General features: G+C 45.5%; 1 protein-coding gene across 1 annotated transcript; it reads right to left on the bottom strand.

The window, feature by feature from the left end:
• Window positions 1-21820: 21820 nt before the first annotated feature.
• On the bottom strand, window positions 21821-22786 carry LOC146806181 (olfactory receptor 51G2-like). Its single transcript, XM_085623886.1, has one exon. The coding sequence runs from the start codon at window positions 22784-22786 to the stop codon at window positions 21821-21823; it is 966 nt and encodes a 321-aa protein (XP_085480012.1).
• Window positions 22787-144179: the final 121393 nt, after the last annotated feature.

Genomic DNA, 144179 nt, shown 5'->3' with positions numbered 1-144179 from the left:
ATTAGGAAAAGATGTTTACAACAATTGCAAATTCTTCAGAATGCTGCATCACAAAGTCTTTTGAGAATTCCTAAATTTTAATCTGCTTTTCAGGGCCTTGTCCACCTACATTGGCCTCCCAGAAGAAAAAGCGTAGACTTAAAGGCCCTCTGCACTGCCTTTAAGGTGGTGCATAATGTAGAACCTCAATATCTGAAACTTCGCTTCCAATGGTATGTTGCCATCAGGTCACTTAGATCATCATCAACTTGCAACATAAGGGTTCCCAAATTTAAAAGATCCAACTGGTGGGGGCAGAAGTTTCATTCATTGCACTACTGGGCCTTGAAACTCAATGCCTCGTCATCTTAAAGAAAAAACTGAATTTCTCACCTAACAGTTAGAGTAGGTGTTTTAACAGCACTACTAAACTATCCATTGGACTGTGCTCTATCTCCAGAGTTATAGTGCCTAGACATCCCAGGGTAGTAGTGTGCTTTACAAATTATATTTTCATTTTCATTTTCATTTCAGTGTATGAGGGCATGGCACACAGGCTGTGTGCCATGTTGACTCTCCAGTTTTCTCTGCACCAAAAGAGATAGCCTGCAAAGGCAGTTTGCACGATCTTGGTGAGAAGTCTCTGGGGTGACACAATTCGTGCTGTAGCCCTGTTTGACCTTCTTCAGTACATATGCCCTATGTACCAGTTATACCATTTATTTTACATAGGTGGCTGAAGGTGTGCCAATCACAGTAAAGTTTTGGGAAAAAGATCTGGCACTGGGAACATGGTTAGTGGGAACCCAGTGCACTTACAGTTAAAAATCACATCAGGCCTCAAGCATAAAGTGGGGGTTAACCATGTCAATCAAGGTACTTTCCTACAAGATGCTTCACTGAAGAGCGAGATCTATATGGGTGCATGCCCATACTCTACTATGCACACTTGTTTCCCTGTGTAGAAGTCTCAATGGGAAGTAAAGTCTGTTTTAACATTTTACTATGAAGCATAAATACTCACAAGAGAAATGTAACTGATGATTGCAGTTTTCTCCCATACCCTACTATGCAGAGGTGTTTTCCTTGATTTTAATCTTAGCATAGATGGCAGTTGATATCTACACCCTAATTAACCTGTTCATATTCTAATAAAGAGAATAGTCAGCAGAGTGTGTCTTTCTCTACAATCTAATATAGACACCAATCATATAAGACAAAGGTTTTACTGGTGACACTAGTGTTTCACTACAGTCGTATGCAAAAAGATGGACAGAATGCAGAACAATGTCATACATTCACCCCAGTACAGAGATCTGGGCCTAAATCCATCGTTTTTTTGCTCACCATGCCATTCCAGTTTGGACCCAGCCATATGCAAGTCAGTCTTGACCCTGTACCCAATGGGAACAGTCCAGCCCGAACTGCCAGGCCAGGTCCTCCCTGGACTGGAAACAAGCATCCTAGGAACGGTTTTTGGGTTTCACCCCTCTTCAGCCAGGATAGCTTGATTCCAGTGGCATGGAGAGCACGCGACTCACGTCTGAGCATACCCGTCCCACTCGGGGTGACAAATGCAAAAAGAACTATTGATGGACAGAATGCAGAACAATGTCATACATTCACCCCAGTACAGAGATCTGGGCCTAAATCCATCGTTTTTTTGCTCACCATGCCATTCCAGTTTGGACCCAGCCATATGCAAGTCAGTCTTGACCCTGTACCCAATGGGAACAGTCCAGCCCGAACTGCCAGGCCAGGTCCTCCCTGGATTGGAAACAAGCATCCTAGGAACGGTTTTTGGGTTTCACCCCTCTTCAGCCAGGATAGCTTGATTCCAGTGGCATGGAGAGCACGGGACTCACGTCTGAGCATACCCGTCCCACTCGGGGTGACAAATGCAAAAAGAACTATTGATGGACAGAATGCAGAACAATGTCGTACATTCACCCCAGCACAGAGATCTGGGCCTAAATCCATCATTTTTTTGCTCACCATGCCATTCCAGTTTGGACCCAGCCATATGCAAATCAGTCTTGACCCTGTGCCCAATGGGAACAGTCCAGCCCAAACTGCCAGGCCAGGTCCTCCCTGGACCGGTTTCGGGGTTTCACCCCTCTTCAGCCAGGATAGCTTGATTCCAGTGGCATGGACAGCACGGGACTCAAGTCTGAGCATACCCGTCCCACTCGGGGTGACAAATGCAAAAAGTACTGTTGATGAACAGAATGCAGAACAATGTCGTACATTCACCCCAGTACAGAGATCAGGGCATAAATCCATCGTTTGTTTGCTCACCATGCATAGATGTTAAACGCCGTCACATGCCAGTGGTGCTCATGCTGCACGGCTTCTTTGTCCCTCTGCTAAAAGTAAGTAACAAACTTGGTAAATCACTTTGTCCCTTCTTGTCTCAAATCAAAAAAGTGCCAAACAATAGATTATTTTGCAGGTTGAGCAGCTTGAGGTATTAAAACTGCTAGTGCATCCTCCGAAGAAGACATTTTTGAATTGTGTTTAAAGATTTCAAAGCTGCAAAGATGATTTTGGGTAGGACTGCCAATACCAAAAGTCAAAATACAAATGAGGTAAAAAGGGTACATCCTTTCTTTTGTAAGTTATGACATTGTGCCTGATTCACAAAGGGACTTATGACTCATGCATTATTTTTTATTTATTTATTTATTTTTATTTTTTGAAGCTCCATAGGAGCACCAAAAATAACAGCACAAATAAACAAACACATAAGTTCCAAGTAAATACAGATATGAAAAAAAAACATGTATCCTAGGTTTGCAATTGAGCATGAACATACACATAATCCCCCCCCAATATTGTACATGCATTTTTGAGTGCAAATCATCTGCACTCGTGGTGCTTCACAGTTACTTTAAGATAGTATTATCAACTCACTTTCCAATGTACGGTCTTGTGAGCTGTCTGCGAGAGCTTACCAGGAAGTTCTGCCCCCTCCAACAGCACGTGGGGGATTGTGTGCCTGACTCTCAAAAGACTCAAGCACAAGTTATATAATATAATAAAATAAATAATAAATAGACACTTAAATGACACCCTTACTCAACATTTGTATTAAACGCACATTAGGTATGTGTAAAGAAGAGTATTAGACAAAATGCCTGACTGTACAATCTCGCTAGCATCTTGCGAGCATTTCGCGAGATGCCTACAAGAGTAGAGACACATCAATAAAAAGAGATTTGATTGGTTAGTACTAATGTCATGTATTATTCAAGACACTCCCTTTTCTTATTTATGATCAGTCGTTTGATATGGGAACTTCTACAGAGCCCTCGGAGGATCTGTTATGACATTATTGTTGAACTATGCTGTGAAGATGTCTTCATCTGACGGTGATGAACAAAGAGATGCTGGACCAACCTCCTAAACCACCCACTGAGTCGATTGAGTGACAATTCTTACAGATGCCAGCTGGTGGAAAGGAGGTGCCGCAAAGCATGGTAAATGCAAACTGTGCCATGAGGAGTTTAGTAGGGGGTACAAGACAACAGTACAGTATGGGGACAACATAGGTGCCACCTAAATGGAATCCATCCCCAACATCTAACTCATGCTGAGATGCAGATGAGTGCAGCGCTAGATGCCTCCTCAGGTACCTCTAAATCTCTTCAGGCAGGCCAGCCATCACCATCTGAGGTTGTGACAAGGCAGGCCAGTAACAACCTGGCTAATTTAAAAATAAGGCACTATTCTGTTGCCTTTGTAAAACAATAATTTGTTTATCAGAACCTATTTAGCAGCCCATGACAAGTTAGCAGACGACCATATATGCCCTTCTAGGCATTGGTATTTTTGTATTATAGTTTGTCTCCAAGAGAATTCCACATTTTTCAGGAATTTAATTTGTTCTGTTAAACAGTGTAAAAATTAAAAACATCACAAAACTCACAAAGTTGGTCAACAAAAAAGCCAAAATACAATGTTTCTTTTCAAGAGCTGCATCTTCTGGTTCATAGACATATGTGTTATGTCCATGGTTGCAAATAAAACATACCTCTAAAGTTACTATTCAATCTTTTTTTTTACTCTCGTGTAAATGTAGATTAAAATACTATTAAAACATTGGACTGTTAGGAGCTCCATTGTAGACAATGAAGTAGCTCCCAGCTTATAATAGATGGTATAAGCCTTCTACTCCAACATTCCACTGTTTGTATATTTGTATGCCCTTTTCAAATTGATAAAATTCTAACCTCTTTCAGTGGAATGTTTAAATAGCCTTACAGCTGTTCTGCCTTTGATTAAACTGATTGTTAAAGGCCCTCTCCTTTGTTATAGGCCTTCACGTGTGGCTCAGCCCTATCACTCGAGTTTAGGGCCTTCAACAACTTGTATAGCCCTTAGTAGTGGACTATAAACCTATGAGCAGACAGATGAGTCTCTTCCCAAACCTCAGCAGACACACCCATCATTCAAGAGAAACGTTTCAATGGAGAGACCAGTCGTTCGCCACACCCTAAAATGCACCTTCTTTTCATAGAGTAAGTACTGTGTAGAGTGGCCATTTCTTTCTTACACTCTAACATGCACACTCATTTTCTAAGAGACACATCTTAGCACAGAGGCCAGTTCCTGGTCAAATTCTACTATATACACACCTATCATTCAGGGAAATGTATAAGCAGACAAAGTAATCCATCTTCACACCCGATTAAACTCATATATCAGTAAATATAGTGATTTCAGTGGGCAGTGCAGTCTCTTCTCATACACAATCATGCAAAGCCATTCCACTTAGAAGGGATGTGTGTAGAGAAGATAGGTCCTCTCCACATTCTACCATGTGCACCTTGGAAATAAAATATTACTTTATGCTTAAAAATCCTCTAGAAATTCACTACAAAATCAAAGGTTAATATGACCTTAAAGTGAGATGTGATAATTAGGTGAATATGTCAGTAACAACATTAACATTTTGAACTAAAAACAAAACAGCATTTGTAGTTAACAGAGCTAATTATAACTTGCACCCTCGCCATGCACTGGCAGTGCAAACAGGGTTGCCCAAGTGAAACCTACAAAATCCAACAACAGTCCCAAACATGCCATCTAATGCATCTCAGAACATAGGACAACCAAGCGCAACTGCCACCAACTGGAGAAGCTAAACCGAGAACACCGCTGACAGAGTAGCTCACAAAACAGCCCTCAGCAACTATCACCAGCACAGGAAAGAATCCCAGAAAGCAGCCATCACCCCGACCAACCACACAAGGGAACTCTTTAAATAAGTCAAAGAATTTTCCAACCCGACAGCCATAGAGAACAACATCCACCCCTGCCAAGAACTCTACGACACCCTCTAAGACTACTTCAAATGCAATATCACCAGCATCTACAACAATTTCAACATTCAACATGCCACCCTCATCCCGATGACCTCATCCAATCAGCGAACACCAGCCGAACTGTCATCACCAGGTCAACGCTCCCCACCCTCACTGCCAAAGCCATCATGTCTTCTATCCACTCCAGGGCGCCCAGCCCCCACCACCTCTACAACCTCCAAAAAAACCTCTATCAGCACGCAACTCACCAGCATCCTCAACACCTCCATCTCCACAGCAAGCTTCCCTATGCGATGGAAACAAGTAAAGAATCCCTACTCGGACCTAAATGATCTAAAACATTATTGTTCAATCTTCATGCTCCCCTACCAGGCCGAATTTCAGGAATACAACCACCCACTGGATGACTCTCAATCGAGATTCCATGCTAACCACAGCACTGAGACCATGCTGGACACCGCCAATGACATCAGAACACTCCTCAACCAAGGCAAAACTGTGCCCCTGATTCTCCGTGACTTCTCCATGGCATTTGCCACAGTCTCCCACAACATCCACAACATCCTCAACAGACTCCACAACACAAGCATACAGCAAAAAACCCTCAAGTGGAACTTCTCCTTCCTCACAGGACACACACAGAGCATCCAAATGCCTCCCTTCACCTCCGTACCCAAACAAATCATATGCAGTGTACCACAAGGATCATCCCTCAGCCCCACCCTGTTCAACAGCTACATGACCTCCCTTGCAGATGTCATCAGATCCCATGCACTCAACATGATCTCCTGCACAGATGACACTCAACTGATCCTGTCGCTCAAGAGCACCCCTCCAATTCCAAAACCAACTTCTGCAATGCCATGATCAACATAGCCGAATGGATGAGAGACCACTGCTTCCAACTCAACTTTAACAACACCGAAGTGCTGATCATTGCACATGTGACCACAGTTGGTGCCCTGCAGAACTCGGACCCACACATACCGACTGACAACACATGCAGTCTCCGCATCCTTCTCAACAGCCAACTGACCATGATGCAGTCACCTCTTCCTGCTTCCACACACTTTGCATGCTCCTCAGAATGTTCAGATGGATTCCCATAAATACCTGAAAGAACATCACCCAGGCCCTCGTCACCAGCGACCTCGACTATGGCAACGTCCTCTATGCCAGCATCTGCCCCCAGCTCCACAGAAGACTCCAGACCATCCAGAACGCTTCAGCCGGACTCATCCTGGACCTCCCCAAATGAACACACATAGCCCCCCACCTGAGAGATCTCCATTGGCTCCCCATCCAGAAAAGATGCCAGTTCAAGATCCTCATGCATGCCTACAAGCCCTCCATGGCCTAGGACCTGCCTACCTCAACCATAGATTGAACCATAGATTGAACTTCCACCAACCAACTAGACACCTGTGCTCCTCTTCACACAATCCCTGCATCTGTTATGGCCACATCGGTGGCTGCTCCTTCTCCTATATCTCTGCCTCGACCTGGAATGACCTTACACTCGCGCTTCGTATAGCTCCCTCTGTGGCAGACTTCAGAAAGAGACTCATAACCTGACTCTTCGACTGAGACACTGTGCCCACATACCCCCATGGATGACAGTTTTGTGCTTTACAAATGCTGTTCGATTGACTGATTGATGCACTGCTTATGACCTCAAATACTGCATCACTCATGACATGTTCTATGACATCATTTATCATATTACTGATGGCATCCTAAATCAATACAACATCACATATACAGTGGTGGCTCTCCACTGGGTAGTTGGAGTTTGGTCAATTTTTCCATAAGAAATTCTTTTTTTATTTTGATGATAACTTTGGTGCCATTGACACATTTTCAAGAAACTTTCCAAAAAGATTCTCTTAGTATGACCAGTTACTTCATTGGACGTTTTGGGGGTGATCCATCCAGCAGGGGAGAAAAAAGAGTTGGGGTCCCAAAATCCCCATCCAATTTCCAAAGACTTTTTTAAGAAGCACTACCACAAAAACCTCTGAATAGAATGTCACCAACTTTGGCAAGATCCTAGATATTGGTACAGAAAGTGTGCTTTTTGTAAATGAGAGTAACTCCATTCATAGTTGTGAGAAATATTAAGGTAAAAAAATATTTGTATAGCTGCACAGTTGGGTACGAGGGACTCTCACAAGAGTCCCTCAAACCCAATAAAAAAATAGAGTGTTCTGTTTGGTGTAAGGGAAATATTTTCCCTCAGGCCAACTTTCGCCCATGGGAGTCAAGCTTCCTCTGAGCGAGTGCTCTGATTGGCTGCCTGCAACATGAACAGAAATATTACAGGCAGCCTTTACAGGACTTGGAGACTTAGTGCACTGTCCTCAGTTTAAAAAATAAAAGACATTAGGGACACGGCTGGGATACTCTGCCCCCTTAGCCCTTGTGGGGGAGGCCCTGGACCAACGTAATGAAACAATTGTTTGTGATGCAGCAACACCACTGGACTCCTGAGGGATCAAACCATTCAAATATATTGAAATGTGGCCATAGACGGCTGTGAAAAACAAAGGAGAGGGGGACACGCGGCCCCCTACCTAGGCCAATTTCAGCCTCAAGGCCCCATACCCAGGGCAACAATTTTAAACAAAAGAGTAGGGAAGTGCATGGCCACCCTTTCAAAGTCTGTTAATGTCCTGTGGACCCCATCTCAATGGCCAAACAAATTTTATAGGGTAGGAGGAAGCACAGCTCCCCTCCCTGAGCCTTAAATGGCCCCAGAGCTGGCTCACACATTGTGTCCCAGGGAGTCCACACCCGAGGCACAGTTGTTTCACTATCTACAGAAGCACAGACTGCTCCCACAGCAGGAACCAATACAAACAGCTGCTCCCGCTGGGTGGAAGAAAATTTGGCTCCTGCAGCACCCAGCATAAGTGCATGCAGGCAACTGGCAGGGATACGGGGACCTGGGATATCCCCGTGGCCTCTATGTACTGTTACAGGTAGGTACCGCGGTATCCATAAGGGGAACCTATGGCCTGAGGCATCCGGTGCCCGGGGTCATAGCGACTTGTGGAGGAGGGTTGCATCCTCTTTCTTTTTCTGACTAAAAACTGAAGGCCCTGGGTTATGGGTTCCTGTTACCCACAGTAGCTCTCAGAAAGGAGCCTTGTACCCCATTTCCTCTAAATATATGTTTTAGCCCAGAGAGATGGGGTCTGCAGGGCTATAAGGGCCCCAGGGGGGGTTCAGGTGTCCCTTCCCCTTCCCGGGAGATAAAGTCCTGGGCCTGTAAAGACTTGAGGAAGGGGCTGTCCTCCCCTTAAAAAAGAAAACGCCCCAGGGGATAGTGTCCCGTTGGGGCCATAAAAGCATGTGGGGAGGAGCTGCATGACCCTGTCTCCTAAATAAAAAATACAACCCCGGGAAGGGGATGAGGTCTCCAGGGCCTGTAGTTGCTTGGAGAGGTGTTCACATACCCCCTCCCCTTATCTAAAAATATAGGCCATGGGATAGGGGCCCTAGGGCCTGCAAAGGCCTAGGGAACAGAGCAGCATGCCTGGTCACCTTAATGAAAAAATATTGCCTGGGTGGAGGGGGTTGAAGTCCCTGTCGCCTGCAAAGGCTCATGGAGGAGGACTAGGGGACCCTCTAGATTTTTGGACAAATTTGCTCAAGGGAATGAGTTCTTCACTGGTGGGGCCTGAACCTACAACATCAATGGCACACTGTGGTATGCCAGAAGACCATGTCTGGGTTGTCTTTAAGTATGGTTATAAAATATTACTTTAAGATAAAAAAAACTGGAAATTAACTAAAACACCAAAGGTTAAAATGACGTGTTAGTTGAAAATTTCATGGATAATGTAACATTGTAAACTCGCAACATTGTAAACTCAAAAAAACACTGAAATGCATTTCTAGTAACTATAACTCGTGCCCTAAGTTAACTGTAACTCATGCCTCACCATGCAATGCTAATAACCTGACATTTACATCACTCACAACATTCGATACAACATCTTAAATGTCATCACTCAGGAAGACACTATGCACATCAGGGGTGCAATGTATAGTTACCTTTGGGCATAGCTACTAAAGTTAACTATAACTGGTGAATTTCAGTGTTCTTTTGTTTAAAGTGTTACGGAGTAACTGAAATCGACTAACATCCCAAATGCATCATGCGCATGCTGTCTATAGCTAAAGGTCAGCATTAAATGTAGGTAAAACGTAACATACCAACACTCGTGCACAGTGCATGCATTTAGTAAGCTCAAACTGCCGATAATATAGACTGCATGGACAATTATACATATAAATCATATAAAACATTCAATACAGTGGGATTGATATGGGCATTTAAAATATGCAGCCAAACTCATAATCCCATGTTGCCTTAATAACATGAAATATAACAAACTAAAAAAGCCATTGCTGTCAAACAGTAAAGTTCATATCCCCAAATGGCTGCCAGAGCCCCAGAAAGCTCTCCTGAGCTAATACCAAGTCTGCAATAACCTGACCTCTGACCCCAATTTGCAGAGTCACCCCATATCCTGCCGTACTGTTGGTAATTCACTCCTGATGATGGCAGAGCACTGGGACCGTTTAAATGCTGTCTCGTCCTGGGGTTGCATAGTAACACAAGGAGTATACTAACAACTCCAAATCAATCCATTGCACGCTCATAACCCCTCGAGACTCCAAATCCCATAATGCGTCTGAATAGTCAGCTACTTAGCAGGCGATGGATAGTTAATCATTGCTGCAGGGTCAGTGTCACAAGCGTCTCAAATCGGGCAAAGGCATTTGCCTATACAAAACCCGATCACAGCCAGCTTAAAATTAATTCCAATATGGCACAGCCTCGGGGTTGAGGGGGACCCATCAGCAAAATTGATAGCGCCAAAACCACCTCACCACATCGGCATTGGCGTCTGCGGTGCCAAGTCACCAGCTGGTTCCAGTCTTCCGGGCACGGCCTTTCTTGTCGGAGAAAGCAAGGATCCCATGCAGGCAGTCACGAAAACCGCCCGCTACGAGACCCCCATCCTCTACCGCAGTCATCCTCGTTCCTCTTCCTGGCTACACGGCTGGGGGCTCCCTCATATATATATCCTTGTCTTTTAAAATTTTATTTCGGTCATAGACCATAAAAGTACAATGCAATACATTTCATACAAAGCAATTTAAGAGGTCAATGAGAATGCATTAAAAACTTCTTAAGAAAATATCTGGCAGGGCATATTCTAACATTCTTTTAAAAAAAGGTTAAAACAAACATGAGTATACATGTCGGACCAAGACAAAAAAAAGCCTATTTCTATTCCAATATGGGCAACGTGGCCCACTGTGCTGGTTGATATTATTTGCACACTCATGGCCGATTGGGTATTGGCAATTAGACACAATACATAGCAGGTAAGATAATAAAATAAAAAACAAAAGAGAAGCATTTTAAAATTGGTTAAATACATGAACCTATGAATTAGACTCATACTTTCAGCAAATGCCTTCTGATTGCCCACATGTGGCCCAAGAACTTAGCAACAGAACAAGCAATCGCCGGGCTAGAGTCCAATCTTAAAATGCGGAGGGTTTCAGCGTGGCAACGTGAGCCTAGTTGCTTGCAAATTGGCCTTAGCCATTTTCCTATCGGGCAGGAATACTTTGGAATGACAAAGAATACATGGGCATAGACCCTATTTCCGAAATACACCTGCGACAAGACTGTGGGATAGTGGGCGACTTTTGCCAGGATCCAATAAACGATTTAATGGGGAGGGAGCCAAATCTAAACTGAATATAAAGTTTCCTATCCTGAGGTATTGTAATAATTTCAAAGTATTGTTCATATGAACCGATCAGTTTGAAATTCATAAAGCCTGAAGTGTGACACCCCCGTGAAGAGCTAGAAAGTGAGCCCTGTGCTACCCAATCCCAGTAGTAAAAGTTGATTGCGTCTTTGCTAGGAAGCAATAGTGGATCCTTGGTTTCTCAGTAACCCTCTAGTCATATTGTACTTAACAGGGATTTCGCACTGCGAAAACATCCTATCTTTCTAGATTGGTCGAGTGTGATAACTTGCTTAGGGGCAACGTTGTACAAGGACGACTCAGGGTGGAACTTAAGTGCTGCTAAAAAAGTGGGGGACGTAAATATGGCGCTTGCCAATAGGTAGTTATATTTGAGGTGGAGTTTCAATAGGAAGAGCGTTTGTTCATTTGCCAATAACTTTGGCATCGCTTGATGAATCCTCGTGAAACTAGTGTAATTCTAACTCCAGTTGCTGTCTTGAAAGTTTTGTGGTGATCAATCAAGTGGGGGCCGAGAAAGAGGGGGGTCCCAAAATGCGTTTTCCCCATGTAAATCCAAGTAGAAATTGTATGCACAACTACAGCCTGAACTGCTGAATGGAATTACACCAAATTTAGAGGAAAGGTAGATGTTGGCCCAGAAAACAACCTTTTTGTAAATTGGAGTAAATCTGTTTAGCAGTTTTAGAAATTTTAAGGAAAATTCCAATTTATATCTATAGATAGTCCTTGTGCTTAAATCTGATTGGCTACCAATCCTTCAAACCAGGAAGATTTGGGAGACATCTTGGGACTCGGCTTGAGCTGAGTTCCAACAAAAAACATTAACAAAAGAGAAAGGGGTGGGAGTAGGCATTCTCTGACCCCCTAAGTCTCATGGGGGGTCCCAGAGGTACCTTGCCAGGGCAAAATAAAGGAGAGGGGGTGCATTGGCCTCCCTCCTTGGGCTCATTAATGCCCTGGGGACCGTGACCTACCCTGGGATTGTTTCTTGATAAATGAGGACCTCTCAGACCCCCAGGCCTCAGGGACACCACGTCCTGGGGCCCAGAAACCAACAAGATATCAGGAGGCCTCATTGACCCCCTCGTGCCCCAGGAACCACCACCTTCCTGGGGCTTATACATTTTATAGGGGCTCTAGGACTCTATCCTGGAACCAAATATGACCCTAGGGACCACCGTACCCAGAGCTGGCTCCTGCTATGTCCCAGGGTGCCCACTCCCAGACATAGCTGTTTGCTGTGGCTTGGCTGGATCTTTATCACTCCCATCAAGCCACAGCAAATGTTCTGCTTCCAGCAAGCAAGAGCATTGAAAATGCTCTCCCTTGCGGGAAGCAGAGCAGAATTGCTTTAACACAGGAAACTGCCTCTCCAGCAGCTCCCTGGATGTGAAAACAGTTCCAGATCTCGAAGAAAGCAGGGAGTTGGTGGGGACGGCCCTAGGGGCACCCAGCAGACATGGTCAGGCCTTGGGGGATGGGGTCTCCGAGGCCAGAATCATCCCATGGAGGAGGGTCACATGGCCCCCTTCACCATTTGAGAAAGTCTGGGGTCCCGGTGCACTAATGGTTTGGGGATGAAATCCACTTTACTCCTGAGGGTCCTTGGGGCCAACTAATCCTCCTGTTACCTCCAGTAAGTCTCACATGGTTAGATTGCTAGGAGGTTGTTGAAGGCCATTCCCCCTTTTTCCACCACTCTACAACCGCACCTCCTGTCACACTACTGGATGGGGGAAGAAGTCCATTTTAGTCCTGAGGCCCTCAGGAGGCAAGGGGATGTCATTCCCCCCACCAGCAGTGCGCCAAGAGTTAGTTTTGCAGAGTGCTGAGGAAAGGGAGTGGGGACTCCAGCATCGTGCCGGTAGCAATTTCTTTTTTTTTTAATACCCCTGGGCGGTATTTGACCTTGGAGACCCCATTCCCCAGGGCCAGGCATTTTTAGAATGGGGGGTGCGGCCTGTGGCACCCATCACCGGGCCAATTACGGCCCCAGGAAACCTATTCCCCAGGGGCAGTAGTTTTAAAAAAAGATATATATATATATTTTTTATTAAAGGACGTCACATGACCCTCTTCCCAGGCAGAGTTTGGCCCCGGGGACGCTATCCCCCAGGGCCTGACCACAATACCGGGTGCCACTCAGGGCACCTTGTCATTTTCATTGGGGACCTTCAGGGAAGCCTGAAGGCCTCCGCAATCCCTGCTGGCTCCCCATATCATGTGGGAGACACATTGCTTTTGAACATAGGGAACTGCTAGCATGCAGCTCCCTCTGTCTAAAAGCAATTTGAATTTGAATTTGAATTTGAATTTAAAAACATTTCTATAGCGCACTTTTACCAAGCGGTTTCTTGGCGCTGTTAGATTGTGAGAAGCAGGCAGGAGCAGAGGGGAATTTAAACATTGTAAGCGCGGGAAAAGAGAAAAGTTTTAAGACCCTTCCGGAACTCAATGTAGGAAGATGACATGCGGAGTTCCGGAGGGAGGGAGTTCCAAAATGCAGGAGCGAGCACTGCGAATTTCGTACCGCCAGTCTTTTTCTTGCTGAAGCGGGGGATGGTTAACAAAGCCTGATGAGTAGACCTAAGCTCTCGTCCGGGTAATTCTGCTGCACTTTGAGCAAAGTGATAGCATTTTACATGCTCTCGCTTGCACGAAGCTGAACAGAGTTTGCTATGGCTTTGCGGGAGGGGTGCTCTCACCAAGCTATATCAAACTGCAATGTCCTGTGGCGGGCACCCTGGGACATTGCAGGAGCTGGCCTTGCAGGTTGGTGGTCCCAAAGGGGATTAGATTATTGAAATACGATCTTCCTTGGCGCCCCAGAAGCTACGCTGAGCAAGCTTCAACAAGTGCAAAATGCCGCAGCCAGGTTACTGACCAACGCTCCTGGAAGGCAGTCAGCGAGACCAGCCTTGAAGACCTTGCATTGGCTCCCAGTGCGGGAGAGGGTCAAGTTCAAGTCCCTCTGCATAGCCCACAAAGTCTTGCAGGGTAAGGGCCCCCCTATTCTCTCTAAGCTGGTGGTACCTTATAAAGCTTCCAGAACCTTGCGCTCGGACCAGAAATTTCTTCTTAAAGTCCCCAGGGTGTATAAGGCCCGCACGGGCGGAAGAAGATTCACAGTGCACATCGCTTCCCTTTGGAATGCGCTCCCGCTTGAGCTGCGTGCAGAAACTGACACCTTGCGCTTCCGGAAAATTCTGAAAACTTATCTGTTCCGTCCTTGATGTGTCCTCTGTTGCTCCTGGTTAGGGTATTGCTGATCAAACGCTGGGATGCCCGAGGGTAACTACGCGCTATACAAAACCGATTACAATACAATGCAATACAATACAAAGGCCTTTATTGGCTCAAGGAGGGGGGCTGTGCAGCCCCCTCCATTGTTTGATTTAGCCCTAGGGAGGTGGTGGTCCCCATGACTGCAGGGGGAAACAAACATGGCCACCCCACATTCTTTTTGGTTAAAGCCCAGGGGAGGCAGCTGTCCTTGGCGCTGTGGTGGGTCTGCATGGGCCAGCATTATTTCAATTTAAACGCCTGGGTGGTTGTTGTCCCAGGGGCTGTGGGGGGTGTGCAGCCCTCTGCACTCAATGTAAAGGCTGCGGGAGGTCTGTGCGGCCCGCCACATTTTTCTAATTAAATCCCCATGGAGGTGGTGGCCCTGAGGACTGTGGGGGTCCATAAGGCATGTCTGCCATAACTGATTGGATGAGTGATCATTTTTTGCAGTTAAATGCGGCCAAACCCGAAATCTTGCTTATTGGTCCTGCACTTACCTCCTGGTCACCTGCATGGTGGCCGACGGTGCTAGGCCCTGCCCCCTCTCCTACTTTGGTGGCAAAAAATTGGGGAGTCCAGCTGGATGCACGGCTATCAATGAAAGACCAAATAATGACTACCGCTGGGACCTGCTATCGCACCCTGAGCCTTTTGCGTTGAGTGTTCATTTGGCTGCCCCTTGCGGTACGTAGAACCCTAGTTCAGGCTCTGATTATAGGTCATCTTGACTATTGTAATGCCCTACTGGCCTATGCGAATGAGGCCCTTCTTAGCAGATTACAGATCGTTCAAAATATGGCCGCATGCTTAGTCCTTAATAAGCCACCTCGTACCTCCTCCGGGCCACTCTTGAAGTCTTTGCATTGGCTTCCTATTCGCCAGAGAATAAAGTTTAAGCTTTTCTGCTTTGCCCATAGAGCTGTTTTGGCAAATGCCTGAGCTATATGACGGACAAGCTTAAATTGTATCGCCCGAACCGGTGTCTTAGATCAGAAGGTAAAGGGCTGCTGGCGGTCCAGCGTTTTAAGAAAATTCGTACCGGAGGTAAAACAGTTGCCTTCCTGGCCCCAAAATATTGGAATTCCCTACCAGAGGAGCTTCCTAAATGTTCTAGTTTTATGCGCTTCAGAAAACTCATGAAGACGAAATTATTCAAGGCCTGAGTTATGGACACTTACGCCAGTCTGCTCTGTTTTCTATGCTAGCGTGGAGATACCCCTGTGTGGGTGATTACTGCTCTTTACAAATTCCCTACATGCATACATACAAGGCCCTGGTAGGTGGCGGTCCCTGGGGCAATTTCAAGTCCCAGGAGGGGCCCACCTGGTGGCAGATAATAAACAAAGCGCAGATCTGCGGATCACACTAAAATGTTTTTAAAACATGCTTTTTTTGGCCCTGATGGGTCCCAGTGGGATTCCCCCCCCCAAGAGTCCTAGGGGGTCGGGGTGAATCAGTTCAACCGAGTCCCAAGATGGCTGCCTACAGTTCCTGGTTAAAGTGTTGGCAGCCAATGAAATTTTATTAGCATTTCAGGAGGATTTTGGGCTACCAGATAGCTATATTTTTTAAACTTAAATATTTCCGAAACTACTGAATGTATTTACACCAAATCATACAAATAGCATGCTTTCTGGACCAACTTCATACTTTCCGCCAAATTTGTTGTAATTCTGTTCAGCAATTTGGGCTGTAGCCATCTGAAACATTCAACACAGCAGTTGAACCAAAATGGGGAAGTTTTTTCAAAATTTTGCAAAGATTCATCAAGCAGCACCAAAGTTATTGGCAAAACAAAAAATGGAAACGTTTGGTCCTAATTATAACTGCAACTTTTTGTTTTTTAAACCATAGTGCTTTTTCAGTGAATTTCTAAGCTTTTTAAACATAAGTTAAAATGCTAATGCAGTCCTAACTTATAACTTCATTTAGTTTTCGTTTATTTCACAGAATGCTTTTCTTTTTTTATTAATGTGTTGCAACATCTTATTGAAATATGTTTGCAGAAAACTCCTTTCTGACTTGCGCAGCAGGGGGTTGATGCCAGGGAACAAACCCCACCAGGTGTGGTCAACACCCCCTCATGTAGCCATCCAGCCACAGACCCGCACACCTCATTTTCTTTTTTTCAATGCATATTTTGGGTCCTGTTGGACATCTAGTAGAGTCCCACTGGACCATAGAAGGTCCCCGCTGAGTCTCATGGAATGAGGCCAAACTCTTTTTTCTTACCTCAGAGGAACAGCCCTCATAAGGGCCAGGGTTCAGAAACCCCTACTCTTCCCTCAAATACCTGCTTTTATTTAGTTTCAGGACATAAGGACCAAGTCCTGTAATGGTGGCCATATCATTTGCTTTTATGTTGTAGTCAGTCAATGATAGCAATTAGTCCCTTGGGTATTCCAAACAACTGGGTCCCATTGGTCTACCAATCAAAATGTTTTATTTTTTGGGGTTTTTTTCACTGCGGGACTCCAAGGGACCACCAGCAAATATATCTTTAAATGTTACAACCGATAGAAAAAAAATGTTTTGGAACTCCATTTTTCTTAGCCCTGACTTGTCATTTCACCCCGAGACTTTCCTGGATAGAGTTGACATGAATGAATTGTTTTTGAAAGGGTTTGTGAAGATTCTGCAAATGACATTGAAGTTATTAGCAAAACGATAAATGTTCTTCCTATGGACACTGTGACTCTTGTATAACCACACAGTAGTGGTAGCCCCTGTATAAAGAATATATGTACCTACTCTTTTTTTCATTGCTTTAAAATTAATTGCTATTGAGTGTTAATTGTATTTCCTGCCTCTGCTAATATCTAAGGCCAATATAAGAGGTTTGCTATGTGTGGTGTTTGGCTTAGACTGGGCTGGAGAACATTTAAGCTTTTTTCAGTGCTGGTGCTGTAGAAAAAATTGAAATGTAGCTGAAAAAGGTCTTACTCTTTTCTGGGTGCATGTTTTGTATTTGCATGCCCTTCCAAACCCTTCCTTAAATTTCCTTTAACTCCACCCATTTTGAGCAACTATTCTCCATTTTCAAACACGTCACCTAATCTCTCCCACATATACTACAAATGCCTATTCTTTACTATGTGGAGACCTCTGCCACAGTGGCGGAGTTCTCTGCACAGAAAAGATAGAAGTGGAGAGAGAGATCTCCAGCCATAGGATTGTGAATTCTATTATGTATTAGGACAAGAACTACTGTAGCAATGTGTTAAATACTGAAAAATGCAGTTTGTGAATCAGGCCCATAACATTTTAGTAATCCTAGTTGTAGGCTAAGAAAAACTCAAAGATAGGATTATGTAAAGGTGAGGGACCAAATATACCTTTTAATACTAGCAAGAAAAGTTCAAGAGTTAGACTATACAAATCGATACTCCAATTTTCATAGCATAAACTAATTTAGATAATTTATCTATGCATTGGCATTTAGTTGGTTATTCAGGAATCCAATGAGACACCCAAATAGCTTCCCCTAATATTTGTTTTAAGTATCTTGCCAAGTAATTATAAGTCCAAATTTTAATTATTTCAATATTCAATCACAAAACCATTATCTTGATTTCAATTTTTTGGTTTGAGTAGTAACATATGGAAACCGATTTCATTTTTCTCCAGCAATACTGCATCATCAGGATTCCATGTCGATTTTGTTGTTGTGCTTGATAATCATCAGAATGATTGAAGAGCGAAATAAAAGCAATAAACACGGTCCAGTCTTCTAGGGTATCCATTCTACATGCACATAAGTGTTAACCATACTTACACACCATGCTAGCACACGCCCAAACGATTATATTCATTGCATATTAACAAACTCAAGACAAGACTATAGCTTTATTCATAACATCAAGAGTGTGCAATGACACAATATAATAGAAGGCCCTGAGGATTTCAGAGGTTCTCTGGGAAATGGCAAGGAAGAAAGAACAAAAACAAAATCACTGAATGTATTAAAATGCTTGATAAACCCAAATTCAATCATTCCTCTTCTTCAATGAGAATTGCAAGCTACATCAGTTCTCTGTTTTCTTTGTATCTACCTGTAAGTTATATTTGGTGCTGTCTTTTTGCTACATTGTACAGCCTTCCCTGAAATCATCTCAATATTCTCTAATTTTGTGTCTCCTCTTTGAATGTAGCTATATAGCTATATGAAGATGTGCAATAAAGTGATTTATGAATTGGGGTGGATGATAATTTTCCACAAATATTAAGGTCACTAACCTGTTGGGTCCAGGCAAAGTTTTCAGTATTTTAAACCTGAGCTCATCTCTTGGTCACTATGGCACATTCCAACAGCATTAATTTAGAAAAAATGTGTAAAGCATTTTGAATCCAAAAAGTTAAAAATTCAACACTCGTAAAAATACCACTCCAATTTATCAATTTAGGGACAGAATTGGCGCACAAAATGACACCAGAATGAATAAGGGAAATGGGAGGTATGGATTTTTGAACATTTAAGACAAAAGCACCAAGAATATGTAAAGAGACAATTGAAAGTACTGTTTGTGTGTGACAGGAACAAAGGTGCAATTTCAGACCCTCCATGATAATTACCAGATCGGATATGCCAAGTATATTCACCCCAGTCAATATTTTTACCTTCTGACTTGAAGGTCTCTGAAATGAACACCAGAATTGTTCAGTGGAGGAAGGCAGAAGTCAGTATATGGAGAAGTCCCTTTGAAGTCAGATGGGCGTTGAGTGAGGTCCTGCTGAAGCCAATGGTATTGGCAGGAAAATACCTGAGCGGGAAAAGGTCGAATTTTGTACCCATGGAAGTCCCCTTGTCGACCAGATACTTTTGGCACCTTTGTGCAGTCAAGAGTTCTATCTTCCAAGTTGGTCTTTCTTTCAGGTCAGATTCCTGCAATCGGGATAAAACAGCAGCCTGTATCAGGTAAGGTTGCACTGAATTTGGATAGCATTTGCCAGATCCATATGCAAATCAGTCTGACCCTGTGCCTCATGGGAACAGTCCAGCCCAAACTGCCAAGCCATGTCTTCCCTGGACCGGAAACAAGCTTCCTAGGACCGGTTTCTGACATTTCAGCCGTCTTCAGCCAGGCTTGCTTGAATCCAGTGGCAAAGTGAGCAAGGGACTCACGTCTGAGCATACCCTGCCAACTTATGGCGAACAAAGCAAAAACCAAAGTAAATGATGGACGGAGTGTTGAACATTGCAAGCACTCACCCCCAGTCAACTGATATGTGTTTAATCCATCACCGTTCTTTAGCCCACTCTGCCACTCCAGTTCAGATATAGCCATATGCAAATCAGTCTGACCCTGTGCCTCATGGGAACAGTCCAGCCCGAACTGCCAAGCAATGTCTTCCCTGGACATCACCACCTCCTTTTGTACCGCTTTGTTCACATTGAGCATTTCAATTTTGTTGATGGTAGGGGTGACGGTTAAGACTGTAGTTTCTGTTGTGCAAGGTGAGGAAGCTTGTAATTCAGGCCTTTTATTTGTTTCTGATGACTATTCTGGAAGGATAATGACAGACATGTGCAGAAATATCACACTACATTGCATCAACCTGGACACAGCCCCAGTGCTACCTGCTGTAAGAATCATCATTTTACACAATAGCTTTGTCTGGTCAGCTGTGTGAGAAGTACAATTGACAAAGAATCACCACAAATCGGTTCTAAAGTTTGAGAAAGTATATCTATAGCCCCTGTTCAGAAAAAGTGGGACTCAACCCACCCTCCTTTCAAGGCAGAGGAAAGTGTTGCTCTGCAGAGTACTCAAAGGACTTTGTCTGACTAAAGCTGATCTCTGCTTCACAACCAGTCTTTCAGAAGAGAAGGAACATCATCTAAATACATGAACAAATCCTGTGCACACGTGACAATTCGGTTAATTGGATCACGGAAAGAACAACAAAGTTCAACAAAATGAAGAAATGTTGTTTTAATTCAAAAGATGAGTTTTCATCAGTACAAAAGGCGCAAGCCGACACGTGTTTCGTCAACAGTTAAAACACTGTGACTCTTCAGGGCTGTAAATATCGATGCGCCGAAGTGCCGCACTTCGGCAGCGATTCCTTTCCAGTTAACAGCGCCACATACAGGCTCCCGCACTTCGGCAGCAACTTACTTCAAACCACATCATCGCATCGATATTTACAGCCCTGAAGAGTCACAGTGTTTTAACTGTCGACGAAACACATGTCGGCTGGCGCCTTTTGTACTGATGAAAACTCATCTTTTGAATTAAAACAACATTTCTTCATTTTGTTGAACTTTGTTGTTCTTTCCGTGATCCAATTAACCGAATTGTCACGTGTGCACAGGATTTGTTCATAATTTTGTGGCATGGGCTCTTGCCCACACCTTACACAGGGGTTTTGGGTTTCCCCCTGACCTGTCGCACCGTAAAGCATTTGTTCTTTGTTCTTTCTACTTCATTTACTCATTTACCTGCTTGAGCGCCTTCTTATCCTGTTTCTTTAAAACCCTCCCTGGTCTATAATCATCTAAATACAGTCTGTATATTTGATGCAATAGCTAAGGGTCTGAAAAGTGCCTAGAAGCCTGCCTTTCTGCTGAGAGAGGGAAGATGTCTCCTAGTTACATAGAAGAGACTGTCATGCTAGAGAAGCTCAGTGACTACTTGGTCAAAAGACACTCAGAGAAAGATAACTGCCTGGGAGAGCAAAGCCAGATGTGACCTATCCTTTAGTAGGTCTCTCTACACCGTTCTTGCTAAATGCCACACTAGGCCATGTTAGGCTGCAACTGCTGTGCATCATGTTTTCTGCACCAGCCCTTGTTGGGCTTATTTCTCATGCTGCTTGATCTTTGCACCAGTCGTATAGGGCTCCAACTGCTATGCTGAATGAATTCTGCAATGGAACCCTCAATTGGAATAGGTAATGCTATAACTCAATAAAAAATGTAAAAGTAAGTGCTAACTGCCTCCAAATCATAGCTTCTCATAAGGACTTGTGAAGTGATAACAAGCTGTGGGCTTTGTTTCCCTCCATGGAATTGGCATCTAGGTGTTGGGCTTCAGATAGCTCCCAGTTAGGATGATACTCAAGCAAAAGGAGGGTGAGCTGGAACTGAAAATAAGAACCACGCCATGGAGGTTTCTGCTTAATATGGTAAACAGACAATCTGTAGGCTTTGCTGAATGTGCCCGGGTGTCGGAAAAATACACCTGGACAAAGTCAGCATATTTCATTGAGACCATCTTGGATCAGGCTCAATAATAGCTGCCGGATCTAGGATCCTATTGATCTCTATCATTTCCTGCACTGAGGGTAGTAAATTATCCTGCCCTCTCATACTGCAAGTTGATGGGAAGGGGGATGACATGCAGCAAAACAGAGCTTCTGTCTCCTAGGTTTTCCATTAAAGCTTTGTTTTCTCGTCTTGTCTTTGGTAATCCATATTCCAATGATTTAGTCATGATTACTGTTGAGGTTCTCAGTATATTTTGCACAGATTTGTTTTCGTATAGCATTACGGATCTGTTTGGTTTTCATGCTGTAAACTACTGGATTAAGTGCTGGAGGTATCACAAGGAAGACTCCACCCATCATGACAAGCAGAAGAATTGAGTCCCTCTGCCCATACCTATGGGCCAATGTCAAACCTATAAGCGGGATGTAAAACAGCAAGACAACGCAGAGATGGCTGACGCAAGTATTCAGTGCCTTCCAGCGTTCTGCTTGCCGAGCTTTGCTTTGAACAGTTTTCAGAATTATCACATATGACAACAAAATAAAGATTGAGTCAAGAGGATAGCTGGAGAGTACTACAACCATGCCATGTTTATTGTTGATGGTGATATCTGCACAAGCGAGCTTCATTACATCGGGGTGGTAGCAAAAGGCATGAGAGAGAGCATCATTGCCACAGTATGGAAGCCTTCTCAGCAAAAAAGGTTGTGGGATCATGAGGATCACCCCTCTGATTATAGCAACCGCTCCAAGTTTGGCCATTATTGGTTGTAATATTGAGTTATATCTTAGAGGGTTACATATTGCAACATAGCGATCAAATGCCATGCCCACTAAAATGGCAGACTCTACTGAGCACAACGTCTGTATAAAGAACAACTGAATCACACAGGGATAGAAATGTATTTTTCTGTAATTAAACCAAAACACGCTAAGAACTGTGGGTGAGGTAGAGAGAGCCAAGCCCAAATCAGTGGCTGCAAGCATAGACAATAGCTGGTACATAGGCTCTCTGAGTTGGGTGTCTGTCTTAATGATGAACACAATGAGGCCATTTCCTAGAATGGATAGAAGATAAACTAAGCATAGGGAAATTGAAATGCAGAAGTTTGTAGCACCATCCCCAGGAAAGCTCATCAGGAGGAAGGTGGGAGAGTCAAAGCTGCTGTTGTTGAAATTGGTCATGATGTCTCCGAATGATCTATAATTTGAAAAACATAAAGGTACAGTTAATCAAAGCTTCTTTATTTTCTATCAGAACACAAATGCAGTAGATAATAATCAGTTTGTTTATTTTGATTGTCCAGTGACTGGTTCAAGTTGGTGAGGAATAGGAAAGGAAGCAACACATATTAGGCAATAACATACTTTACAACTAGTTTGTGAGACACAGCAAGTGCATATATGTTGTCCTCCCACACCTGTCTAAACTCCACTGGGTGGTTGTACTGCTATACCCCGCTTCTAGATTTCCATCCCATCGAAGTGCTGCATGCCTCCATCCCCAGCAGGTCTCCTTTAGCCTCTTTTGTTCCTGCCTCTTCAATTTACTTGACTTGTGCTAGTTTCCCCTTCTAACTTTCAGTGATATCCCTTACCCAGTAAGCAGGTTACGTTTTTCAGCACCTGCTGGAGACTCGGGCAAAATGGCAAAGAAATGTCTTACACCCTCAAAAAGCCTATGTACACTACTCTTTGTCACCACATAAGTATAAAAAGGTCTGCCCCTGACAGCTCAGTTTCCAATTTGTCTATTACCCCATTTACCCTTCATGTACAGGGGTAACTGCCCTTCCCCTTCAGGCCTTGTATCCTATACTTTCATGCTAGTTAGGAGCATACTAATGTTGCCATCCTATTTCCACAGCTGTGCATTGGCTTCAGTGCTTCAGCCTACCATGCAATGTGGCTTCCCATTAAAGAGCATAATAATATAAAAGGATTGTTTTCCATTCAGTGTACCATTAAAGAGCTTTTCTCCATGCCACTATGCTTCTCCTCAAGGCTTCAATCAGATTTAGTCTCCTGATTGAATGTTATTATTTAGAGCCTTTCATCTCCCTTCCCTCTTTGGCAGCCGAGCCACTCCTCACTGAATTACTAGAGTGCCCACCAGACATCTTCTTCACTCTGGCCCCAATCTTGCATGGCCTCCTTCCACTCACCACATTAGCCTCCAGTTGACCCTTCCAATATTCTTTTAATGAGGAGATAATTTACATATTTTATGGAGTTACAGTAAAAATGATGAACATAGTGAGGTAGAAATATTGATAGTAGCAGAAGAAAGATCCATAAGACAGAGAAAACCAGACAAGATGGAAAATCGTTGTACTAAACTATACAACTACACTTGAAACCAGGAGACAGAGTGGATTATTTTTTGCTTGGTATATAGCCTAATGGCCCACTTAGTCAGTCATGAATATGACCTCCACTTCACTCATGGAGGACCATCCTCTATTTAGAGATGTCTGCCTTGCAAGCAGGGACGTCAGTGCAGCCAGTGGTGTCCACTTACTTGTTGATCTTGATGTGCAGGAAGATTTCTTCCAGCGAGCTGGAAACCATGAATTGATCTCCCTGTCTGGAACCACCATGCAAAGAGCAGTTGTTACAGGCTGGAGATCCGTGACTCACATCCTGCCATTAATAAGGCATAGCAACTATCAGTGCAACTGGTCCCTAGTAGTGGACAGGATGTCATGTTAGAAAAAGCGAATGGTGGAATCAGCTGAGGCTCCACAATTGAAAACCCACTGTTTTCCACAAAACGGAGTGGGCAGGGGAGTAGCAAGTTTATTGAGCATGGCATTCTCCAACCCTTATATCAACCCCAGAGTTTTACAGACTAAAGACATGCAGAGCTATTCAAATCCAATGAAGAACAATTTGTGATGAAAATAAAACTGTTGTGGGAAACATAAATAAAGCACCAAGGGCCCTTCCATTTTATGGTGAGTCGCAAATTGCGATGTTTTGCTACTCGCAATTTACAGCTCGCAACATGGAATGCTCAACAGTGTTTGAGACACTGTTTGCAAATCCTAATGTGGTCGCAAATGACCTGCCTCATTAACATTCATGAGGCAGGTTGCAATTTGCGACCCATTTGGAATGGCCTACAAACAAAGGGATGGTGGTCTGCTGGGGACAGCAGACCCCCATGTCTGTATTTACTTTTTCAATAAAGCAATTTCTTTTTCAATTGCAGCCTGTTTTCCTTAAAAGAAAATGGAATGCGTTCAAATTTAAAAAACAAAAAGTTTTCTTTTCACTTTTTAAGGGCAGGCAGGTGTCCCTGGGACCACTGCCCGCTCTTAATACAATGTTTGCACTCATTCACAAAGGGGAAAGGGTCCCATGGGGACCCCTTCCCATTTGTGTGTGGCTTACCACCTACTTAAAGTAGGTGGTAAACTGCAGGTGTTTTGTGACTGCAAATTCGGTCGCAAAACAATGGACCACACCATTCTGACTCGCTATTAGGAAGGGACACCCTCGGAATGCTCCTTCCTAATAGCGACTTACAAACGCTATTTTGCAAGTCACCGATTTGCAAAATAGCATTTGTTCATGCCACCACCCTTTTTTGTGGTCGTAAATGGGCCGATTTCCCATTTCTGACCACAAAAAACAGTTGCACATCTGACCCCAAGAACTTTTGAAGAAAGATGAGCTATACGGTGGAATGAAATACCAATTTGACACCCTCAAAAGGTCCTCAAAATCCAGGAGATGAAGCACAACAAAAGGTTGCAAATATCAAATTACCCTTAAATGCAACTTAAGCTCCACATTTTGGAAACACTTTTAACACTTTGCATGTCAGCATTCCCTAACCCCTAAATTCACAGTACCCCCATTTTTGCCAGTGAGACTAGCTTGGAGACAGAGTTCATCAGAAGTCCATAACATACTGTGTGCTTTCGTTCCACGCAGGGTTTTATCAGAAGGACAGTTCATCCTTGTTCATCTGTTTCTCCACTCTTTTCATCATAGCTGCCCATTTTTAAAACTAGAGGTGGAGAGTTTTAGGCCGCTGGAGTGTATACCCAAACCAGAGATGCCACATTACCCCTCCAGCTCTAACTGAAACTTTATGGGTGCAGTCCACAGGCTAATCCACCCCTTACAACATCCTGGGTGATCTTGACATAGATTTCTCAAGCCAGGTTGTGACAGACCTCTGATCTCAGACTGGCTTCTGTCAGTCAGCCCATTGTCTTCCCTCCAAGACTTCAAAGGGAATCACTGGTGTGACTGGTGCTGGCCAGCACAGGAAATAACGTGTCCCAGCAAGGTCGTTCAAAACATTAGCCTAATTAAAATGGATATGAAAAAACCTTAAAGTTTAAAAATACAAAAAATAACAGATATTAACATTCAATATGCATTTAGAATCCAGGAAAATATAGCAAACATCATATCAATAGCTGTTTTTATGTTGTGAAAAAGAAAAGTGCACAAAGTGTAAAAATTGTTAAACACTGCAAATTCTATACAAGAGGCAAAAAGAAAAGGGTCTTTCCTTATTGCATTGCCAACTGAAGGCCTATGCAGGCCATAACAAGATTAATCTTGATCCTATATGTGACAGAATTACATGTGTGCAGACACCAGGCTGATACAGGCAGCAGTACTCCTCACTCAGTGTGCATGCAGAGGCCTACGCATGCGCACGTGTTCATGTGTAACCAGTGCAGGGCCACTTAACCTAGCTGTGGATCTTTTTTTAAAAGGTGGAAATGAAAAGTTCTGACTCAAACCACTTTAGCAGAGGCTTAAAAAGTGAACTCCATTAGTGAGACTTAATTAAAGTCGATGTCCTAAAGGGTAAACAGCCCTCACAAGGAAGCTGTCACCCCGCATGCAATTACAATGTGGTTGTTACAACGAACGTGTTGTAACAACGCATACCATTACTCCGCAAGTCAAAACAACAACATGCGAAGGGGGGAGAAGGTGTTGGATTTAAAATCCAACACCTTCCCGACTGTCCGGACAGACTGGAGTTGTAATAGAAAATTATACTGTTCCAACATACAGCGCCCCCCTCCACAAGTCATTGTTCCGACTTGCGGGGAAATGGTATGCGTTGTTACAATTCGGTCGTTGTAACGACCACATTGTATTTGCATGTGGGGTGACGGCATGCGTGAAACGGAGGCATATTCATCCTAAAGCAATGAAATGTTTTCTACAGCACTGTTACAGATATAAAGCAGAATTCTCAGCAGCGAGGTAGATGACCAGTGGGGCGGCTGAACACACATGCCTGTAAGAAAGCAGAGGTGGGACTCTGTGAAGTGATTATATTTGTGTGGGAAATAGCTATCTTCTACATTGTCCTCTCCCAGATTTTGCCTTCAATACACTATTTTCGTTTAAACCGTTTTTGCTGTTTTTAAGACTCAGTGAACTTTACTCCTTCTAACCAGTGGTAAAGTGCTTGTGCTGTCCCTTCCAAACATGATAATATTGATGTACACCTGATTGTCACTTTAATCTATACTTATATGTCCCTTGTATATGGTACTACATGTAACCAAGGCCTTTAAATTAAATGCTACTCTTGGACTGCAGCACTCATTGTGCCAACCACTAAAGTAGCACTCTAAAACACGTATCAGGTCGCCATTGCAGTCTGTGGTTACAGTTTTAACACTGCTATTTCTACCAGCAAAATAAGCTTTTACAAGACCTAAACATATTTTTTCAATACTTGTAAGTCACCCCTAGGGTAGGCTCCAACAGCTCATAGGGCGTAGTGCATGGTATTTAAAAAATAAGTTATGTATATTTCACATTTTACGTGCCCTGCAGTGAACGATCTCCAAAGTCATTTTTAACCGTGACATGGCATAATGTAGGACTAATTTCCTTAATTTATTTAATAAGTGACAAATTTAGCTTGGGAAAAACTAGAGAACTACTTTTCCCCCTCATTTTATTGCAATTTAAAATCCTTTTTAATGTTGAAGTTGTATTTCAAATTACTATTTTGAAAATGCCACTTTTACAAAGCTGCAACAAGTAATGGATCGAATGCTTGAGTTAATCTCAGCTACGGGCAATCTTTCAAGGCCCCAATCCAAGGGTTTTTCCCCACCATGCCACCTCAGTTTGGAGCAATCATATGCAAATCAGTCTTAACCCTGCTCCAATGAGAGCTGTCCAGCCCCAACTGCCAGGTCAGGTTGTCCTTTTGCCCATGCCAACTCATGTCAAATATCAGTAGAAGAACACAATATTTATAACCAGGTTTAGACACTGGAGTCTGTGAAAGAGGACCTCTGACCAAGGTACCTGAAAACCTTTGCTAGTCTAGTCTAGTGTTTTGGTATAGCGCATGGCTACCTGGAGGCCTCACAGCACTGTAAAAGACACCATAAAATAATAAGGCTGCAGGGGGATTCAGTCATGGAAAAGCCACGTCTTCAGGGCCTTACGGAAGGGGAGATCAGGCTCTATTAAGAGCAGATCAAGAGGCAGGGCATTCCAAAGTTTAGGAGCCAACAACAAGGTGGAACTCCTGCCCTATCGGGATCTTTTGATCCTTGGAACCCTCAGGGTATGAGCTCAATAGGATTTAAGGGTTCTCCCATGCACTTATGGGGAGGCTAACGGTCTCAACAGTGAGGGCCCTTTGCTGTTGATGGCCCAATGCACAATGCAGAGTGTCTTAAATTGCACTCACTCTTCCATCTTTAACCAATGGAGATCCCTAAGAGCTTTCTTAGCAGACTGGTGTTTGGGAATTTTCATTAAAAGTCAAGCAACGACATTCTGCACAGCCAGCAACTTTCTAATGACATAGTGGTGTTAGCTGAGATACAGGGAGTTTCCATAATCAAGGCAGGACAACACGTTGGCCTGAACGACCACTCTCGTAGCTGTGAAGGGGAAAAGGTTCAGCAACCTAAGGATTCCATAACAAGTGGCGCAAGCTTTATCGCTTGATGATCTATTGTGAGACTGAGGACTAACTGCTCCCAAGGCTCTTTCTTGCATTTTTGTGTGCTGGAAACTTGCTCAAGACTTCAATAGGCTGCTAGCAAAGTTTTTACCAAGCAGCATCACCTCCAGTTTGTCCTCATTCACTTTTAATTTGCATACAGCCATCAAACTGGCTACTGCATGGAGGCAAGGGGTCAAATAAAGGTGACTGGAACTAGGGTTGGGAGAAGTTGAAATGACTAGCTGAGTGCCATCAGTGTATGAGACCAATGGCAAACCAAATGAATGAACAATCTTGAGTTGAAGGAATTAGCACTTTTAGTAGAGAAGAACGCGGCTTGAGCCGATTTGATTTCGGCATGGTAGATCCTAATAGACTTCCTATATACAGATTTACTAGTCTCATAATAGGTCCTTCTCCATTTCATATCCAAATGCTTACATTCCTTCTTCAGAGCCAATAGATGGTCATTGAACCTAGGGGATTTATGGGTCAGCTGAGTGTCTTTCCGCCACCTAGGAGGGAGGCTCTCGTCCAATGATTTAATCAACCATTTATTATACTGACGCGTGGCTGCCACAACTTGATCACAGAGCTCCACTTAAATGCTCCCAGAACAGCTAACCAGTTTTCCAGATGGAGTTTGGACCAGGGACATTCCAGCCGCCTGACCGGCAGTGGAGGAACATATAAGGGAGGCGTAGTAAGAACAAAAGGGATCAAATAATGGTCTGACATGGTTAGGGGAAGAGGGGTCTGAACTTGAAGTTTATTAATATTGCTCAAAACAAGATCAATTGTGTGACCCTTATCATGTGTCGGACTCTCCACCAACTGCCTTAACCCCAAAGAGGCCATCTCATGTAAAAGGGTTTTGAATTCAAAGTCATTCATATTATCTACAAGAAGATTGAAGTCGCCAAGTAAGATGAAGTTGAGCCTATCAATAGCTAATTCTTCACTTCAGGAAGGATCTGAAAAAATTGATAATATGGGCCAGTGGGTCTATACTAAAGTATGCCTAACAATGTAAAAGTAGGGCAGAGCATTAACGAGAAGGGCAAACTTTCAGAACCCAGAATATTAAGCGACGCAGTTTGACACTTTAGCGATTCCCTGTATGTAACCTCTATCCCACCACAAGTATTACCCTGCCTTTCTCACCTTATATTGCGAAACTCAGAGGGAAGGGCTTGAACCACATCAGTCCCAAAGTCCTTTGATAACCATGTCTCATTGAGAAATAATACATCTGGCCTAGAGTCAGTTAAAAGATAAAAGAGCACAAACTTGTGGGCAGCCAAAGAGTGGAAATTAACCAGGCCAAAATGCCAGGTGAGAGGTGGAGGGAAGGAATGCAAGAATGACTCAGTCAAGACAGAGCAGATTATTCACAGTGGTTGCAGGGCCAGACATGTAAGCTGTGGTCAAAGGAATGTATGCAGAACCAGGGATCCTGTAGAGATGCAAATTAAATACAGTAATACAGTAATACAGTCCCAGTGCTACATACACACACACACACAGACACACTTCATGAGTAGAAGCGTGCATTCTCATCCTTTATGCTATGCCACTTCTGCATCTCTAGCTCAGTGAGTTGAAGCATGTGAGACCCAGTTTCCTTAACTAGATCAAAAACAGAAAACAGAATCCTAAACAAAACCACTACCTTACTGGAACAGAGTATAATTTCCTGTCTGAAGAGTTAGGTTAAAGTGCCAGAGGCAAGTTCTTATAGTCTCATATACCTTGTGTAAAGGGCTGTTGGGAAGCTGATCTTAGGTCATGATGGTTTAACGTGCACACTCACACATGGTGAGCAATTTAGAAACAAACTCTTTTCTATTTCATAGTTCTGAGGTATTCATGGCACCAAAAATCAGAGCCCCAATTCTCAGACATGGTTCATCAATTTCAAAGGGCACCATTATACAGAGACTCCTTCTGGTCTCAGTGACTTGACTACTGCTCTCTGGGGATTTTTATTAATGGTCAGTAAACAAACTCAATATGCATACCTTCCAAAACTTTGGAGCTAGAGTGAACATGTAAATGATTCCACTAACAGGTGAACTGAATGTTAAAAACCTAGTTGAAGATGAAAAACCTCAGATGTACCAATGAGGCTGGTCACAGTATTTGACAGAGTATGGACAATTCAGGCTCATCACACTCCAATGGTGGAACACATTTTAGAATTAGTTTAATCTTAGCTGCTTTGTGGGGTATTTTGATGAGTTGAGGATACAAATCAACATCAAAGTCTTCCTACCTACCAAGTAACCCACTCTTCTAGCCTTTCTTCATGCAGGCTTCATTTAAGTCTTTATTTGCCCTCTCACAAAGAGTATTACATCTCTCTGTGTGACACTCATATACTTCTTTCAGTTAGGGCACAGTAGCAAGGCATCTTCCAGACTCCAGGCATGGTTATGTTTGAGAGAGAGAAGCTATCAACAATGCTAATTGTTGGCACTCATCGGGTACTGGCTGCTACAGCATTAATATGAAATACAGTTCTTTTTTCTACACTGGATTTGGTCACGTGACACTCGGGAATTTCTATTTTTCTATAATATTTTCATTGCCTCTATTACTCAGTTTGTATATTTCTTTTGGTACAAATCCTTGAGTGTGGTCTACTGCAGTAAAAATGTAAAAAGCATAAAAGGGCCAACAAAAAGTTATTCTTTAGTTGAAAGTTCAAGCACTCCTCCATTCATCAGATAATGCCTTTCAAGGTAAGTCTGATCATCTTCCAGGACTGTCAAGGAAGGGCTACGGATCGCCCATACACATCCTCAGCAAATGACCATGAATTGTCAGACATCTCACAGAAAAACATTTTAAGGTGGAAAAGGAGAGATAATTCAGGTAATGTACACCCCCCACTTACTGCCTTGAGACCCTCACTGGTGAGTAGTCACACAATTTTTAAGTTTACCGATTGATTGGTTGACACGTGTAAATTTCTCTATCCCGCAACACACCTCTGGCGTTTCAGAGCAGTGCTCCAGGACTAAGGGTATGCTGGGTGACATTTCTATAATAAGCGAATGCTACATGCAAAAGAACCACAACTTTATGCATCATAGAGGGAACCATACATCCTGTCTACAAATGCCTTCTTCCACACAAAACAAGTGGGCAAGATGGCCAAAGTTTATGAGTACCTCACAAAAGCTCCATCAGCTGGGATCACTGTTGGTGTACATCCTGTATTCCAGATGCTCTTAATAATCTCCTCTTCTCCACTCCCAAAGAGACTGACCTCTGTGGACCCCGGATAGGACACCACTGGAGTGATGAGTCAGGATGATGGTCCTTTTGCTGCCACTGGTTTGCTCTGGATCCCATCACAGAGAATGAGAGGCAGCATTCTCCCTGCTCTCTTGACTAGGATCGTGCTTGTGCATGGTTCAGGTGCTTGCGGACACCTTCTCCAGCATTTCTCCATTTCCCACATTGTCCCATTTTTGAATGGCCCATCCATTGTGGTGCTTCCTCTCCCTGTCAACCCTCCCAGTGCTCCTGGTGGGGTTGGGGGAGAGTTGGGTGTGCTCCCTGCTTCCTGCTGAGCCTGAAGGACCCAGTATCTTAATCTCTTTCCTGCTCCCAACCCACTATCCCCCTGCTGAAGTTGTTGCCATTTTTTGCCGATTCATCAGTCTCCAGAGGCCAGAAACCAAAACATAGGAAGGGCAACTGAATCAAACATTTTAGAGAAAGAGAAAAGGGACTTGCTCTACCCTACAAGCAATTTAAATTAAGAAAGGACTCTCAAATTAAAAAAACAAACAGATTACCCACCAGTATACAAAAATAAGACCGTACCTCTTCTCAAGTGTCAGACACTCTCTACTTTAGAATGCGATCCCCTCGGAAATGGATGGCTTGACCCCAGATCCTTCCAACCGATGCCAGAGACAGGGAATTAACTGCTGTCTCTAACTACAGCCCGGGGGAAAGGGGAAGTGGAAGACAAAATATGAGAGGCTGCTTCCAGACACTGGTTCCTCTCTTAGTGATTCCTCTCCTATGCTTCACGGGGGAGAAGAGAAGATACCTGTAAGAGAAGCATAAACATTCACCTCTCCTATGTATATTCAAGCGCAAATCCTATCATCTCTCTAAATGTGTAATCATTACCTGCATCTTATTAAGGAATCGCTCCTCTCCTGAATGTTTTGCCTGTATCAATTATTTCATCTGATTAATCGGAAGAACCCCTGGTATGACTTGTATGTAGTTCTTATCTTACAATCTTTTCTTAATTTAAACAAGCTTATGATTCTTGCTCACAGATTGGGTATAAAGTCTTTCAACTCTTTTTCTTGGATTCTTCCTTATGGCATTACTCTTTCTTTTGTTAGTGAACAGTTCTTTTTATTTTAATTGAGTTGCGCAAATAAATTGTTTCTTCAAGAAAACACTACTTGTCACTCCTGTGCTGTCTCTTAGATGTCTTACTGTGCCTGGAATTGTATATCCGTTAACCTCATATGAGGAGGCAAGGAAATCTCCAGACTGCCAAAATCCAAAAGGGAAAAAATAAACAAACTTTTCTCTTTCTAGACTTGGAAAAACTTCAGAATCCAAATCACGTCGAGCACTGCTCAAAATACGCTTACTTGAGTTCGAAGCGCTTCTCTTCACAGAATCTGCTTCCTTGAAACTCTTAATCGCTCACAAACTTCTTTTTTTCTCCATCTCCGTAACTCTCAGCAACCAATGCTTGGACACAGAAGCGCTGACGAATTCTTTCCTGCTGAGGAAATTCGTACCTTGGTTAATAAACATTCAAGAAACAAGAAAACACAATAGCCTTATTAACTTCCCTTTTTAAAATAAGGCCAACAGTCGCGGAACAAGATTCTCCTCATTCAAACTAGAAGCACTTAGGGAAAATGCTCCTGACAAAATTTTCCTTTGGTTGAAGTGCGCAGCGCGATATTCACGCATGCGCAATAAACACTTCCAACGAATATTTACAGTGACCATAATCCCTTAACCATCAGATTGGGTGGGGGAGTATTTGAACAGCGAATGAACTGTGAAGGCCGGGGAACTTTAAAATGTATAAATGGTAAACGTCGATTGAAATGGTATTTGGTAAATCATGAAAACCTGTACACTGAAATCAATAAGTCATGTGGTGAGGAACTTGCGGCTTGTGTGTTACCATCTACGTCCCCAGAGCAAACCTTAGCCATTTTTGAGGTTGTGGTGTTATCAGTAGGATCTATGTTAATAGTTCCAGTGAAGGGACAAATTAGAAACAATCCTAAATGGTTTGACCATACATGCTCTAAGGCAAGCAGAGACCTGAGAAAGGCGCTAAAAACCAAACCCAGAGATTCAGGTCAAATTAAAAACCTGCGACTGATTTACAAGAAATCACTTGCTAAACGGAAAAAAGAAATTAAGGCTTGTACCTGGGAGTCTCTGCTTGATCCATCAGTCCTGGGCAATAGCAGCAAATTTTGGGAAATTATTAATAAACCCCTGTTTGACAATCCCAGTGACACTGCACTTGGTACTAATATCCCAGAGGAGGACTGGGTCACTCACTTTAGTGCAATCTTTAAAAGCAATGAGCAACAGGCAGAAAATGACTCTTTAACTCCTATGGAGAATCTTTTGTGCTTCTCAGTTAATGAAGTAGAAAAGGGCATCCAAGGGCTAACTAGTAACAAGGCTCCAGGCCCGGATGGCCTGCCTCCGGACCTTTCTAAATCTTGTATCTCATTATGTGCCCCTGTTCTTACTGCTGTAGTAAATGCAGCTGCGGCCTTTGGATGTCCAAAGTCGTGGGGGCTATCGACTATAGTGCCCGTGTTTAAAAAGGGCGATCGTAGTAGCCCGTTATGCTACAGGCCAATATCTCTAATCAATTCTGTAGCCAAAGTGGTAGGGGGTGTAATCCTGAACAGGTTAACTGCATGGGCAAATGAGAATAATGTTATATCCCCAATACAATACGGCTTCAGACCTGGCCACTCGACAGTAACTCAGTGTCTGAACCTATATCTGATTATAGGTAAATACACCTTGGCCCGGCAGGGAACCATCCACATGGCTTTTATGGACTTATCGTCCGCATTTGATTGTGTGGACAGAGGCAAACTATGGGACACCATGTTAAAGATGGGCGTTGAGCAGAATTTAATTAACCTACTGGCTGACCTGCACTCCGATACAAGAGCTAACGTTCGATATACCCAAGACCTGAAAGTGACGAGGGATATCAGAATTAACCGGGGTGTTCGACAGGGGTGTATCCTGGCTCCATTCCTCTTCAACTTGTATATCAACGAGTTGGAGGAATACTTGCTAAGAACTGGAGCGGATTACCCCTATGTAGGCCGAAAAGGCGTTCCAGTTCTGCTCTACGCGGACGACGCTGTCCTTATTTCAAGGACAGCAATCGGCCTTCAGACACTTTTAAACTCCTTCTTCGATTTCATGGAGTCTCGAGGCCTAAGTATTAACAACTCTAAGTCCTATGTTATGAAGACAGGCCTAGGGTCGCGAAAATCTAATCTTTTCAACATAAATGGGGAAAAAATTCCAACCACCAAAACCTTTTCATACCTCGGGGGCCTTCTTGATCATCAATTATCTTGGGGCCCCGCTGTTCTTAAGAAGAAGGGCGAGGTAACCCGCGTTAACGCAACCATACTTGGCTTCGCGAGAAAAATGGGCAATAGCCCGGTGGCTGCCTTGCTTAAATTATACCAGGCCAAGAGCGTTGCCGTTGCTTGCTACGGAAGCGAGCTCTGGGGCTACAGCCAGACGCGGGACCTGGAGGTTGTAGAAAATAATTTTCTGAAGAAGATACTGAGGCTGCCAAGGGGAACCGGAAACTTCTCGGTACACGAGGCGCTAGGTGTGCCCTATCTTAGTGATAGAATAGAAGCAAATCCCTTATTGTGTTGGATGAACTGTTGGCTAAATAACGACATACCTCTTACCCATGATATACTAAAAGAAGCTTTAACATGGGATGGTAGGTTCAAAGGTCCCGTGGCTGAAGTATATTAAAGACCGTCTTATTGAAATAGGACGGCCTGACCTGTTTTTAACCCCAAATTTCATTACTAAATCAGATGTCACTTTTGTGAAAAATACATTCATGACAACCAGGTATTTTGCCCGGGAGGAGGTTGAGCTCCAGAAAGACAGTGTTAGGAAACATGTTCTACTTAAAACCTGTCTACAAATGGAACCATATCTATCATGGCCTATGACTGGCTACGAACGTTACCTATTAACAAGGTTCCGTTTTGACCTGTTTCATCTATTACTGGCGGTACCGAGTGGGGCCCATCGAGGTCAAGTGTTGCCAGCTTGCGGCTGCGACGGGAAGTCTCTGCAAGATCTGGCACACTTTGTATTTATTTGTCCTTATTACATAGTACCTCAAAGGCTATATTTAAAACCATGCCTGAAAGAACTGAAATTTACACAGATCAAACCAGCACTTTACTACCTTCAACTCCTGAAATGTGACTGCACCCTATTTGTATGCAGTTTTCTGAAATTAGCAATTACTTTCAGGAAAAGTATGGAGGGATAATTATGCTGCTATTGCCGTTAGGTATTTTTAACTTTTTTACCTTGTTATAATTATTTATATTCTTAACATGTTTATTCTGCCTGTTACTCTTGTTTTATATTGATTATGTAAATTTTGGTCTCATAAATGAAATGGATGGTTTGATTTTAACTGTATGTTTATGAATTGCGCTTTTATGATTGTAAGGTTTACAACCGAATAAAGTCATTTGTACCATTGTACCACTTCCATGGCTCTTCAGCAAGAACAACTAGACCGCGACCTCAAATAGGAAGTGAGGGCGGTTGGCTATCAGTCACCAATTACAGAATGCTCTCCAGCCCAGATTCAATTTTCTCCAACGAGGATACTGTCTGTGAGTGATACTGAGGCAGGCAAAGGGGTTCCTGACAGTACCCCCCACCAAAAAAAGTTCCCCCAAACTTGGTTTTGTTGGGTTGGCTTTGTGAAATTCTCGAATGAGTCTTGGAGCATGAATGTTAGTGTAAGGTTCCCATGATCTCTCTTCAGGACCAAAGTTCTTCCAATCAATCAGATAATACAATTTACCTTTTCTAAAGGTTGAATCTAAAATTTTGTGTACCTCAAATTCTTCTGTAGCATCAATTTATACTGGTTTAGGTGGTGCCTGAGTTCTCAAATTAGGTGAACTTTTCTTTAGTAAAGAAACATGGAATGTAGGATGCACTTTTAAGTAAGGTGGCAAGTGGATTTTTACTGTCACTGGGTTTAACATCTTGACTACCTGAAAGGGACCAAGAAGGCGAGGCTGACATTTACAACTCTCTTTTAATCTGAGATTTTTAGTAGAGAGTAGGGGTGGGCGGAATTTGCGAAATCCACTTTCGCAAATTATCGCGAAAATGTTTAAAATTATCGCAAACAAGCGGAAATATCGCGAAGATGCAGATTTTTTTTTCCCGCATGTTCGCGAGATTTTCTGCATGGTTGCCGGTCGCCAACTTACCCATGTGGTTGCTCGCGGGCACGGCCATCTTGTTTTGAGTTGTCTCGCGGTGCATGATCGCGAGAAGAAAGACGTGATCGCGCGACGCATGACGTCACTGCGGGCGCGAACTGTCGCGAGACAGCGCAAATGGCTAAAAACAATCCAACATCTCATGGAGAACGCGACCAGATCAAGAAAACTTGTCGCGTGCGCGAGAATGTATTATTTTACAGCGCGAGCAAGAAACAAATTATTGCCAAGCTGCAGAAAGCGGAAATTTTGTCATTTTCGCGCTCTCCGCGGAACGCGAAAATGTCAAATTATCGCAATTTCCGCGAACGGAACGAAATTTTTGCCCAGGCCTAGTAGAGAGTCATACCTTGTCTCCTGAGCAAAAAACGGGGCCAACTCTTCTCTTTTTATCAGTTTGAATCATGTATGAGGCCTTTGCTTAAGTTAAATTCTTTTTTACTTGTATTAAGGACTCCTGTACTTCTTTTACACATTCTTCTACTGCAGGGACTGGGCTCTCTTCCTTCTCTAAGATTAAACTTGGGTGCCTACCATAGTTTAAATAGAAAGGGGAATTCCCAGTGGAGGAATGTTTAGCATTATTATAAGCGAACTTTGCTGTCCATACCAACTCTGGCCACTCTGCCTTTTGATCTAGTAGATAAAGTCGAAGATACTGCTCCAATTCTTGGTTGATTCTCTCTGTCTGGCCATCTGTCTCCGGATGAAAACTAGTGGAATACCGAGAATCTACCCCTAACTTTTTTGTGAAAGCTCTCCAAAGTGTGAGATAAATTGGGACCCGCGGTCTGAAACCAAAACCTTTGGAATTTCGTGTAGCCTTACTATGTGCTGGGAAAACAACTGAGCCAATTGAGGAGCTTTTGGAATTCTTTTGAGCGGAACAAAATGTACCATATTGGGAAAAACATCAACCATAACTAGAATGGTATTGAATCCTTGACTTGGGGGGAGATCAACAATCAGATCCATGGAAACTGTATGCCAAGGAAGTGGTGGAGTGGGCATTGGCATTAATTACCCTTGTGGGGCCATTCGGACTGATTTTCCTTTAAGGCATCACTCACAAATGGATACAAACTGTCGTATCTGAGGTCTCATTCCCAGCCACCAAAAATTTCTTTCCACTAACTCTGTGGTTTTGGGAATTCCTTTGTGACCTGCAAGTAAATCATCATGACAAATCTTTAAAGCTTTTTCTTGGAGTGTCTCTGTGGGGAGAAACAGACGATTGCCTAAATAAGGTAGACCTTTCTTGATTTCTCTGTCTTTCTCTTCTTGAGCCCACTGAATCATCTCTTGACTAGTCATTGCCTCTTGGATCTCAGTTGAAAAGGTAAGGTGTTGACGGTGGCAGAGTCTCCCCTTATCCGTTTAGATGCCAGCAAGCGCTGCAGGACGCGAACTAGACTCAGTGGAAGGGTCAGTGCTGCACAATCTTTATTTCTAATGAAATTTTAAAATTACGAATCATTTTTAAAAACGGCACTGTAAACTGATTTAATAGTTTCCACTCACTCGCACAGATCCGGTAGGGAAGTCTGGGCTCAATTGCCAGCCTGCACGCCTCGGTCCGACTCGGTGATTGCAACCGTTGAGCGGAGGGCGGACAGGCAGACCCAGTTACTTCCGCATCACGAGCGGTTAGCGCTCTAGCTTTTCCAGCTGCGATGACTACAAAGGCAGCGAGGAACGGTGGGCCCTGGGCGGTAAGGTGTTGACGGTGGCAGAGTCTCCCCTGATCCGTTTAGATGCCAGCAAGCGCTGCAGGACACGAACTAGACTCAGTGGAAGTGACCCTTCCACTTCCGCATCACGAGCGGTTAGGGCTCTAGCTTTTCCAGCTGCGAGGACTACATAGCCCTCTCGTCACTCTGAGCGCGCAGCGGTCGCGCGCAGGGGTGCGCCTAAGAACGCGCCTAAGACAAGCCAAAGAGAAGCCCGTCTGCGCCCGTGCGCGACTGGACGAGGCCAGGGGCTAGAGGATATGGCCCTTATATCTGCCCTTCCCGTTGACAAGGCCAAACCTCGGGTAAGATACTCATCACTGGATCTATTACGTATCTGGAAGCCACCACACCAGGGTTGCTCAGGAGGAGGAGGAGTACCTCCAGAGGGACCTTTTGCCTGTTGCAAATGTCAATACCAAGCCCTTTATGATCATTCGCCATTCCTTCCATATGAAACCACCGTCCTAAAGGTAGTCCAACAGGTCCTTTTAAAAAGCAGAAACCTTTTATGTAACATCAGATCACTGTCTAAGCATTATTGTGAAGTATGGGACATGATTTCCGCGGTGCAACCGGAACTTTGCTATCTGACTGAAACATGGCTAAAACCCCACTCGGTCCCAGCTATTACCCTAGGGATCCCAGAAGGCTACAAAATAGTCAGGTTAGATCATCCAACTAAGATTGGGGGAGGTATTGCGATCGTATATAAAAACAACTTATCGATCACCATTTTAGAAGAAAATAGCACCCCAGATCTAGAAATTCTGGTTTTTAAAGTCTGCATTTCTAATAAAATCAGTTACAAAGGGGCACTAGTTTATCGCCCCCCAGGCCCTTGTGCCGGCTTTAACATCTCACTGCTGGAGATATTAGCCAAATACATTGACACTGAGAATGAATTTATACTCTTAGGAGACTTCAATGTACACAGCGATCTGAAGGAAAATGGAGATGCACAGTCCTTACTGACTGATCTTTCCTTGTTTGGACTAACTCTAATGAACACTGGTCCTACACACTTAGCAGGACATACTTTGGACCTTATTTTTACGAATAAATCTAACACCATGACATGCGTTCCTCCAACACAAGTAAACTGGACAGATCATTTTGTTTTGGAATTCCACACCTCCCATCCAGGTAAAGCCCCCCCTCAGGTGCAAGCCTTTCCTACCAGACGCAGGCAATGGCATAAGGTCACCCCTGAAGCGTTCCAGGAGCAATTTGTTGAACCTTTCATTAGCTCTTCAGAGGATGTTGATACGGTTTTAGCCAATTATAATCATGCGATTCTTAAAGCGGTCGACTTCATTGCCCCCATGAAAACGTTTAAACCACGCTTAGCTCGTAAACAGGAAGCATGGTTTTCGGAGCATTTAAAATCACTTAAACAATTGGCTAGAAAGCTAGAAAGGGTGTGGAGAACGACCCATGGTGAAACTGACAGGAACCATTACTGGGAAGCTCTCACCACTTATCATAAAGAAATTTGATGCGCCCGGAAAACACATATAGAGTCTCTTCTCTCTGCCGCAGGAAATACCCCCAGGATTCTATACCAAACCCTCCAGTCGTTTGTGAAACCAGCTGCTTGCGAAACTCCTGAACTAGCGTCACAACAATTATGCAATGAAGTTGCTCAATTTTTCACTAACAAGATAAATAGGATACATGATGACATCACTAGAATCAATTTATCCACTACAGGAGATACACCCTTATTCCTGGAAGAAGGAAAAGAACCAGGATCGATGACCTTGGACACCTTTCCACCCATCTCCCTGGTAGAGATTGAATGCTACCTAGGCCAGATTAAGAGCGGTAGTCCCTCAGACATCATCCCGGCCAGAATCGTACCGGTAGTAGGAAAGACTCTTAGCCCACAGATTCAATGTCTTGTGAATCTCTCACTGATGGAGGGTCAAGTTCCTGGGGAATGGAAGAAAGCATTAGTGAGGCCCATCAGGAAAAACCCTTCCACTCCCTGGACTGATATGCCTAACCTTAGGCCTATTTCCCTACTTCCTTTTTTGGGGAAACTTATAGAGAAACATGTTAATAAACATGTATCAAACTATATTGAACAGACTGGTAGGCTAGATTGTTCTCAGTTTGGCTTTAGATCAAAACACAGCACCGAATCTGCCCTGCTATCGGTGACTGATGACCTTCACATGTACCAAGACAGAGGGTACTCTGTTATCCTGGTACTATTAGATCTGTCGGCAGCGTTCGACACGATATCCCATAAAATCTTAATCGAACGCTTGATCATGATCGGCATTGAGAGCACAGCATTAGCCTGGTTAAAGAGCTTTATATCTAACCGTACCCAAGCTGTCAGCATGGGCTCATTTCGGTTGATTGAGACTAACATCACGAAGGGAGTGCCACAGGGCTCTTGTTTGAGCCCGACTCTTTTTAACATCTATGTGGCACCCCTGGCCAGAATTCTGAGAGAGTTTGGGTTCATCCTGTCTCCTACGCGGATGATACCCAGCTCTTATTTCCTTTCAAAAGTCTCACCGACGAAGTGAGGACGGCCTTTTCCGAAGGCATGAAAGCTGTGGCAAAGTGGATGACATCGTACTATCTCCAATGTAATGTAAATAAGACCGAAGTCGTGCTTTTCGGGGAGGCAAGAGCTTTGTGGACGCCGGACTGGTGGCCATGCGAGCTTGGCCAAGTGCCAGAACCTAAACAGGTTGTAAAAAACCTAGGGGTACGCCTTGACCGAGAGCTCTCTTTTAAACAACATGGTAACTGGGTGGTTGGCCAATGTTTCCATGTTATTGGACTCTTACGAAAAGTTTTTCCAATATTACCGGACTCCACCAGAAAAACTCTGGTACAGGCACTAGTATTGAGTCACCTGGATTATTGCAATGGACTCCTGTTGTCAGCCAATGAGGGTGTCCTAGCAAAACTCCAGGTGATACAAAATACTGCAGCGAGGCTAGTGTTGAATGCCCCTTCAAGAACGCCATCGAAACCCCTTCTGGATAAATTACATTGGCTCTCAGTCCGTAAGAGGATCAATTTTAAGACTTGCTGCCTGATCCACAAGAGCCTACATGGATGTGGGCCCTCCTATTGGAAGGATAAAATTATCCCATATAATCCCACACGATCTCTCAGGTCAAGCAGCCAACTTTTATTGAGAGTACCAACCACAAAGAAGGCCAGACAAGGTGGCAAAGCTTTGTCGGTTGTCGGACCAATTTCTTGGAATAAACTTCCTCTCGAGCTTAGGCAATGTCCAGAACATCTTAATTTTAGAAAAAAACTTAAAACATTTTTATTTTAGATTTAATTCATGTACCCTATGTCCATACTGAACTGAACTATAAGCTAAACTGTTGCAGCTGGTCTCCTTCTTTCTCTATCTCTCTTTGCTTTCTGTGCGCAGAGATACTCTGTATAGAGTCGATTCTAGTGCGTTACAAACTATAAAATAAATAAATAAATAAATAAAAAGTATGAATAGCTTGTTACTGATATTATTTTTTCCTCTGGAATGACAGGTTGGAGCTCTTTGGCTCTTTCTTGGGAGTTTGAATTGATTCTGGAGAGTGCATCTGCTCTGGCGTTACTTGCTCCAGACCGAAAAGTGATTACAAAATTAAAATCGGCAAAAAACAAAGACCAACATAATTGTCTGGCTGTTAACGTGCAAGCAGACTTGAGAAACTGCAAATTTCGATGGTCGGTAAACACAGTGACTTTGTGTTTGGCCCCCAACAAATAATGTCGCCATTCCAAAAATGCACATTTGACAGCTAATAACTCTTTGTCTGCAATTGAATAATTACACGCTGGTGGGGTCAATTTCCGGGAATTATAAGCCACCGGGTGTAACTGGCATGTGTTCGGATGACGTTGCAATAAAATTCCTTCAATTGCAACATCCGAGGCATCTGCTTCGACATAGAATGGATCTTTAGATCTTGGGTGCAAAAGCACCAGAGCTCGAGTAAAAGATTCTTTTAAAAATCTAAAAGCCTCTTCCGCCCCAGTGCTCCAAAGGAACTTCACTCCCTTCTTTAAAATACGAGTAATGGGGGTCACCTTGTGAGAGAAGTCTGGAATGAATCTCCTATAGAAGTTTGAAAACCCAAGAAAACTTTGGATCTCTTTCACATTTTTGAGAGATGGCCAATCTTGTACTGCTTTCACCTTTGTAGTTTCCATGATGACTCCTTCAGGAGAAAGCACGTATCCCAAAAATTCAACTCTCTCAACATGAAATACACATTTCTCCAACTTGACATAGAGATGATTCTCGAGCAACTTCATGAGAATGGCTCTGACATGTTGTACATGTTCACTTACATCTTTTGAAAAAATCAAAATGTCGTCTATATAGACAACCGCCACTCTATCTACAAATTCTCCTAGAACGTCATTCACAAAATGCTGAAAGTCAGCTGGAGCATTGCATAACCCATATGGCATTACCTGATACTCAAATAAACCATAACGAGTTTGAAATGCTGTCTTCCACTCATCTGCTGGAGCCACTCTGATCAAATGATATGCTCCCCGCAAATCCAACTTGGAATACACTTTGGCATCTTTGACTTGATCTAACAACACAGAGATCAAGGGAAGCGGATAACGATTCTTAACTGTTGCTTAATTTAGTGCTCGATAGTCTATGCAAGCACGGAGATCGACATCCTTCTTAGGAATTAAAAATAGGGGGGACGAAACAGGAGACTGGGAAGGACGGATGAATCCATTCGCTAGATGCTGGTCTAGGTAGGTCTTTAAAAATCGATTCTCCATTTCTGTGAGAGCATATATTCTACTGCAAGGAAGAACCACTCCCGGCTCAATTTCAATCTTACAGTCATAAGGGCGATGAGGGGGAAGCTTTACAGCTTCTTTTTTGTCAAATACTGAAGATAGATCCTGCTATTCCAACGGAATTTCTTTGGTTTCCACTGCACAAATCTGAACAGGATGATGAAGTACCAAATTTCGAACTGGAGAACCTTGAGTTGATCCTGTTCTTTTCTGGAAACAATTCTCTGCACAAAAAGGGGAGTCAATGACTACTGTTCTCCTACTCCAATCTATGAGTGGGTTGTGTTTAGCTATCCAAGGGAGACCCAGAATTAATTGAAACTGGGGCGCATCAATTAAATTGAATGTTATTTGTTCAGTGTGACCATTTAAACTCGTTAACTGCAACCACTCAGTCTCATGGGTGATTGGCCCGGAAGACAGATTAGTTCCGTCCACTGCTCGCACTGCCTCCAAGAATTGCTTTTTAATTAATCTTATTCCAATCTGCTGTGCATACTTGATATCACAGAAGTTCGCGGTGGCCCCAGAATCAATCATCACGGAGACCTTCCTTATTTCAACACTGCGAAATCTTACTGTGAAGGAGACCACTAAGTGAGGTGCAGCAGATTGCAAGGTATTAACTATCTGTTGTATCTCTGAAGCTGACTTGACTATTGCTTCCACCCATGCAACTCCTTCTACGGGTGAAGCCGACCTTTTCCCTGTTGAGAAGATTTAGGCTTCTTAGGGCATTCTCTCACAAAATGCCCGGCTGATCCACAATACAAACATAACTGTGCATTTCTTCTATGCTCTTTTTCCTCTTTTGTCAATGGGCCCCTGACTGACCCAATTTGCATTGGCTCTTCTGTGGAAACACTCTGTGTGATTTTGTGAACTTCAGATTTTACCTGATCAAAACGAGGAGGCGCAGGACGAAAATCTTTTCTCTTCTCATTGCGACGTTCATTTTATCTGTGATCTATTTGTAACACCAAATCAATTCGCTCTGAAACATCTGTGGGTCTACGAGGAATTTGGGGAAAGACATCCTTGAGCTCGTCCTTTAGTCCTCGATAAAAAATGGCAGCTCTTTTTTCCTCCGGCCAATTAGTTTCCACAATCAATTTGTGAAAATTGTGCTAAATATCCTACTAGATTTCTAGTTCCTTGTTTGAGCTCTAGTAACTCATTGTCAGTAGCTTGAGAAGCCGATCGTCTATCAAATATTCTTAAAACTTCAGTCTTGAAGTTCTCAAAATTGTACAACAATGGATCATTCTTGGTGACCAGAGACATAGGCCAGGCTGCTGCATCACCATTCAGATACGACAGAATAAATGCTACTTTAGATTGAGCCTCAGCAAAAATCAAAAAGTGTAAGGAACACTGTGTTAAAAATATTTGTGCCCTTTGAGGGTCTCCGCCAAACCTTTCTGGAGGCGCCAAAGGAATAATTAGCGAAATAGCGTGAATAACTTGAGTGGAAATATCTGTTGCGGATGAGTTACTAGACAATGGTCGAGGTCCTTTAAAAACTGACACTGATGCTACCAACTCATCCAATTTGTGTCTTGTTTGGATGGACTCTTGACTAGACCTTCTAACTTCCTCCCTCAAAGTCTTGTTCTCTACCAATGCAGTATTTAATTGTTTCTGCATATTGCTCCAGATTGTTGTTAAAGACGTTAAATCAAAACCTTCCGTCATTCTGCCCGGGAGGGGATCTTCAATTAAGAGGAAGGCACTTCAATCTATCAGACACTCTCTACTTTAGAATGCGATCCCCTCGGAAACAGATGACTTTACCCCAGATCCTTCCAACCGATGCCAGAGATAGGGAATTAACTGCTGTCTCTAACTTCAGCCTGGGGGAAAGGGGAAGTGGAAGACAAAACAAGAGAGACTGCTTCCAGACACTGGTTCCTCTCTTAGTGATTCCTCTCCTATGCTTCACTGGGGGAAGAGAAGATACCTGTAAGAGAAGCATAAACATTCACCTCTCCTATGTATATTCAAGCACAAATTCTATAATCTCTCTAAATGTGTAATCATTACCTGTATCTTATTAAGGAATCGCTCCTCTCCTGAATGTTTTGCCTGTATCAATTATTTCATCTGATTAATCTGAAGAACCCCTGGTATGACCTGTATGTAGTTCTTAACTTACAATCTTTTCTTAATTTAAACAAGCTTATGATTCTTGCTCACAGATGAGGTATAAAGTCTTTCAACTCTTTTTCTTGGATTCTTCCTTATGTCAGTACTCTTTCTTTTGTTAGTGAATAGTTCTTTTCAAGAAAACACTACTTGCCACTCCTGTGCTGTCTTACTGTGCCTGGAATTGTATATCCGTTAACCTCATATGAGGAGGCAAGGAAATCTCCAGACTGCCAAAATCCAAAAGGGAAAAAATAAACAAACTTTTCTCTTTCTAGACTTGGAAAAACTTCAGAATCAAAATCACGTTGAGCACTGCCCAAAATACGCTTACTTGAGTTCGAAGCGCTTCTCTTCACAGAAGCTGCTTCCTTGAAAGTCTTAATCGCTCACAGACTTCTTTTCTTCTCCATCTCCGTAACTCTCAGCAACCTATGCTCGGACACAGAAGCGCTGACGAATTCTTTCCTGCTGAGGAAATTCGTACCTGGGTTAATAAACATTCAAGAAACAAGAAAACGCAATAGTCTTATTAACTTCCCTTTTTAAAATAGGGCCAACAGTTGCGGAACAAGATTCTCCTCATTCAAACTAGAAGCAGGTAGGGAAAACGCTCCTGATGGGATTTTCCTTTGGTTGAAGTGCGCAGCGAGATACTCGCGCATGTGCAATAAACACTTCCAAGGCTCTTCAGCAAGAACAACTAGACCGCGACCTCAAATAGGAAGTGAGGGCGGTCGGCTATCAGTCACCAATTACAGAATGCTTCAACTCCTGCAAATAACACACAAAACGGCTCTCCAGTACGGATTCAATTTTCTCCAAAGAGGATACTGTCTGTGAGTGATACTGAGGCAGGCAAAGGGGTTCCTGACATCAAGTGTGAGGTGTGATACTAAAAGAGGACTTGATCCCTCCCTCCAGTTATTTACTCCACCCTCCATGCCTACAGGAACTTTATTAAAAGAAAGGGCTCTTAACTGTATCTAATCTGTCCTATCTGTCTGTAATTAATATAGACTCTGCTGCTCCTTGACCACAATGAATAACTTAACATGACTCAACATGAATCAAACCTTAAGTAACATAATGAGATTCACTATCTCATGAGTATAGAAATATACAATGAAATATATAAGAAGCCTAACCATCCTAACAACAAACTCTAACATCCTAACATCCTAACAAAACCTAACATCCTAACAACAAACCCACCTCCATCTGTGTTCTTTAAGGTGGATACCATAACTGCAGATCCCTCACATTGTGATTACCCCAGATACTTCAAGAACTTTAATATAACCATCTTTACCTAGAAAGCTATTGCATCCAGTTCAAACTTCCATGGAAAATTAAGCAATACACTTCTATCCCCTACTCCTTAAAAAATATCTCACCAGGGCTCAAATCTCAGCCCTCCTTAATGTCACCTCGTTGATGTACTTTCTCTAATCTGCTCCCTCCAATTTTAGATGCCAAACATAGTATAGCCCACCATTACTTTTTGCTATTCCAAAAGCTCCAAACCTGGTCCAATGCTTTTCAAAATATTATTACCCCCAACCTCTTTAAATGTAGTACACAGAACTTCAAACACAAGCTCAATAGACAATTACCGGAGACAATATTTATTGATCATTTCTAATCTAGCCATATAGGATGCCTAAAGATGGATTTTCTTTTCGTGATCCCCTTCCCCATGATCTGGGAAGATGTTCTATCCAAAGAACTACCAGAAGCCAAGGTCAAGAATATTCCACATTGGAGAAAACTTGTCATAATTCTGTTTCTCCTCCTACTGGAAGACTATCTATCGCTATCCACAACAATGGCAAGATAATGATCCAGTTTACAGATGAAATATTGACACGCTTTAATCACAGGTTTATATCACTCCTTTACCTCTCTCCCCACCCAAACCTCCTCTACTAACTCTCCCTCTCTCACCTCTCATTCCCTCACTGACATCCATATCCATATCATATCTTACCTCCACACTTCCTCCCCTTCATTGGCCCCTCGAAGCCCCACTCCCTCCACTGAAAGCAACTCCCCTCACCACGTGCCCTCCCCTTACCCCACTTCCACCGTCCACCTTTCTCTCTCTCACAAGGAAATCATCACCTTCCCCATTACCCCTTCAACAGAACTACCTTATACACCAAAAGATGCTTCACTCATTTTCCTGACTCATACTCACTGTCACACAGTCCTAAATTGTTTCACTCCACCCACTGATGAACACCACCCTTTTATGAAGACAGACTCTCCCTTAACTCTAATACTTACCTCACATTACACTCTTCCTTCAACTGCTCTGATTGCTCATTATCATCCGGCACTAACCTAACCACTACAGCCATCTTTGACATGGCCAACATAACAAACACCCCTAATCTTTCATGCTCACAGTCTCCTACCTTTGATCAGAATGTCCTCCTGGAAAAACTGGTCTACATACTCTCAGAGAAGAAATCCTTCTCTTTCTCCAATCTTTAACTGCATAATGCTCTGAGATCCCTGGACATAACTCTCTGCTCCTATCTCCCCCACATGAATTTCCTTAAATCCTCCAACAGATCCTCTGATCTTCTCCAACCCTACAATACCACCAAGAGAAGGATCACTATCAGACTAGCACCTCCTCCCCCATTTCTTTAGATGACAATTATACCCCCTTCAGCGATACCCTCAACAACATATTGTATTCTCTGGACAGCTGCTCTCCCTCTTCCTCTGTTATGTTATCTTAATTTCTATAGCGTACGACTCACCCGGGGGCATCTTGGCGCTCGCCTAGAAATTTGACCTGAGAGCTAGAAGTCGGACCAGAATTAAATCAGGAAAGCTTTTAGTTGTTTCCTAAAGGTGCTGTATGTGGAGATTTTTTGTAAGGCCAGCAATAATTTATTCCAGTATCTTGGGGCCATATACGAAAAAGCTTTTCCTGCAGTGCGACTCAGGTGTATACGGGGCACCTGTAAAAGGTCTAGTGTGCTGGATCTGAGATTTCTGTACGGTATATGTCTTATGAGTTTCTTTTGTAGATAGTGAGGACCTCTGCCTTTCAGCGCATTGTAAGTGAGACAGCAGATTTTAAAATATCTCTTCCTTACAGGTAACCAGTGTAGCTCTCTCAACAAGCGGGCAGAGGTGGAGCCTGCTGGATGGTTCAGTATCATTCTGGCCGCAGTGTTCTGGATCACCTGTAATTTAGTAAGCAGGGTCTCTCCCACTTCTGCCAACAGAGCATTACCATAGTCTAATCGACTGATGACCATGGCTTGAATTAAAGTACTACGGTGATTAGTGGGCATATAAGGAAGGATTCTGCGGAGTAAATGCAAACTATAATAGCAGGCGCTCGTAGTGGCAGCTATATGGTCTTTCATGGTTAATGTCTGGTCTAGTTTTAGGCCTACATTTTTGACACATTGTTTGGGAACGGGGGCTGCTCCCATTTGTGAGGGCCACCATTCATCCGACCAGATATATGAGTCTTTCCCCATTAGCATGACCTCGGTTTTTCCTGGGTTCAGCTGGAGACTGTTTCTCTGCTTCTAGATTAGGGCCGATAGTGAACAGAAACTGAGTATCATCAGCATATAAGATTATCTCAAAGCCTAGCTGTTCCACAATTTTTCCAGAGGGGCCATATAAATGTTAAATAAAGTTGGGCTTAGGCAGGAGCCCTGAGGTACACCCCTGTCCAGATGGATTTTTTCTGACCGGTATGGCCCTAGCATGATAGTTTGCGTTCTGTCTGATATAAAGTTCTGCAGCCATTTCAAGGCTGTCCCTTGAATGCCACAGGAGACTAACCTCTCAGCGAGCATTTTGTGTGAGATGGTATCAAACACCGCAGAGAGATCTAGGAGGATCAGTACTACTGATCCTCCTGCATCCATTGTCTGTCTGAGGGAGTCAGTTACAGCAGAATGGCGGTCTCGGTACTGAAACCTGGGCGAAAGCCGGATTGTGATGGATCCAAGATTTCGTTGGACTCCAGGTATAGACTTAGCTGCCTGTTAATTATACTTTCCAACGACTTGCCCAGTAAAAATAGTAAAGAAATAGGGCGGTAGTTGCTGAGTTCTTGAGAATTTGCCGTCGTTTTTTTTAGTATTGGGCGTACGAACGCTTCCTTCCATGTTATTGTAACGGTACCTGATTGTATTGAATGATTATAGATATTTTGAATTGCAGGGGCGCAACTAGTGGCTAAAAGGGCCATTGTCTTTGGAGGGCAAAGTTCTTGAGGTGAGCCGGATTTAGTGGAGGAGAGTACATTAGAAACCTCCTCAAGCGTGGTTAATTCGAAACAATCTAAGGTGCTGCCTGCCATTTTTCCTAATCCCTTTGGTCTAGTAGAGGCTTCATGATCTTGAAAGGCAATCGATGAAAAGATGGCATAAATATTAACTATCTTTTCTTGAAAATAGATTGCTAACGAATTGCAGAAATCTTGGCTTTCCATTGGCTATTGTCTGCAGACTTGTGGAGATACGAAATCTCTTACTATATTAAAGAGGGCCTTTGGGGAAATACTGGCATGTTCAATTTGGTTAATAATAAACAAACGTCTGGCTGATTTTAAATTTAGATGATAACTAGACAGAGATTGTTTGTACCGTAATCTGTTTTGGGGATCTTTACTAACTCGCCAAAGTCTCTCCAATCTCTTGCATTTAGATTTTTCAGTCTTTAGCTCCATGGTATACCAGGGGGCTGATGGCCGACGTTGAAGAGAGCCAAATTCTTTTTTGGGATCACGGAATCCAATGCTGTCACAAAGGCAGTATTGAATTCTTCTAACATCATGGGAGCTTCTGTATACTCCTTTGATAAATCCAGGTGAAAAACCTCATTAAAGGCTTCTACAGAAAGATTTTGCCATGGTCTGTACCCCACTTGTTTTTGTCCTACACTTATATCTAAACTCTTTGGGTACGGTTGTTGGATAGAGAACCTAATCATTGAGTGATCTGTCCAAGTGAGGGGGTCTGGGGAATTACAGATCAAATGGTCAGTATTCGAAAAGATTAGGTATCAATGAGTGGCCTGCCAGATAAGTTGGGCCTTTAACTCTTTGGGTAAGTCCAATCAAGTCCAGAGTAGAGAAAAGTTTGATGACCTCAGGATTCTCAATCTTATTCTACAATGGGACACATTCCTCACGACACGTCCTCTAACTCGCCACTCGTTCTCCCATAATCTTGTTCAAGTGCCCATCACATTCTTTTCCATTCACAAATCTATTTCTTCATCCTTGAAATGCCTGCTGTACAACTGCAGATCTGCATCCAACCATTGCACTGAAATTGCAGACCTAATTCATTCCCACAACCTCAACTTTCAAATTTTAACTGAAATGTGGCTTTAAGGCACATCCCAACACTTACTCGACCGTCTGATCCCCCGTTGTTTCGACATCATCCACCATTCCTAATCTGGTAAAATAGGAGGAGGTGTAGCTCTTCTCTACATATCCTCCCTCTAATAACAAACCTGAAATAAATCCAAACTCTCTGTTTCAAATGCCTATTGGTTGTACTGAAGACATCTCACCAGAAACCAATAATTTTCCACATTACGTTTGTCGAACAAATAATCAAACTCGTTGGTGTAAGATTGAATAACAACTCAAATAACATCTTCCTTGGAGATTTCTACTTCCCCTGAGGTGGTGTTTCTGAATCAGCAGTTTCCCAACATGTTTTCTTCTTGAACAACATTGATCGCTAACATTTTTAATCCACCCCTCACACACATTAAACGCTTCATCCTGCACCTTATCATCAGCAGTACAGATCTCATTAAATACCTACCTTCAATACCAGTGGACTGGTCTGACTACTTATTAATCCCTTTCTTCTTCCTCTGCATGAAACCCCACTCTTGTGGCCTGCCCAATAAATCTAGAGCTTGGATCAGAGATGTTAACAATGTCAACAAATCCATGCTAGGTTCCAAAAGTACCTAAAAACTCTGACAATCATTAAACAACACTGACATGATGAAACTTATGGAGAGCTACAACGCGACTTGCTTTGCAACTTCTCCTCAACACAATGGTTCTCTGAACACCTCTTAGAGGATTGAAGGATGCTCCAAACCTTGAAATGCTTTTGGCGGTAAAACCCCTCTAAATAATCCCTACAAACCCTAAACCGTAAGTGCAGTCAGTACAAATGCGATATCCTCAAAACCAAAGCAGTATTCTTCAGAAGAGAAATCTCACTGGCCAAAAACATACCCAAAATACTTTTTAAGATTGTCAATCTTAATCTCCCTAACAATAAAAAAACTTGCAACAATCTCTCCGAATTTTGCTCTAGCAAGATTGACAATATTGAACTTCCTATCCCAAAAGCTTTCCTCCTGACTCCACCTGAAGTACTGCCATGCAAATACAAAAAATCATAGACTAACTTTGAACTGCTAACCAAACCTGCACTCCAAAATCACAGTGTCAGCCATCAAACCCTCTTCTCACTATGCTGATGTTGTCCCGTCAAAAACCATTAAAAAACTGCCCTTATCCCTAATCTTTTTCCTTACTGCAATGACAATCTCCTCCCTAAGTGAATGTTTAGTGCCTGATTGCCTTACAGCAGGCCGGATCACTCCACTTCTGTAGAAACCAGATGTGGACCCTACTCTCCAATCTCCCTTTCCTAGCCTAACTACTGGAGAGCTGTGTGGCTCACCAGTGCTGGATGGCCTCCACAAAGCTTCTTAGCTTAACCCCCAGACCCCCACTTGCAGACAAGGCAAAATCTCCAAATAACAACATTATTCTATTGGTGATTTTATGCCTATAGTCCCAAAGTGTGTACACAGTGACCAAAAAGGGGTGTGTACACCTACGTACTCTCTTCTGTGTAATTAACTGTGTATTCTGATAATCGACTGTTCTTCCCATTGTGTAGACAGGAATACACCAAGTGACTGAAACGAGACATGCTGTTGTTATAATGTTGTTATTTGGAGATGTGTTAATGAACCACAAATGTACATAAGTTTCTTTGTTTTGTTTGTTTTTATTGCAGATTTGCCATGACGAAGGGACCCCAGAACCGAAATGCATGCGGTGTTGTGATTTAATGTTTTTGAAAAATTCATGATATTTTTTTACTATTGATTATGTAAATGTATTATTGACAAAAGGAAATTGTTTACTCATTGGTAATTGTAAATCATGAAAAAAATCAGCAAGGAATGTTTCATCACAGAAAAAATAAATGTGATGTATTGTGAAAAATATTTTTGTATTACATGGTTTAATTGCAGATGCATTCTCTTAATAGCTGCGCTCGTTTTTGTCCAAGTTGCCTATTGGAACTTGGCCCCCATACACATCAAATGAAGTTATGACAGATGTATTAACTTGCAGGATTCCTCGCTCTTGAATCTAGTACCCCATCTTTAAGACCTAAAAGGAAATTCCTCAAGTTCAGGAAAGGTCTGTAGTGCCACTTCTTCTACACGCCCTACTGCCTATGCACATCAGGCTAAAAATTGCTAAAAAAACGATTAAAGAGATTGCACGTTTCCATAAAGATTCAGAAAATAGATTGACCACAGTAACACGTTATAATAAAACGAATAATTTATGGTTCAGTAAAATACACCCCAAACACTGCATCTTTGTTTTGTCACTTTAGCAACGTCACTGAAGAACAAGTTTGACGACGTTACAAAAAAACCAAGGGAGATAATAGGAGACGTTGTTACACAGCTACAATAGGTTGAAGGTGCACTTGTCGCAGCAGACTGCCCTCTAAGCACTGTGTGTAGATATTGAGGTGGACAAGCATGTAGACAGAGAGGCAGAGGCACAGTTTATAGACACAGAAACTCAAACAACCTGCAAATGGAGAAGAATGCTGTGGGGGCCAGGCCATCCTATATTTTTGCCTGTCCCCTCTAAATGTGAGTATTTTTGGACACTTGGTCATTTTTATGTCTTTGCATTGGCTGTTTGAGAAGGACTTCCAAAATGAACCCTATATCTGGGTGTGTGGGTGGTGTCCCCAGGGAGCGGTCTGGACAGTTGATGAGGGGCTCCAGACCTGGACCCTGAGATGACAGGAGAACAGGAAGGGACACAGAAGGGAAAGATATAGTGGTGGGCGGGAAGGACAGAGGATAGTAGAAGGTGCTCAAGAGATGGGGATAACAGGAGGGCGAAGGGAAAATGGGTCAGGAGAGAGGAATGAATATAGAGAAAGAAGGAATAACAGGAGGAAGGATAATGGAGGTGGGATGAGAGGAGAATTACAGAAGAGAGACATGGAGGTGAGAAAGAAAACAGAGAAGGAGGAGGGAGCAGGATGAAGAAACAAAATAGAGTTGTAGGATAAAGAAGGATGAAAGAAGAACAGGAAATCAAGAAAGAGAAGTTGGGAGAAGAGTAAGGCGGAGCGCGAGAAGGGTGAGAAGGAAACTTGGGAAGGTGGGAGGCAACAAAGGGAGATGCAGAGGAGAGGGTGTCGAATGCCTTATGAGCTGTAACATCAAGGAAAGGACGGCTGGTGCCTCCCACACTATCTTAGTTCCAATTACATTAACCTTATGAATAGTAGGGGGGAAGAAATACTGGTGATAAACTCTGTGTAGGACTGCCATGCTGTCCTTGGTGCCAGAAGCATAGAATCTTGAGTCTTGCTGCTCTTTGCTACTTTTGTGTACTGCTCTCTTGCCTGGCTCTTGACAGACTGCGATGCAACTGGAAAAATACCCCAGTTGCAGCCTGTGTATGCTGTGCCTGTCTGCAGCCCACTTGGTCCAGATTGTTTCACCTGTCTCTTTGTGCATGAAAAAACACAACTGCTGCAGATTTTCCAGGAGTGATGAGAAGTGCATGCAACAACTCTTGCTCAGGTAAATTTATTCTCTGATCTCTCCCTCTTCTATGACAGGAAGCAACTAACAACAAGGTGATGAACAGAAGGCTTGAATGAATCTCAGCAACTTGAGATTGCTTTGACCATATCCCAAACTATCATTTTTCTTCTACCATGCCACTCAAGCTAGAGGACCCTTTATGCAAATAATGAATGGCCCTGATTCTTCTGGGAGCCGTCCATCCTGAACTGGCAGGCTTAGGCTCCCTCCAGAAGAGAACACAAGCAGCCTCCACAGACTAGTTTTACCCTATTTGGGCCTCCTCAGAAGAGTGCAGCTTGAGACCTTAGTCACAGTGAGCTTCTGAGCATGGAATCATGACTTGGCACGCCGTACACACTCAACAAGGTAATGGATGTAATGCTTGATTGTTGCAAAGTCATCCTGTGCCCTGGGCACCCTCCAACTTTTTGCTGACTGATGCTGGTGGTAACTGACGTTGACTGACTCTGGGCTCTGCCTAACCAGGCCCAGGGCCAGTGCTATGCTGAAAGAGACACATTAGAATACAGTTAAAGCACCTACATATCCTAGGGTATACAGTGGTATGGTGGGGTACCCCTGTGATTGGCATGACCTACCCTATAAGCCCCTAGTATATAATGGGGCAGGGGGATAGAAACTACCTAGAAGTCCTTAGTACTCTGGGGCATGGCATTTTAAAGGCCAGCAGCTCTTTTTGCACGTGCATGTGTGCACTGCTGAAGCCTGAGGTCAGTTTAAAAGCAGCACTGGGTGCCAGGACTGCTTTTAAAAAGTAAATTGTGCCCAGACACAACTTTGGTGTGTGGGGCACTTGGAAATGGATATCCTACAATGTTTTGACGTAACAGGGACCCCCAGGGTGTCCCCTAGGTATCCCAGGGGTGGGGAGGTCAGATATTTATAGGGTACACCCCTATAAAAATGAGTTTTTATATGCCTAGTAAAGTGAAATTTCACATTTCAGTCCCCACATTGTGGTAAAGTGCTGCTCAAATTCGACTTTGATGCTAGGAGCACTGTAGAGGGAGAATCTGCAATATTTCTACAGATTCAGAACTCCTAAAGACTCCCCTAGTTGCACATGGGGTGGGGTTCATGTAGATACAAGACAAGTACTTATAAAATATGTTTTTGTAAGTCCTGGTGCTGGAAATATGGCCCAAGTCATTATTCCAATTGCAAATCCCCTGTTACATAGGTTAACATAGTAGGAAGTTATTGATTAATAACTATGGATAAGAGAGGGATAGAAATGCCATTCAAAGACTTTCCAGAATGGTATTATTAAATCCAACAATATCATATTGTTGAATTTCTCCTAAAGTGTACATACAAGAAGTTCTAAGACTTTCTTTTTTGTGAGTCCAAATTCAGCCTTCCAGTGGTCTGCCCTGATTGGTCAGAGTTAAGTGGATTAGCCAGGCTGCCTTGCAGAGGTGATAAATAGCCCATGGGGTAACCAGCTCTGCTGGCAGGGCAATGTGCTGTTCCATAGGAATGCCACGCTCTGGGGGGTGTGTGTACGGTCCGTACCACCATTGTAGTGGTGATGTAGGGGTACGCGTGTTTGGACCGTACCCACGCTCTGGGGGCGTGGGTACGGTCCGTATCACCATTGTAGTGGTGATGTAGGGGTACGCGTGTACGGACCGTACCCACGCTCTGGGGGCGTGGGTACGGTCCATACCACCATTGTAGTGGTGATGTAGGGGTACGCGTGTATGGACCGTGCCCATGCTCTGGGGCTGTGGGTACGGTCCGTACCACCATTGTAGTGGTGATGTAGGGGTACGCGTGCATGGACCGTACCCACGCTCCCAGAGCGTGGGTACGGGCCGTACCACGCGTATCCCTACAGCCCAATTACATGATGGATACAAGGCGTACATACGCCACGGATGTAGGTGTACGACTTGGTGCAGCACATCAGCTGTAAATTGGGGGTGGTGTATGGCCAGGACAGCAGTGTACCACAGCAAGGGCGCAAGTGGGTGGGTGGGTGCAGAGGAATACCAGCAGTGGACAGTGACATGTGAGGGGTGGGTGCATATCACTCCCAGAAGTGCCCAGACATATGAGGGGTGGGTGCCTATCACTCTCAGCAGTGCCCAGACATATGAGGGGTGGGTGCAGAGGACCCCCAGCAGTGCCCAACCATATGAGGGGTGGGTGCCTATCACTCCCAGCAGTGCCCAGACATATGAGGGGTGGATGCAGAGGACCTCCAGCAGTGCCCAGACATATGAGGGGTGGGTGCCTATCACTCCCAGCAGTGCCCAGACATATGAGGGGTGGGTGCAGAGGACCCCCAGCAGTGCCCAGACATATGAGGGGTGGGTGCAGAGGACCCTCAGCAGTGCCCAGACATATGAGGGGTGGGTGCAGAGGACCCCCAGCAGTGCCCAGACATATGAGGGGTGGGTGCCTATCACTCCCAGCAGTGCCCAGACATACGAGGGGTGGGTGCCTATCACTCCCAGCAGTGCCCAGACATATGAGGGTTGGGTGCCTATCACTCCCAGCAGTGCCCAGACATATGAGGGGTGGGTGCATAGGACCCCCAGCAGTGCCCAAACATATGAGGGGTGGGCGCCTATCACTCCCAGCAGTGCCCAGCCATATGAGGGGTGGGTGCAGAGGACCCCCAACAGTGCCCAGACATATGAGGGGTGGGTGCCTATCACTCCCAGCAGTGCCCAGACATATGAGGGGTGGGTGCAGAGGACCCCCAGCAGTGCCCAGACATAAGAGGGGTGGGTGCCTATCACTCCCAGCAGTGCCCAGACATATGAGGGCTGGGTGCAGAGGACCCCCAGCAGTGCCCAGGCATATGAGGGGTGGGTGCCTATCACTCCCAGCAGTGCCCAGACATTTGAGGGGTGGGTGCAGAGGACCCCCAGCAGTGTCCAGACATATGAGGGGTGGGTGCCTATCACTCCCAGCAGTGCCCAGACATATGAGGGGTGGGTGCCTATCACTCCCAGCAGTGCCCAGACATATGAGGGGTGGGTGCAGAGGACTCCCAGCAGTGGACAGAGACATGGGTGTGGGTGCAGAGGACTCCCAGCAGTGAACAGAGACATGGGGGGTGTACATCATTATCAGATGACCACAGCTCCATGGTTGAATGTACGTATCCCTAACTTAGGACAATGATGATAGTGCCATAACAACACATCACTGACAGCAGTGTCCCACTCCCAGGAGGATGGATGTCTTTTCCCCACTGCATGACACACCACATGTGGGTGTGAGGACAAATAACACATGCATGACCACCCCAGGCTGATGCAGCACAATACACACACTGAGATCATGCCACACGACTGTATAGTCATGCCACTGCCTAATAAACTAAGGGAGCCAAAGAGAACACACACTGTCACGCACATCCCAGGACTGATATGAATATTCAGGTGCTGGGCTAGCCACCAAGATGTTGTCTGTCATGGAAGGAATCGGGTGGAGTTCCCACAGATACAATGGCCACAATTGTGAGTCAGGTATTCAAATACCCAGCAGAACAAGTACCATATGTGTACTAGGCTGGGATTACACACATGCATTGTGCGGAAAAGGGACAATTTCGCCATGAAGGCATGGCAAAACACTCTCTACACAAGTACCAAGGATGGCACAGACTATGCAGCCAGACACATTGCTGAGCAGTCATGGCCAGAGTTGAAGGGATCCATCACCAGCAAAGGAAATGTAGACACAGGGCAACACAACAATTGTGCAACTCTCTGCAGGGGAGATGTCAGGTGACACAGAGGAAGGAACACTCCTTGGGACAATGTCTCCAAACACAAAGAGCATACACGACAAAGAATCTTTGCAGAGACCTTGTGATGGCACGCAGATACCAGGCTCCACCCCATGAGCAGCAGAGTACAACATTTCCCTGAAACATAACACATGCCCACAACCCCAACTCCTGTAGCATCAGCATCAACATCAATACCTGAAATGCAAGACTTTTCAAACGAAAAAGAAAATGCTTTATTCAACATGAAAATAATAATGTGTAAACAAGACTATTCACAAAGGCCAATGGCCAGTCCATATCATCAGTCCTTGGGGGAGACACATGACCATGCGTCTCCCCTAGCTTGCCTGCACATCACAAGACTGTGTCATCGACTGGGGGGGGCATCATTTGGGGAACGCGTCTCTCACTAGACTCCACTTCGAATCAGGACTTATCAAGGTCCGGTTCGTTTACTACGACGACAAACCTCTTTTTGAGAACATGTCTCGGCCACACATACCCACGTGTTACAAGAAGACTAACGTGGGCGGTGGTGGTTCGGGAGTTAATCTTCCAAGTTACCGATACATAATTTTCAACATTGAACTAGCTAGAAGCTTAAGCCTTGACTTCCAAGCCTTGAAAAAGCCCAGAGGGCAAAACGCGCGTCGGCTGCAGCTGCTCTGCGCTGTTGCTTGATCATTAAAAAATCTGCAACCGGACCTGATTGGAGAGTTTCTTGTCATACGACTGTGATTAAGGACATTTGAAAAACTGACTATTGTTTGCAGTGCATTGGTTTTTACTTAAACTTTGGATTATAGTTACTTTCTTTGGGTGTGCTAAGGTGTACTGTGTATGTATCATGTGGGGAAGGACCAGGCACCGCAGGGACAGGAGGGGGAAGGGTAGTTGTGGTGGGTGCAGGGACGGATGACTCACCACAGGGTGTGGGGCAGCGCCAAGGGTGGAGGCGAGCTCGGTGCTGCACACTTCCGCCAGTTCTTCAAGCATCTCCCCTGCACCCGGAGAAACAACAGGCCCCAAGGAGGGGGGGGGGGTCGGAGGGATGGGTTGCAGCGCTACTGGGGGAGGTTGTGGATGGGCTGGGGGACTTAACACCCCTACCCGTGGATTGCCTTGACCGTTTGCGTCCAGGTGAACTAGCGGGGCTGAGGCCCAGCCCAGCACAGAAGGCCTCCTTCTCCGAATCTGGGGCAGGGGAGCCAAGGGGAGTGACTTCGGAGGGACTGGGGAGTGAGTCATGTGGACGAGGACTGTGGCTGTGTGCCTGCCTGTGTGCCCCAGACCCAGTGGGTGTGCCTGCTTCCCCCTGAGTGTGCGTGTTAGGAGGTGTGCGCTTGCCCTTATGTGGTGGTGTGCTGCTTCTGTCTGGTGGGGTGCGTGTGTGTGTATGTCTTGGTGTGCTTGGGACAGGCATGCGTGTGGGACTTGTGGATGGGGCAGGGGTAGGGGGGACGCAGCGCTGCAGGTGACTCGCTACTGCCATCAGTGTCGAGTCCAGGGACCTCAGCAATCTCCGTTGGTCAGACATCGCTGATGACATGCTCTCCATGTACGACACCATCTGGGTCAGCAGTTTGGTGTGGCCATGGAGGACAGTCAGGATCGATGTCTGCCCAACTTGCAACTGCCGCTGAATGTCCACAGACTCGGCAGTGAGGGCAGCAGGGGGGACAGGGGGTGCGGTGCCTGGCACGAAGGAGACACGGTGTGGCCTAGCATGGACAGAAGGGACCCGAGCAAGTGGGAGGGCAGTGATGGGAATGGAGGGGGCGGCGAGAGATGTACTGCTGCTTTCAGCTGTGGGAGCAGCCTCCACCCCCTCTGGGAGCTCAGCCTCAGACCCGTCTGCCTCGTAGTCAGTGTTGGTACTGGGCAGGTCCTCCGCCTCACTCCCCTCGCCCTCCGTGCCACTAGATTCCACCGACTCCTCAGCAGTGGTGGCACCACTGCTCGATCCCTCCTCCACGTCCGTGCTGGTGTCTCCCTCGGTGTCCTCCGATGATGCTGTGGGCAAGGTGAAGAGACAGGAAAAAATCAGTCACCTGTATACATCTGACACATGAGTCCTAACAAAATAGGCAACACTGCATATCAGGAAAGGCATCATGAGTAACATCTAGGATACTCCCCACATATGTAAGCCCTGCACTCCCCAGTTGGTTGACCCACCATGCCACTTGGAAAAAAAGAAAATGAGGACACAACAGCAAATAACTTGAAATCACATAATCATGAGAAGCTAGTGTCTGGGATCAGTTGAGCACAGCGAGACCATGAAGGCATGCCACCTCTTGTTCACTGTGAAACAAACAGTATTGTCGCAACCAAGGCCAAATACCACATGCCAATGCAGAAGGTGTCCCCACACTCAGAGACCTGTGAGTACTTTTGACACCCCAAAGCAATACATTGTGACTCCTGGAGAATCACAACCCTTTACAGAATGGACATGTCTAGCATGTGTGAATGTGGCACTCTGTGAACACAACACACATGTGTCTGTATAGCAGAAGTCACACAAGGAGGTGCACACCAAACTACATGTACACAGTCATTTTCTGAGCTGCCAGACTCATTCAAATCAGCCACTGTTAGGCAGAAATGGCGTATCAGTAAGTACATATACATGGCACCAGGGTGGTCTGGATGACTTGACACTCGTACGTTGGTATCAGCAATAACCAAAGGACTAACCCAAATGCTGGCACACTGTGGGAAGATGTATATGTCTGAACTCCAAACAAGTTTTGTTCAAACTGTGCCTTACTTTAAAATGTGCCAGTGTGTCCCTGGAAAGTGTAAAGGTGGTGTCTTGTGCACTTCCTTGGGAGACATCTGTCATGCAGGCACATCATTGTCCTTCACATCAAAACAACAAGGTCACGCATATGAAACATTGAGACATGTTGACAGGTGTAGTGAGTGCCAATGGACATTTTCTCTGCGTAACAACTTGAATAATGTCATTTGTCACATGGCTATCCGTCACCTGATCACACAGTTGGCTACACATATGACCTACTGACTGTCATCTGGAGTGGCACACATGTCCACATCCAGGACAATGCATAAGCTAATGGGTCTGCAATTGTTTAGCGAAAAAGCCGAGCTGTACTGTGGGTACCCCTCATGGCAAGCCAGAATGTAGCCACAGATGTCAGCACACAAAGTCACAACTGTGTAGCATCTGAACCACACACAGGTGGCAAAAGTGTACGGGCCGTACACGCGTGAGTACGTGCCTATCACTAAAGTTGGGGGTACCGTAGGTCCTAGTGATTGGCACGTACTGATGCGTGTACGGGCCGTACACGCGTGAGTACGTGCCTATCACTATAGTTGGGGGTACCGTAGGTCTTAGTGATATGGCCCGTACTCACGCATGTACGGGCCGTACATGCGTGCGTACGTGCCTATCACTATATTTGGGGGTACCGTAGGTCCTAATGATTGGCACGTACTCACGCGTGTACGGGCCGTACACGCGTGTGTACGTGCCTATCCCTATAGTTGGGGGTACCGTAGGTTCTAGTGATATGGCCCGTACTCACGCATGTACGGGCCGTACACGCGTGAGTACGTGCCTATCACTATAGTTGGGGGTACCGTAGGTCCTAGTGATTTGCACGTACTCACACGTGTACGGGCCATACACGTGTGAGTACGTGCCTATCCCTATAGTTGGGGGTACCGTAGGTCCTAGTGATACGGGCCATACTCACGCATGTACGGGCCGTACACGCGTGAGTACTGGCCCTACACACGCCCTCAGAGCGTGTGTACTTCGTTTCACAGCTTACACTGGTGATAGGAGGCGCACATGAAAGGAATGGAGGTGTCAGACTCGCACAAGGCTGGACATCAAGTCATTGTCAGTGCAGTCCTTCATGTGCAGGGCCTAGGTGTGTCAGGCAGTGATGTGGCACTTGTCTCCTCATGTTGTGGCACTATAGATGTGTGATGAGCTGTTTACACATGTCATGTGTGATGGGGCACTACGTGGCACACTTCCCCTTCACACTTTGCACATGTGTGCATGTAGGACACACGTGTCAAGCACTGCATCACTGGTATGGCACAGTCAGCAACACCCGCAACTGTCCCCTGATGCAGGTACACGGGTAATTACACCTGACATGTGACTACCAGCATGCCACGATGTCACTATGTCATGTGTGTGTCATGTGTTCCCATGAGCTTGCTGTTGGTGTTCCGTCAACTCCATCTGCTGTTGCAGCATCCAACATGTGTATGTGTGCATATGTGCATGACACACATATACGCACACCATGCCACATGTGGACACAGACGTTACATGTGTCATGATGGTTCGAAGATGACTTCCTGACATGAGGCAATATCTGCATTCTCTCAATGTCTGTGTCATCAGTTTTTGACATGTACCCCTTCATGGAAATGTGTGTTATCTGTCCTTTTTTCAGATGACATGTGACCTGTGCGTCTAGACTCCCGCCAGCTGTCTGTATGAGATGACATCCTTCAAATGCTGATATGTGGATGTCGGTCACTCATGTAATGTGTCTAGCTTGTCACTTACACTGGCCCACAGCTATTTTAATGGCATGTCACGTCAACATTGCCATGCAACTATTGTGGCTGGCTCTTCGTAGGAGTATCACCTGGCTGGCCTACCTGTCCTGGATGTATTGCACAGCACAGACTCTGTATTAAGCTGATGTGTATTGCTGTTGAACATGTGCTCACCTCAGTGAAATTGGTGTGGTAATGTACTCACTCTTCGTTATTCCTTTCAAATCTCTGCAGGGCACCGCCTCTCCCCAGACGAATGCCAGACCTGGATGCCATGCGTGAACATGACTGCATACGCAGATACCGCTTCTCCCAAGAGTTGATAGAGGACTTGACCCGCAGGCTTGCACCACACCTCCAACCACTACACAGGTATCCTACAGCTCTGACCCCCAAGATGAAGGTGATGGCAGCCCTACATTTTTTTGCCACCGGCATGTTTCAATTGACCATAGCTGATGTCGGTGGCATGTCCCAGACAATGTTCAGCCGTGTCCTGCATGATGTTATAGAAGCCATGTTGGTGCACCTGGATGACTTCATCCATTTCCCCACTCGTGAGCAGTTGACAGGTGTCAAGGGTGAGTTCTATGCCCTGGGAGGGATGCCTCATGTAATTGGGGCCATTGATGGGACACATGTGGCTTTGGTACCACCACAGGCACAGGAGGTAGCCTATAGAAACAGAAAACATTACCACTCCATTAATGCCCTTGTGGTGTGTCTTGCTAACATGCTGATTTCCCATGTCTGTGCCATTTTCCAGGGTCCGCACACGATGCATACATCATGAGGCGTAGCAGGGTGCCAGAAATGATGCTGCAGCTGCACGGGGAGCGAGCATGTCTTGTTGGTGGGTATACTCTGTTAGTCATGTGTTCAGCGCTATCTTTGTATCTTATGGCATCTCCTGACCCACTTCTTCACATGATGTTTCCATGTAGGGGACTCTGGCTATCCCAACATGCCATGGCTGATGACGCCTCTCTGCAACCCCAGAACAGCCGCAGAACACTGGTACTACGACACCCATGGGCAGACGAGGCGCGTGATTGAGAGGACGTTTGGACTCCTGAAGAGCAGATTCTGGTGCCTCCACAAGACCGGCGGCACACTCCCATATGCCCCGGTGAAGGTCTGCAAAATCTTCATTGTGTGCTGCATGCTGCACAACATGGCAGTGGAGAAGGCCGTGCCACTCATCCTTGATCCGGATGAGCAGGATCATCCACCAGTGGAGGATGAAGGGCTCGGGCACGGGGCCAGTGAGGATGAGGATGAGGACATCCGGAGTCAGCTTATCCGCAACTTCTTCTCATGATGGTGAGTCCCTGTGTCTGAGTGTGCACGCTTTGAGCCTTGTGTGGCATGTGTTGCAATGTGTGTGTCGAGCTGACTGTGTGCTAAGTGACTTGGAGGTGTGTTCTGATGTGTCATTCAAGTGATGATGTCATTCCACACATTTTAGCTGGGACACTAAATTTATTAAGGGCATGGTGACAACATCATTCCTGTAGAGTACATGTACATGTCTGCGGATTACTAGCTCTTCGCTGACTTGTTGTGTGTCTGGCCTCCCCAGGTTCTTGCGGCTGTCGTCTGCTCATGTCATCACTGCCCTCCTGCTATTCCTCATGAGTATTGCAACGTGTGCTGGATCTGACTTACATGCACAGACATGGTGAAAAGTCATTTGGGGTAAGGAGTGCAGCAAGGCATTTTGTGGGTGGTACGTGTTTGTGATATGTGGGAACTGCTCCTGTGCATGTTGTGTTACCATGCATACATGTCGACTCACCATGGGCCACATGACGTGTTGCATGTAGGCCTGGGCAAAAATTTCGTTCCGTTCGCGGAAATTGCGATAATTTGACATTTTCGCGTTCCGCGGAGAGCGCGAAAATGTCAAAAATTCCGGTTTCCGCAGCTTGGCGATAATTTGTTTCTTGCTCGCGCTGTAAAATAATACATTCTCGCACGCGCGCGATCGCCTTACCTGAATCCCTGCATTCGCCGACAAGTTTTCTTGATCCGGTCGCGTTCTCCATGAGATGTTGTATTGTTTTTAGCCATTTGCGCTGTCTCGCGACAGTTCGCGCCCGCAGTGACGTCATGCGTCGCGCGATCACGTCTTTCTTCTCGCGATCATGCACCGCGAGAACAACTCAAAACAAGATGGCCGCGCCCGCAAGCAACCACATGGGTAAGTTGGCGACCCGCAACCATGCAGAAAATCTCGCGAACATGCCGGAAAAAAACTTCCGCATCTTCGCGATATTTCTGCTTGTTTGCGATAATTTTAAACATTTTCGCGATAATTTGCGAAGGTTAATTCCGCAAATTCCGCCCACCCCTAGTTGCATGGCTCCCATGAATTGATAGTCACCCTTCCTGACAGTCATCTGTAATGGTTTGTGGATTCTGATGAAGGCATCAATGTGTGTATAACGTCCCTCAGGCACATACGGGATGCTAATGGTGGACATAGTGTGGGACATCCCCATATGAGGCTCAATGGGGAATTGCAAACTCTCCGTGTGCAGCAAGGGGTGTTAGGCTGAACCCCTTCACTTGTGTGCCAGCTCAGTAGGATTTACCACATCTGTGTGTTGAAGGGGGTGTCCAGTGTAGGTCACACATGGTCAGCCAAATGATCTGTCAGTCTGTTCCAATGGATGCATTTCCATTAGTGTGAGGCTGAGTAATAAAGGTGTTTGTCACGCTCCAAGGTGCCTCATCTCTGTCAATGCAGGTCTCTTGCCACTTTGCATGCGGCATATCTGGCATAGTTGCGGAAGATTATGCATAGGAGTCCATGTGTAGTTTAGCAACATGCATGCAGTAGCTCATGGATTAGGCTCCCTATTGGGCATGAAGTACATGGTCGTGTATGTATTTTGGCATGTTGGTCCACACAATTGGCCATCAACAGCTGCTGAGGGTGTGTCTCCTGTGCGCAGGTCGGCCTTCAGTTTCCTGATCCGGTGTCATGCTTCTTTGGTGATTGTGCATGCATTGTCTCTGGGTGTGCCGTGTGACACTGGACACTCCTTACTTTACACACGCGCCTGTTGCAGTTGTCCTTCTGACATCCTAGTCTTTGTGTGCAAATTCTGTCATTTTGCAAGGAGATGCCATCTGCTGCTGCGCCCCCTGCAGCAAGGGCCCACAGAGTATCCAGATTTGGCAACACATACGCCTCCAAGATGCTCCTCACTTCCTCCCTCCACCCATTAATTTGGCTGTCCTCAGCTTGTCTATGCCACTGTTGCCGCCACGCGGTGCCACAGGCTGGACCATCAGCACATGCAAGGTGCACATTGCACCACCATCCTGTCCTTGCATTACCCACATCACACTACAGTCTGATGTATCAGCCACACTCCGAACTATGTCCATCCGCACATCTAACGCCTGCTGTCAGACATACCCTGGGCACACACACGACACCTTTGCATGCTGAGTGTGCAACTCCAACTGCCTACACTGCGCTGACCCGCCTTCCAGGCCCTGTCACACCAACCAGGTCGCGTCCCTAATACTCCTCACAGGCTCTGTAGCCCAGCAAGGGCATGGGAGTGGGACTCAAGGCTTCAGCATGTAGTATGGTGTCATCGTCTGGGACACGGCCCAGGTATCATCTCTCAGCATGTCAATCTACAGAGTGTCCAGGACCCCCCTCTCCACCATCACATGTGCACAGCACCTCATCATCAGCTCGTATGCCATTGACAGCCAGGTGCTCCTCACCCTCAACGAAGACACAGACATTGGCAGTTCCATCATTCAAGTATGCATGAGATCCATTGATGAATAACTGAACACGAGCCACGTGAGGCTGGACTTGTACAGGACTGAGGTGGTCATCTGAGGATTGTCCCCTTCCAGCTGGGTCAAGTGCCTGTGTCCCACCCGCAAGAGCCCTGCACAAGCACCCAGTGGGTACACACACAAGATGGTGTGCATCATGTTTGGCTCGCTCACATGTGCCATGCTAGTCCACAGCATCTGTACCTCATGCTGCAACGCCCTCTGCATTATGCACATGATCCACAGATAGATCCACTCCAAGAAAAGACAGACCATCCCCCGGGTCCATGACAACATCCGTGTCAAATACTGCCCTGCCCTCTACGGAGCAAGTACATGCAAACTCCCAGGAAACTTATCCACTTCCAGGGTGCATCTGCACACCTCAGATTCAACACCCTGCGCCACAGCCACCTCACCGTCCACCATAGATAGCTGCAATGGATCACTGTCTGCTGCAGGATGACCTCCACACTCCCCACCCACACTCAGGAGGCAGTCCACAACCCCGACCACAACCAACCTTGTACATCTGTCATCCTAGATCCCGTTGGGCCATCTCCGTGCATCCAACCTTGCCCTGGCCACCATTCTTCACATCCACCTGGCCTGCCCTTGTGGGCACATCGGGTCTACGGGAACCCTGAGGGATGGCATTTGCAGGGTTGCCTGCCTCCTCCTGGGTGCCTGGAGAACCTTGTCCCTCCTGGTCAGACTGGCTCTGTTGTTCAATGTGAGCAGGGCTCCTGGGTGTGTCTTGGGATGTGGCAGGAATGGGGGGGTGGTTGGCACTGATGTGCCTGACGCAGGTGCTGCAGGGGCTTGGGCACCAGAGGGTCCAGGTTGGTCGGGGTCATCCACGGAGTGGTGAGAGTCGTCGCTGCCGGTGGGATCGTCTTCACGCGGAGCCTGGGACAGTGATTCTTCGCCCCCAGTATTGGGGGGAGATCGACGACGTTGCCCTGTGTGTGAGAGAGAGACAATGTTAATGGTGTTTCATGCGACATCTATGTTTCATACATATTCAAGTTGACACAGTTCCTCCAGGTAGCTGGATGTGGCTAGCATTCCTCTCAATGTCCACTTGGGGATGGGTATGTTGCGGGGGACAGATTGGGATGTTCTCCTGAGTGTTTGACCTGTAGATTGTTGGTTCTGATGCTTATTTGGCTCTGGATTGGTCTTGTTGTGTAACATGTCCATTGTGGGAGTGTGTAAATCCGTTGCCTGCCCCAGGGATGTGTGCTTGTGTTAGGGGGGGGTGTGTGACCGGGCCTGCTGTTGTGTGTAGTGTGAGTTGTCATTGGGTCTCCCAGGTGATGTGTCTGTCCCCTCATGGTGCATGCTGGCATGACAGTGAGTGTGAGTTCCTGTGCTAGATACCTGTGCTTGTGGAGTTGGTGTTTGAGTGTACAGTGGTCCCTGGAGGGCCTTGTGCTGCATACAGCAGGGCCCAGTGTCAGCTACCTTGTCAGTACTTTGCCAGTCCCTTTGCATTGTGCATGGGTATGTACCTATGCCATATGGGCTGAGGGCATTGGTGTCTGCATCTCATTTTCACAATGTGTTGTGTGGGGCCCACCCTCCTGGCCTCCCGGACATCCAGTCTTGTGTTTGTGGTTGTTGTAGCCTTGGACATGGCCTTGCCTTGATTTGTGAAGGGTGCATGGAGACGTTAGTGGCATGAGCATGGTTTTTGAGTGTGGTTGTGTGCGGTGAGTGCTTGGGGGAAGTTGCGTGCATTTGGTGTATATGTGGTGTGGACCCCATTGCCCCCATGTTACGTAAATTGTATGTGTACTCACCAGGCTCTGCGACTCCTTCGACTCCGTGTACTCCCACCGGCGGTAGCAGGGCCATCACCTTCTCCTCCCAGGGATGGTAGTGTACGGGTCTGCGGGGCGGCCCACCTCCAGTGATGTTACTCTGGGCATATTCTTCATTCATTTTCCTCTTGACCGCCCTGCGCAGATCGTACCACCTGGCTTGGCATTCATGCCTGGTCCTTCGGATGGGACGCAACAGCATTCACCTTATCGACAATCCTCTGCCACATGGCAGATTTTTCAGATATGCTGGTCCGTCTGACCAATGTTCCAAACAGCTGTGGCTCGACTCTGATGACTTCGTTAACAAGGAGGTCCAGCTCCGCCATTGTGAACTTTGGATTCTTGTCTGTGGGCATGGTGTGGGGTGTGGGTGTGGGTGTGGATGGTTGTGGTTGTGTGGGTGTGTATGTGACGGTGTGTGTGTGAATGTGAAGAGGGGGATGTTTGTGGAGGAGGTTGCATGAAGGTGTGTGAGTGAAGGTGTAGTGGAGGTATGAGTAATGTGGAGTTGTTTCTCTGTGGGCTCTGTCAGCAGTGGGTCTGTTGCAAAGGCTCATGGGTTGTGTGTGTGGGCCCTTTTTATTGGTCAATTTTTGGGTGTGGCTGTGTTTGAATTTTGGTGGGTGTGTTATAAGAGGTGGTTGTGATTTGGGGCCTCTGTTTGCCTGTTTGGATGTGCCAGGTCAGTCATTGAGATGTATTTTGTCTTGTACACGTGTTGTGGTGTTGTGCGAGTCGAATTGACCCTCCTTGTGCTGTTTTACAGTGTCCTGGTTTTGTATGTGGCCTTTTTCGCGTAGGTACGATCCATACATACGCGATGCTGGGTGAGGGTGCTGGGGTACGGTGTTGGAGTGCGGCGCGTATCCGGCGCGTACATGCGGTGCTGGGGTACGGTGCGTACATGCGGTGCTGGGGTATGGTACGTACATGCGGTGCTGGGGTATGGTGCATTCATGCGGTGGGGGGCAGGGGGTACAGTGCATACATGCGGTGGGGGCAGGGGGTACGGTGCATACATGCAGTGCTGGGGTACGGTGCGCACATGCGGTGCTGGGGTACGGTGCGTACATGCGGTGGGGGGGCAGGGGGTACGGTGCGTACATGCGGTGGGGGGGCAGGGGGTACGGTGCGTACATGCAGTGCTGGGGTACGGTGCGTACATGCGGTGCTGGGGTACGGTGCGTACATGCGGTGGGGGGCATGGGTACGGTGCGTACATGCGGTGGGGGGCAGGGGGTACGGTGCGTACATGCGGTGGGGGCAGGGGGTATGGTGCGTACATGCGGTGGGGGTAGAGTGCATACATGCGGTGGGGGTACAATGCGTACACGTGCAGCCCTGGGGTACGGCGCGTACATGTGGAGGTACGGCACGTAAATGCGGGGGTGATGCACGTACATGGGGTGATGCGCGTACTTGGGGGGAAGGCGCGTACATGGGGGGTACGGCGCGTACAGTTGCGGGGCTGGGGTACAGTGTGGACAGGGTGGTGTACAATGCTGACATATTTGGGGGTGGGGGGGCTGTACGGCTCGTACACGGGCATGGGTTTACCCGTGTACATGTGTGCTACTGCGTAGGCTCCGTACGGGCCATTTTCCGTGCGATTGTGTATTCGGACGGACGGTCGGGATCGTACTTGCGCGCTCGGACTTGTGTTTTACGATTTGCACGTAAAAATGTCCGGCTCACTCTCGTACACTTTTCCCGACGATATTCGGACGTAAAAACTTTCCGACGCACTCTCTTTGACTTTTCCCGACGCTACTCGTAGATATTTTTCACGTACGAATCATACTTGCCCGTTTGTACGGTACTTGTACAACTCGTACGGAAACAAATACGGATATGGGTCGTACGCAAATTATTTTTAACGGATCGGAATCGGCACCTTAGTAGTAGTAAAGTTAGTATTTTGTCTTAAATTAGTATTTTGTCTTAAGTTAGTATTTTGTCTTAACTTTTTCTTTTGTTTTAAGTTAGTATTTTGTCTTAACTTAGTATTTTGTCTTATCTTAGTATTTTGTCTTAAATTAGGATTTTGTATTAACTTAGTATTTTGTCTTAAGTTAGGATTTTGTCTTAAATTAGGATTTTGTTATGTGTTGTGTTTTAATTATTTACTGAAATTGTGTTTTTAAGTGCTTTACAGGCCTGTGTTTGAAGTTAAGTCTGTCTGCTCGCAGCCACGTTACCAAGGGTTGAGCATAGGAATAATTTTTTAAGACCTATGCTGCGTCCTATCATGTGTTAGTGGCCTCATTGCCAGTGGCAGACCTACATTTGCCTCTACCAATAACACACTTTTCAACATTGATTTATAATTGCATACTTCTAATCACTTGCAGCCTCTTCTAGTTGGTTGTTTTTTGCCCACCATGCCACTTTAGGCGATACTTGGGGTAGAGTTCATAAACAGTTTGGAAGCCCTATTGCCCATTTTTGGTTCCTTATTACAAGAGGGTACTTATTGCTATGTTTGTTAATTACTCGAATAGAGGCATTTCATCATCTTCATTTATTTAAAAACATATTATGATATTATTATAACCGCAGTCTGAGGCTGGCCCCATAAATGAGTTTACACCTACCAGGAATCTCTGTGTCATAAAAATACATTTACATGTACATTTACCTTTCAGAATAGGACCCTTTGGGGCTGATTCACAGAACTAATCTGAGACAAAATCCTAAACTCACTACTTTTGGTATTCACAGAAGGCATTTAGTAGTAGTAAAGTTAGTAGTTTGTCTTAAATTAGTTTTTTGTCTTAAGTTAGTATTTTGTCTTAACTTTTTATTTTGTTTTAAGTTAGTATTTTGTCTTAACTCAGTATTGTGTCTTAACTTAGTATTTTGTCTTAAATTAGGATTTTGTCTTAATTTAGTATTTTGTCTTAAATTAGGATTTTGTCTTAAATTAGGATTTTGTCTTACGTTTTGGTTTTAAGAAAAAATCCTAATTTAAGACAAAATACTAATGCAAGACAAAATACAAATTTAAGACAAAATACTAATTGAAGACAAAATCCTAATTTAAGACAAAATCCTAACGTAAAACAAAATCCTAATTTAAGACAAAATGCTAAATTAAGACAAAATCTTAACTTAAGACAAAGTCCTAATTTAAGACAAAAAACTAATTTAAGATAAAATCATAACTTAAGATAAAAATCCTAACTTTACTACTACTAAATGCCTTCTGTGAATACCAAAAGTAGTAAGTTTAGGATTTTGTCTCAGATTAGTTCTGTGAATCGGCCCCTTAGTGAGGATACATGTATATTGATAAGGCATATGGCATTCAATAGTAGACGTTGTCCACAATACAAACATCTCTATCGTCAATCTATGGAGATTGTTCTAAAAAAAACTATTTTTCTAGAATTGTCTTAAAGATTTCTTGGTGAAAGTGAACCAGAAAACCGAAGGGGGGTTTAATGCCTGTTTGGCAATCGCATTTGCTTTGGAATATTTTATTGCTGTCCCTTCAGAACTGCAAACTGCTGGCTAATTAATGTGGAAATTGTGCTGGTAAATGCATAATTAGTCGATGCTGCTGTGGAAATGCAACCTGCCCATGCCTCTGGCCAGACTACCAACACCAGATAAGAAATCTGGCTCGCTCAGCCCAGTTCAATGCTGTATTTATGCACCACAACTTTGAAAGGTGACCACCACTTGCCACTGGGTGTTGCTCGGATTTCAACTAATGATCCATTTGTTGGGTTCACATCATGGTGGGTCCACACTGTCTGCCACCTTTTGAGGCCAACAAAATGTGTACCATTGAGTTGGATATCAGTAAACAACTAGTATTCAGTGCCAAGGTGCCCCAGGGGGGAAATGTGAGTTTTAAAGCTGCATGTTATTTCATCTTAATTACCTATTACTCTTAGAGTCCTGAACCGTTTTTAAAATGAGCATTCATCCCATCCTCTTTTGACTAGCAAGAGTTCTGTGTGCTTTGGGGTGCATCACTTATAGAGCCTCACACAATAAACGTTTGGGGTACTAGTCCAAATCCCAGCATGTCCATTTCCCCCTATTCCACTGCAGCTGTCCCTAATACATTTGATCCATTTGTGATCAAGGCTGTTGCTCAATCTGCTTTATACACAACTAGAAGTTAAGGCCTAATTTCCAACTTTTTGGCACAGGGCAGTGCCGCATGTGTTCTTGCTCGCTGCCCTGCTTCAAAAGGTAAAGCAATGCATGTGCCATGTTAATGAAATACTGTGCATTCATGTCCTTTCTGCCTGTGCAAAAAGTGGTGCCTAGTGTCAACGCACACACCCTTGCACACCAAGGGTGTCTGTATTTTTGGCACCTTCCTGTACAAAGACGATCAATGGAGGCGTTTACCTCTTTCCATGTGTGCAGCAGACTGTACACGGATAGAAAGAGGAAAGAACGAGGTGAAATAAAGTTATTTCTCCTCGTTACCCCTCCCCTGGGGAGGCGCACAGTTTTGACCATTCCCAGATATAGAGATCCTTGTCACTGGAATCAGGTTAGCCTCCCTGCTTAGCTACTCGACTTTAACTGTTAAGTGACAACTCAGCAAGCACTTAAATCAATGGCACTGTAAGCACAGTGATACCATGCTGCAGTTTGTAGTCGAGCAGACTAATAAGAAGTACCATCAGAGTACAAGAGTCGCTAAGCAAGTAAGATCACAAGACCTTTCAACTCATTAGCAGAAGCCAATGCCACAGAAAGGAAGAGGGACATTCCAAAATCTCTCACTCAGGTGGTGCATGGCATGTGTGTCCTATGCTCTTACACATTTGTTAGTAATATTTTTAAAGTGCAGCAGTTACCCATGTGTGTCCTGGTGCTAATCATTAATCCTGAAGGCAAGAGCATGGAGGACATGAGGTCTATTCAGCAAAAAGCCAGGTCTTTAAGCCCTTCCTAAAGGCTAAAAGATACGAGGCATTTCTTAAGTGGAACGGAAGGGCATTCCATGCATTCGCTGCACCCGCGACAATGTTTCTGCCACCCCACAGAGTTTTTTTTGTGTTTATCGGCACTGAGACTAACTTGGCCCCCAGAGAGCGAAGTGTCCTTCTCGGTGTGTACCACTGGAACCGTGGAACAGGGAGCCAGTGCAATTTCTTTAATTCCTTGGAAACGGGAGAGAACTTGTGTGTGCCCGTGAGGAGTCTAGCAGCTGCATTTTGCAGCAGCTGGAGCTTGTTCATACAGTTCTGCTGTATATTCAAGTACAGTCCATTGCAGTAATCCAGCCTAGACAATATCAGTGCTGTGACCACTGTTTGTCGGCTGCCAGCGGGAAGGAATGGCAGTACTTTCCTAACCGTTCTGAGAACATAGGCTGTTGTTGCTGCCACTGCATTTACTTGCTCCCCAAAGGAAAGTCGGTCATCAACTATTACTGCCAAATTGTTTACCTTCTTAGAAGGTTTCGGGAGAAAGCCTATCGAGTCAGGCCACCAGCTTGGTGTCCAGAAGTTGGTGACCTTTCCTAATAGTAGGACCTCTGTTTTGCCTGAGTTAAGCTTTAAGCATTTTTCTGTCATCCATCTTCCAACTTCTTCCATACAAGCTTGGAAGCATTTATCCTTACCTAATTCCCGGCCAGGTAGCAGAGACACCACAATTTGGGTGTCATCAGCATACGAGGTGAGACCAAACCCAAGTGCTCTGATAATGGGGGCCAAAGATGACACATACACATTAAAAGGGTCGGACTCAGGGAGGACCCCTGTGGGACCCAACAGGGCAATGACAAATGTCTGGACTGGTATTTACCCAGAGCAACAATCTGTCTTCTGTTAGATAGAAAGGATCTTAACAGATCCCAAGCTTTGGATTGGATTTCACATTCCTTTAAACGGTCCATCAAGATGTCGTGATGGACCGTGTCAAAGGCCACGGACAAGTCCAATATGATCAGGGCCACCTTGCCACCCTGATCCACGGCCTCTCTGATCTCCTCCGTGTCTTTGATGAGGGCAGACTCAGTACTGTGTCTTGCTCTGAAGCCATACTGGGAGGGGTCCAATGCTTGTGTTGCCACTAAAAAGGCACTGAGTTGTGTGTTCATGATTTTTTCAACCAATTTAGCAGGAAGCAGAAGACGTGAAATCGGGCAAAAACTATTAGGGTCCTTAGGATCCAAACTAGGTTTCTTTAGAAGGGATAGTATGGAGGCCAATTTCCAGCATGTTGGGAAATGCCCTGATTCAAACATTTCATCCCAATCCAGCATAAAAATGGCATAGCCACTGCAATGGCAAGCCAGACAACAGCTAGTAGCCTGTGGGCAGGTGCATATATTCAGGGTAGGGGGGTGTTTGGGGTGTTGCACCCCCCTAATTAATTAACTGGTAAATAGTTGGATGCTTTGCAGTGTATATCGAATTGAACCAGGACTATTTTCATGCACACAGACAACAATGCCAACTTCCTTTCTCCCTCTCTTGGTGCTGAATGTCTTCAAAAATGTAAATTATTTAACAAAATATTGTAATTTCTATCACTTAGTTCAACTACCAATCCAAATTCCTCTCCCTTTTCGCTGCCCCATAAGCCCCTCTGACGTGCCATGTTTGTTGTTATGTTAAAATATATTTTAACATTATATTGTTGGAAAATCTGAAGTTCACAATCCCCCCCCCCCCTTCAACCTTACTGACCAAGCTACGCCCCTGCCTGTGGGAGCCATCATTCTGCCGTGCATCACACTCTGGGAAACAAAACATTCTAATTACCCCTGTACAAAATTCATATTTTGATTTGGTAACTTGTCACCAAATCACAATTTGCATCTGCTTCCAAATACCTAAATTTGTATCCCTTCGAAATACCGAATCAGAATGGTATGTATTAATTGTTTAAAACTGGTGGTAGCCCATTTTGAAAGGGGAAGGGGTCCCTTGGGGATCCCTTCCCCTGTGAGAATGTAAAAAAATGAAACTGCAAAGTTTAATTTTCTCTTTTTTAAACTTTGAGGAAAACAGATTGACTACATTTTTTTTTTTTAAAAGATAGATTGATTTATTAAACTGCAATAACAGCCATGGTGGTCTGCTGACCTCAGTAGGCCACCATCCCTGTGATGGCTGCGATTCCTAATCGGTCTCACATTGCGAGCTATCTGATTAATATGCATGAATAGGTCTCTTTGCGACCCTCTAGGAATCTCTAATAAAACTCAAGAGCTTCGTACATTAGGTATACCGTTTCCTAATTCTTATTTGGAGAGAATCACAATTTGGAAATCGGTATTCCTAATGTTTATACATCTGGCCCTGGGTCACATTCCAAAATTAGAGGCAGATTTCAGAAAGTCGGTGTGCAAATTGTCAAGTTAACTTCCTGAAGAACTCAGACTACAATCATATTTGTTTACCTTCCTGTCAGGTGCACAACTTCACCTATATTGAAAGGGAAGGTCACAGGATAGCATCACCCTCCTCTGTTGTTGTAACTGTTCTCAGATGCTCCTGTGACTTCGTCTCACTGTTTGTGCATCTGTAGTAAATGCATAAACATGAGCTCCGACTCCCATGCATGAGCTCCAATAAAAGAGAATGTGCAAACCTACTGAGTCATTAAAGAAGCTTTATTTCTCCTGCTCAGCAGGCCGACAGTCTGTCATCACCTTGAGAGGGGAGATGGGAAAGTGTTACCAACTCCCACCACCACAGACACCACAAGCAATACGACAACTCACCGCCCCTGATGTGGAGTCTTCAGAAGCTGGAAGCCAGGTCATTAACACGTGTCCTGCAGAGCAACCCAGTATAATTGTAGCATTTCTCTACAATGTAAAAAGCTGGCATAATCTGTTTTCGTGCAGCGAGTTCAAATAGCTTTTCCACACATGCACCGGCCCAGTATTTAAGAACTGCTCACACTGACCCCTGGGAGGCTTTCTAAAGCGCCCCTGGGCCTCTGCTGATTCACTGGGGTTTTCAGGTGAGATGGCCTCATCCTTGCAAGGACTGGCATTATTAATGTGGGTCTCTCATGAAATGGGGAACTTACATGCCACATAGCAGGTCACGCAGTTTTAGGGCAATTTAAATATGTTATGTATGGGCAAATTGTATGAAATTGAAAAGCTAAAATCTTCTTTGAAGCTTTAAACTAAACAAGAACCCCCGAGAGGTGATCCACCGAGCTAGAGTTACGAGCATTGTATGTGCACGACGATGAGAAAGGTGTGCATGAAGCATTTACTGAGACGTGTGTGATGATGTTCTTGGAGTGTCTGAGCCCTGTCTCCGTGGCCTGGGAGTCTCTATGGGGCACACAAACGGTGATCTGTGTGTAATTGCCTCATAGCAGGTGAACCTCTGGACAGGAAAGATGAAACCCTGAAACATTCGTGCAACCCCGTCTGTACTTGCACGTTATTTCCTTCTGTGATGCTTGTAATGTGCATTTGGAAAGCACAGCATCTTCTGCAAGGGTATCTTGCGCTTAGCAGCCGTGTGTGCCTGGACCCGCCTATGGTCAGCAGGGTCGGACTGGTCTATAGGGACATCCAGGCAGTGCCTGATGGGTCGGACTGACAGACCAGTGTGCGGGCTGCTCTTTCATTAGTTTGTGAGCCGGTTATAGGGGCAGGTGGGATGCTTTTTACATTGATTTCCCTGATAATAATGCAAACATCACCTGCAGCAAACACAAATGCATGTAGTGTCTCTTACAAAACTGGCCTGATTTGCAAACTTGGGCCACTTTTTTAGCTATCCGGTTCACAATGGTGTGGCACTTTTATTTTGGTGTCCAGGCCTATTTTTTTGCCCCCGTTCGACGCTGATATTTAATTGGAAAGCCAGGTCTTCAGCTTCTTGCAGAATTCAAGAAGAGAGGATGTGGCTGTGATGTGCAGTGGGAGGCCGTTCCATGCTTTCTTTAGGAGTGATGTAAGAGGATGCCCGTCCTCTTAATCTGCTTCTGTTTATGCATGGGATGCGTGTGAGTGGTAGTCCTGCAGAGTGGCTCTGTCTGAGTGGTTATTAGAAGGAGATGCAACTGATCAGGTATGTGGGACCTAAGTTGCGTAGAGCCTTGAATTTGTGTGAGTGCGCATTGGTGTATCGGGAGACAGTGTCACTCCCTGGGATGTATTTTGAGGTGAGTGCTGTGTGAGCCATTGAGCATGAGTCTGGCTGCTGAGTTCTGGATGCTTTGTAGTCATCTTGTGAGATGTTTGGTGATCCCGGCGTAAAGGGTGTTACCATAGTCAAACTTGCAGGTGACTAGGACATGAGCGGCGGTTTTTCCTTGTTACTTGGGAGCCATCTGACGATTTTTCTCAGCATCTTTATTGTGGGCAAGCAGGGTGAATGCAGTTACGGTGTTGGCTGTACAGTTTGCTAGTGATGAATATTCTGAGGTTCTTGGCATAGGTGCTGGGTGCGGGTCTGAGTTACGCCAAACAACAGTTGAAGTCCCATGGTCAGGTGTTCTTGCTGACGATCACTGCTTCTGTCTTGTCGGTATTGAGCTTGAGATAGTTGGCTTTGATCCATTAGGTGACTTTGGTCATACAGGCAGAAAACCTATTTCTTCTTTTGAGGATCTTGTCTGAGAGGGAGAGTATGAGTTGTGTGTAGTCAGAGTAGGAAAGGATGTTGAAGTTGTGGGAATAGATTCGATTGGCCAGAGGGATCTTACATGTGTTCAAGAGCAATGAGCCTTGAGGCATTTTGCAGATGAGTTTGAAGGCTCCTATGAGTAAGGTAGTAGGCTGACAGCTTGTGTTCTATCAGTTAACAAGGATCTGATCCAGCAGAGAACAGGTCCTTGGATGCAAATCTTGTGCAGGTGCCTGGTGTGCTGCCTTGTCTTTTCTGTCAATGATTATGTGGATGTCATCACTGGTGGCAATGAGTGCTGTTTATGTACTGTGGTTAGGCCTGACTCTGCCGTGACATGTAAGTGCACATTTGCCCTAGGGACATATGTGCGCTCCATGTCACATTGAAAAACGCATTTAAATGCATTTTTTTACTATAAACATAGTTATCATTGACTTTGAGTCGATGGTAATTGCATTTCCTTATTTCCCAATTCACATTTACGAAATGCTTTATACATGTGCTTTGAGAATAGCAAATAGGAAATCTCTATTTGCGGTTCCCTAAAATGAGGTTGCAATTTGCAATTTCCACGATGTAGAAATAGCAAATTGCAACCCTGAGTTGGCCTTTGTACATAGAAAAAGGCCATTTATGATAGTGGGGTTTTTAAAGCGGTAAGGCGGGGCTGTGTTCCGGCCCCATTACTTGTTATCTTATATATTAATAATTTACATAATTTTTTAGTGACGCTTACTAATGATGTCCCAAGAATCAACGGGTTTACACTTCCATCCTTATTATACGCTGATGATGCGCTCCTAATTGGCCGCACCCCTAGAGCCCTGCATCTTTTAGTGTGAGGCTTTGTTGATTTTTTTACATCTTTATATTTATGTACAAATTTAAAAAAATCTTTTATTATGGCCTGCGGACCAAGAAAGTACGCCCCTAATATCTTCCATGTCGGCAATCAGAGTTTATCAAGCACCAGCACATTTTCTTTCCTGGCATTGTTTTTTGCTGCTGATGGCCTGTGGACAGACCATACTGCTCATTGCAGGACTAAGTTTTCTATGTCAGTTAACAGAGTACTTAGCTTGCCCCAACCCAGGAGGGGGGCTATTTTACCAATTAAAAAAAAAAATCAAAGCCAGTGCACACCAACAGCTACCTATGGTGCCAAGGTGCTTGAGGAGAATATGTTCTGTTGCCCCAAACTTCTGGGTGCCCCAATCTCTTCTTCTCAATTTGTGTGCCATAGTGAACTTAAGCTACACGATATTGAAGATTATATTATAGCACGCCCTGCTCTATTTTGGTTAAGCATATGGAAAAACAAGGCAGGGTCCCTCACCAGAGATATTATAGTTGACTGTCTTTAATGCGAGAAATGCAAAAAAATCCTATGGCTAGCAGAGGTGAGATCCAGTTTACGCAGGATTAGTTATGGAAATGTTTTTGATCATTTGAATGATCTAGATGCTGTAAATAAAAAAGTTTTGCGGGCGGCCCCATGTGGGTGCTATAAAAAGGATAGACTGGCAACACAGTCCGGACCGTGGGCCCGTGGGCTGCGAAATTGAGATCCCACTGATGTACTCTCTTCCTTTGCCAGTTCGACTGACTTTTGTCCGTTGCTCCTGCTGCTGGACTCCATTCCAACCCAAAAAACTGTTTGTTATTAACATGGAGCCTGAGCAACCTTGGCCGTTGCCCGGTGGAGCTATCCTATGCAGCTATAGAGGAGTCTGACTCAGGTTCACCCCCTTGGATGTCACGCACCCAGCCGGACATCTGACATTGTTTTCCCCGTCCCCCTGTTGTGTCTCCTTCACTCCCCAACCTCCTCCTTCCTTGATTCCTTGACTTTCCACCTGACTCAATCTGCCTCCCTCCCTCCTGTTCATCATTCCCCCTACCCTTCTTTACCTGTTAAGATGTGCTCGCCTTGCTATTTTACACGCTAATAACTCATATTATTGTATAACCTCTTGTTTTCTCTCATATGTCTACTCTTGGAATAATGTGCAACTTGTAACTGATATAACTTTGCAGCAATGTAACCTCATGTAAAGTGCTCTGATACCTCCGGTTCTAGCCAGCGCTATATAAAACTCATCAAATAAATCAAATAAAATACAAATAAAGTACATCTTGCTTAGTTGCGTACTTGACTATTGAGAATGATTGACACATGCCCAGCTATCTGGCTAAACCTATGGGTCGATAGGAGCGTGGCCTCCTGTTCCGCCTAAGAGCTGGCACTGTCAAGTATCTACTATGCTTCCCCCTGGGCTTTCAAGCAAATCTTGATTTTATTCCATGTTCATGTAATGGGCACTCGGGTCAAACCCCGTTACATTTTTTATTTTTTTGTAAGTTCAATGAACAATATACTAAATCATTCCTGCTCCCTTTTTTCAAAAATAAAATCTTATGCTGATTTTAGAGAAGCCTACAAAACTCTCCTTGCACTGGGCGAGGATGAACTAATAACTCTTGTGGGCACATTTTTGAAAATCGCGGCCAGAGCCCACATCTCAATGGACTCTGCCTAATCAAACTTTATAATTATTAGTGTATTGAAGAATCATGTGCTTGCTTTTAAAAATTTCATAATTGTGCGTGTATTTATTTATTGCATGTGCTTGCCCCTTTTATAGATATGTTTTTATCCGAATAAAGATAATTGAATTGAATTGAAAAGGCTATTTAGTTTTTTTAAACAGGCTGAAATAGTGATTCGGCCCATTAAGTAATGCTAAATGGCTTTGTACATCTGGCCCTTTTACCCTTGTATGGAGCACTAGAGTTGTAACAATCTCAATCAAGCTTGGTAATTTCCGAAAAGCGTCTAGAGCGCGTTGCACGCGTAACTGCCTGACATAGCGCTTACTTCTGGTACTCTTTTAAAAATATCCCGTTTTTATATCTTGGTTCTTTTCAGTTTATATTTGCCCTGATTTTATTAGCGCCCTCTCACTTACACGTTAAATGTGGCTTCACCGCTGTTGAGCGGGTCCATTCCCTAGTGATTTCCAACGTTTGCCAGCCATATTGGGGGGAATTTCAGGACGCCTGGCGGCGCCATTGTGGTGGTTGACGCTCTAGTTGTCATAAGGACGCTAGACCGCTATTTAAGGGGGTCATGTCAACGCGCAGCGGATTCGCGCAGCGGGATCACCGGATTTCCGCCGGACTTACGCCTGAGTTCAGCCCGTCTGCGCCCGTCCGCGCTGAGGACTCGCTGCAGGACGGGCGGGTCTCCGGGGATACAACTTCTTCGCCTCAGGTAGGCTGGTCATATTCATTGCAGGAGCTGACAGCTCTTAAGCCTTCCCTGTTAGCCTGTCATCATAGGTTTTCACCTGAGGGCCTTGCACGGGCGACAGTCAGTCGTACTTGTAATGACCCTCTTTGGCCCTCGCGCTTCAATGATGGGGTGACTCATGCTCCTAGTACTCAAGGGAATGATACTCAACTCCTAAAGGGTTTCCTAATAAATGCTAGGTTGCTAATTAAAAATAATGTGGCTTTCCATGACTTTGTGACCGCTAGGAAACCCTCCTGGGTTTTTGTCACCGAAACCTGGGCGTCAGATTCTGCTGGTCATGGCCTAAGGTTGGCTGTTCCTGACGGCTATGCTCTGCAGAGACTCGATAGAACAAGATGTAGGGGAGGTGGGTTGGCTGTTCTTTATGACACGTCCTTTGTTTGCTGTACTAAAGCTCTATCGGAGCCTTCGGACTTGTTTGAGGCTATGTACTTTTGCATCTCTTGCTCTCCGTCAGTATCTTTTACAGGGGTTCTTATTTATAGACTACCTGGACCCAGAGCTAATTTTAGCGGTGAGCTGTTTAGAATTTTGGAACCGTATTTTGGTAAGCCCCATCTGACCATTTTGGGAGATCTAAATTTCCATTTAGATGATTTGGGATCCAATGATACACTCTCACTGGTCGATTCGCTGGAAGCGTGTGGCTTTGGCCAATTGGTCAGGGGGCCAACCCATCGAGCGGGACATATCTTAGATGGGGTGTTCTCAAACGACCCGAGGCTGTCAGTTGGTCCCCCCTTACGTTTGATTTGGTCTGACCATCTTGCAGTGCCTCTTGATCTAGCAGTTCCCCTTGCAGGGCAGCCTAAATGGAGCCCTCTTAATAGAGTACCTAAAAGGTGTTCTAAGAACATCACCAATGAGTGTCTTACTCCTTTTATTGGGGCTATCTCACATTCTTCTACTAAAGATGTAGATGAGGCTGCGCAGGAGCTGGCTAATTCCATCTCTAGAGCGGTCGATACGTTGGCCCCTACTTCTCTTCGATATGCAGCAAGGCGTAAACCCTCTGCTCCGTGGTTCTCTGAACCTCTAAGGCTTCTGAGGCAGGGTGTTAGAAGACAGGAAAGAAAATGGCCGAAACATTGGGATCCTAGGGAAAGAGTGGCATATAAACATCTGTTGCGAGACTATAAGGCTAGGGTGATTGAGGCAAAACAGGAGTTGTTCTCCAATCTTACCTCATCCCTTTCGTCTTCTAAAGAGCTCTTCAAGATTGTGGATTCCTTGTGTTCTCTTCAAGCGCCTGATCCCGTGGCAGGGTCGCAAGAGCTGTGCAATAAAATCTCGGAGTTCTTTCATAACAAAATCGAGGATATCTACCTTATCCTGGAATCGCAGAGGAGCACATTAGGATCGCACTCTTCTCTGGATTTGGGAAAAAAGGAGTTGTGCAATAGGGATCCATCTAAGACTCTTACTCACTTTCCTCCATTGTCCCTTGAGAAGCTTGGACTTTTGTTGGATAAAATAAAATCTGCCTCTCCTCTGAAACCCTGTCCCCTGAACGTTTTGAAATCGTGTCAGGATACGCTATTACCTCCTATGTTAAAGATTATGAATGATGCCATGGCACAGGGAATCTTTCCAGTAGCCTGGAAAAAGGCGATTGTGAGGCCCCTGCTCAAGAAGCCTAACCTGGACCCAGAAATATTGAAAAATTTCCGCCCCATATCTTTGTTGCCTGCGCCAGCTAAAATGCTTGAATCCCACCTGAATTTTCATCTATCGACCTTTCTCGATTCCTCTGGTTATTTGGATAATTCCCAGCATGGTTTCAGAAAATCCCATAGTACGGAGTCAGCTCTTACTATGGTGGTGAATAACATTCGACTGAAGGTGGATCAAGGTCAGACCACACTCCTGGTCCTATTGGACCTTACGGCAGCCTTTGATACCCTGTCCCCCTCAACTTTAACATCCCGTTTGAGGGAGTTAGGTGTATCGGGCCCGGCTCTAAGCCTCCTGGCCTCTTTTTTAGAACTAAGAGAGCAGAGGGTTAAGCTTGGAGAGTTTCTCTCCCCTGCTAAATCCTTGCAATGTGGGGTCCCACAGGGGTCGGCCTTAAGTCCGACCCTGTTTAACATCTATGTGGCCCCACTTGCTAGGCTGGTGAAATCACAGGGGATGGAGGTGGTGTCGTACCCCGACGACACCCAAATCATGGTGTCCTTAGCTCAATCAGCCTGCACTTCTGCGCTCAGCTTCAGAAACTGCATGCAAGCAGTTGCATACTGGATGATTCTAAACTCCCTGAAGCTGAATGGCGAAAAAACAGAGGTGCTTATCTTTGGTAAAAACCAGGATGTTTGGTCCAATGAGTGGTGGCCCCCATCTTTGGGAATTTGCCCTATGCCTGTTGGCTCGGCTAGGAATCTCGGCGTTATATTCGACAGTTCGCTGAATATGACTCTGCAGGTTAATTAGAACGGTAGCCACCTGCTGGGGGGTCATCAAGATCCTGAGGAGAATTGTTCACTATCTCTCTCCTCAGGCTCGTAAACAGACAGTGGTTGCTCTAGTGGGTTCAAGATTAGATTATTGTAATGCTTTATATGCTGACATCAATAAGGGTCTCATTTCTCGCCTCCAGGTAGTACAGAACGCTGCAGCAAGATTTGTTATTGCTGCTCCCATTCAGTTCTCTGCCACTTTAGCCAGAAAAAGCTTGCACTGGCTTCCAATTCAGCAGAGGATCTCTTTTAAACTTCTATGCCTGGTGTTTGGAGCCCTTTCCTTGGGATCTTCTAACGCTTTGGGTTTCTTATTAACTCCCTATACGCCCAGTAGGAGCTTACGTTCCTCTGAGAAGAATCTATTGGTAGTCCCTCAGGTGAAGAAAGCTAGATGGGGTGGCAGAGCTTTTTCTAATCTGGCCCCCCGACTATGGAACTCCCTTCCAGCAGAAATTAAGGCTCAACCGTCATGAGTCCAGTTTAAAAAAGCGCTAAAAACATGGTGTTTTATTAGGGCCTACCAGTAAGCAAGCTTATCTCATCTATTTTAGCTTTTGGTTAGGCGCCTTGATGCCCTATGGGCTTAGTTGCGCTCTATAAATCGGATATCATCATCATCATCATCAATCAACCCACACAACAACTGAGGATGTGGCAGATGTAGCTTGAAGGCCCATTCCACCCATGCAGTAGTGAGGTAAAATTTTAACAACAAGGTTATTCTGTACATGTGTTCATTTTAGGGATAAACTGTTTCAGAATGGGGATGTACAGTCCATATCGGCACCATCTATGTGCCGGTCACCGATACTTGACGACAATATAACGTACCTGAATGATAGATATTCTTAACAACGATATTTCTGCATCATGTTATTTTTGTGTCACAATATTTTTTTCCGATATTTCTGTAACTCGATATTTGAAAGTCCATATTTTGTCCAAATAGTGAAGGGTTTCTAAAAAAGGCTACAATGATAAAATAAACAATAGCGGTGACAGTGGGCATCCCTGTCATGTGCCCCTATGCAAGCTTAAATAAGGAGATTGAAGACCCATTGAAATGGTTAGAATTTTTTTTAATCATTTGATGTTTTGTAAAATCCCAGGGCCAAAACCATGGAAATTTAAAGCTTGCATTATAAAATTCCTATTGCTATGGTCAAAGACTTTTTCGTATCTAATGTTATGGATGCCTTTAGAGACATTGCTTTTCAATGCAAGTTATATAATATGTGAAAATGCCCTAAAAGTATCTGTCATGTATCTTCCTTTCACAAAACATGATTGTTCTATTCCAATCAAAACCAGGACAAAGTAATCAGTCTGCATGTCTAAAATGTTAGCAACTATCTTGCAATCTGTGTTAATGAGGGATATTGGCCTATAGGCTCATTTTTAGCAAGCAAATACTAGAATTTAGATAATAATTAGGGTACCAAAATTTGTGAAAATTAGGTGTAAAACCCAACTGAAAAACCATGAGGAGGAGGAGCTTTGTGCTCAGGTAGTTTAGCGAGAGCTGCTTTTAATCTCAGGGATGGTGATATCAATATGTAAGGAGGCGAGATTTACTAAATGATGTTGATGTTTAGGAAGAGAATAAAAAAACTATCTACTGATGAGCAATGTTCCAGAGTATATAATGTCTGATAATAATCCATAAACAGTTCAGGATTTCAGAATCTTCAAAATGTTTATTGCCGGCAAGATGGCCGCTGACTGACTTCTGTGAAAGCTGCCGCGGAGTCTCTCACCTCGAGACTTTACAGGATTATCGAAAATGTGCTGATATGCCACTGATATCCCATCCCATGCTTACCTTATTTGACCAGCTGATCTGGTGGGTGCTGCACTGCGGTCTGCATTGGAGATCCAGGAGGCTGGCTATGCTGATCGAGGCACTGCAGCGGGAGATCGGGATAGCTGCTGGGACACTGCTGAGGAGTACGACCCGCTCCGGCTGCCATAGGGCGATGGGCCCGAAGCCGAATAGATCCATGAAGGAGGCACTGTGGGATTCCTCAAAGGAGGCCGCGGCCGCTGCTGGTGTTGGTGCCGACGCCAACGCTCCGCAAGGATCAGGTCAATCTCTGCGCGGGCTCCCCATGAAAAAAACTGAGGAGACGGGTGGCAAGGCGAGAGATGGTGGAAGTAATCTCCGTTTGGCCGGGACGGAGGACTCCCTGCGACAGCCTAAGGTTGCAGAGGCCTTTCTATCGGTATCCGCTTCTGCTACAGTAGCTGCAGGCGGAGGGGAAAGCATCTTCAGCTCAGCTGAGGCCAGGATGGAGGGAGCAGCTGAGCCTGGCTGGGCTCCACCTGTCGATGACGATACATTGTTGCAGCAAAATCTCGGACTGGAGCTTGTGCAGCAAGGGGTGGAGGCCGCGGACTCTCCTATTCTTCCAGGACAACAGGCTTTACCAGAGCTGCAGGATTCATCCGATAGCATGAAAGACGCCGATAGGAGTAAAGCTGACCCTGTCATCCTGATCTCAGAGTCTGAATCCGCTGTGAAAGGTAATGACAATACTTTTATTATGCCTAAAACTGCAAATTCGGCTCTATTCTTGGGAAATGTAAAGGGCCAACATAAAAAGTGCCAAGGCCTAAAGCAACCCTAGGATCCCCAGAGGGGGACAAGTTCTTCTTGCTTAATGATGATACAGACTTTTCGCTCTCATGTGATGGTAATACATCAGAAGTGGTATACACTGGGGGGTAGCTGTTCCTAAGGTCTCAAGAGAGTGGCAACCAAACTCTGGTTGGTAGAGAGGAATAATGGAACATGGTCAATCTCAAAGAGGCTGGGTTTATAAATAGTGAAGGGGGAATCCCTCCTTTTGGATATAGTGCCCTCACACACCATTGCGAATGTCATGCTTCATCATCGGGCGTTGCTCCTCATCGGGGTGGAGAAGTGTGGCTCAATGATTAGAGCGGCAGACCCTGATGCAGAGGTCTAGCCCGGGACCAGGGTTCAATCCCCTGCCTCGGCGGGTCTTGGGCTCAAAAATTCCACGGACCTGATAATTCTCGCCTCGGTGCCATTCTAATCATGGAGTCCCACTCTGCAACTCTGGGCAATAGCTTGCTTAATCTCCACAACGGCCCCCACAACGCTAAGGATGCCTGGCCTCCACCTTGGGGGTGCCCAGGAGTGGACGCCTCACAGGGAAAGCCAGGATGGGTTCCACAGCGGTATTCGTACAAGCGCCTTGAGACCCTTGCGGGTGAGTAGTGCGCTATACAAGTATCAATTTACAATTTACATAATGCTGCTGTCTCCCATGGGCCCCATGAGAGGGCTCTTTGGCAGAGATCTTTTAAGGAGACGCCACAGTTGTGCATGTGGGTGTATGGGCCTAGGGAGATAAGTGTGTACCCACAACAACTGTTTATTTGAGGGTCTGAATGGTAAGGTTAAAAATAGGTGCTCTCAGGATCAGTGCACGAGTGAATTAACAAAAAATAAATAATAGGTCAGCATGTATCGCGCTTCCTATTGGTCCTTAAGTGATCCATTGGCGCTTCGTCAGGACCGAGAGGGTAAGTGAAAATAGAATAGAAAATAGAAGAAAAAGGAACAGGTGTCAGGAAAAGAAAGCCCTGTATACCTGTGGTACCTAGATTATGAGGTGCATATGCGTCCTCACACAGATAGGAACTCTCAGTGTGGCTTCCTATCAAGGAAATCGGGCTTCGTCGGCGCGCACTCGGCGAGAGGCAGAGTTAATTAGCTCACCTCTTCCTGGTCATTCACCTACCCCTCTTTAGCAGTGTGCCGGGATCAAAACTCCTCTCGCGGGGCCCGTGGGAGACAGCAGCCACACCCCTACGAGGAGCAACGCCCGATGATGAAGCATGACACTCGCAAGAGTGTGTGAGGGCACTATATCCAAACGGAGGGATTCACCCATCACTATTTATAAACCAAACTTCTTTGAGATTGACCACTTTCCATTATTCCTCTCTACCAACCAGAGTTTGGTTGCCACTCTCTTGAGACCTTAGGAACAGCTACCTCCCAGTGTATACCACGTTGTCCTTTGGGAGCACGGCTACTGGACCTCCTCCTTTTCTAGACTCAGAGGATTCCTTTGCTACACAAAAGGTGCAGAGTAATAAGTCTACTACACAGAAATGCAGGTCTAAGCCTAGAACTGGCTCTCATGAGGAAGAAACGGCCACAGCCCACAAATTGAAGTGGGATTACTCAGCCACTAGCCAGGTTTATGAGGATGACAGACTGGCAAGTGCACAAGGAGAGCCATAAGGAGAGCCTGCAGGCTCAATAGACCCTGCTGCCCCTACGTCGCTAGATTTGGTGTATGCCACTCTAAAACAGATGTAGGGTGAGGCCAGATTGGGGAGCCATAGGGCGCACTACGCCACTAAAGAATTGCAGGGGTCTCAGCAAAAGGTAAACAAGATCTGCACAGATATGGCAGAAAGGGTCTCTCACGTGGAGGAAAGAACTGTTGCATTGGAGGAGGAAGTTGGAAAGCTGCAGGTATATAAGGAATCACAGGAGAAACTCTCAGAGGATATGATTTGAAAGTTTGAAGACTTTGAGAATAGGCAACACAGAAATAATGTGCAGTTGCTGGGCCTTGCCGAGAACATTGAAGGAGAGAACATCTTGTCATTTGTAGTAACACTTCTAAAAGGAGTATTCCCTGACCTCCCTCAATGGACCTGGGAAACGGAGTTTCAGAGGGCACACCGCTTCCCAATGACACAAAGGAAAGGCAACATTGCAGGGCAAGGGGAGCGACCTAGAGCAATCTTAATCTATATTGGCAACTTTCTCCTTCGGCAGGCTATTATGGATAGAGCATGGCCAGATGCAAAACGGACCTTTGAGGGCCATACTTTTTTTGCGTGGCCAGACTTTTGTCACGCCACTGTCGAGAAGAGATTGAGACTGGCAGATGATTACCCCCTTTCAGGGGATTGGTTGTAAAGCTTATTTACTGTTCCCTGCGCGACTCAAGGTTATCCTAAATGGGAGGGTGTGAATGTTCTTTTCTGAAATTAAAGCAGAAGAATATTTGATCGAGCTGAAAGAGGCAAAGGGAAGGGCTGGAGTAATGAGGCCATCTCAAGTGGATCCCACAGTTGGGTGAGAGATTTTTACTAGCCAGAGGGAATAGCTTAGCGGAATTTCCTTGAACATGTAATTTGTTAACTTTCCATTGATTTGTTTTCTATGTTCTATTTATGCTAATGCTAAAATCGTGTGAAACACAGTGGTATATTTCAGGTTTGGGGTGGGGGAATCCGCAGCAGCTTGAGATGTGAGCTCGGCTGCCTCTCATATGTCATGGTTGACCTATATGCCCATGAGGATGGTTGGGGGGCTGGGAAGGGGGGCTGGAAGGGGAGGGTGGGGGGTCCAGAGTGAGGGGAGGTGGAGGGAACAGCACAGCACTTGAGGTCTAATCTAATACAAATTTATGGAAATGGAAATGGAAAGAAAACAGTGTATCAAAGAACTTATTCTGGAGGGCAAAGATGTAAAAGAGCCATAAACCAGGTTGGGAAAGTCTCTAATATGAGTTAATGAGCCTGAGAGTAGCATCAATAAATATCTGTGGTTTGAACGATCAGCCCAAGAGGCAAAGAGCCGCAATTGTTCTGAAAACACTACGTATGGACATATTATGCATTCTAGAGACCCATAAGGAGGGCATTAAAAGTAGCATCATGGAGCAACTTGGGTTCAAACTTATAGTTAACACTACGCAAGGTACGAAAACAAGAGGGCTCGCTATTCTTTCCCGGTGTAGTGATATAGTCTTTAAGAGGAAGCTGTCCTATCGATAGGGACGTTGGGCATTGGTGGAATGTATGCTGCGTGATGAGGTGGATGATCCGGAAATGTTAAAATTCTTGGATGTTAAGCTTGCATTTTGGCCTACCCCAGTAATATTGTGTGGGGATTTCAACATTAACGGCCTGGGGGACTCGGGGGGCAGCTGTAAATAAGTATAGGGTCGGAAGAAAAAGGTCTTTAGGGCACTTACTAATCTAGTAAAGAACAGTGGGTGTGTCGACGTGTGGTCTCACCTTAATCCTGAAGATCCCGGACGCACATTCTATTCTGCTCCCCATAAGGTAGTTATCAGACTAGATTATTTTTTTGTTTCATATTCATTAATTTCTAGATGTAAATTAGAGAAACACCCCCGAATAATCTCGAACCATAATCCTTTAATTTTAACGATTGCAGTAGGGAGGGGGTAAAAGTCAGAACAGGTTTGGACTTTTGAGAGAGCACTTTTAAAGGATACAGAGTATATCCGTCACATGAATGAATGGATTAAGGGTTTTTTGGACATCAATAGGAAGAGTGCTACCTCTGGGGCGGTCTGGGATGCATTGAAGGCCGGGGTCCGAGGGAAGACATTGAGTTACAGTCTGTATCGGCAGGTGAGGGAGGTACAATGGGAGAAAATGCTGTGCAGGATGCTAATGGGGGTAGACGAGGAGCTCACAGCTGAAATGATGCTAGGCAAACCTCTGGATGACATACTGCTCAGGTTGGCTTTAGCTAAGGCAGAAATAGGGGATACTGCAGCAGCTAAGGCAGCGGAAAGATTTCTTACCAGAAGAGAGCATTGTTACAAGTTTAGTGAGAGAGTGGGGTACACCCTGGCAGTTCGGTTGAGACAAGAGTGCGGCAGTGGAGATTCATGAAATTGTAGGTAATAGTGGGAATTTGATTGAGGGTCCATCTGGGGTTCGGGATGTATTTCAACAATTTTATAAAAAGGTATATAGTGAAGAGCAATCTGCAGAGCAGAGGTTAATTCAAGGGTATTTAAGGGAAATCCCTATACATGGTATTGCCCTTGAGGATAGGGATACACTGGAGACCCCACTGACACAGGAGGAGATTTATGCGACAGTGGGTAATCTTTCACCTGGGAAAGCAGCAGGACCGGACCAGATTCCCCTGGAGTTTTATAAAACATTTGTTGATGCAATTGGTCCAGATCTGGTAGATATAAGGCGTCAAGCTTAGCAAGGGAGTTCTGTTCCCGATTCTTTGGCTGAGGCAGATATTATTGTATTTTTAAAAAAGAGTAAGCCAGCCAGGGACCCAGGGTCCTATAGGCCTATCACGCTCATGAACAGTGATGAAAAAATCTTTTCTAAGGCCCTGGCGGCCCGCTTAAATCTTATTATCAGGAAAACAATTCACCCTTGTCAACACAGGTTTATACTGGGGAGGGGAACAACACAGCATATACGTAGGGTTATTACCTTGTTTGATGCAGCTGAAGTCTCAGGGGACCCTATGGCTTTGGTGCTTATGGATGCTGATAAAGCATTCAATAGAGTCTCCTGGGACTTTCTCTGGCAGCTATGAAATGGTTTGGCATGGGGAACAGCTTTATTAAGACAATTCAGGCTTTATATAAAGCACCATCGGCTCGTATAAGATTAAATAGGGGGTATACCTCACCATTATTAATTAAACGGGTTACAAGGCAGGGCTGTCCATGCTCACCCCTCCTCTTTGCCATATATATTGATCCTTTGATTAGGAAGCTGGCGGTCAGTAATGGAATAATACCTCTCAGCTATCATGGCCTGGAATCAAAGATGTTGGCGTATGCAGACAATGTTGCTGTGGTCACATCTAATCCTCAAACTGCTTTAGCTGCAATAGAAAGTGAAGCACAAGCTTTTGGTCTGATCTCTGGGTATTTATTAAATAGTAAAAAAGCGCAGATAGTTAAGAATAGTGTGGCTGTATTAGATGATACACGGGTGACAGAATCAGCCTTTTATCTTGGTATATATATTACACCAGATCTGGGGAAGCTGGTGCATAAAAATATTGAGCCAATACTTACGAAGACCAAAAAAGATTTTGACAGATTTCATAATCTTCATATATCACTGGCAGGTGGGTGCAATGTGGCCAAAATGGTCTTTTTATCTAAAGTACTTGAGAGACAATAGTTTATAGCGCTTGAAAATATAGTGAATATATTTATTTGGGCAAATGGTAAAACTAGGAGGGCTCTAAGGTATATGTCACTGCCAAGGGAAAGAGGGGGCTGGGCAGGCCCAGATTTCAAATGTACTATTGGGCTGCGGCCTTCCAATATGTGAGTGGGCTACTTGGCGGGAGTGTCTCAGATCCCTGGTCTAGTATAGGTTTACCAGATACATACAAGCTATTGCTAGGAGAGGATGCTGAGAACTGCTTTATGAAGTTTAGCGAACCCAACTATTTAAAAAAAACAAGATTTAAAACTTTGGCAGCTACATTTAAGCTCTGGACCGCGTTTAAAAAAAAGACTGGTCTCGAAAGATGCATTTTTATACCCAGATGTACAGAAAACCAACGTTTCCTGGAATTTTCGCCGATGCAACAATGTTAGCATGGGCGGAGTGCGGGCTTAGGAAAATAGGGGATTTTTTAGGTCAGGATGGAATTCGTTCATTCTGTGAAATTCAGGATAAATTTGGTATTGAAAGCAGACATTTTTTGAAATACCTACAGATACGCAGTTTTCTTGTTGGGAAAAAGGGCGGGTTGAACGGCTTTAGGGATGTTAAAATTATTGATGTTATAAGAGATAATGAAAATTGTACTTTTAAAAGAATATATGCAGAACTATCGCTACTTAAATTGGATGACCTGGATAAACATGGGAAGAAATGGGCAGATAAACTGGTAATAGAGGAAATAAATTCCTTGACTTCCTAGAACTGGGACAGACTATTCTGTGCTCTGCGGGCCTCCAAGCGCAGCACTTCAAAACAATATTTTCACTGGACTATACTCCTGCAAGGATTGCTCAGTGGGGTGGACGGGAAGGAATCAGATGCCCCTGGTGTGATAGCTTGGATGCTGATATAATCCATATGATTTCAACCTGCCCTCGATTGGATACCTTGAGGCGAGCAATCGAAAAATTCTTGGATCAAACATTGGATTTGAAAGTTTTGCTTTCCCCTGAACTAATGCTCTTAGGGATTGATAGTAATAAAACACAAGATTAATTTTATTACTTCCTCTTTCTTGCTATGGCCATGCTGTGAATTTCTATAGTCTCTGCCTGGTTGGATCAAGCAGCACCAACGTTTCAGCAATGGCTTTGCAGGCTTTTAGCTTCCTATAATCTTGAAAAAGGGATTAATGAAAGAAAGGGTAAAAGAGGGAGAATGCTGGGTAGGTGAATTTGGGCTCCTATTTCTAGATGGAAGGAGGATATGGCTGTTAGGTGATTTTGCGATCCATAACAAATTGGTACTTCTGTAATTTTTCTTTTATGTGAAGGTTTCAAAATAATAATTAATTTTCTTTTCTGTGATGTATTGTTTTTTGTCACTGCCTTACATGATCTGATGGTACTTTCATGACTCTTTGGTATATTGTAATTGATACAGTTATTACTCAAGTATTAATTGTATGTAATAAAGTCGCTGTTTAATAAAAAATAAAAAAATAAAAATAATATTTTTTTTAAAAAAAGGGAAATGTTTATTGCCCTCTCTATCAGTAATAGAGCCACTCTTTGACTTTTGTTCTTTACTTCGAAGTGGTTGGCTAACCATTTATCTGCTATATTGTGGCCCCCATGGTATTTTGCTTTAATTTGTAATAGCATTTCAGAAGCACCTTCAATTGACCTTTTATTGAAATATGATTTGGCCCAAATGAGGCATTTTAAAATACTTTCTTTGTTAGAGGTGTAATAGTCACATTCAAGTTTTTTGATGGAGGTAGCATAAGAGAGGAGTCTTAATGGCTTTCTTCTTTTTATTAGCTACATAATCTATAATATAACCTCTTGCTGTTACTTTAACAGCGTCTTATACAAAATCACAATTAGTACCTGAACAAATATTGGTGTCAAAAAATCTCTCACCAGTTATTGGAAGGGAGACATCTGGCAATTGATCAAGAACAACCATGACAGGTGCATGATCTGAGATCAAAATAGGTATTGATTAAGGAGGTAAATAAAGTATGGGCGAGAAAAATATAATCGATCCTAGATTTTGAATGACGGACCGGAGAATAGATTGTATATTCCTCCATGTCAGCCTGACTGAATGACCTACATTCATCTATTAATCCTCTAGATAAAATGGATTTCCAAAAGTTCTTTTGCATTTTATTAGGTAGATATTGTAATATAGAGCATGTATGAAAGGATCCATTCGATGGCTGCAGTCTCGTCTAACAATAAAAACTCTGCTCCCAAAATTGAACATGCATGCCTGTGGGACCATATATGTTGAAAATGGATATAAGATTATTATTTAAAGTGAGGTCTAAAAGAAGCCGTCTACCCTCCTCATCCTTCACTTTATTCTCAATGACCAGAGGGAGAAACTTCTGAAACAAAAAACTACACCATTTATATTATTTTTTGATGGAAGCAAATAGCGTGATCATCTAATTCTTCTTTAAAGTGTTAATATCCTTTTCCGTAAGTGAGTTTCTTGTAAAAGGGCGACTTGGCATTTTAATCTTTACAGATATTTTAGAACTCTTTGCTTCTTAATTGAGTCATGCAAGCCTTTCACATTCCAAGAAACAATAGGAAAGTTACTGTTCACGTGTTTACAAAAATTGAAAGTATACATAAAAGTTTTATAACATTCAGAAGAAAAAACACGTCGCAACCCAAATACATTAAGTGCGGCTTTAACAATGTAGGGCATTTTAAGATGAGGAAACATAATAAGAGTAATGAGACTAGTGCACAAAAAATGAAACAATCATGTATCTTATCAAAGATGAAAGGCATGTGGAAAAAAAGATAGAAAAGATAGAAAAATAAGAAGCGAGGAAAGACAATAATAAAGAAGAGACAACATAAGGTAGGGGAGACCAACTAATCTACCTGATGATAGGCAGTAAAGAATGGTAAAATATCAGAGATAGTCTAAGCATGATAAGGATATTAAGGTAGAGAAAAGACTACATTAGAACCAAGGAGATGTGGAACATTAAGGCAAGAAACCATGAGCCTCCCAACTGGACTAAACTACTTGAGGATTAACAATTATAGTAAATAGCTACATGAAAAACTATAAAAGGCACAACATGGGAACACTTATCCACCAAAAAAAAAGGCTAGAAGAGAAAGGTTTGGTAGGCAGGAGACATTTGAAATACATGTCCACAAATGAGAAATACAACAGACAAGACATGAAGGAACCTGTGGAGGAATAGAGGAGAACAGAAACATCAAAAGTGAGACAACTGTCTAAGCACGGTAGAAAATGTATAAACACAACGAAAAAATTATTAAGATGTCTCAGCATCCATAATGTCTCTTTGATGTTAATGGCGGAATTCTCGAAGTTGAGCTGGAGTCTCGTTGACAGTAGTCTTGTCTTGAAAAGTGACCTTGAAGAGACAGGGGTAAATGAGATTGGACCTGGCATTCATTGATCTCAACACTAGATGTATTTTAAGAAACTCCTTACAATGAGTGGCCATGGCCTTTCCCATGTCCTAAGCAAGGTACACCTTGTAGCCCTTTAGCTTCCCCACCAAAATCATCATTGTAAGAAAGTTATAATGCCTCTAAGTTTTGTATACTGGGTTGATGTGAGCGGTTGAGGACCAATTTGATGAGCTCACTGTATGTTAAAAGAAGGAGTATTCAAGAGAACAACCAATTTGGGAACTGCACTTGAAGAAAAGTAATTACATCTAAACCTTCCTCTCTTTCGATAACACCATTATATGTGTAAATTGTTATGCCTGATTTGATTTTCAATCACTTTGGTTTATTTTTTGAGAGAAGTGATTTTTTTTGTCAAGAAGTCCACCTTGGTGATGACATCTTGTGTCTCACTGATGCATTGTTCAACTTCTGCAACCCTGGATTCCAAACTACACCATTTCAATTCAATTGGTGGCATAGTGAGATTAGTTTCCACTACAAAAGATTTTTAGTTCTTGATTCCCTCCATCAAATCCTCCAAGGTGAGCAGGGGAGGTGATCTTTTTACTGACGTTTACTATCTCCACCTGAACTGTCTTTGCATGCAGAAACAGCTGAGGCGAGAGCATTGAAGGAGTTAGAAAGGGATATTGTTGGTGAATCCATCATAGATTGTGTGGACCTAAACACACTGGAAGAACCACAAAGAGGGATGTGAGGAAGATTTTATTGTGAAGTTACATTTTACCTCCTAGTTGTAGACCTTCCCATCCAAGGTAAAAAAGCCTAGATGAGAGCACGTTCTCCATGAGAACCAGAGATTATACAGGTTGCAAGGTTGGTCCCACTTGAATGAGTAAAAGGAGCTACTTCCCCACAATAGAAGAAAGACTATGAAATAATCGAATAGAGGAAGTTCCTAGTGGGATCAATGTAGGTAGAAGGAGAACAAGCATTTGCAATGCAATAGGTCTCGCATGTGCGAGAGTTTGAGCTATTGGCATTGTAAATGACAATGCCTTATATGTGTTTTGAAAGCTGCAAGCGGTGCATAACAACGCACATTTCTTATTTATAGTACTTGCTTACCAAAAGCACGGCTGGCAGTAAAAGAGGCGTAGTTACTGCCAGCCTTGCTTCTTGTAAGGGATCTACATTAATTTACACTGTGTATACTTACTACTAACGTGCATTTTCAATGTACTGTCCAAATCTGTCAATGATATAGCTGATCAAAGAAGGTGACTCCTCCCTTGCCAATAATTAACACACATATGTGCACAATCAACGATGAACTCAACCCTGCCTCACGAATTATCGGGCACACGCCTGAAAACTCACAAAGAGCGTGAATGCTGCTGCACGTGCACCAGTGATGTTGAAACTCCTACATACACTGCATACACTCCAGCCCTGTGCATACTTAAACACGCTGTTCACTGGGCTAACAGTTTGCACTCAGACATTTGATGCACACTCGGCAGTGATGCCAATCGTGCCACGCACACCCAGTGATAATGTGCATAAGTGTTGATTTTGCACATAAGTGCCAGTGATGTACAAGGTTGTGAAGCTACTCACTGTCTACAACCTAGTGCACATTCCTTCCGATTGTGAACCGACCAACAACGTGCACCCTTGCCAATAACGTGTGCAGTCCTGCATGAGGCACATACTTAGCAGATACATGCACACACAAATTAGGTGCCCTATACAACACCCACAGAGTAGTGCACACTCCTCCGTGCTGTCAACACGTCAGTGATATGCACATGCATAACACTGGATAGTGCTGTGCATTCACCAGCAAGGTAGTGCCAATCAAACAAGCTGTTCACATTATTGTCGCAGTGCACAGGCATGTGCATACGGTATAAAGATAGAATATCGACGGGAAAATATCGACTAGCATTAATATCGTGGTAAGAATATCGACTGTTAAAAATATCGTAATAGAAAATATCTTTGTTAAAAATATCGTTTCTTGAGAATGACAAAAATATCGTCAAGAAAAAATATCGATGAACAGAATATCGTTGATCAAAATGTCGTTGCATATAATATCGACAGAAAAATATAAGTTGTTATAAAATTTATAAAAAAATATGTATTATGTTTTTAAAAAACTTACAAAACTCCTACTAGTAATAATATGTGTTAAAAAATATTTTCTACAAAAGAATTGTTAAAATTTTAGTAGCGGGTTATTGGTATTATAGGGGATAAGGGTGGGTAGTAATTTAAAATTTGTTTTTTACAAAATTTCTAAAATATAAAAATATTAGAAAATAATTAACAAATCGAAATTTTAATTAGAAAATTCGATTTGTTCACGAAATTAAATTTGTCATTAAATTTTAAAATTCCCCCAAAAAATTTTAGGAGCGGGTTATTGGTATTATAGGGGATAAGGGTGGGTAGTAATTTAAAATTTGGTTTTTACAAAATTGCTAAAATATAAAAATATTAGAAAATAATTAAGAAATCCAAATTTTAATTAGAAATTTCGAATTGTTCACCAAATTAAATTTGTAATTAAATTTTAAACTTCCAACAAAAAATTGTAGGAGCGGGTTTTTGGTATTATAGGGGATTAGGGTGGGTAGTAATTTAAAAATGTCGTTTTTTAAAAGTGTAGAAAATATTAATAAATTAGAAATTTATCATGAAATCAAAATTTAACTTCGAAATTTAAAATTTTACATGAAATTTATTTTGTTATATTAATAAAAAATATTAAAATAATATTGAATAAGCGTTATTTTGGTATTATAGGGTAATAGGGTATAAAAAATAATTTAGATAGAAAAATTTATATTGTTTACTAACCTGCACATTTCCTGACTTATGTTGGATTGGAGTTAGAATAGTAATTTGTTATGGTTTACTATCCAGCACTTTCCCTGACTTATGTTGGATTGGAATTAGAATAGTAATTTATGATGGTTTACTATCCAGCACTCTCCCTGACTTATGTTATGTTTGGAGTTAGAATAGTAATTTATTATGGTTTACTATCCAGCACTCTCCCTGACTTATGTTATGTTTGGAGTTAGAATAGTAATTTTTTATGGTTTAATATCCAGCACTTTCCCTGACTTATGTTGGATTGGAGTTAGAATAGTAATTTATTATGGTTTACTATCCAGCACTCTCCCTGACTTATGTTATGTTTGGAGTTAGAATAGTAATTTATTATGGTTTACTATCCAGCACTCTCCCTGACTTATGTTATGTTTGGAGTTAGAATAGTAATTTTTTATGGTTTACTATCCAGCACTTTCCCTGACTTATGTTGGATTGGAGTTAGAATAGTAATTTATTATGGTTTACTATCCAGCACTCTCCCTGACTTATGTTATGTTTGGAGTTAGAATTGTAATTTATTATGGTTTACTATCCAGCACTTTCTCTGACTTATGTTGGATTGGAGTTTGAATAGTAATTTATTATGGTTTACTATCCAGCACTCTCTCTGACTTATGTTATGTTTGGAGTTAGAATAGTAATTTATTATGGTTTACTATCCAGCACTTTCCCTGATTTATGTTGGATTGGAGTTTGAATAGTAATTTATTATGGTTTACTATCCAGCACTCTCTCTGACTTATGTTGGATTGGAGTTTGAATAGTAATTTATTATGGTTTACTATCCAGCACTTTCCCTGAGTTATGTTATGTTTGGAGTTAGAATAGTAATTTATTATGGTTTACTATCCAGCACTTTCCCTGACTTATGTTATGTTTGGAGTTAGAATAGTAATTTATTATGGTTTACTATCCAGCACTTTCCCTGACTTATGTTGGATTGGACTTAGAATAGTAAATTATTATGGTTTACAATCCAGCACTTTCCCTGATTTATGTTGGATTAGAGTTAGAATAGTTAATTATTATGGTTTACAATCCAGCACTTTCCCTGACTTATGTTGGATTGGAGTTAGAATAGTAATTTATTATGGTTTACTATTCAGCACTCTCCCTGACTTATGTTATGTTTGGAGTTAGAATAGTAATTTATTATGGTTTACTATCCAGCACTTTCCCTGACTTATGTTGGATTGGAGTTAGAATAGTAATTTATTATGGTTTACTATCCAGCACTTTCCCTGAGTTATGTTATGTTTGGAGTTAGAATAGTAATTTATTATGGTTTACTATCCAGCATTTTCCCTGACTTATGTTGGATTGGAGTTAGAATAGTAAATTATTATGGTTTACAATCCAGCACTTTCCCTGATTTATGTTGGATTGGAGTTAGATTAGTAAATTATTATGGTTTACAATCCAGCACTTTCCTTGACTTATGTTTTGTTTGGAGTTAGAATAGTTAATTATAATGGTTTACTATCCACCATTTACCCTGACTTACGTAGGATTGGAGTTAGAATAGTTAATTATTATGGTTTATTATCCAGCATTATCTATTTACTATTTTTAATAAGAATAATATATGTCATGTTGTAATATTCATTTCAACAATATAAATTAAAAACATTTTTATAACATTTTTACATACATATGACAAGTTTCTAAATTAAGAAATAACAATTTTTAGATCTTTTTTTATTTATATTTTAATTTGTTACTGCAAAGATTTTGAACATTTTATAAAACATTTAACATAATTTTTGTTAACAAATTATATTGCAGTTTTGTACATAAATACAGTTTCAATTATGCATACTTTAGTATATTAAATTTTTATATTTTTTATAAAAATTTAATATATTACATATTTTTTATGACATTGATTTTATCACGATATGTACATAACATAAATTTACATTTTTTAACATCTGAGAAAAATATTTAACAATGAAAAACATATTTTAATATACAATAAACAATTAATATATAATTCTATTGAACATATTAATGTATTTTTTACAATATTCATTTGTTTTTTAAGAATAAAAAGTAAATTATTACTAAACATGGTAAATTTATATTTAAAGGATGGATTTAGCTATTAGGTCTAAGTATGCTAGACCTTCTATACTTGGGTACAGTCTAGTTTTTTGCTGGAGATATTCGTACATATTTAATGTTTGTTTACTTAGTTTAGGGCCAATTTTAGAAAGGGATTGCTCTATTCTGAGTTCTTGGTAGCTTTGTTCTTTTTTAATGCTTTGGATTAGTTTGTGAAGTGTTGGTTGACTTCTTCCTAAAGTGGCTTGGAAGGCATTATGCCATCCTTCAACTGCGTTGTTAGTTTTAGCTTTCTGTGCTATTGTACTAGCATACACATTCCACCATGGAATTTGAAATTTAGGTTGTCTACGGTGGCCTGAACGATGTAATCTTCCAACCCAGGTATCTTCAAAATAGTCCAAGAAGGGAGTTAGTATTTTCTCATTGGTGCGGTAGAAAGGGCTGTCAATTAATAAATTGTAGTAGTTATCTACTTCTGTTGTTGGTACATATGCCAATGCAATCAACTTTTTTATTTGATAAGCAAAGTGACTGTTTGTACAATATTCAATGCTTAAGGTAGATTTTTGTAAGTGCCTCCATATACTTTGGTTGTAGTGATAATAACAACCTTGTATTGAGGTATGGGGATATATCTTAAGGATAGCTTGAATCATGGCTATTTCAAAGTCAATTATAATTCTTTGAGGATAGTAATTATCTGTTAATTCTTTGATCTTTGTTAAAAGTTCAACGTAGGTAGTATTTGTTTTGTTTGGCAGCAGAGTATAAACTAGAGGGATATTTGTATCTTGGTATTCCCCATGGATGGTGTAAAGTTGATAGAAAGGTTTGGGACAAACTTTAAAAGTCCCGTCCATCATCCATGTTTCACATGATTTAAGTTTTTGCAAATTACTATTAGTAGCAAAAAGTAAAACTCGTTTGTCATGACTCTGGTTGTCGTACATTAGGAATTTATCCTCATTATGGTGCCAATTCCGATCCGGTAAAAAAATTCCCCGTCCGACTCGTATCCGGATTTTTTTCCGTCCGAATCGTCAAAGTAGCGTACAAACTGCCAAGTACGATTCGAACGGAAAAAAGTCCATACGAGTCGCATTGGGAAGATTTCCCCACACGTCCTCGGGTCGGGAAAAGTCACCGACACGTCCCCGGTCGAAAAACCCACCGTGCGGAAAAATAAAGTCCGACTGCGCAAGTACGATCCCTCCCGTCCTCCCCATTTCACAACCGTACGCAAAAAACACCGTCCGAACCGAACTCCCATAGCAACCATGGAGACATGTGCCCGCATACGCGCCGAACACCCCACCACCCCCCCCGCCCGAGTATGTACGCACCGAACCCCCACCCGTGTATGTACGCCCCCGAACCCCCACCCGTGTATGTACGCACCGAACCCCCACCTGTGTATGTACGCCCCCGAACCCCCCCCAGCCGTGTATGTACGCACCGAACCACCACCCGTGTATGTACGCCCCCGAACCCCCACCCCAGCCGTGTATGTACGCACCGCACCCCCCCCAGCCGTGTATGTACGCACCGAACCCCCACCCGTGTATGTACGCCCCCGAACCCCCCCCAGCCGTGTATGTACGCACCGAACCACCACCCGTGTATGTACGCCCCCGAATGCACCCGAACCCCCCCACAGCCGTGTATGTACGCACCGAACCACCACCCGTGTATGTACGCCCCCGAACCCCCACCCGTGTATGTACGCACCGAACCCCCACCTGTGTATGTACGCCCCCGAACCCCCCCCAGCCGTGTATGTACGCACCGAACCACCACCCGTGTATGTACGCCCCCGAACCCCCACCCGTGTATGTACGCACCAAACCCCCCCCCAGCCGTGTATGTACGCACCGAACCCCCACCCGTGTATGTACGCACCAAACCCCCACCCTAGCCGTGTATGTATGCACCGAACCCCCCCCAGCCGTGTATGTACGCACCGAACCCCCACCCGTGTATGTACGCCCCCGAACCCCCCCCCAGCCGTGTATGTACGCACCGAACCACCACCCGTGTATGTACGCCCCCGAACCCCCACCCGTGTATGTACGCACCAAACCCCCCCCAGCCGTGTATGTACGCACCAAACCCCCCCCAGCCGTGCATGTACGCACCGAACCCCCACCCGTGTATGTACGCCCCCGAACCCCCCCCAGCCGTGTATGTACGCACCGAACCACCACCCGTGTATGTACGCCCCCGAATGCACCCAAACCCCCCCACAGCCGTGTATGTACGCACCGAACCACCACCCGTGTATGTACGCCCCCGAACCCCCACCCGTGTATGTACGCACCGAACCCCCACCTGTGTATGTACGCCCCCGAACCCCCCCCAGCCGTGTATGTACGCACCGAACCACCACCCGTGTATGTACGCCCCCGAACCCCCACCCGTGTATGTACGCACCAAACCCCCCCCAGCCGTGTATGTACGCACCGAACCCCCACCCGTGTATGTACGCACCAAACCCCCACCCTAGCCGTGTATGTATGCACCGAACCCCCCCCCAGCCGTGTATGTACGCACCGAACCCCCACCCGTGTATGTACGCCCCCGAACCCCCCCAGCCGTGTATGTACGCACCGAACCACCACCCGTGTATGTACGCCCCCGAACCCCCACCCGTGTATGTACGCACCAAACCCCCCCCCAGCCGTGTATGTACGCACCAAACCCCCCCCCCAGCCATGCATGTACGCACCGAACCACCACCCGTGTATGTACGCACCAAACCCCCACCCCAGCCGTGCATGTACGCACCGAACCACCACCCGTGTATGTACGCCCCCAAACGCCCCCGAACCCCCCCCCAGCCGTGTATGTACGCACCGAACCACCACCCGTGTATGTACGCCCCCGAACCCCCACCCGTGTATGTACGCACCAAACCCCCCCCCCAGCCGTGTATGTACGCACCAAACCCCCCCCCAGCCGTGTATGTACGCACCGAACCACCACCCGTGTATGTACGCACCAAACCCCCACCCCAGCCGTGTATGTACGCACCGAACCACCACCCGTGTATGTATGCCCCCGAACGCCCCCGAACCCCCCCTTCAGCCGTGTATGTACGCACCGAACCACCACCCGTGTATGTACGCCCCCGAACCCCCACCCGTGTATGTATGCACCAAACCCCCCCCAGCCGTGTATGTACGCACCAAACCCCCCCCCCCAGCCGTGTATGTACGCACCGAACCACCACCCGTGTATGTACGCCCCCGAACCCCCACCCGTGTATGTACGCACCAAACCCCCCCCCAGCCGTGTATGTACGCACCGAACCACCACCCGTGTATGTACGCACCAAACCCCCACCCCAGCCGTGTATGTACGCCCCGCACCCCCGCCAGTGCATGTACGGACCGTACTGACGCCAAAAAAACACGTACTGAACCAGGACAAACCATACTTACACAAGGAGAGTCAAGTAGAGTTTCCCCACACCAGCAAACATGCCCAACAACCCCACAAACATCACATACACTCACCTGCAACTGCCAAACTGCCAAACAGAGGCCCAAAACTCAATCACTCCTCATAACACACCCACACAAATTTCAAACACAGCCACACCCACAAATGGACCAATAAAAATGGACCACACACACAAACCATGAGCCTTTGCAACAGACCCACTGCTGCCAGAGCCCACAGACGACCCACACCACCATACTTGAACCTCACACTTGCATACCTTCACACAACCACCTACACAAACACCCCCTCATCACATTCACACACACACCTCCACTACCACACCCACACCCCCACAACCATCCACACCCACACCCCCACAACAATCCACACCCACACCCCCACAACCATCCACACCCACACCCCACGCCATGTCCACCACCAAGAATCCAAAGTTCACAAAGGAGGAGCTGGAGATCCTTGTCGACGAAATCCTCAGAGTGGAGCCACAGCTCTTTGGGACATTGGTCAGACAGACCAGCATATCCGAAAAAACGGCCATGTGGCAGAGGATCGTCGATTCTGTGAATGCTGTTGGGACCACCAGAAGGACCAGGCACGAGTGCCAATCCAGGTGGTACGATCTGCGGAGGACGGTCAAGAGGAAGATGACTGACAATCACAACCAGGGGAACATCACTGGAGGAGGGCCGCCCCCCAGACCGGTACAATACCATCCCTGGGAGGAGAAGGTGATGTCCACGCTGGCGGTGGAGGGACTACACGGACTGCCAGGACTCCCAGACCCTGGTGAGTACACAAACAACTCACCGCACATGGGGGGGATGCCATACACAATCAATCATGCATGCCACCCCCCCCAAGCCACCACCGGACACAACAACACTCCACAAACACACACATGCCACTAGCGCCTCCATGCCCCATGCATCAATCAGGGCCATGCCAAGTCACAGGCCACACAAAACACCAACACAACACAGGATGTGGTCGATGCTGGGAGTGGGGGCATCAAAACTAACATTGAGCAACTCACAAGCACACAACAATGCCCTCAGCCCATATGGCCCAGGGCACAGCCATACAAACTGTGTGTACCCACACAGTACTGTCTTGCCTGCAAATGGTGGCTGCCATGCAGGATGACATGGGTCTGAAGGCACAATTTGCACATAACAGCAGACAATGAAGATGCATCGCTCTGATAGAGTCTCAGCACACACCGCCACAGCAGCAGCCTACACTCAGACACACTGCCCAATGGGTGCCCGGAGAACAGGGACTAACTCACATGAACAAGCCAATGGCCATTCAAAGACCGGCTAACTGTGTGTGCCCAGGAAGCTGGCCTGAGGTGACAGAGAGTGACAAAGAGAGGGAGGGAGAGGGGGAATGAGAGGGAAGGAGACAGAGGGGGAGACAGGGAGACAGACAGAGGGAGGGAGTAGGGTGACAGAGGGAGACCGACAGAGGGAGGGAGGAGGGTGACAGAGGGAGGGAGGAAGGGAGACACAGGGAGACTAAATCACCCTTGGGTGGTGTGGCCATGTCCACTCGTCAGCCGGTGGACTGTGTGCATGCAGACCAGGTCTGGCAGTGCCTCAACCCCCCCTTCCGTAGATGAAGACCGGTCCATGTGTCAATCTGTGCACGAGTCCATCCGTGCTGCAGGCACAGACCTAACCACACACCCAGTATACCCACCCACTGTGTCGGTAAGAACCCTGTCACAAATGCTTCAGTCCCCTACCTGCAACATCAAATTGCCTTGGCAAAACACCATTTGGCCACGTACAGTGCAACACGTAAGGCACCTCTGCATGGCTCGCTACGCCCGCACACCACACTGCTGACTGTGTACCCAAATAGATGCATCAACTAAGATTGTGTCTCACACATGCGTAAAGCCCTGACAGCTGTGGCCAAGGGACATAGCCATGCACAAGTGCACTGTGAGAGGAATGCAGGACAGATCCAACTACCCAGAGGAAGAGTGCCAAATCAGAAATGCATGCAACATGGATGCCACATCTGACACTGTTAACATTGTCTCTCTCACACACAGGTCAACGTCGACGAACACCCCCCAACACTGGGGGGGAAGTCTCACAGGACCAGGCTCCGCGGGATGAGGACCCCACCGCCAGTGATGACTCTCACCACTCCGTGGATGACCCAGACCAACCTGGCCCCTCTGGTGTCCAACCACCTGCAGCACCTGCGTCAGGTACAACTGTGCCAACCACCACCCCCATTCCTGCCACATCCCAGGAGACGTCCAGGAGCCCTGCCCGCACACGACCACCCAGCCAGTCTGCCCAGGAGGGACACGGTCCTCCGGGCACCCAGGAGGAGGCAGGCGGCAACGCAGATGCCATCCCTCAGGGGTCCCGGAGACCCGATGCACCCACAACGGCAGGCCAGGTGCACGTGGGCAGGGGTGGCGGGAGTGGAGGACGGCGGAGGCGCGAACCTGACCAGGCAGCTCAGGACCCGGTAGTGTCCCAGGTCAGCAACATCCTGGATACATACCGGCGTGACACCAGGGGCATGGACCAGATTGCGTCCACCCTCAATGACATCAAGGGGACCCTCCAGGAGATGAAGACCCTGCAGTAACAGCAACATGCCTGTCAACTGCAACACCAAGGAAGGATGGAGGATAGACAGGCTGAGCTCGTGGCGGTGCAAACCCAAATGACCGGTGTACTCCGTCGGATTGCCGACAACATGGGCAACCCTCCCTGTGGCACCAGGCGAAGGCCATTACCAGACACAGGGAGGGATCAGGAGGAGGAGGATTCATCCGACGGAGCGTCACAGACATCGTCACGGACTGCTTCCGAGGGTCCCCGCAGGAAGGTGGGTCGTCCACGAAAAAGACTGTGAGAGTCAGCAGAACATCACCATCTCCCAGGTCTCCTGGCCTGGCACCTGGCCCTCTGGCCCAATAGCAGCACATGACATTCTCTGTCACATGGACTTGCTGGTCAGTGTCTGACCTATGTTGACGAAGACTGTGGCATGGACTCTGACATTTTGCTACGGCAAGGATACCAACTCCCCCAGTGAACTTTGGATTCTACACTCCCGCTGTGCACCTCTTGTCATCCCCACAAACCCGTACCCCACCACAAATAAATTAATCACACTTACAAGATGATGCCGTGATTCTGCATTATTACAATACATGTGTGTGTCGTGAAGTCAAAGCATGCCTGATCTCAGAATTAACTCCAACCATCCAAACCGTGGGGTCGCAGTCTTGCCCAGGACACACATGGGTCCCAATGTATCATCTGATACAGACATGGAGTACCATACTCACCTGTGCTGGGCCCAACCAGCTGAGTGGTTCCCGCACAACTGTGGCTACAGACACATTCAGGGGAGCAACAGTCATGCGCAGAGGTCAGGGATCATGTGGAGTGACCTGGCTTGCCGCTCCCAGGTATGTCTAGACATGTGTCCCTACAATGTGCAGCATGCTTGCGTCAGGCGGATGTTGAGAATGGTGGCTAGGCCAAGGTTGGATGCATGGAGATGCCAGAATGCAGTTTAGGATCACAGTGCCACATGGTTGTGTTGGGGTTGTGGGCTGCATCATGAGTGTGGGCGTGGATCGAGAAGGTCATCCTGCAGCTGGCTGTGAAACATTCCCCCCATCCCGTTTGGACGTTGATGTGGCCTGGTTGCCCGACGCAGTAGCAGAGCTGTGCAGATGCACTCCGGATATGGACAAGTACCATGGGAGTCGTAAGGCACATGTCCGTAGACTGCAGGGTAGGATTCGACACGGATGTTGTAGTTGCCCTGGGGGATGGTCTCTCTTGCCTTGAGGTGGATGGAACTGTGCATCTTGTGCATAATACAGTTCCCACTCCCTGACAAACCCCTAGCATCTTGTCACTCTACACATAGACACATATGCACCACCTATGAAAACTATGCCAGACATGCCGCACGCACAGTGGCAACAGGCCACCATTGACAGGGAAGAGGCACCTTGGAGACAGAGGGACAAATTTATTAGTCATGTGTGTTGGAATGACAATGATACTCTGTCAACACATACACAGGTCATGTGGATGAACATGTGGGAGCAACACTGGCACCCCCCATTGCAACACAGATGCTGGTATCCCATTGACCTGGCACACAAGTGACGGATAACAGCTAAACACCCCCTGCTGCCACGGAGAGGCCGCTATACACCATTGAGGCCCTGATGGGGCAATCACACACCATGTCAACCCGGTGCAACCTGTATGTTTCCGAGGCCAGTGTTACACACAATGATGGCCTCATCACAATCCCCAATCCCCTGCCACATGACAGTCACCAAGTCTGACCATGGCTCCAGGTGAAGCCTGCCCCATGTCATGTTCCCCATGTAGGATCACCATGTATGCAAATGGAACACACATGAACCGGAGAAGTGCACACAGACTACAAACAATTCACACACCAAAAACGACGTGAGGCATCCCTTACCCTAAGGAGATTTCAACACTTGCCCGTGCATGTGACGCTGAATCAGCACATGTTGCTGTGTTCATGAGGAGTAGCAGGAGCACAACAATGCCACCAGCAGACAGCATGCACATGGACCTGTGGAAGAGAGACACACAAGGAGTCAGCACAAAGGAGCACATCCGCAAGCATGTACTCAACACGTATCATGTTGTCAACATGACAGGTGACAATGATGACCCTCAGACAACATCCTTCCATTGCGCCATCACTTGAGTGACACTTCAATACACACCACTGACTCACTTGGCAGACATGCAGATGGACACACACATTGCAACACATGCCACACACGGCCCAATGCGTGCACACTCAGACACTGGAACTCACCACTAAGCAAAGAAGTTGCGTATGAGCCGACTCCGCATGTCCTCCACAGCCTCCTCCTCCTCCACATCACTTGCCCCGTCACCAAGGCCTTCATCCTCCACGGGTGGATGGTCCTGGTCATCTTGATCCAGTATGAGTGGAACAGCTTCCTCCACTGCCATGTTGTGCAGCATGCAGCAGACGATGATGATCTTGCACACCTTCACAGGGGCATATGGGAGTGCTCCGCCGGTCTTGTGGAGGCACCGGAATCGGCTCTTCAGAAGGCCAAACGTCCTCTCAATGACTCTCCTGGTCCGCCCATGTGCGTTGTTGTAGCGGTGCTCGGCAGCCGTGCTGGGGTTGCGGACAGGCGTCATCAGCCATGGCATGTTGGGATAGCCAGCGTCCCCTACAAGGAAACATCATGGACAGAAGTGTGTCAGCACAGGCAGTGAGATTGGAAGATGACGCCAAACACTGAACTGCCAGAGTCTACCCACCAACAATACATGCTCGCTCGTTCCGCAGCTGCAGCATCATTTCAGGCAGCCTGCTACGCCTCATGATGAAGGCATCGTGTGCTGATCCTGGAAAGCGAACACAGACATGTGAAATCACCATGTTGGACAGACACACCACAAGGGCATTAATGGAGTGATAATGTTTGCGATTCCTATACACCACCTCCTGTGCCTGTGGTGGTACCAACGCAACATGTGTCCCATCTATGGACCCAATGACATGGGGCATCCCTCCCAGGGCATAGAACTCACGCTTGACATCTGTCAACTGCTCACGAATTGGGAATTTAATGTACTCATCCAGGTGAACCAACATGGCCTCTAAGAAATCATGCAGAACACGGCTGAACATCGTCTGGGACATGCCCCCGACATCAGCAATGGTATGTTGGAACGTACCCGTGGCAAGGAAATGTAGGGCTGCCATCACCTTCAACTTGGGTGTCAGTGCACTGGGATACCTGTGGCGCGGGAGGAGTTGTGCTTCCAGCCGGCCAGTCAACTCATCAATCAACCGTTGGCTGAATCTGTAGCGGCGTATACAGTCCCGTTCATGCAGGGCAGCCATGTCTGGCATACGTCGAGGGAGAGGCGGAGCCCTGCAGTGAAATGGAAGGAACACCGAAGAGTGAGCACTGTACAACGACATCGTCAATGCACTGAGCACATGTTACACAGCCAATACACATATGCCACGTTGTGAGTCAGGTCTGTGCCACATTTCCTGGACACGTACGCCAGTCAGGTGACACTCCTACCAAGGGACAGCCACTAACGGAGGGGGGCAAGATCACGATGACATGGCATGAGACTAGCTGTGGGCCAGTGTGAGTGAACATGCACACGCATCACAGGATTCACAGACATCCACACATGTGCAGAAGTAGTATGCGTATGGTACAGACAGGTAGTTGGATGCGATATGCACTGGTCACATGTCATAGGAATAGGACAGGCCACACACATTGCCTTTGAGGAGTACATGTCGAGACAGAACATACATAGGGAGCATGTGGATATGTACTTGTGTTGATACTCCGTGTAGTTGCATACATACACACCTCATGGCAAATCACATATGTGGGCTGGTGTGCGGAACAGTGTGCCATGCCCATCGACACACAGACACATGTTGGCAGCAGCAACTGCTGATGCATTGAACCACACACCTACAGCAAAATCATGGAAAGACATGCCACACACATGACATGATTGCAGCGTGCAACGCAGCCATACACATGTCATGTGTAATATTCCGTGTACCTGGCATCAGGGGACAGGTGCGGGTGTCCGTGACTGGGACATGCAAGTGACTCATGGCTCCACTAGTGTGTACGACATGCACACATGTCAAAGGAGTGCAGGGGATGTGTTGTACAATGCGCACCATCACACACGACATGTGTACACAGCTCATCGTACATGTGCTTTGGCCACACCTCAGGGGTAAAGTGCCACATCACATCCTGACACACCTGTGTCACACACATGTGGTATTGCACAGACAATGCATTGGTGTCCACCCTTGGCAATACCTGTCCGCTCCATTCCTGTCTGTGTGCCGCCTGTCACCACTGACAGTTGTGAAACGCACCGTACATACGCTCGGAGTGCGTGTATAGGGTCCCTGGGCCAATATGGGCGCTGGCGTATGCGTACGCCACAGTAGTACGGACCGTACAAGCGCTTGTACGGTCCGGATCACAATATGGGCGCTGGCGTATGCGTACGCCACAGTAGTACGGACCGTACAAGCGCTTGTACGGTCCGGATCACAATATGGGCGCTGGCGTATGCGTACGCCACAGTAGTACGGACCGTACAAGCGCTTGTACGGTCCGGATCACAATATGGGCGCTGGCGTATGCGTACGCCACAGTAGTACGGACTGTACACGCGCTTGTACGGTCCGGACTACTGTGGCCTACGCATACGCCAGCACCCATATTGTGATCCGGACCGTACAAGCGCTTGTACAGTCCGTACTACTGTGGCGTACGCATACGCCAGCGCCCATATTGTGATCCGGACCGTACAAGCGCTTGTACAGTCCGTACTACTGTGGCGTACGCATACGCCAGCGCCCATATTGTGATCCGGACCGTACAAGCGCTTGTACAGTCTGTACTACTGTGGCGTACGCATACGCCAGCGCCCATATTGTGATCCGGACCGTACAAGCGCTTGTACAGTCCGTACTACTGTGGCGTACGCATACGCCAGCGCCCATATTGTGATCCGGACCGTACAAGCGCTTGTACAGTCCGTACTACTGTGGCGTACGCATACGCCAGCGCCCATATTGTGATCCGGACCGTACAAGCGCTTGTACAGTCCGTACTACTGTGGCGTACGCATACGCCAGCGCCCATATTGTGATCCGGACCGTACAAGCGCTTGTACGGTCGGTATCACTGCTTGTGGGGTGCCCTAGGGCGTGGAACGCACCGTACCTGTGTGTAAATGTATGAAAACACATAGGGGACACATGAGGGACAAGTATAAGGGCCTAAATGCATGATGGTTGCCATGGAGACTGAGTTAAATTTTTGAATTTGAGCACCAGGTGCACAGCAGAAGTCAGTTTGAAAGAATCTACATTGTTGCAATGTGGATGTTGACTTGACATCATTATCAAAACTGAAACCATGCAAAGCCACACACTGGGGTAGGTTTGAAGGGATTGGATGAAACGTAGGATGCTAATGTGACTGACCAATCAATCTGTACTCCTATACATGAACAGGCCAGCCAGGCATATATAAGGCAGCCAGGTCCCATGAGAGAGCACTTGCCTGCACATCCATTCATCCATGACCACTGCTGCTGATAGTGATTCCTCTGGCACCATGTCCAGGACTGTGGAGAGGTCACAGCCATTCACCCAGGAGGAGAACCTTGCCCTGATAGATGTGATCCTCCCACAGTTCCAGAGCCTGTATGGTCGACCAGGGGTTCAGGTGAGTGCAGACTCCACTAGCTTAGACTGTGCCCCTTTTGTGTGACAGTGACTTCTGGCATTGTGTCCATGTGTGACAGACATGCACTGTTGTTTGGAGTGGGTCCCAGGGTGTGGAAGGCCTCATGTCACCCATGCAGAGCATGCTGTGTTTCCTGTGTGCACTCCTCACTTGCATAGTGCCTACTGTGACAATGAATGCAAGGTGCATGCCACATTCTGCCTGCATACTCCTCCTGGGGATGTTGTTTCCACAGTCCTGATGTGATCCTGTGTTCCCCCCAGTGTGACAGGTGTCAGTACCCATGGATGTGTGTTTGTTCAGTGTACCTGTGCTGTGAGTGTCCAAAGGCCGTGTTCGTCCCCTGCACATTGGTGTGTGTGTTAGTCCCCTGTCATGTGGGTGAGTGCATATGGGGAGTGTTGCACACAAGCAGCATGAGGGATGGATATGGCCTGGCCATCCGATGTGAGCAGGGAGCAGTGCTGTGTGCATGCCGTGCTGAGCCAGCCCCACACCTGTGACACCCCCGTCTACTGGCACATGGGCAGAGTGAGGTGTGTACCCGCAGTTGGCAATGCCATGTGATTGTCCTGTACCTGTGTGTGTCTGTGTACTCTGCTGAGGTAGCATCAGTGTGCTGGGGCAGGTGACTGCTGTGAGGTGCTGTACATAATCCTGGTGTAGCCTGTGAGGCACAGTGTGATCCCTGGTCATTGAGTGTGTGGTACCCCTCATGCCACCCGTGTGCTTTCACTGGCACGTAGTGCATTTGGCCTTCCACAGTGGATAATGTCCCTATGACAAAGGTGCAATTAGTTGCATGCATACCATGGCCTGTTCATAATGAGGATTGTTCTATATGTGTGTCTCTGTGTCTTTGCTCATGTGGATTAATGTATTCTCTCTTTTGCATCCTCACAGGTAGGCGCCATTGCCAAGGGGGAGATCTGGAGGGAAGCCGTCAGTGCCGTGAGGGGTACAGAGGGTCGGAGGCGGAGCCTGTCTCAGGTGAGGAAACGCTGGCAGGACATCCGGTGCTGGACGAGGAGGATTGCACGGCTCCTGCTGGGGGACTCACCTGAGAGCCGTTAGAACCGTGGGCGCCGTCGTCTGACCCACATCCAGAAGCGTGTGCTGGCGGTGGTCTTCCCCGATATGGACAGGCGCCTACAGGAGAGGCAGCAGCAGGAAGGGGGTAGGTACATGTGTGTCAGTTGTGTGTCCCCAGCCAATGTAAGTGTGCAGTTGCATGGATACACTGCCAGGGTTTGATTGTGCAGTGCGTCAACTTCTCCACAAAGTAGCACAGTGCTGTTCTCACTCCCTCCCTTCCCCTCCTTGCAATGTGTTCCCTGGTCTGTCTGTAGCCACTCTTGCACAAGGTTATTTAGGCAGGCAGTTCATGCAGGTGCCCTATGCTATCAGCATCATATGTGGGGGTGATGTGCCACAGGTATGGGGACCTTGCGTGTGCCATGGCCAATTTCAGTCATTGTGGTGTCCATGTCACTTGGCACTGATTGTGAATCACGACATAGGGGTGTGTCTCCAAAATGTACAGCCTTCCAGCATGCATGTCCAATTGTGTGCCCTCTGACATGATGTGCCTGAGTGGGAGGCCTGCTAAGTGCAGGGACGGTTGCTTAATTTGCAGTCATGTCCATCCTGGACCATGGAGGAGTGTGGGCACTACTGTGCCCTGGGGCACCTCTTCCTAGGTATCATGTGCGTCATCCAACAATATGGCCATTCACTGTGTCTTCACCATGGGTTGGGTAGGGTGGCATTGTACCCTGGGCTCAACTGTTAGGACCTACAGGTTGCTACATGTGTCCACTGTACAGGGGGACCCATTTTGCTTGTGCATACTCACAGTGGGCATTACCTGTGTGTGTTGTTGAGACAATCTGATGATGTTTGCCTGTCAATGATGTGTGGACATGGCCACCAGGGGCTGTGTGTGTACAGTCATGAATTAGTGGAGGCCATGTGTTTCCATCCCAGAGTAAGAGGTGTACATACTTTCGCCGTCTCAATGAGATTGTCTCAGGTGTGGGTGGTTTGTGCGTACAAGGCCTACATGTCAGAAGCTTCATCCTCCTTGCTGGGTTTAGCCTGTGTGTGATGTTTGACTGGACATACGCTCAAGGTGCAGTGACCCTGTCATGTGTGGCCTGCTTTCATGTATTGCCTTTGCAGCATGCGGCAAGAGTAAATGGATATGATTCATGCTCATCCCTTTTTGACGACGCAGTGTGGTGCAGGTGCTGTGCACATTTGTCCCCAGAGGCTGGCTCCTCTCTAAAATTTCAGGTGCAGTGATTTGCTGTTGTGTCATGATCTCCATTGTGTCTCAGTGGCATGGTGGGTCGAAAAACTGTGTGTTCCATGGCCTACATGTGTACATTGTTTTGTAGGTGTTACTCCTGTTGCTTTTCAGGCTATGCAATGTGACCTATGTATATTTGACTCATGTGACATATGTGTACAGGTGTCTGATTTTCTCCTGTCTCTTCACCTTGCCCACAGCATCGCCGGGGGACACGGAAGAAGACACTAGCACGGACCGGGAGGAGGGATTGAGCACCAGTGCCAGCAGTGCTGTCCTGTCTGGCACATGGAGTGGCACGGAGGCCGAAGGGAGTGAGGCAGAGGACCTGTTGACTGCCAACACAGACTATGACGCAGACGGGTCCGAGGCTGAGCTCCCAGAGGTGGCGGAGTCTGCCCCCCCAGCTGATGGCAGCCCTCCACATCCCCCCGCCACCTCAGGTTCCATCACCGGCCTCCCACATGCTCGTGGCCCTTCCCTCCGTGCTCGGTCCCCACATGTCTCCTTCCTGCCAGGCACCGCACCCCCTGCCCCTGTCACCACTGCTGCGGTGAGTGCGGAGTCTGTGGACATCCTGAGGCAGTTGCAGGTTGGTCAGACTGCGATGCTAAATGTCCTCCATGCCCACACCCAGGTGCTGACCCAGATGGAGGCATACATGGAGGGCATGTCGGCTGCGCAGTCTGACCAACGGCAGTTGCTGAGGTCCATAGACTTCACACTGACTGCAGCACTGGATCTCCTGCAGCGCTGCGTAACACCCCCTACCCCAGCCCCATCCACAATTCCCACTCCCGTGCCTGTCCCACGCACATCCAGACGTCAGCGTGCACGCACCCCAACAGACACAGGCACCACACCACCAGGGAAGTCGAAGCGCACACCTCCTGTCACGCACACACAGGGTGAGGAAGGCACACCCACTGGGTCGGGGGGGAAACGTAGAACACGCAGCCACAGTGGGAGTCCGCATTCCACACAACCCACTCCCTCCAAATCCACTCCCCTTAGCTCTCCTGGCCAACAGTCAGTGACAGCATCATCCACTGCGAGTGTGCCCCCCAGCCCCAGGATGACACCACCCCGCAAGCGGTGGAGGCGGGACCCGGCCAGGGGAGTTGAGTCCCCCACCCTGTCCACACCCTCCCCCAGTGGCGCTGCGACCCATCCCTTTGCCCCCCCCCCTCCTTGGGGCCTGTGGTTGGATTGGGTGCGGGGGAGTCGCTGGGGGAACTTGCCGACGTGTGCAGCGCCATTCTGTCCTCCACCTTTGGCGCTGGCACCCCCCCTGTGGCAGAATCATCCCTCCCTGCACCCACAACACCTACCCTTTCCCCTCCTGTCCCTGCGGTGCCTGTTTCCACCCTCCCCCCTGATGCCCCCTCTTCTGTGGATGAAATGGACTTGTGAACTGTGCAGGCAAGCTAGGGGACACACGTCCCGATGTGTACCCCCCCCCCGGACTTTGCTGCTGGGCTGGCCCATGGCCCTTGTACATAGTGGACATTTTCTCAGATATATTTTCCTGCTGAATGAAGCATTTTATTTTGGTTTTGCACACTGATGCTTTCCTGGACTTGCTGTTGGTGCTGGTGCTCCCTGCGTTGGGGTGGTGATAATGTGTTAGGGGTCTGTGAAATGTTGGAGTGTGCTGCTCATGGGGTGTACCCTGCCATCTGCGTGCCATCACAAAGGTCTCTGCCAATGGTATTTGGTCATGTTTGCTCTCACTGTATGGTGACATTGTCCCAAGGTGTGTTCCATCCTCTGTGGAGCAGGCCATTTTCCCTGCAGGGTGTCTCCCAAATGCTGTGCTGTGTCTACATTTCCTGGATGTGTGAGGGTTGCCGTTCAATATAGCCATGCTGGCTCAGCGATGGCTCCGCCTGCATCTGGGGTATCACCCTTGTAGGTCACTGAACTTGTTGATGGGGTATATTGTCCTATGTCTGGGCACTGCTGGGAGGACTCTGCACACACCCCTCCTGTGTCTGGGCACTGCTGGGAGGACCCTGCACCCACCCCTCCTGTGTCTGGGCACTGCTGGGAGGACCCTGCACCCACCCCTCCTGTCTCTGGGCACTGCTGGGGGTGTTTGGCACACCCCATTCTTATTGCAGGTTCGGTGCGTACATACACGGGTGGGGGTTTGGTGCGTACATACACGGGTGGGGGTTCGGTGCGTACATACACGGGTGAGGTTTCGTTGCGTACATACACGGGTGGCCGGGTGGCGCTTGGGTGCGTACATACACGGGTGAAGTTTCGGTGCGTACATACACGGGTGGCGCTTGGGTGCGTACATACACGGGTGGGGGTTCGGTGCGTACATACACGGGTGAGGTTTCGGTGCGTACATACACGGGTGGCGCTTGGGTGCGTACATACACGGGTGGGGGTTCGGTGCGTACATACACGTGTGAGGTTTCGGTGCGTACATACACGGGTGGGGGTTCGGGGCGTACATACACGGGTGAGGTTTCGGTGCGTACATACACGGGTGGCGCTTGGGTGCGCACATACACGGGTGGGGGTTCGGTGCGTACATACACGGGTGAGGTTTCGGTGCGTACATACACGGGTGGGGGTTCGGGGCGTACATACACGGGTGAGGTTTCGGTGCGTACATACACGGGTGGCGCTTGGGTGCGTACATACACGGGTGGGGGTTTGGGGCGTACATACACGGCTGGGGGTTCGGGGCGTACATACACGGGTGAGGTTTCGGTGCGTACATACACGGGTGGCGCTTGGGTGCGTACATACACGGGTGGGGGTTCGGTGCGTACATACACGGGTGGGGGTTCGGTGCGTACATACACGGGTGGGGGTTCGGTGCGTACATACACGGGTGGGGGTTCGGGGCGTACATACACGGCTGGGGGTTTGGTGCGTACATACACGGGTGGGGGTTCGGTGCGTACATACACGGGTGGGGGTTCGGTGCGTACATACACGGGTGGGGGTTCGGGGCGTACATACACGGGTGGGGGTTCGGGGCGTATATACACGGGTGGTGCTTGGGTGCGTACATACACGGGTGGGGGTTCGGGGCGTACATGCACGGGTGGGGGTACGGGCCGTACTTCTACGGGTGGGGGTACGGTCCGTACATACCCCTGCCCACGCTCTGCGTGCCTGGGTACGGGCCGTACCCATGCCTTTGGTGGGTGGGTACGGTGCGTCCCCCCATTGTTGCGGTGCCGTGGGGTCCGCACCGTACACAGGCCTTGGGGGCGTGGCTACGGGTCATACCACGCGTACCCCTACATGACCCCAGCAATGCTGGTACGAGCTGTACCAAGGCCTTTCTGACGTGGGTACGGGCCGTACCGCCATTGTTGGAGTGACGTAGGGGGACGCGTGGTACGTTCCGTACCCACGCTCTTGCGGCCTGGGTAGGGTACGTACCGGTTCGCGTGACCATCCACTTCCGTTGTGGCGGACGCTTGCGTTGCTGGCCTCGCCCCCACACCCTGGCAGTGTCCAGGCCCTGATGGTCAGGTATGTCCAGGCCATGTGTGATTTGGTACCATGTGTTGGTGTTGTGTGTCCTGCCCCTGCCCCCCCCTTTGCCCCTGGTTGTTGTGCTGACCTTCTGCGGCGTCTGCGTCGGTTCCTGTACGCCAGGTGGACTGCTAGGAGGGCAGGGATGGCACGTAGGTTCGGGTCCATGTCTGTTCGTCGCGTCCAGCTGCTCCTTGCGTGTCTCGGCCTGATTTCCCGGCAGTTTTTGGCAGCCGGTAAATATTTACCGTGCGGGATGACGTCGGTTCGAATCGTACTTCCTGGTTCGTGAAACGTAGGCTGGATGCGTACCGACGTCACGTCGGCGCCTTTCAGGATCGGAATTGTGTTTAGTTTCTGTTCGGTCGGTGTTTTGTTCGATTCGTACGGAAATGGTGTTTCCGTATGAATCGTACTTGCATTTTCGGATGGATTTCGCACCGGGTACGAGTCGGACGGAGAAAAGGTTCCGTCCGACGGTTCGTACCCGGTTTTTACCGGATCGGAATTGGCACCTATATTTGAAAGTAAATGATTTATTTTTATTGTAGCCAAAGATCAAGACCTTAATTATCTCAAAATCAACCACAAAACCATTATCTTGATTGTATTTTTGTAGTAAGGGTAGTAATCTTTGGAGCCTAAGTTCACTTCTAGCTAGCAATGCCCTATCATTGCCACTGATAGGGCATTGAAGCAGGGTGACATGCCTATCTCCTAATTTTGACTCTTCATGGAATATACCTTACATTAGAAGTACTGAAGAGCACAATAAAAAAATAGGCAAGGGACATGGCTAAGCACTGTAAGATGGCACATTCATGATCTCTGGGCTCCTCTACCCAGTCCGAACCTTCCAAGATCCAGATCCCCATGCCAGCGGATCCCACTCCAGCCATGGACCCTTGATTGAGGAGGCTTGTGGCACCCACTGAAAGACTGCCAGTGGCATCATTTACAGCCATAGCGGTTGGGCCTGGAGTGATAGGCGGGACCTCAAGGTGATCTTGCAGGGCGTGGGTTGCCATGGGCCAAGTCCTGGTGCCCAACCAGAGCACGTCCCTGTGGACTGAAGGGGGGCCTGAAAGTGCCTGTTGCTGATGTAAGCCTACCGAAGACCAGGGACTAGTGCTGCATGTTCAACTGCTGCCTAGAAAACTGGCGCAGCGGAGGAAAGCCTATCAGCTGCAGAGGGCTGATGCACATCAGCAGAATGGTTTCTCTTCTCCCATGCCTAAGAGACCATCACCCCGGCCAACAAGAGAGGTCTAACTTCTCACACTGTTCCCACTCACAAACTGGGGTGCCTGCCACTCGGTGTGCCTGGAACTTTGCAGGGGACTCTGAGGCCTAGGATGCGGTTGCTGCCTGGCCCGAGGTCAGGCCTGCTCCATTCTCAAGTCTTTGCTATTGTGGCAATGGGGCCTGTTTTCCTGGCTTACACCTACTGCTCTCCTCCTCTGACACCAGGCCCCCGACGTGTGAGGGTGACTCCTGCTTCAGATAAAGCACACCTCATCTAATAGTGGTCACTGGAATTGGTCCCTCACACCTTCAGCGACAGCACTGCCTCTGGTACCCATCTGCCATGCCCCCTGTACCCCTACAAGGGCCAATGTCTTCAGCCCCATAACCCCTATGAATCCTTGGAGTTTACATCTCCTGCCACACTGCATCCTCCAGATTGTAAACTGTCTCATATTCTCCTCAGCTTGAAGTTGTGAAGGGGCCCACCACCTCACACACTGTTATGCCAGCAACCATGCCCTGCGTACATTGCAACTGCTCTCCCCAGCGTCAGCCACAGAGGATTACCTGGTAGGGCCCCAGCACCCTCTGATACTGAATAAGCCCACAACTTGGGGTGAGCTCGAGTCCACCAGCCAATCTTCATCTTGACTCCAACCATGGAAGGTGGTAGGGTAAGAAAGACTCTAACATTAAAATGTTTCCCCAATGGTCCTCCCAATGCTCCATGAGAGAGGTTGAGGCACTGCTGACTGGATTGGGTGAGCCCAATGGCCTACAGGGCAGACAACCACAGCCTGTCACTAATGACCTACTCTTCAGGAGCTCCAGGATGGTGAAAGTAGACCTCCAACAAGACATGGGGGCCCAATCTCCTGAACAACACCCACCTCCATCTCTCCCAAGATCTGCCGGTGGCCACACTTGTTAAAAGGTCAAACCTGTTGAAGACCTTCTCCTCACCCACAAAAACAAATTCCGATGGTCACATCTGTTCTTCATCTTTTTCTGCTGGTATGGCCAAGCTCACTTCACAGCCTCGCTCTTGGAGGCACAGTACATCCTGGGGGTGTGGTGAGTGGCAGCCGAATGGCAGGCAGTCTCATGTCAGATGGGCTGATATCGGCCCAATGAAGTCGAAGCCAGCAACTCCCAGCTTTTGGAACACCTTTACAGATCCACCGATGACAGTACACCGGCCAATGACTGAGCAGATGGCACTTCCATCACCCCTCCCACCCCCATCCACGAGTGCCCACAGCAGCTGATGATTCCCAGTGACTAGACCAAAAATCTCTGCTCACCAGTTTATTTTCTATTCTTTATTGCAGCTTTTTCCCTTTCTTTTCCAGTTTGAGGGTTGAGGAGAGTAAGGGTGGATTTTCAACTGAGGCTCACCACTTACAACAGCTGCTTCATTGAACCACAGCGAGCACACCGCAAAACATTTTGTTACCAACACACAACCATCACTATTCACCCAATACTAAAGATTGTCACATACAATGACAGGGCTTTAATAATCCCTCCTAGAGGCTTACCATACTGGGTGAACTCAACACGATAATCACCACCACCTGACACACTTTAACTCCAGCATGTTCCTGCTACAATATCATGCCTCCTCTAGTGCCAAAAAGGTAGGAGCAGTAATTCTCATTGCTCTTCCTGTGCACTTTGGGTAACAAAGCTGCAAGACAGACAAAGGGCTCTATGGTTGGTGGTTAATGGCTCTTGGGATGGCCACCGCTCTCCAATGTCTCTGGCTAGGAACCTTGCCTGTTGAGCAAAGGGGAGATTTCAACATGGACCTCAATGAACCCAGGACAAAACACAGAAGCGCCATGAGGGGACTCCAACCTTATCCACAAGGGCCACACGTGGTTGCATGCTTAGGCCTTATTGACACATCGCACACCTGACACCTTCTCTATATAGACTAGGACTCTTACTCTGTGCCACAAGACATCTCCCCCAGGATCAATCTGATCTTCAGTAATAAATGAAGACTGTCTCTTAGAGATGGACCACCTCCTCCAGACCAAAACCTCTTACACATGGTCCTCCATTAGAAACCATCATCTCCCTAGTGCTCTGGGACTTCCTGGCACCTGAATGACTCCCTTCCTTCTCCGGGACCTTGTGGTCGCAGACACAATCCGGGGCACCCTCATGGAGTATTTGGTCCAGAATGACGCCAGAGAGGTGGGAAAATGAGTGGTTTGAGATGCCCTGAAGGCAGTTGTCCGAGGGGCCTTCATCCAGAAGGCCGTGCGACTCATGCACCTACGAAGGCTCACCAGGATCTGCCTGACGACAGACCTGGCAGACCTAGAGCAGCAACATAATCCATTCCCTCTACCAAGCTTTGGCAGAGTCCTGGTGTTCAGAGGTCAACTCCGCATGCCTTTCAGGTGTTGTGAGCTGGGGTTGCTTTTGCCTTTGGGACTCCTATGAAGACCTCAAACATGAACAGATGATCCTGGATTCCGAGCACCTCCACTACCTCCACATTAGACATTAGATCACACACCCTATTCATAAAGCTCGTGGCTTTTGAAAACTTCCTCCAAAGCCTCACTCTACACTTTGTCTCATGTTGGACTCCCCGCCTACCATGTTCAAAGTATCTTTCCAAACATAACGGGAATGCAACCTCAACATTACACTTGACTCCAAACAATGACATGATGCTTTTCTCCACGCCACAACTGTGCCTGACACTCTCAAGGCAGATAGTTCTTGTACAAACTGCTAATCCGATGCCCCCTCACTCCCGTCTGAAGTCATGCCACTGAACCTACCCACCCTGAAGAAATCAAAACTCCTTCTCAGGGTTAAACTAACAAAAAGAAGTTGGCACAGAAACTGAAATATAAAAAAACATCTTTATTAAACTCAAAATGAGTGTGACTACGTCACCCAGAAGCCGCAGCACCTGAATGAGGCAGTCCAAAGAGAGCAGAACACTGGGGCCTTATATATGTGAGGGTTACATACTCAGCATAAAAGAAAGGGGCAGTCCTAGCTCATGCAAGCATGCAAAATGCCAATATGGACATGCAAGATCTGCCAAATATTAGCCAATAGGAAAACATTCAAAACAAAGCATCATGTAACCAGAACGTCCCCCTTGAGTTGTGTTTTTGCCCAACCCCATAAGTCAATCAATGACAGCACCTATAGGTCAATCAGTAACGGCAGGACATGTTTGTGTGCTTAAAAGGACAGCTTGCAAAATAGGATAATGTGGAGAAAGAACACTGAAGGCCAACAAATAGTTGAGACAAGGATTAGTCAGTATAGGCAAGGATTTAGTCAGTCTGGCTAGTTCCTGGAATTGGCTTCACAACAAGGAAGGGGAGGTTATTTGACATGTGGCAGTACAAAGGGCAAAAACACTCGGTTTACCAAGCTGCCTGAGTGAGGGCAACAAAATGGCGACAGAATTCAGAATGGAGTTAAAACTGAATTACCTCAACCCCAAGACTTGCCTGTGGTGGCGCAGGTTAACCAAAGCATCTCTAAATCTTGTCTGATGTTGAACCACCAGCCTGTAAACAGAAAGAGAAAGATTCAGTGGTGAAACCCAAGCCCAATGTAACTCTTGTGGGCATCCAGTGTGACTCGTATTGCTGGACCAAGAGGGTGCCATGCTGCCAGCCCTGAGAGGAATGCAAAAAAGATGCCTATATTACCAGGAGTGAATTAACCTTGCATGAGTCTGTGCTGAGCCAGTTCTTTTCCATAGTTGAAGAGTTGATGAAGAAATTGTTCTCTACTTCTAATAGAAGACTGTCGACAATATAAAAAGCTATTTTTACATGAGGTTCCCAGCTACCTTTGAGAAACACAGATGTGAGGACTTTTTTGCTTTGTCCTTTGAGGACCATTGAAAGCAAGGAGGGGAAAACAGCAGATCTTCCAAGGGGTTTGTTTAAACTTTATGGAAGACTTACAGGTGATTATACTAACTAAGTCACTCAGGACATATCCAAGCCAGTAAGGTCAGCTGATTCCACCAGGAATCATGCTGGTGCACCCCCTTCCTCTTACTCACTGTAACACAATCCTAAATAGCTCATCCCCCTATAGGCAGGGGGACTATAGGGAGTTATCAGCAGAGGGGTGAAAGCTCTGTCCAACCTTTCTACATGGTACAGCCCCCGATGGTAGCCTCTTTTGCACCCAGAATCTAAACCTTTAGTTGTTATTTTGTCTAACATCCCATCATTAAAAGATGGCGTTCAGGAAAGCTTTGGCCAGTTGAACTACAAGGTTGTGCTTTGGTGTAACGCTCAAGTGGGAGGAGGTGCTCATCTATTCTATCACATCATCATGATGAGAAGGGCCAAGTGGGTGGGACAAGGCCAAAAATTCACAGAAGATGACTGTGTGGTAGTGACTTTCAACTACCTGGTCCTGTCAAGAGTGCTGCTACAGCAATTAGCCCATGCTCACCACTCTCACACAATCATTTAGGCATGTCCATGAAGTTTCTATTGCCCTCCACTCCCCTCTTGAGGCATAGACAAATGCATTGATGAAGAGTAGAAAATAGAATTTAAGCGGAGTCTTGGGCTCAGCTATTTCAAGCTTATATGCTCAGAAACAGTTCTCTCTTTTGGGGGATAGTGATAAGTACCATTCACAACCCATATAGTAAGGAGACTGTTGGCTCACATATAACTTTTGGGAGCTGGATTGACCATTTTGAGGGGAATTGACGGGCTGTTGGTAGGTGGGCCATCGGGTAAAGGACCTGTGTCTCCACTGGGTCCCTTCCATCGAGAGGAAATCAGTGAAACCATTATATGCTTCTCATAGAACAAAACCCTGGGGACTGATGAGGTACCCCAGATTTATAAATGAGACCGCTAACTCTCATAGCCTTTACTATTAATGTTGCTTCTAGAAAAGGCATACCGATCTCCTGAACTAAATCCATAATAATGTCCCAATTTCTGAAGGGGGACCCCGGTGCTAGTGGCCAGTCTAGTTTATTCACACAATCATAAAGGCCAGTTGGAGAGTGGTGTTAGCAAGGCTTATGTCTTGGGCAGAAGAAAAAAAACATACTATCCAATTTAAAGTATGGTTTTAACCTGAATTAAACACGTTAGATCAGTTCTTAATTCTACAATTGGAGGTAAATACACAGTGGTCAAGCAGGGATCCCTCCACCTGGCTTTTATGGACTTAACAGCCACTTTCAACAGTTTGAATAGGGATAAGCTCCGGAAGATCATGCTTGGCATGGGGAAAATTGTTTACTTACTCCAAAATCTACATCATGACATGACAGCAGTAGTTAGATATGGATCGGATGGTAGATGTTCTCACCCCTATGATATTAAAAGTTGAGTGAGGCAAGGGTGAATAAATTCCTCTATTGTATATGTCCTGTCCATCAATCACCTGCAGAGTTAACTTACTAAAGTTGCACAGAACATGCAGTGGTGACCTTAGATTTATACCAGCCCTTTTATATGCTGATTACTAAGTTCTCCTTGCTAGAAAAGCCCTCAGCCTCCAACAAGCTGTAGTGCTTAGCATATGAGAAACTTCCGCTAACTTAGAACAACTTTGTGTTTTCTTCCTTCTTGAAGATGACATCGCAACATATAATGTGATCATTTTGCTGTTATTATTTTCACTGTAATAAAGGATTTTAGACTTTGCATTGAAAAGACTAAGACTTTCCTATTTGCAGTTAATGTGATGTACCCAATCAAGGACAACCTAACCATCTGAGACCGAATAATATGCTAAGTAACACGTCATGTCACCTGTATAGACTCTGTAAATGTCTGAGTGTAAGTTAGTAGAATGGTGAGAGGTTCTTCAAATGTATTCTGTAGTAAAATGTTACATTTTGCCTGTTTCTCATTGGTGCATATCTTGTGAACCACGTACATGTGTACAGAATGTATACAATCCTTTGTCTAAAGTCCTATAAAAGGATGCAATTTCACTATGTTAACGGCCCACCTTTCACCCTTCCTAGAAAGCTTTCCAGTCGAACTTTACCAAGCTCTTCCTGCATTTTTTATGACAAAGAATGCATATATGGTCAATTGACTATTGGTCAAGTTTATATATTTATGTACTTATATTCTTTGAGTAAACGTTTTGGGCCTCATTATGATGTTGGTCGGAAACCGTTCTGACTATCTCAGTCTTGAAATGGTTTCTGAACGTCCAACCAATTACAATGCTTCAGAGCACCGTTCGGTCAGACTCCCATTGACTTCAATGGGAGCCTGTGTTCTGACGGACAACACAGGCTCCCATTAAAGAAAGGAGTGGGTGGGGGAAATCGTGTACCCTGTGGCGGGCACCCCATGGTGCCTGTCACAATGTGCTTGTTTGTAGGGAGGGGTCGCATGGGTACTCCAACAGGCCCCATTTGGAAGGCCCCAGGTGAAGGGGGGCCTACCATGGGCCTCCAAAGTCAGATTCCGACAGCTGATCCGTGTCGGTAAACCGATTCAGAAAGGCGGTCTGAATCTGACATCGTAATACGTCGGTCAGAAACGCGGGCCGTTGACCTGTACGAGTCAGCTTCGAACGACTCAGTTACTCCTAATGCCGTTTGGAACGGAGTCAGAAACAACTCGTAAAGTTCGAATCGTTTCCGACTATCGTAATCGGTCAGTCGGAACGGTAAACGAATCGGTCGGAAAGACGGGTTCCGAATCGGATTCGGATGAACTGAATGCCAGTCAGAGCCTTTCCAACCGACATCATAGTGAGGCCCTTAATCTTTAGTCCTTGTATGTCATTCTTATAGGAATGCATATCATTTACTAATAATTTATTACATTTAGAACAAAAAAAGGCGGGTCCAACGGGGAGCGCCAAAGTCCGCTAGGGACTCAAATGCTTCCAATCGAGTTGTTTGAGCATAGAAAAAGAGACACAGGTTTGTGCGCCACCAGTATTAACTACAAAAAATCACATATTATGAATTAAGACTCTGATCCATTAAAACATGGAGGCTTGATTTACAGGGAAGTAAGGAAGCAGAGATGGGGCATTTCCTTACCTAGTTTTGTAATTTCAGCTCTTGGTCCACATTTCTATTAGGTAAAGTATGTCCAAAATAATTTCTGCAGTTATTGAATTTATGTCTATATTTTGGGAGCAGAACTAATAAAGTCCTAATTAAAATCTATTAGGCTGAATGTATTGCAGCAACCTACTATGGAAGTCACATAAACACATCCAAATTACAAGTGGAGGAAAATGCACTTTTAAGGAGACTACTATCATTGCCTCAATTTATCTTAACGTTCATAATCCACTCGGAGCAGGCTATATCTCAGATAACCTTGCTCTTCATTCTTTCTTGAGTTGGTATAGGAAGGAGGCTTATTTGAACCGTATGTTTAAGCATAAATGGAGGTTCATGGATTCCCAGGTTGAAACATATAAAGTCCACGTTTACTAACATAGACCACCCAGAATTAATGGAACTGCCTGGCTCTATTGTCAAAGATGATTTAATTTGGATCAAAAGGGATTTTAGCCTTTATGCCTGGGGCAATAGAGAAAGGTGTCTGTGTATGCTCATTCCCTCCTGAGAATCTCCTTGCTTATTGACCTATACCTGTCTTTTGTACCAAAGGCAAATCATTGTTATTTGCTTACCAGTTTTAGGTTAAACTTGTTGTGCGATCTGCTAGCCAGTCCTAGTGGCTGGTACCCGGTGAAATAATGGAGGCCATCCAATTGTGAATCATTTTCAGGACAAAATACAATGTACTTTATAATGTTCTGTAGTCTCTATGAGGATTTACGTTTTAAAATACATTTAAGGGCCGGAATTTTGATGAGGTGAGGCCAGCCCTGACCTACTTGCAATTAATTTGTGTGTTGTAAAATTGCTTGTTTTAAGAATGGATCTATAATGATGACATCTAAGTCGGGTTTATCAATTGTTGTTTCCTTCCTTATGCTTACATGTTTTATGTTTTATTAATGCACATTTATAGTTTTGCAATAAAACTAAAATACAATGTATGATGATGATGAATACTTCTGGTTTGCCATGGCACAAAATAGAGGATAACAAGAGCTTTCACAGACAGTGGAAGTGTTGCGCCTGCATTCCTGTGACTGAAGCAAGACGAACAAACACTGAAGTGAGGAGGATGGAGACAGGGCCAGCTTTAGAAATTCCATATTTTGTTAACAACGGTTTGTTGAGTAGTTCTTCCTGGGCACTTCAATTTGGTTGATGGAAGGGTTAAGGAGTGAGGCTGCACTTTCTGATGTGCAACTTTGGAAATCTTGAAGTTCAGGCCAGATCTTTTTCATGTCCATGGTTACTGGTCAGGAAGGATTGTCTTTATCTTGCAAGTACTCCGGTTTGGGTGCTCTCTCAATCTCCCCGAACCGGTTCTAAAGTTTGAGATAGTGGATCGATATCCACTGTCCACAAATCTGAATACAAGTTGAGCCCAAACTACCCCACTTCCAGATCTAGACTAAGCAATGGGGTGCTATCCAGAGTGCTCAAAGAACTGCTGTGTGTCAAGGTCACCAGCATTGAGTGGGCTTCAAATGAGGAGGAAGGAGCTGGGCAGGAGCTGGGCAGAGTCCCACTTACATTTGAATAGGCTGTGGACTACCTCCAATCAAAAGGCTACATACCCCCTGTAATTTGTCTAGAGTCAGAACAGGGTGTACCAGGTATAATATTGGACCTCAGCCACCACCTCTTCAGTACACTACTGGACTTCTGGATACTCTACTAGGAAGAAGGACTGTGGTGCTGCTGAAGGGACAACCACTCTGATGGACTCCTGCTGTGAATACTGCTTCCCTGCTGTGCTGCCTTCTTGCCTGGGAGAGAAGGACAGGACCTGCATCTCTTGAACCAGAACCACAGAGTGACTCCAAGGGCTAGTTAGCTTGCCTTCTGATCTGAAGCCTCATGGACACAACAGGTTTCCAAAAACCCTGCGCCGGCACCTGGACTATGTCATCTGTAAGTCTACCCTGCCAAGTGCTGCCGCTTCAGTACTGGAACCTTGCAAGCCCCTGTGGTTCCAATGGAACTGATGCATCTCCTCCACAGTACAGCGCAACCCCAAGCAGAACTGATGCATCGCATCTGATGCATGGATTGGTACTACTACAAAGGCTCTCATCACATCGCAGCCCAATGCTGCATCGGAACTGACTCTGTGGCATGGGATCTTGCATCTCTTATTGACAGCAACTTCAACGATGACACTGGATGCTGCATCGCAACCTAGGAGCTCCTCAGAAGCGACTCATTGGCCTGACTGCGTGATGTATCCTCAATGCCGGACTTCGCATCATAAGCTCTCCTTAATGGGATCCTCAACGAGGACTCAGGCCCTGCATCGCAAACCTGCAACTCTTCCGAATCGTTGCAGCTCTTCAGCTGCGTGATGCATTTTTTAAGTGGCTCCTTGAAACGCTCCACAAACCAGGATAGAAGGTACTTTGTTTTGTTTGTTAGCCGACCCACGCTCCTTTGCGGTTTTAAAACAATCTGGTTTTGAGTGTAAAGATTCGGGAATATCCAGCTCCCTTGTATTGCAAGTTAGTATGGTTTAAAGTTCCCAAATACTATGTCTGTCTGATAGTTTTTATGTTAAAGCATTGTTTTTTTCCCCCTGTCTCACATAATCCATATTACTTCTTCGTCTGTTTTCCTTAAACAGTCCGTAGCCCTAGAGCCAGTGGCATAACAAAGACCCCTGCAGGCCTCGCAGTGCAGGGGAGCTCCCTCAAAATTGTACCATGGCCTGAGAGCTACTGAGTAACCCCGGGCGTAGTGGGTGTAGCGGGGCTACGCGGATGTCCACGGAGTTGTGAACAAAATCTGTGGAATTCCGCTACACCACCCACGCATGCACATTGCTTGTGTGAACTGTGCATGCGCGGGCACTCACGCATGCACAGTTTTCTCAAAGAATTACCCAGACAGCGAGGAAGAGAAGGGCATCCCGGGGATGACGCATGCCAGGTAAGTGGTTTTAATTTACTAGAAGTAATATAGATTTACTTGTTTATAAGGGGGGGTGGAGGCGGGGGTTAGCCAAATCCGCTCCATTGCGGAGTGTGTGGAGATTTGCCTTCTCCGCGCTCTCCGTCAAACGCAGAGGCGGCAAATCTCTGCACACTCCCTGGGCGGAGCAGAGGACTTCGCCCAGGGTTACTACTGAGTGATTACGTGGGAGGGGGGGGCTTCTATGTAGTTTGTAAGGGGCCCCCTCAAAATTTGCTATGCTAGTCCCTAGAGTAATTCACCCATTTCATAGAACTTGATACCTATCCAACAGAAAAGTTCCCCTAACACAGCCATCATTACCCAACTATACCTAAAAGGAGGAACTTTATTCACTACTTTCTGTTTTTTTTCTGTTTGATCAGTGGTTTACCTTCCGTCCAAGTATGATGGGACCAACAAGCCTTTAGTAAATTGACTTGCAAAGTGTACTCATGTGAAGGCTATCCCTTTGTCAGGCACTTAATCTAAGGGGCATAAGTACAATGAGTTAACACTGCCGTAGCGTCAATTTTTTGACATTACGGCGGCTTTTTTTTAATCGCCTTATATACAAGTTACAGCTAACCTCAGTTAGTGGCAGTTTTCTGGCGAAAATGTGAATTTTTAAGATCTAACTTCTGTTAGCGGGAGTTAACGAAAATGAGATGCAAGGTAGGCATTCCCGTGCAAAAACTACTGCTAACCCTACTTTGCGATATTTACAAGGAATTCCTTGTATAGTACAAAACTGAATAAACTGCCGCTAACTGCAGTTAGAGGCAGTTTTGTAAGACCGGAAAATAGCTGGTCTTAAAAATGGGGCAAACACTCGGGTCCTCATTTGAGAAGGTTTTGGTGCTCAACAGTGCTGCAGGGACTGTTTCAGCGCTGCCCTGCAACAAAACTATAGGGCAGGAATGCGCACCATCAATAAGATAGGGTGCATTCCTGGGTGTCATTCATGAAAAATGTTGCATTGCTGCGACAAAACAGCATTGCACCACTTTTCACTACATTTTTCTTGCGACACCATGGATGCGTTGTATTCACTGTACGGAGCTCCATGTCGCAATTAATGACAGATACGTCTGGAATCCTGACCTTATCTGACAGCACTAAAGTCACGCATTGCTGCAGTTGTGTCACAAGCATGACACAACTCCAGCAATGCATGGGGGCAGCCTATCCCTGTGGCTCTGTGTCACTCTCATGCCTGCCATGAGGCAGGCGAAAGGTACTGACGCAGTGGCATCCTATAATTGCTGCAGTGAAATCTCATGTTTTTCACTGCGCCACTCCTACAAGGCTTTGTTGTGTGGGAATGCCCACCCTGCTTACATCATACCTGATGCAGGTATAATGTGGCACAGGGCTTCACAAGGTCACGCATATGTATAGATGCGTTACTTTGCAAATACGGCGCGACATGGTGCAATTATCACAATGCAAGTACGTCAAGAAAATGACGCACTGGCAGGGTGAAACGATCACAAGGGGCTCATGAATAAGCCCCCTGTTTTTTTCCCCTACGCTGGTGCACAATGGCAGCCACGCACCAATGCAGGCACCCTTGCGCAATGGTGCAAGGGTGACTGTGTTACGAAGTTGATTGATATTGTGGCTCCATCACTTATCGAGATGTCTGCAGGTGCGTCTGGACTAGTGGAGGGCGGAAGTGAACCAGTTGGCCTTCTTGGAGTGTTGTTTACCTGGTCTTATCTTGAGGGCTGCAAGGGTGTCCATGCAGTTGGAGATCCATCGGTGGAGGTTACGCGCTGCTGTGTTGTCGTCTGTAAGCGTTGGCGGAGTGGTGGTGCTGAGGGAGTTGACAAGAAGTTCTTTGGTGGCCTTGATCCAGCTGCAAGGGAGGGCGATGATGGCGGTGGTGTACAGTGGGCATGGTGAAGACGTGATGTATGCAATGATGGTCGGTCCAGGAGAGTCCGGTGGTGTTGCTGTAGTTGAAGTTCACGCTGGTGGAGAAGATGTGCTCGAGCGTGTGTCTGGCTGTGTGGGTTGGTGGGGTGACTAGCTAGTTGAGTCCGATGTTGATGAGGTTCCCCAGGAGGAGGGTGGTGTTCTGGTCACTAGGGTTGTCCAGGTGGAACTTGATGTCTCCGAGTAAGATGTAGTTGGTGGATGGGCGAGCCTGGGGTGCAATGAGGCCTACAAAGGACACAGTGATGAGGGTGCCGCAGAGGATGGTGTTGGGATTGGTCCAGGTCTGGAAGTGGAGGTGTTCCATGGACACCGTTGGGTCATTAGAGTGCGTGGTCAGTCGGAGTGTGCTTTTGTTAACCCTGGGTGTAGTTTGCATAGTAGCACTACACGTAGCTACGCAAAATACATTTTGAACTACGGTCAGCTACGTAAACTGCGGAGTGCATAGCTGTTGGCACTGTGTGCTTGTCTGCTCTGTGCATTAAATGCAAACAGCATCTTGCACAGTGCAAGTTAAGATAAAATAAGTATCTCTGTCTTTATGCTAAAATGCGTATAGTCATTTCACAAAAGTGAAAATGATAAATTAGCAAGCAGTGAGAGAGGTGATGATTTTGGGATCCTCCCTAACCTAGGGAGAGAACCAAGCAGATGCCTTGAAAACAAAAAGCACATCTTGTTGAACGATTCGATGGTGGTCCCATCCTCTTAGGACCACCCGAAGCACAGTTATTGGCAAAAATACAATCCCAACCAAAGGTCCTGCAAAGCATTATGGGACGATATTAGCAGTGGGCAGTGAATATTATAGTATCCAATATCAAAATAATTCTACAAAGAGCTGCAGTTCAACTAGTTGTTACTAGATGTCCCTCACAAGTCAAATGCAAAAGCATTGAAATTATTATTACATCAAGCTGCTGTTCCACTAGTCATTACTAGATGTCCCTCACGAGTCAAATGCAAAAGCTTCATGAATAGGTTTCAATGCTTTTGCATTTGACTCGTGAGGGACATCTAATAACGACTGCAGCTCTTTGTAGAATTATTTTGACATTAAAATAAATTCACAAAGCGGGAAATGTTTCTAAACACAGAATGTCCCAAAAATGCTTAAAAGTGGAAACACAAGCCATTTGTTTCCGAGCCATGGAGTTTCTGTCGTCAGCAATATACACAGAGACAATCAATTTTACGTGTGTAAATCACTGTATAGGAAATGTTACCTAAGACAAAGGACAAAGGTGTAGGAGTCACATGACAACCACACCAGTAGGCAGTATAGTTTAATATTGATTGATCTGGAGAAACACAAACTCAGAATTTAAAAATTAATACCATGATTGGGGGTTCTCTTTAATAATCGTAATCGATTTCTATCCAAATTAACACTTTTTGCAACATTAGGATAAACAAAGGCTTAGGGAAAAAAACATAGCGCTCTAGTTTATACCTTGCAGTTTGTATGCAGCTCCAAGATGACAGTCAATAGCTCACTGTTCTTTGTTAGGATTTTAACTTATAAACTGCAAGTAACAAAAGGATCTCACTGACAAAAGCAGTAATCCACTGACCTATTTACATTATGTGCACTTTGTGATGGGCATGGTACATTTTCTTTGCAGCAGGCACATTAACCCTCTGCGCTATCTTCCATGAGTCAAAACTTCCACTAGACAAAACTCTGATCTCACTCTAGGAAGAAGTTTATTCACCGGAGTTATCATGACATTTTTATTATTGCAGAAAATTGGTGGAGGCCAGAAAGGAGGCAGCAAGTGCTTTTAAAACAATAATATACGATGCCCCCACTCAAAGTCAGCACCCGTTGAGGTCACACCGGTCGCACCGCGCTAGAGCCAACTCTTCTCAGGGGTCCTGTGACCTCAGTGTCAGAGTCACGGTTGCTCTAGGGTCTCCTACTTCGTAGGCCTGCCCGCAAGACTGGAGGTGAACTTCAGTATGGATTGTGGTGGGCAAGCCTTCAAGGTGAACCCACATTTGCCACTGCTAGGGTCCACCTGCTAGGGCTAAGACACCAGGGCTTCTATGGTCTTGTGGGGCCTTCTAAGGTCTAGCATGGGAATGTGATCCCTCAGGAGGATGGTCTGGGGCACTGGTCATGAAGGCTGAACCTGGTTCCCTAGTTCTAAATTCGGCAGCTCTGCCCCCAGTGCTACATCCACTCCCTCACTGAACACCATACTGCCCCACTGAGAGAAATTCACACTGCCTTCAACTACAATCCAATTTGACCTGCTATAAACAACTGGAGGCGACTCAATTCAAATTACGCACTAGGCAAGAGCAATATGCTGCCTAAAAGAAAAAGTAACAACATCCAGGAAAGAACAAACACTCATAGGGTATGAAAGATTAAATAAAGCATGTGAAATGTAACATGTTGAACCTAACGCTTTTACAGTCATTATTCAGAAATCAACAAGTATTTTTGCCTGAAAAGTTAAGGACATAACTACAGGGCCCAGAAAGGACCCATTTCAATGTCTACGGCTCATATGCTTACAAAACGTTAGCAGTATGGTTTAAAAACACCAAATTAGTGAACACAAAGCTGCCGTACACATTTTGATTTCCAATCCTCCCATGAAGCAGGTATTGCAGTACCTCCAGGAATGGTGCACTTCCCCACCGGGGGAAAATAATGCTGCTGAAAGAATGACAAAAAAACAAAAGTAGCGCTTCACTGGCATACTCTGTAAAGGGATGTATGACGTTACAACGCATACTTTTACAACGCATGCACTTACAATGCAATTTTTACAACGCAACATCCAGTACAACGCATTCCATTACATCGCATGACACTACAACACATTTTTAAAAACTACCTTTACAACGCATTCCATTACAACGCATACTACCTTTACAACGCATACAATTACAACGCATAATATTACATTGCATTTAAGGTAAGTTTTGGATAGTATAGGGGTAAAAATTACTATTCTAACTCCAGGGGGTGCAACAGTAGGGTAGGTGTTGGATAGTATAGGGGTAAAAATTACTATTCTAACTCCAGGGGGTGCAACAGTAGGGTAAGTGTTGGATAGTATAGGGGTAAAAATTACTATTCTAACTCCAGGGGGTGCAACAGTAGGGAAAGTGTTGGATAGTATAGGGGTAAAAATTACTATTCTAACTCCAGGGGGTGCAACAGTAGGGTAAGTGTTGGATAGTATAGGGGTAAAAATTACTATTCTAACTCCAGGGGGTGCAACAGTAGGGTAAGTGTTGGATAGTATAGGGGTAAAAATTACTATTCTAACTCCAGGGGGTGCAACAGTAGGGTAAGTGTTGGATAGTATAGGGGTAAAAATTACTATTCTAACTCCAGGGGGTGCAACAGTAGGGTAAGTGTTGGATAGTGTAGTGTGATATTATGCGATGTAATGGTATGCGTTGTAAAGGTAGTATGCGATGTAATGGAATGCGTTGTAAAGGTAGTTTTTAAAAATGCGTTGTAGTGTCATGCGATGTAATGGAATGCGTTGTAGTGGATGTTGCGTTGTAAAAATTGCGTTGTAAGTGTAGTGCGTTGTAAAAGTTGCGTTGTAAAGGTTGTTCCCCTCTGTAAAGTAACGCTAATGTGTTTGGGTGTGAATAAAACCAATCTGGCCACTTTAAGAACACTCTGTCTTGCTTCTAGTTATTTATTTTCATATTTTGAACTGTTTATTTCCAAGGCTGCACTTTGGAATAGAAAAATGTCAAAAACGGCATTTCCAGCAAAAGTGTTTTTCTTTTTTGCATATATTTCACAGGGGAACAAATGAACGACAGGAAGAAAGAGAGGGTGAGAACCATTTCTTGAGTCACAGTTTTCGGTAAGTGAGGAGGAGCAAGACAGAAAGAGAGGGAATAAGAGTAAGAAAGAGAGGGGACGCTGTTAGCATCAGAGCATAAGGGGACACTGTCCTTGTCTTGTCTGGGCAGGAAGCAAGAGACAGAGACCTTTTCTTTCTCTGCTCCCCGCCCGTCCCCGATCAGCCACTAATGTCGAGCCTTCTCTGCAGGCCTTGGATATTTCTGACGTCCAGGGACGCATGATTAAAATAAAAAAGTAGGGGAATGGAATCTATAGAATTAAAGAAGTAGGGGCACGCCGTGCCCTGCCGATCCCACCCACTTCGACCACTGGCGGGGACGCAGGTGATCGCAAAGGCAACAAGGACGAGGATAGGGAAAAATGAACTGCAAAAAGCACAGGAAAAACAAAGCCAAACACAGCAAAGATAAAAAAAATAAAGAAAAATGTAGGAAAGCAACAGAGAAGAGCAGAAAGATGAACAGGAACAGCAGACGAGAGGGACAGGAGGGCAGTCAAGCTGCAGAGCAGTGATGCTCTACCACTGGACCACAAGGGATGAGATGCAGACAGGAGCCTGTTCGTAGAGGAGGGACTCGAACACCTGAGCTCCATGTCAGAGGAACCAGCAGCAGCAGATGGGGACAGCAGCAGCAGCAACCAGACGGCGCAGCATTGTGGAAAGAGGAAGTTCACTAATGGTTAGTCCCCTGTACACCCAAAAGCAAACTAACAGGGGGCAAGGAAAGGCAGCACCACCCGGTTGCCTCTTCAGATCTGACAGTGATGACCAGATTCCGTGTTCCCCAGCAAGTAACAGCGGATCAACCTGCATACCCAAGGGCCTTGGCCAGAACCCACCCTGTGATCCTAGCACCCACTACCTTCAATGGCCATTCTCAGCTAATGCAGTGAGTTAGTGGAGTCGCCCATCAGTCTTGAGCGGTGCCCTCAGTGATGTAAGTCAGCTGCAGTGCAGGGATTGCTCAGGGCAGGGTGTTCATCAGCCACAGGTGCTAGTCTTGGGCCTGATTCACCCCTGGTCCTCCTCCTCTACGCGTTCCACCTTCTCCTCACCTGGACATTGACACCGGGGCTCATTGTGCTACACTTTCTCCAAATCTGAGACTCAGCCAGCAGGAGCCTTAGCCAGGTGGGATTTCGCAAGTCTAGATTCAGCAGTCTCTGCCAAGTCTGCTGGGGAATCTCCAGATGCAGGTGTGGCAACAGGACCCCCTTAGGCACAAAGCTGCAGCGCTCCCGCCACACAAGTTTGGTACAGCTCAGGGGCCTCACCCTCCACCTCGTCTGGCCAGCACAACATCCTACAGCCTGTGATGCAGAGAGGCGAGGCACACCACTGATAATCTTCTCCATGCACCCCGTGGTAGTGGTGGATCATAGTATGCATTGCAGACCTCCCTACGTTGGTCCGCAGGAGCGCCTCTACCATTCAACGCTACAAGGGGCGCAAGGCGGTCTTCTCACACAGGTCAGCAACATGTCTCCATGTGACCTGCTAGATGTCACCACCAGGTAAGGGCGATCACCGTGCCTCAATGTCTACCTCCACGTCCCAGCGACTCCACAGCACCTCCTCATCCCACTCCAGGTCCCAGACACAGGCCCAGCAAGGTCTCTGGGCTTAGGGACTTTCTGTGCTTTCAAGGTTTTAGATCCCATGGTGTTGCAAGGAGCTCGCAATGAAAAGGGAAGTATCACTGGTTTGGCACAGCGATGCGCCTCTTTTCATAGATGTAGCCCTCAATTTCCTCTTCCAATGGGACTCTGGCTAGTCATCCTGGGTGTTGGGGTGTTTGGGAGGGTGTTGATCTGTGCTGCACTTAGCCCTGGCTGCTCCATTCTGCATGCCATTTGTTGTTTTTCCTATTTTTCATTGGAGGTGGACTTATAGGCTATTTTTGCTTCTAGACTAAAGTTAGTTATTTTGCCACTAATGGGCCTTTCATCAGTTTTTGCCCGCTAACGTCAGAATTTGTATTGTAGTTACCAGCAGTGTTCATCGCAGCTACCTGAAACTATTGCCATGTAGCTACGTATTGTAAATAGATCGTTAACAGGGCGATAGTTTTTGCTGATAGGCCGCATTAACTGCCACTAACTAGCTTTAGCACTAGTTAGCGGCATTTCTTGTACATATGCCCCTAAGTGTCCAAGTGAACGCTCGTTATGTATTTATTGGGTTTCTGCTCGTACCTCCTGTCCCAGTTATGGCGGCTGCAGCAAACCTTTAATTCTGAAATATTTCTTTGCCTGGTAACCGAGGGAAGCAGGAAGTTCCTGTTGGTTCTGATACCTGGAAACCCAGGAGAAGCCAAAGAGCACTACCATAGAGATAATGATGTTGCGGGTCCTTCTGTATAGGTTGATTCAGTGACCATCTTCCCAATGCAGGAAATGGCAGATCTAGCAGGAGACCTTCACAAAGAAGGTTTACTATCAAGGTTGCTAATCTAATGGCTGGGTTATTTTTGCAGGGAACAGTACATTCAGAGGATACCCTTCATACTGATCCTGTAGATTAAAAGGCACTATAAGAAGATCCTACGCTGAGTCAAACTTTTCCATTAGGGCCAGTGCCCATACTACCTACACTGTTCATTCCATTCTCAGAGATTTTCAGACACTTTCTAAATAGGTGCTAGAAGGTATTTACTGCTCTTACACCCTTGCCATAATGGAGCAAGAGGACCAGTTTATAATGTATATATATTTTGGCAACTTATCTCCTTCAGCAGCATCTTCAAGTGCCGCTATTGCTGCATGTCGTCACTTTTGGATGCACTCGTGGAAGACTGATGCTACACACAGAAGGCAGCCTTAATGCAGTGACTGTTTGGAGGGTCCAAAATCTTCAACCATCAGCTGGAAGTTATGGACAAAAAGTCTGTTGAGAATAAAAAGCTAATGGCTCCAGTCCACTCCAGTCCGGTCATTTGCTGAAGGAAGAAGCATTTGTTACAAAAGGGCTCTTGTTCTATGAGCTTTGAAAACTAGCATACATCCCTTTCAAGGGGGTCCAGCTTGCACACAAATCCTGGTTCAAACCATCTTACAAATCCTCTCCTTCCCTCCACCCAAAGCATGGCTAAGTTGGCTAGGTTCTTGTTGGGTTATATTTTGTTGTTCCAGGAGGTTTGGCGTCAATTTATAACAGATGCACTGGCCATGAAAATTCTTTCTGTGGGCTAACGGAAAAAGAGTCTTTGAGACTCTTAGTCACTACTTTTGCCTGAATCCTCTTTCACAGGATTTTATTGAACTTCAACCCCTTCTATCAGGGACTAAACTGGGAAAACTGTCAGTAATTAACACAAATATTGGATTACAAATATTGTGTAACATGAATATTGCGATTACCAAAATATCGTGTTTCTTTAAATGTAATATTTTCTTTTTTAAATATTGTTGTTATTTAATATTGATTACTTTAATATCGTTGTGGTAAATATTGCATTAACTATAATTTAATATATATTAATTAGTATATTTTTATTTTTTTGTGTTAGTGTAATTGTTATTTTTCTTTAGTTTCCAATTTTAAATGTGTAGTTGTTGGGTGTGTGGGATAGTAGGGTGGAAAGGTATTTACATCTTTTCAATTTAACTTTAATGTTAATTATTTATATTAATTGATTATTGGTTATGCAAATCGTTTCATTGTTATTTATGTATTTAAGTCTCATTTGTAACATTTTAATTATTATTCTAATTGTAATTTTTTTTTTACTATTTAAATTTTAGCTTTACGTTAGTCATTAACATTTTAGTAGAGGGTTGTTAGTAGGTTGGGAAGTTATTTAAATTATACATGTTAATTTAAATAATAATAATCCTAATTATTTTTATCATTACATAATTGTATTTGTTTTAATTGTTTATTTGTTTTGCATCTGATGTGTTTCGTTTGATTATTTATTAATTTATTATTACATGTTTTAATATTATATGTAATTTTCTTTTTTATTTGCTATTGAGCTTAAGTAATATTTTTATCAGAGCACATTTGTATGTTCAGAGTGCTCGTAGATAATCTGGGTTGTGAGAAAGGAAGTGAGTTTACTTAATTTAATTAAAAAAAATATTTTACATTGTTGGGTTCAAGTTTATATTATATACATATTTAATATAAAATATGATTTAAAATATATTGTTTTTAGATATTGCAATGTTTTAAAAAAGGAATTATGAGTTGTAATGGTATATGTAATCCTTCCACAAGTTGAACACTTTCCGTATCTTTGCCTACATTGGATAGAGAATAGTAAATGTAACCGCTCAAGAGTCCAACAATTTCCCTAATGTTGTTTAGACTAGAGTAGGAATAGTAAATCGAATCCCTTTGAACTTCACCAGTTAATTAATTTTAGTTTAAGTGGATTTATATTATCTTTAATAGTGTTGATTAATTTTATTTCATTCTTTAAAATGTTGTTTTGTATTAATGCTCGGGCGTCCATGTTATGGAATTCCTTGCCTAACTCCTTGTGCCATATTACTATTGAAACGCAATTTAGGAAGGCAGCAAAAACATGGCTTTTTAACCTAGTTTAATCTTCTGTGATCTTTTGCCAATGCGTGTCTCTCGCGTGTCACTTGTCGCTTTAGCGCTGGGACACCTCTTTGGTGATAGCTGTTCCCGCTCTACAAATGGCTGTATTATTATTATTATTATTATTATTATTTATTATATTACTTTAATTAATAATTGCTTGTCTATACATTTGATCTTTTTAACTCTGGTAAAATATTTGTAATATTTGTTTAATATATATGTGTAAAAGCTAGAGTAAATTTGTTAATAAAACTATTTTATATGAGTATTTTAATATCTAAATAAGGTTACAGCTTCCAATCCCTGTGTAGACAGCGTTGGTATAGTCCAGTCCACTGCAGATGAGGGCCTGGGTGATAGTGAGTCCTGAGCTTTGGGGTAGCCATTTGAAAATCCTACGAAGCATGCGGAGGGTGAAGAAGCAGGAGGAGGAGGCAGAGTTGACTTGTGTCGTCATGGTTAGCTTCTTGTCCAGAATGATGCCTAGGTTCCTTGCGTGGTTAGTGGGGGTAGGAGTAGGTGTGAGTTCTGAGAGCCACTAGGATGCATACCATGGGGAGCTTTTATTTCCAAAGATCAGTACCTCTTTCTTGTTTGTGTTGAGCTTCAGGCAGTTATCCTTCATTCAGTTGATGACGTCTTTCATGCAGTTGTTGTAGTTGGTCTTGGTGTTGGTGGTGTCTTTAAAGAGGGAGAGGATGAGTTGTGTTTCAGCAGCTTAGGATAATATGTTGAGTCCATGTGTTTTGATGATGCTGGCCAGAGGTGTCATATACGTGCTGAAGAGGATGGGGCTGAGTGAGGATCTTCGGGTACTCCACAGATGATTTCCTTAGGTTTGGATGTGAAAGGCAAACGTTTTGTGTTCTTTTGGTGAGTAAAGAGGTGATCCATCTGACAGCAGTTCATTTGATGCCTAAGTTTTGCCGCTTTGTGATGGGTGTGTGGTGGGAGACCATATCGAAGGCTGCAGAGAGGTTTAGGGTGATCAGAGCAGCAGTCTTACCCTCAGTCAAGAAGGGATTGGATGGCACCAGTAGCCGCTGTGAGGGCTATCAATGACAAAAAGTTGCAGAGATTAGAGTGGCATAGAGTGGAGTTGCATACAGAGCAATATCGTAGAGTACATTGGCGTAGAGTGGAGTAGTGTACAGTGGAGTGCTGTAGACTGAATTGGCATACAGTGGATTAGCATACACTGGAGTTGTGTAGAGAGGACTAGTGTACAGCAGAATAGCCTTAAGGGGAGTGTCATACAGAGGAGTGGCGTACAGGGGAGTAGCATAGAGTGGATTAGCGTAGACTGGGGTTGAGTGGAGTGGCACACAGTGGTATACCATACACTGGAGTGGTGTACAGGGAAGGGAAAAGAGTTGAGTGGCATAGAGTGGAATAACATACAGTGTATTAGTATACACTGTAATAGTGTACAGCGGAGTAGCGGGCAGTGGAGTGGCATATCGTGGAGTGGTGTATACTAGAGTACCATACACTAGACTGGCGTAGATTGGTATGGCGTACAGTGGAGTGGCATAGCTTGCAGTGGGGTAAAGTGGAGTAGCGTAGAGTTGAATGGGGTATAGTAGAGTAGCACACAGTGAAATAGCAAACAGTGAAGTGGCATACAGTGGAGTTGGGTAGAGTGGAGTGTAGTTGCGTGCAGTGGAATACTGTAAAGTGGAGTGGAGTGGGTACAGTGGAGTGACAGAGTGGATTGGTGTAGAGTGTCGTGGCATAGAGTAGAATAGTGTATAATGAAGTGTTGTAGAGTGTAGTGGTGTATTGTGGAGTGCTGTATGGTACAATAGCGTACAGTTGATTAGGAAAGAGCGGAGTGGCATAGAACAGAGTGTGGTAGATTGGGTACAGTTGAGCAGCGTACAATACAGTGGAGTAGAGTGAAGAGGTGTACTGTCGATTGAGGTACAGTGTAGTGGCATAAAATAGAACAGCGTAGAGTGGAGTGGTGTAGAGTGGAATAGCGCATAATGAAGTGGTGTATAGTAAAGTGGCATAGAATGGAGTGGCATTCAGTAGAACAGCATGCAGTAGAGTAGCATACTCTGAAACAGTGTAGAGCGGAGTAGTGTAGATTGGAGTGGCATACAGTGGAGTGACCTACACTGTAGTGGCATACTCCAGAGTTGCATTGATTGGAATAGCATACAGTGGATTGCCATAGAATGTAGTGGAATGCAGTGGAGTGGAGTTCAGTGGAGTTAGTACAGTGGAGTAGCATACAGTGGAATAGCATATAGTGGAGTGGCTTACAGTGTGGTGGGGTAGAGTGGAGTGGCATAGAGTCAAATAATATGGAGTTGAGTATGTTAGATTGTAGTTGCATACAGTGGAATACTCTACACTGGATTGGCTTAGAGTCATGTGGCATACAGTGGAGTGATGTGGAAAGAAGTGGCATACAGTTGAGTGACATACAGTGGAATAGCTTGCAGTGCAGTGACATAGAGTGTAGTGAAGTAGAGTAGAGTATTTTACTGTAGAATAGCTTACAGTGGAGTGGAAAATTGTGGAGTGGCACAGAATGGAATGTGGTTAAGTGTAATAGCTTACAGTAGAGTGATGTAGAGTGCAGTGGCATTGAGTAGAGTGCTGTACAATGGAGTGAAGTGCAGTGGACTGTCACAGAGTGGAGAGGTGTAGAGAAGAATAGCATACCGTGGAGTGACATTGAGTGCAGTGGCATAGAGTCAAACGGAAAATAGTGGACTGGCATACAGTGGAGAGGGGTAGACTGGAGTGGCATAGAATTGAATAGTGTAGAGTGAAGTGGCAAGAGTGGAGTTGCTTACAATGGAATAGCAGAGAGTGGCATAGCATACAGTAGAGTGGCATGGACTGGAATGGCATAGAGTAGAGTGGGTAGTATCATATTGTGGAGTGGTGCAGAGTGGAGTGGGGTAGTGTAGAATGGTGTGGAGTGGAGTGGCATGCAGTAGACTGGTGTACAGAGTAATAGCATATGGTAGAGTTGAGTGGCACGTAGTGGGATAGCATAGAGCGGAGTGTTGTACAGTGGAGTACGTACAATGTAATAGTGTAGAGTGGATTCGCATACAGTGTTGGGTCATATTGTGTAGTGGTGTAGACTGTAGTCTCATACACTAGATCAGCACATAGTGGAATATTGTACAGTAGAGAGTTGTACAGTGCAGTGGCATAGAGTGGAGTGTGGTAGAATAGACTGGCATACAGAGTAATAGCATAGAGTAGAGTGGCATAGAGTGGAGTGGCGTACAATGTAGTGGCTTAGAGCGGAGTGAGGTAGAATTTTGTGGCATACAGTGGAACAGAGTTGACTGCAGTGGCCTAGATTTGAGTAGAGTACAGTGAAGTGGTGTACATCATAATAGCGTACACTGGAGTGGGGTAGAGTGCAGTGGCATAGAGCGGAGTGGTATACATTGGAGTAGCGTAGAGTGGAGTGATGTACACGTTAGTAGCATGGAGTGCTTTAAGTGGAGTGACGTACAGTGTATTGGTGAACAGTGGCATAGCGTGGAGTGGCTTAGTGGCTAGTGGTGTATAGTGGACTCTTGTAGAGTTCAATACCATAGAGTGGAGTGGGGTAGACTGCAGCGGTGTACAGTGTAATAGCATACTGTGGAGTGAAAAACAGTAAAGTGTTGTTGAGTGGAGTGACGTAGAGTGGACAGGGCAAAGTGGAGTGGCGTAGAGAGGAGTGGCATGGTGGAATGGTGTTCAGTTTAATAGCACACAGTAGTATAACGTAGAATCTAGCAGTGTAGAGTGTAGTGATGTAGAATTTAGTGTTATAGAGTGGAGTAGCATACAATGGAGTAGTGTACAGTATAACAGTGTGCAGTGGGTTGTCGTAGAATGGAGTGGTGTAGAGTGGAGTTGAGTACAATAAAGAAGTGTATAGTGTAATGGCTACAGTGGGTCAGTATGAAGTGGAGTGGTGTACACCGGAATAGCGGATCATGCATGGGAATACACTGAGATGGTGTACCATCGAGTGACAATAGCGTAGTCTGGATATTTGTTGAATGGAGTTGCATACGCAGGTATAGAGTACAATGAAGTAGTGTAGAGTGTTGTAGAGTCTAGTAGTGTTGTTGAGTGGAGTGGTATAGAGTGGAGTGATGTACAGTGGATTAGCATGCAGTGTTGTGGCATATAGTGGAGTGACGTAGAGTAGAGTGGCTTAGGGTGTAATAGCATAGAGTATTGTGGCATAGAGTGGAGTGTGTACAGTGGAGTGTAGTAATTGAAACAGACATCGCATAAAAGTATGTGAACTGATGTAGATGTAAAGTGTCGGGAATATACGTTATGAGGTGCAAATGGTAATTTTTGTTAGTATGTGCAAACAGTGTAAGTAGTGTTAAAATTATAATTAAAAGATTTTTTGTTGTATTTTGTGCTGTGGTATACCACTGTATTATCACAGTATGCTGCAGTAAATGCGGATGAGAAGTCAGTATGTGATTGGCAAATTACTGTGTTTGCAAAAGGTAAAAGTCCCAGAGTCCTGT

This window comes from Triturus cristatus, chromosome 8, assembly GCF_964204655.1.
Source record: "Triturus cristatus chromosome 8, aTriCri1.1, whole genome shotgun sequence".
Classification (NCBI taxonomy): domain Eukaryota; kingdom Metazoa; phylum Chordata; class Amphibia; order Caudata; family Salamandridae; genus Triturus; species Triturus cristatus.
Note: the sequence above shows the minus strand (reverse complement) of the source record. Positions and strands in the feature narration are given on the sequence as shown.

Excerpts from the sequence above, each read along its gene's own strand:
- LOC146806181 (XM_085623886.1), bottom strand. The coding sequence starts at position 22,786 with ATGACCAATTTCAACAACAGCAGCTTTGACTCTCCCACCTTCCTCCTG.